General features: G+C 31.0%; 10 protein-coding genes and 3 long non-coding RNA genes across 26 annotated transcripts in view; 6 read left to right on the top strand and 7 right to left on the bottom strand.

Annotated features, from left to right (window-relative positions):
• Positions 1 to 4887: 4887 nt before the first annotated feature.
• LOC140179984 (uncharacterized) lies at positions 4888 to 9058 on the bottom strand. The gene is made up of 5 exons (XM_072220358.1): positions 8147 to 9058; positions 7715 to 7834; positions 7347 to 7588; positions 5151 to 5477; positions 4888 to 4891 (listed from the first exon to the last, which is right to left on the bottom strand). The coding sequence occupies exons 1-5, from the start codon at positions 9056 to 9058 to the stop codon at positions 4888 to 4890; spliced, it is 1605 nt and encodes a 534-aa protein (XP_072076459.1).
• A 10780-nt stretch (positions 9059 to 19838) lies between these two features.
• On the bottom strand, positions 19839 to 20816 carry LOC112756665 (protein MAIN-LIKE 1-like). Its single transcript, XM_025805289.2, has 2 exons — positions 20027 to 20816; positions 19839 to 19938 (listed from the first exon to the last, which is right to left on the bottom strand). The coding sequence occupies exons 1-2, from the start codon at positions 20746 to 20748 to the stop codon at positions 19839 to 19841; spliced, it is 822 nt and encodes a 273-aa protein (XP_025661074.2). The 5' UTR covers positions 20749 to 20816.
• Positions 20817 to 23767: 2951 nt separating this feature from the next.
• Positions 23768 to 43739, top strand: LOC112756451 (uncharacterized). 6 transcript variants are annotated; one of them, XM_025805045.3, is made up of 11 exons: positions 23768 to 23786; positions 35157 to 35477; positions 37080 to 37305; positions 38738 to 38809; positions 38896 to 39045; positions 39145 to 39349; positions 40518 to 40741; positions 41378 to 41504; positions 41615 to 41905; positions 41994 to 42065; positions 43186 to 43739. In XM_025805045.3, exons 4-11 carry the CDS (start codon positions 38781 to 38783, stop codon positions 43543 to 43545), a joined length of 1458 nt encoding a protein of 485 aa, XP_025660830.1. In that variant the 5' UTR covers positions 23768 to 23786; positions 35157 to 35477; positions 37080 to 37305; positions 38738 to 38780; the 3' UTR covers positions 43546 to 43739. The 6 variants fall into 6 exon arrangements, 5 of the variants coding, with proteins under 5 accessions (XP_025660830.1, XP_072075940.1, XP_025660829.1 ...); XM_072219839.1 differs by having other exon boundaries at positions 35171 to 35477; XR_011873892.1 differs by lacking the exon at positions 37080 to 37305 and having other exon boundaries at positions 41994 to 42684.
• LOC112756666 (SNF2 domain-containing protein CLASSY 4-like) lies at positions 23815 to 26314 on the top strand. Its single transcript, XM_025805290.2, has 3 exons — positions 23815 to 24320; positions 24809 to 24961; positions 25136 to 26314. The coding sequence occupies exons 1-3, from the start codon at positions 23943 to 23945 to the stop codon at positions 26312 to 26314; spliced, it is 1710 nt and encodes a 569-aa protein (XP_025661075.1). The 5' UTR covers positions 23815 to 23942.
• LOC112756449 (uncharacterized) lies at positions 27197 to 29898 on the bottom strand. Of its 2 annotated transcripts, none has more exons than XR_003179344.3 (4): positions 29737 to 29898; positions 29311 to 29423; positions 27892 to 28098; positions 27197 to 27661 (listed from the first exon to the last, which is right to left on the bottom strand). It is a non-coding gene; the product is annotated as an uncharacterized lncRNA (long non-coding RNA). The 2 variants fall into 2 exon arrangements; XR_011873504.1 differs by having other exon boundaries at positions 27197 to 27696; positions 29737 to 29896.
• LOC112756450 (uncharacterized) lies at positions 31298 to 33546 on the bottom strand. Its single transcript, XM_025805043.2, has 4 exons — positions 33282 to 33546; positions 32647 to 32768; positions 32352 to 32465; positions 31298 to 31884 (listed from the first exon to the last, which is right to left on the bottom strand). Exons 2-4 carry the CDS (start codon positions 32665 to 32667, stop codon positions 31603 to 31605), a joined length of 417 nt encoding a protein of 138 aa, XP_025660828.1. The 5' UTR covers positions 32668 to 32768; positions 33282 to 33546; the 3' UTR covers positions 31298 to 31602.
• Positions 43740 to 46613: 2874 nt separating the features above from the next.
• Positions 46614 to 51406, top strand: LOC112756452 (uncharacterized). Its single transcript, XR_003814605.2, has 6 exons — positions 46614 to 46992; positions 48408 to 48459; positions 49881 to 50048; positions 50159 to 50203; positions 50487 to 50565; positions 51074 to 51406. It is a non-coding gene; the product is annotated as an uncharacterized lncRNA (long non-coding RNA).
• Positions 51407 to 51968: 562 nt separating this feature from the next.
• On the top strand, positions 51969 to 66039 carry LOC140172900 (uncharacterized). Of its 7 annotated transcripts, none has more exons than XR_011873893.1 (3): positions 51969 to 53195; positions 53294 to 53474; positions 54265 to 54700. XR_011873893.1 is itself a non-coding variant. In XM_025805046.3 (2 exons), the coding sequence occupies exons 1-2, from the start codon at positions 52888 to 52890 to the stop codon at positions 65807 to 65809; spliced, it is 708 nt and encodes a 235-aa protein (XP_025660831.1). In that variant the 5' UTR covers positions 51986 to 52887; the 3' UTR covers positions 65810 to 66039. The 7 variants fall into 7 exon arrangements, 2 of the variants coding, with proteins under 2 accessions (XP_025660831.1, XP_025660832.1); XR_011873894.1 differs by lacking the exon at positions 54265 to 54700 and adding an exon at positions 65410 to 66039 and having other exon boundaries at positions 51987 to 53195; XR_011873895.1 differs by having other exon boundaries at positions 51994 to 53177; positions 54265 to 54804.
• A 272-nt stretch (positions 66040 to 66311) lies between these two features.
• LOC140179904 (DExH-box ATP-dependent RNA helicase DExH8-like) lies at positions 66312 to 67759 on the bottom strand. Its single transcript, XM_072219840.1, has 4 exons — positions 67576 to 67759; positions 67361 to 67474; positions 66867 to 67011; positions 66312 to 66725 (listed from the first exon to the last, which is right to left on the bottom strand). Exons 1-4 carry the CDS (start codon positions 67657 to 67659, stop codon positions 66451 to 66453), a joined length of 618 nt encoding a protein of 205 aa, XP_072075941.1. The 5' UTR covers positions 67660 to 67759; the 3' UTR covers positions 66312 to 66450.
• A 38995-nt stretch (positions 67760 to 106754) lies between these two features.
• LOC112756459 (uncharacterized) overlaps positions 106755 to 144179 on the top strand; it is a 48529-nt gene continuing 11104 nt past the window's right edge. Inside the window, exon 1 of the mRNA XM_025805067.3 lies at positions 106755 to 106773. The gene's annotated coding sequence lies outside the window, so the exon portion shown is untranslated. The remainder of the gene's footprint in view (positions 106774 to 144179) is intronic.
• LOC112756667 (SNF2 domain-containing protein CLASSY 4-like) lies at positions 106930 to 109301 on the top strand. Its single transcript, XM_025805292.1, has 3 exons — positions 106930 to 107307; positions 107796 to 107948; positions 108123 to 109301. Exons 1-3 carry the CDS (start codon positions 106930 to 106932, stop codon positions 109299 to 109301), a joined length of 1710 nt encoding a protein of 569 aa, XP_025661077.1.
• On the bottom strand, positions 110187 to 112902 carry LOC112758027 (uncharacterized). 2 transcript variants are annotated; one of them, XR_003179476.3, is made up of 4 exons: positions 112724 to 112902; positions 112298 to 112410; positions 110879 to 111085; positions 110187 to 110648 (listed from the first exon to the last, which is right to left on the bottom strand). It is a non-coding gene; the product is annotated as an uncharacterized lncRNA (long non-coding RNA). The 2 variants fall into 2 exon arrangements; XR_011873505.1 differs by having other exon boundaries at positions 110187 to 110683; positions 112724 to 112900.
• LOC112756668 (AP2-like ethylene-responsive transcription factor TOE2) lies at positions 114284 to 117425 on the bottom strand. Its single transcript, XM_025805293.1, has 5 exons — positions 117418 to 117425; positions 116268 to 116524; positions 115633 to 115754; positions 115338 to 115451; positions 114284 to 114870 (listed from the first exon to the last, which is right to left on the bottom strand). Exons 1-5 carry the CDS (start codon positions 117423 to 117425, stop codon positions 114589 to 114591), a joined length of 783 nt encoding a protein of 260 aa, XP_025661078.1. The 3' UTR covers positions 114284 to 114588.

Here is a 144179-nt window from a genome sequence, read left to right on the forward strand (position 1 = left end):
AGTCCTTATTAGTAGTAATTGGCTTAATTTTATAGGGACCCAACTAAAAAAAAAATTGGTATAGGGACATAAATAAAAAGAAAAAAAGTATAGAGACCCAATTAAATAAAAATTTTGGTGGAAGGATTCAATTAAAAAAAAAGTATAGAAACCTAATTAAAAATTTTGCAAAACTATAGAGACTAACAGAGTAATTAAACCTTATAAATATGATACACTTAGAATATCATTGTGATATGTATGTGAATGTGAAGTGTAATTACTCAAGGCTATTCTCAATTGGATAGCATTACACCTCTCTGTAACTCAGGAGCTGAAAATACCCGTTAGTATTGGACTATTCTCTATTGGTGGACACGTGGAGAAAGAAGTTGAAATCAAGGAGATCCGCCACAGTGCTAGGATTTGAGGATCCCACCCAGGACATGATGATTTTGTAATAGGTTGATGGTATTAATAGGAAATAAGATATCAGAAAGGGTGTGTTTAGTTTATGTGAATGGTCGCCCTTTCCCTCTTATTTTTCTTCAATACTTCGGTTTCTTTTCTCCCTACTTACTTGAGCAATTGAGACCCAATTGGCTCTACTTCTTTTTCCTTGTAAGAAACACATCACTGATAATACTAGTACAAAGAATTACATCTTTCTTATTGCTTCCTTTTCTATTTACTTTTCTGTGTTCCTTACTTGGAGAGTGAGTATTTAATGCGTATCTAGTGAAAGAGAAAGCTGTTTGTGTACCTAGATAATTCGAATATTTATGATCAAGGTTTGATCAAGAAATTGGGAGTGTTTGATGGGCTTGCAATGTCAATTGGAAATGGCCACATTGATACTGCAGAGAGCTTAGAACCGAAAGTGAGCTATCATAGGTTTGGTAATCTGTTTCCTTTCTATATAAATTTTGGCAACAACAACAAAAAAATTTGGTGTTTGCTACGGTACGATAATAAATTCATATGTACCGATACGTTTAAAATATAAACAAATAACAATAAGACATGTGAAATTTATTTTCTACGTCAGCATTTAATTTTTTCTTTTTTAAATATATAATATATCACCACTTTTACTAAAACATCCTTTTAAATTAAATAAAAATAAAAAACATTTATTTATTTAATTTTATAAAAAGACTTAAACATCCTTTCTTTATTTGATTAGACAAAAATACCCTTTTAAATTAATCAAATTTTAGAATTTAATTAATCCTAATTTTATAGTTTCAAATAATTGAAACAACAAAACAAAAACATATTAAAAAAATAAAAAATCAAAATTGTTCTTCATCTGTATTAAACATATTAAAAAGATAAAAAATCAAAATTGTTCTTCATCTAGTTCAGAAACCTTTTGGTTCCCGCCTCTCAAGGATTCAGTCTTCTTCATCTTCTTCTCTCCTCTTCCTATCCTCTCTCTGCTCCTCGATCTCTCTCATCTGTCTCACTGTACTTCGCACGCAAGACCCCATCGTTTTGCTGGGATGCCCTAGCCAATTACCCAACCCAGCAACCTTAGCTCCACACAACGGCTAAACGCGAACTCCATCCCATCACCCTCGAGCTCCTCCTTCCTCTCTGTTCCACAACGGCTAAACGTTATCGTGCAGCTCTGTTCCACCATCGTGCAGCTACTGTTTCAGCTTTGAAAGCACCGTCGCGCAGCTCGGTTCCATCGTTGCCGGGCTTGCCTCCTTTTTTCGTCGCGCAGCTCTGTTCCATCGTCGCCGGCACTATCTCTGTTCCACCTGTCATCCCTTCCGTCATGCCCTTGTCCCCCTCTTGCTCAGGATCTGCTCTGCTCTGTTCTAGGGCTTCTAGCTTCTAGGTTCTAGGTATTTTTTTTATAACAATTATTAAATAATTGTTGTTAGTTAATTTGTGAAACCATGATCCAGCATGAGTTCCCTTGAATATGTAGTTGAAATCAGGAAAGAAGAATTTTTTACCGAGAATTGGATCCCCGCATTTGTACTTCATTGAATCTCCAGATTCTTCGCTTTCCTTGGTAAGAATCACATTTGTATAGGTGAACAATTAATTATAAGTATCTGCTTCTTGATGCCAAACTGTTTCAGTTTAACTAAATAATGTACACAGATATCTTGTGCAGATAACCAAATTCATATGCTGAAGACCCCTTCAATGGATATAATCAAATCCATCTCAGGCATCAAGGTTATTCCTCTTTTAGGCCTTCATTTACTTTATAGCAAAGTGTGTACTTAAATTTTTTGTTATTGAATAATTTGTAAAGCCACATTGATCATATATAACCACAATTAGTTATTTGCAAAAATCTCTGGATGCACCAGATCCTCAAGTTGTTGAAGATGCATTGAACACGCTTGTTCAGATGCGCGCACTGAAAAAGACTCCAAGCAGTGGTGGAGTTTTGTTCAGATAAGGGGGCCATGGTCCCACCAAACTTTTTATAAAAAAATTAGTAGTTAGTTCAATTGGCTTAAATACTTTACTAAAACTTAAAATACCCAATAAGTTCAATAAGCAAGACTCTCTTTACCTTTAAATTTAAATATAAAAAATTAAATATTTTTATTTAATTAATTTATTATTATTTTATATTTTACTATTTATTTAACTTAATTTTTTATATGATAAAAAATAATAGAATATTCAATAAGTATTAATATTATTATATTTATATAAATTGATAAAAAAAATTCAATAAATATTATAAATTTTAATATTTATCCTTCTACCTTCTTTTCACATATTCTATAGGATATATATTCAAATTTTTATATAAAATAATAATGAAAAATCAAAGAATTGATGCATTTTTTAAGAGGAAGGCTAATATTTAAGAAGGAGAACATATAACTTTTACAATGTCAACACTTGTAGATAATTCTTCTACTTTAATGAATCACGAAGAAAGTGAGATACAACCTTCAAAAGTTCAAAAAGTTATATCTGATGAGTTTAACCTTAATTTTTTGGAACGAGAACCTAAAAAACGGTTTTAAATTTAGCAATATCACCCAAACCAGAGAGATGAGGTTAGACAAGCTTATCTCATTAAATGAGGTTCATATCAAAAGCATTTTGACAATTATTCTCTATCTGCCCCCAAAATTTTGTTTCAAGTTCCGCTACTGACTCCAAGGGGCCGTTATGAACCTACATTTTATGGACAATTGATAGCCAGTTGTCCTTTGTCGTTTGATGCTTCTGTTCTAGTTCTGAAATTTGGGAATGCTGGTATGATACGTGAGGGCATATTGCTGGGTATAATCATGGATACACAGCCTTTACCCATTCTTCATCCATTTGGAGAGGAAATATTGGTAATGCCGGAGTGGATCAATATTACTATTTCCAATTGCACTGATTCTATGTTGTAATTTCTATGAGCTTTATTCTAATTGAATCCTTTTGTTTTTGTCAGTTTTCAAAGCATATTGCTAGCTACTTTACTGACCGAACAATCTTAGCCGGTCGAAAGGAGATGGAATTCATGGCTAACTTCTGTGCATTTGAATTTTGGCAGCATCTTTTCAGGGTAAAGTCATATTCCTCCTTCACTTTATGAGCTTCCAAATACCTTAGCATTGTTTAGCTTTTGTATGAGGATTTATTGACGAAAGGTGGAAGGAAAAATTTTCAAGATGATAATTTTTTTAATTAAAAACTACAATATTGCTCACTAAACATCATGCTTCTTGTGGTGGAAATAGTTCATGTAATTAGATATCTATTTTCACTTGGACTCCTGTGAGACTTGGAGTGGATTCAAGCAGCCACATGACCATATCTTTTTTGGAAATAGGATTTGGTTTTATTTTGTGTTATGGTCTGCAATGCTTACAGGTTGCATGAATCTGAAAGTGAATATTTTCTTTCACATGCAGGATAAGTATCGGTTTAACCATTTGAAGCAGGTTCTAGAGATTGAGAATGTGTATCCTACCAAAGCACTGATGCCTAAGCTTAAGGAAGATTGGTGTTCTCTCCATAATCTCTCCCAGTCATCTCTGCATCAGACCTTAGAAATTTGTATGTATGTGTTATAATTATGTCAGATGTGTGCTTCTTTGAATTCTTTTAACAGGAGTGCATCAAATTTGTTGAATCTGTTATATTGTTTTTGTCATAGATTTTTACTCTACTAATCCTCTTTAATTCTAATATTTACAGATGATGATTTGTTAGGTTCAGTACACCGGTTGCGGCCAAAATTTTTGAGCTCTTTTAGGGGTTTGCCACCCTATTTTGATCCTTACGAATATGAACACACATGCTTAGTAACATGCCAAGGAGATGGGAACATAGATGGAGTTTCTGCATATGAGGAAGGCATTAAAGCAACAGGTGAAACAAAATGTGCTTCTGTGCCATATGTCACTTCAGAAGAATTTCACAGTTATGATGTGGCAAGAATGTTCACTAAAATTATAAAAGAGGTAGTGTAGTTTGAAATTCTTGTACATACAATATTGGGAGCACACAAGTTAAATTATGTTGATTCTCCTTGACCATTAAATTATGTTGGGAGCACAAGTTATAACACAAGTGGTGTATTAATCTAAGGAATAAGATTTTCTTCTTTTCTTTTTGTTTCTTCCTATTTTGGTACGATAGTTAAGCAATTAGGCACAATATATTTATATAAGCATTTGTTAATTTTTTACATGTATTTTATATAATTAACAAGTAATTTATAGCTTATTTCCATAAAACAAATATTCTATGTTCAGAGATATGTTGGATCAAAGTTGTTACTATCTTTTCAATACAAGAATGAATGCTAAAATGGTCATACTTAATTAAGGGGAAAGTAAAATATTTAGGACACCTAAGCAGATAAACATAACCTAGTCAAATTGGATGAATGGAAAAATTTCTTCCTCTTTGCCAATTCAATCAACTGAACAAGAAAATAAAAGAAGAGTGTATTTAGAAGCAAGCTATTGAATCTAATGGACACCCTCTTTCAATGCACCGAATAATTAGTGTGACTAATTTACTATACACATTATATATACACACACACACACACAAACTACGTTTAGGAGAATGATTTTGACATTCTCTAATTGATGATGTCATTCTTTTATTGTAAGTTATTTTTAAAAAATAAAATAAAAAAGATGAAGAATAATCTAAACCCATTGAGCTTCTCCAACCAGACAATGCAAGTGGCATATATTGGAGGGCCATGATCTCTCAGGAGCTCAGATTGCGTCTTCCTTCTCTTCCTGGTTGACTTTTGTTTAAATGAAACACATTTGTTGAGCCATCCAGATATAGCCTCCAGATACGATTTCTGAGCTCCAATCCACTTGGTCAAGCTCGATGATAGAAAGAGGAGTTCATCTTCAAGATAGCTGGTAATCTGCCTATGTAATTCAGAATGCATGGCGATTTTAGCATGACTATTGTTATACGGTACTGAAATGATCTGAAACTGAAGCTTGTGACATTCAAACATCACTTCCCACATCCTGCTTAACCTGCCATTCAAGCACAAACAGATGAAATACAAAAGAAAAAGCAGTTCTTTTTTTTTTCAAAATAAGTAAATGCGCATGCATAAACTAGACTTCTCATTGACTAAGGAAAACATAAGTTTCTTATTGATCCAAAATCATTAAACTGGCATTCAAAGGTTGATAATCATTGGTGCAATTGGAAAGTAAGATCCAGCAATCTTATATTATCTATTAGCAAAGTTAAACATAGAAATATAAGTTTAGAAGAGCACAAATGGATTCGAAATCAGACGCACTTCTGGATTTGAAGAGCAAAAAATGATAGGTATACAAGCCAAAACAAAAAGGAGAGGAGGAAAGCAGTGTCCTCACACCAGAACTGTAATGATGGGTCTGAACTCTAAAAAATGGATAAGAATTTCAAACAATGGTAATTTTAAATTAGAATGACCATAACCAGAAAAGGCATACAGATTGGTGATTGAATTTTGAGCTTTGAGAGCATTTTTATGTTTATAAATTTATATCCTTCTGCGTAAACCTTTTAACAAATGGAGATGATATATCGGCAACATGTACGAAAAATATAATGGGAACCTTTTATAAATATTCTTAAACAATTATTAATCAATATATACATATATTCTAAATTCCGAAAAAATACACACAGGGCAAGAGGTTTGTGGTCAGAGTTTGAAGTAGAATTGGGAGCAGAAAATTGAACTCAGAATAGGAATCGGAGATCAATTCGCAATCCACACAAATATAGCAGGGGAATACATCAAGAAAACACCAATGATGTAAATACATAAAATATAGAGAAAAAAAAAGGTTGATCAGAAAAAATTTCTGTCATCTAAATTGATCTTGTAAAACTTCGAAGGATAGAATTGAAACTAATTCATAAGATGTTTAGAGACAATTAAAAATAAAATCTGGATAAAGGAGCTTCAAAAATGAAGAATGTATGAGTTTATGAATTGAAAATTATGTTATTGAATTACTAAATTAAAAATGAAGAATGTAAAACTTCGAAGGATAGAATTGAAAATTATGTTATTGAATTACTAAATTAAAAAAATATAAACTAAAAGAATTGAGTTTATAATTAAGTGATGGTCAAAAATAATAAATTTTAATAATCTTTTAATATTTTTTTAAATGATAATGGAAGTTGATTTGTCTATTTTTTATAGAATTTAACATGAAAATTAATTTGTGTAATAAGTTTAGTAACTGATTTAATAATTAAATTTTGTTAAAAATTAAACTTTTCAACCAAAAAATTTAAAAAACGAATTTATTATATTATTCTTAATTTATTGTTTCCTGCAGAATAGGTAAATAATTAATTATATAACCTTTGTATTTTTTTGGGGTCATTATTATAACGTATTATTAGAACACTAATTAAAAAATTATCTATTCTTTTTGGGCATGCATCGGTGTTAGTAAAAAATAATTCAGCCTACTTTATTATTTTAATTATTTTCTCATTTACAAACTAATGAATTCCATATACATACACACGTGATTCACAGAGCCCATCAGCTTCCAGCCATCCAGAATTTATTTTAATATGGCTGGCTTACCAATATAAATCATCATTTAGCTATAAGCTTATTACCTTTAGCTGTCTTTTTCTTTTTCTTTTATGAACTTTTTCGTTAATACACACCGTACAAGAGACAAAAATTTTACTGACCACCTATCCGTATATGTTATACTATTTTTTTTTTTTTTTTGAAACAAAGAAGTTCAACACAAACGTGGAGCAAATCAAGCAAGGGAAACAACAAACTAGAAGTACATCTTACAAAGAAACCAAAACTAAAGTAACCCCAATGTTATCTCCGACATTGCCATCAACAACTAAAGGGATCCCCATACCTCCACTCCCTAAAATTAAGAAGCGACAGACTGATAATGTCTGACGTACTCTTTCCTATATTCTGAAACAACCTCCTGTTCCTTTCTAACCAGATGTTCCACACAATTGAGAAGAAACTTATGAACCACTTCTTGCGCTCCTCTTTCCTATTTGTAGCACGTGTCCAGCTTTGGAAGTGTTCCTTCAGCGAACCTGGGACTGACCATGGTCTACCAAAATCTGATAGCCAAACGCACCACACCTGCCAAGAAAATTCACAACCAAGGAACAAGTGGTGGATATATTCAACATCCTTATTACATAACACACACATGTTCTCCTCCTGATTAACAATTCCAAGACGACACAACCTTTCTTTAGTGTTCACCCTGCCTATCAAAACAAACCAGGCAAGTAGTTCAACTCTTGGGGGAACTAATCCTTTCCAAATTGTCTTGGTGAAGCTATAGCTTGCTATGTCCTCCGGAAGTGTTTCCGCCTGTAATACCTGCACAAATGAGTTAATAGAAAAAACACCTAGTTTGTCGAACTTCCAGACAACTCTATCCTCTCTTTCAACAGCTAGGTTAACCGGTCTCAAGGTATCATGTAGCTGATTCACCAGATCCAACTCCCATTGGAATAGCTCACGTCTCCAATGGAAGTTCCAAACCCACTCAAACTCATCCCAGAACCCACAGTCCCCTATGACAGATCCTTTTTGGGTTGAAACCGAGAATAGCCTTGGAAACCTATCCTTTAGAGGTCCACACCTGAGCTAGATATCTTCCCAAAAGTGAGTCCTTATGCCATCACCAACCTCCATAGACAAGTCAGTTATCATCTTGTCTCTTATATGTTGCTCCTTAATCTGCAGCTGACATATGTCTTTCCATGGACCCCCTTTAGCAGGTAATGTCTGGGAAGATAAAAGCTTATTAGGAGAGAGATTATTGCACGAACAAACCACCTTCTTCCACAATGGGCACTCCTCTTTAGAGAATCTCCACCACCACTTAAACAGGAGTGCTGTATTCCGAACCATCGCATTTCCAACTCCTAGCCCTCCTAACTTTTTTGGGGTCTGGACTACATCCCAGCTAACCAACGCCATCCCATTCCTTCCATCCTCCTTACTCCACAGGAACCTTCTCTGTAATGAAATCAATTTCTCTGCAACCACTTTCGGCATCTTGTATAAGCTTAAATAATATACTGATAGGCTGCATAGTACTGCTTTTATGAGCACCAATTTTTTCGCTTTGTTGAGTATCTTAGATTTCCACAAGCTGAGCTTCTCCTCTACTTTATCTATAATTGGGTTCCAAGTCTTAATCAACCTCGGATTGGCTCCTAAGGGGATTCCAAGGTAACAGACTGGGAGAGTTGCCTCCTTGCATCCCAACACACTGCACGTACTTCGAACCCACTGTTGGTCACAGTTGATAGGGATCAAACTGGATTTATCAAAATTGATGGCTAATCCCGACATCAGCTCAAAACATCGTAGAAGCCTTTTATAATTCTTTATAGTCTCCTCTTCTGGCGGACAGAACAACACAGTGTCATCAGCAAACTGGAGATGTGACAATTCTATATTATCTCTCCCTACAAACAGAGGGGTTATCCGCCCGTTCCTAATTGCCTCGCTAATCATTCTGTGTAGAACATCAACTACGAGCACAAACAAGAATGGGGATAGCGGATCACCTTGCCTTAGACCTCTTTCCATCTTAAATGGCCTCGTTGGCGAACCATTTATCAACACTGACATAGAGGTCGTGCCGACACACTCCATAACCCACTCCCGCCATCGTTGCCCAAAACTCATCTTCTGCAACACAATGTCCACAAAACTCCATTTGACCCTATCATATGCCTTTTGGAAGTCGAGTTTGATTATTGCCGCTTCCTTCTTCCTCCTTTTAAGCCAATGTACCGTTTCACATGCAATAAGAGCTCCATCGTGTATTTTTCGCCTTTGACAAACGCACTCTGAGTCTCTCCAACCAGACCTGGCATAACAGCTCTCATCCTCTTGACCAGAACCTTTGAAATCACTTTATATACACAGCCAACCATACTAATTGGTCGAAGGTCCTTTATCTCCTTTGCTCTGATGAACTTTAGTGCCAACGCAACCCAAGTTATATTAGAGTCCTTCGGTAATCTAAATGTTTGAAAGAACCCCAACACAGCTGACGTGAACTCAGCTCCAATCTCTTCCCAACACTTCTTGATAAAGTTCATGTTGTATCCGTCACTGCCTGGAGCCCTAGATGATTCACAATCCCACACTGCCTCTTGAACCTCCTCCACCAACTGCATCACTTCTAAAGCCTCAGCATCCTCTTGAGTTATCACCTCCACCAGACCATCCCTAAATCCCACAGAAGGAGACTTCTACTGATGATATAGATTCTTGTAGAAACCTCGGATGGCGATTTTTATTCTTGCTTGATTTCTGACCAACCTCCCATTAATTACCAAAGCATCAATCCTGTTGTTCCTCCTTCTTGTTGAAGCTAAATTGTGGAAGTACCTGGTGTTTCTGTCCATGTCTTTCGCAAGCCGGGAACGTGACATTTGTTTCCAGTTCAATTCTTTTCTCACATACCACTTCTCACAGCAAGTCACTAGCGCCTTTCTTCTAGCCTCCACTGTTCCATCATATATTCCATTACTTACCATGTCATCTATCTTCTTGATCTCTTCCTCAAACCTCATAATTTTCCATCTCTAGTATGAGCACCATAAACCAATATAAAAGCACAATTGAAATTATTTTTCAATATCATCCCTTCCGCACACAACCATATCTCTCCTTTATAACAATTATTCAATTTAAATGTCATATTATCCCACATTAATAACAACCCACCCGATACACCATCAGATTCAACATAATCCCACCCAACATTATCACATCCCCAGATATTTTCTAGATCAAACTTTGTCATTATTTGCCTTTTAGTCTCAATCAGACCTAACATGTGAAGTCTATACTTTTTCTTTAGATCTTTAATCATTCTCAACTTTCCGTCCCCCTCAACCCCCTGATGAATGGATTTTTGACGGTTTAGAATTTCACAAATGAATTCTCGCTGCAAGTATAGTTTCTAAACCAATCACTAATCCTTTCATACAAAAAGTTTGTTTGTCACAAGTACAAACCCCTAAAATCTATAAACCGAAGTATTTAAACCTCGGGTCGTCTCTCAAAGGACTTGCAGGGTAGTGTTCTTGTTATTGGTTATGGACTTGTTTATTTTGGGGTTTTGGATGAGGAATGTGAATAGTAAATGGTAGGAAAACTTTATTCACAAAATGGTCTTGGCAAGGTTTGGTTGTCAAGGGTCTTTATCATTATCACTAGCCACAAGTATGGTAGTTGCAAGGATTAATCCCACTTAGTCATCCTTAAATCGATTAACAAAAGAAAGTCAAGTGAGTTATATCAATCCTAGTCCATAAGTCCTAGCTTTCCACTAATTGGATTAATGAAGGCTAGAGTTAATGGCTATCAACTATCAATCAATTGGACACTAGTGACTCAAGAAATCCTAAGTTACCTTCTCAAGCCAAGAACATAAAATTCTAGTCTAACATTCTTCCAAGCATTTAATCAAACACTTGGAAGGCACAAAAGAAAAGTATAGTCTATCACAACAAGAATGAATTCTAGCTACAATTGAATGTAAAGAATTAACAACAACAATCAAGGAAATCACAATTATCATGAATTACCTCAAATTGCATTATTGAAAGAAAATAAAGAGAACAAGAGTATTTCAATTACAAAACCTAGAAACAAAATAAGAGAAATTACAACAAGAGAATAGGGATAGAGAGAAGAACCAAAGTGTAGCAATCATCAATTGAAGGTAGAAGTAGAAGGAGACTTGAATTAAACCTAGAACTATGAGATCCTAATCTAACCCTAATTCCTAATCTTAATTCTAGAGAGAAGAGAGAGCTTCTCTCTCTAACTCTAACTACTTCTCAAACTAAACTATGACTAATGATTAAAGTATGAAAAGTATGAAAAGTATGTTGATTCCCCTTCAATCCTTGGCTTAAATAGCATCAGAAATGAGTTGGATTGGGCCCACAAGGCTTCTAAAATCGCTGGCCACGTTTGCATTAAGTGGGTCATGTGCCACCATCGGCGCGTCCGCGTACCGTGCGCGTGCGCGCCCCTATGCGCGATGCAACTATGGCAAATCTTATATCGTTTCGAAGCCCCGGATGTTAGTTTTCCAACCCAACTGGAACCGCATCATTTGGACCTCTGTAGCTCAAGTTATGGTCAATTAAGTGCGAAGAGGTCAGGCTTGACAGCTTTTTGGTTCCATCATTTCTTCATGAGTTCTCAAACTTTACATGCTTTTTCTTCATTCCCTTAATCCAATCTTTGCCTCCTAAATCTGAAATCACTTAACAAACATATCGAGACATCTAATAGAATCAAGGTGAATTAAATTTAGCTATTTTAAGTCCTAAAAAGCATGTTTTCACTCTTAAGCACAATTAAGGGAGAAGTTATAAAACCATGCTATTTCATTGAATAAATGTGGGTAAAAGTTGATAAAATCCCCAAAAATCAATACAAGATAAACCCTACAAATGGGGTTTGTCACCCCCTAACGTTCCATGAACTAAAGATCATTTTAAAGGATTATTACACACATTTTTATTATTCTTAGGTCTGCTCCGTCTTGCTTTCGTCTTTAGTTTCGCCAATTTTCTTTTCTGAGCAGTTTCTTCATTTTGCGCTTGAAGGATGGCCATGATATCCTCTTCCTCATTATACAAGATAGCATCAGACTCCACTGCTACTTCCCATGTCCTCTTATTTTCCAATAACTGCTCTTCCAATGTTGTACTCTGGTTGTCATCGACTGTCTCATCATTTTCCTCACTGTAGTTCCCTGTTAGCATATCTGCAGCTTCATTCTCACCCTGCACTAGTCTCTTCTAACCTATCTTCGATCCACAGCCTCCATATGTAGCCTCAGTAACAACAATTTCCTTGTTAGCCCGACTTCTGTGCTCAGCTACACTTGTTACCCTGTTTTCCCCTTCTGATCCGTTTTCCCCATCTATATCCCCATAATTTCCATCATCACTTACATCCCCAATAGCACCATCCACACCTCCGACAGCTTCCTCATGGCCTTTACCTCTACCCTCCCGGAGCTCAGCGTTCTCACCCTTGTCAGCTCCTCTAACCCTTCCAACCTCCAGCACAGTCGATACTGTCTCATGCTCCTCGAATCCCAATTTCTCTGAATCACAGCTTTCAACATTTACAGCCTTGCCACCCACAACCCTAGTCTTCACTGTAGCTGACCACGGCTGATTAGTCTCAATTTGGTTCATGACATCGTGGTTACCACTGTTCCACTCTCGGCCCCCTCCACCATCGCCATATCCCCCAATCACAAACTGCTCAACGAGCGCTCCGTTGTCCTTCACCATCCCAGCGCATAATTGCACATGTGTAGCTAGGACGAAGTCGCCGTGGTAGCCTCGGTTTCCCTTGCGGCATGCTTCAGCTCGGCGTGCGCTTCTTCCCTGGGTCAGAGCATCGCTGTCACCTCCAAGGAGCGTTCCTGAACCTGTTGCGTCTTGGGCTGGCTGGGTCTCCCTCCTTTTCCTTCTATCCACCCGACCCGGCTCCCACTGGTCCGGCCCAGCCAGCATGAATGCATTATCACTCTTCATGCGCAGGTCTGCAGAACAGCTTAGGCCCAAGTGCAAGTAATGACAAAGTATATGTGAAAATTTTTAATTATTTTTGTCATTACTGCTGTACTAATAAAGTGGCTGGTATATGTGAAAATTTTCCTATATCTTTAGAAAATAGTATGTATACAAGTGTAATTACCCGTGCCATGCACGTGATAAGATTGAAATTATAATTTTAAATTATTTTTTTAAATTATTATTTATTAAATAATTTATTATTTATCTCGATCGTATTAAATAATAAATTAGTTATAATTAATTTGGTTTAATGAATCAAACAAAATTTAAAATAATTTGATATTTACTCTAATTAAATTAAATACTTGAAGTTATGATTAATGTAATTTAATGAATCAAATAAAATATTAAATGATGAAATATTTATCTTAATCAAATAAAATTACATAATTGATTAGCTATAATTAATACAATTGAATGAATCAAACACATTAAATTAAAAAATAATTTATTTAATTTGTATCTTAAGGACACATTTTACAAATATTTATTTTTCAACAACTTTTATAAAAGATTTTTTATAATATTTTTAACCTGTGGTCTAAAGCCACAGTTATAATAATCCATTAAAAAGTACTTAATTAGTTAATATAAATAATTAATATAATTTATTTAGTTCAATAAATTAAAAGAAATAAATGTGAAAGAAAGAGATAAAGAGAAAGTAAAATTATAAAAATGTATATTCATTAAAAAGTAAAAAAAAAAAGTTCCTTTTAGTTTTTATTTATTAATTATTAATTTATTATAATTAATTTTATATAATATTCATTACACATTATTCATCTTATAAATTAATACAATCAATTTATTGATATCAATTATCGATAATTAATTATAATTGATATAACTCATTTCGCTATACTTTCTAAATAAATAATTAAAAATACACGTCTCAATTTTTTGTTAAAGTAAAATAAAAAAAATATATAAATTGAGTAGATATAAATCTAAAAATTATAAATTTTATTAACAATTCAAATAAATTAGTACCATAAAATTAAATTTAATGTCTATTTTAAAAATAATTACTGACCTTTTATTCTTTTAATTATTAATAATTTAAATAAAAGAATACCCTATAACTTATTTTATTATTTATTTTAAGTAATTACTAACATAGTTGTTAGTAATACCTAAGTGTATATTATCAACATAATTTTATCACGGATATTTCAATCTTATCATCATTGCAATTTTGTAACGTCTTACTTTTTTTAATTGTTATTATGTTATTAGAATTGTTAAATAATGTTAAATTATTTTTTTAAAATAGAAATAGCGATGGCACCTTGAATAATTAATTCAATAGAATTAAATTTAAACAAATAAGATGATTCAATCAATTATATAAATAATAGCATATTTATAAATATTAATACTGAAAATAGTCTCACTAATGTAAATGATCAATACAATAATTATATAAAAAAATAATTAATTACATAATTGCATAATTTTCAAGATCCTATATAGTTGAATCTAACGGACAAATAAAAAAATATCTATATGATAATGTCTTAATATTTTAGCATACTTTAAATCATATTATAAATTTATATATCATATTATAATTTTAAGTCAACTCCTTAAACACATTATAACATAAACCATCTAAAAAGATACATCAAATTAACGAATATCACATGAGTCACAACATACACTCTAAATTGTCACATTATTTCAAATAAAAAGAGCATCAATACAGAAAAATCAATGAATATATATAACAAAAATAAAGAGCAACAAAGAGACACAAAAAATAAAAATAAAGAGAATCAATAAAAACATTAACATATAAACCACATACACGAACAATGTATATATTAATTGTGAATCACAAAAAAAAGACAATATATATATATATATATATATATATATATATATATATATATGAATTGAAGTACACATGACAAAATAGAATATTACAAAACAAAATTATAATAAGATTATTTAAAAACAACATAAAAATGACACATATTTTTGTTAATCAGAAGTTAAAAGAAAAGAAAAAGTGTGCGCCTAATAATAAGCAATTAAAATAAACAAAAATTTTAAAAAAATATAAAAAAAGTTAAATGTATAAATAAAGATAAAAGAAACAAAAATTCAATAAATTACAAAAATTGTGCCTAAACATGAGAGAGGGGAGAGAGAGGGAGGGAGGAAAAGAGAGAGAAAAGAAAGCGAATGAGTAAAAAATATTTGATATGGTATAAATAGATGGTATTGAGAAAAATAAACTAATTAAATTAATTCATATATTTTGTTATCATATTTATTATTTATTAAATAATTCGATATTTACTCCAATCAAATCAAATAATTAATATAATTAACTAAATTAATTAACTGATATAATTAATTATAATTAATAAATTCATATAAATTAAAATAAATGGTGAGATTTGAATGTCTAATCAAATTTATTAATTGATATAATTAATTAATTATAATTAATTTGTTTTAACGAATTAAATGAAATAAATAAGGAAACGCCTTAAGAGCATGCTGCATCAGTTCTGTTATTAAGTGTAAAAATATGATTTTTATATAATAGAATAGATAGATAGATAATAAAGATATATTTTTTTTAAATTAGTATAATTGTGTATTATTCATTAAATATTAATTATAATATTGTAATATAATTATAATAATGATATTTTTCTAAAACAAATTTATTTAGAGAAATATAAATTGGTTATTAATAATAACAAGATATGGAGTTAAACAAATTGGTTGAATAATTCCTTACCCCAAAATGCAGCAATTAAGAAGATGCAGGAAGTGAGAAAGAGAGAAGAGAGGAGAGGGGGCCATGCAAATTTTACCAAAATTAAATTAGAAAAAAGGAATAAAATAAATATAAGAGTAACTTGGGTTTCCATTTTCTTGTAAGAGAAGATCAAATGTTAAGTGTTGTGTGTGCCCCCCTTTTCTATGTTCATTGTCTATTTCTATATATCTCACACACTAACTTCCACTTCTCTCTGAAACAAAAACAATCCCCCTAACAAGAATTAAAGAAAACAAAATTTTAATGTTGAATTAAAATAAATCCAAACATTTTAATAATTTCTTCCAATATCATTAGATACCAATTTGACTTCACACCTTATAATTTCTTGTCATTGCATATGCATGATTCATAACTTAAAATATATGATGCAATAACGTTTTAACAAATACAGTTAATAACAAAAACTGATAAGATTTTTTATTAGAAGATAGTCTAATAATTATATTAAAATAGATATTAATTAGAAGATGATGTTTGCATTGTAGTCTACTATTAATTAGAATAGATGATTAAAAAAACTAAAACTATATAAAAATTACAATTTATAAAATAAATTAATTTAACAATAAAATACTATAATTGATATATCATTCATTCTCACTTACATGAAAACCTAGATATCAATTTTCATATATATAAAATAGATATACTGTATATTCAAAGTCACTCTTCCTTACAAAATCTTATATTATTTTTTATTTTATATACAAATTTTAAAAATTGAATCTTGGATCTTTATAATTTTTTTCTATCCCTCATCCTATAATCTATAAAGAAAAACAAATATATATATATATATATATATATATATATATATATATATATATATATATATATATATATATATATATGTATGTATGTATGTCATGATTATGGCCAAATTAAATAAACAATTTAATTAAATTTAAAAAAAACTTAAATAATAAATACTTATATTAAAAGTAACATATAATTTATAAATAAGTTATTTTCTATTTAATTTTTTAATTTTAAAAGTATTTATTTTAAAAAAATAATAAAATTTTTTTTATTATAAGATAAATAATTTTTTTAACTCCTCTATAAACAATTAAATAACTTTTTAGAAAGTCACAATTTGATTTTAAAAATTATACTAAACATTAATGTTACAATTTTTCATAAACTAAAAAATACTTATGAACCTATCCAAACTTACTCTATATTACAGAGACTATAATATTTTAAAATTAAAATAATATTTTTTATTATTAAAAATATTTTTTAAAAAAAAATATTGCTTAACAATAAAAAGATATATACATAATTATAATCTGTTTTTTTCTTTTATATTAAATTTGAGAGAGTGAGAGTATTTCTTTTGGGGGCAAAAAACCAGAATAAACTATGGGAAGTTGAAAATTACTTAAATAAGCCAAACTGAAATTCGTTACTGCAATGAGCCAAACCCTATATTTATATAATTCGAACCAGTGTGGTTCGAATTCAATTCATTAGTAATTCGAACCAGAGTGGCTCGAATTATGAAGAGGGAAATTCGTTCAAGTAAATCGAACCAGGGTGGTTCGAATTACTTGGGAAGAAAACATATCACATAATTCGAACCACACTGGTTCGAATTATATAGGGAGAAGCTGCATCAAGTAATTCGAACCAGGCTGGTTCGAATTACACATTTTGAATTCGAACCAGTCCGGTTCGAATTAGTGGTAGACAGTGCAGTATATATATGGTGCTAAACGTGAGTTGCTCTCATAGAGGGTGTAATATGGCTAGTGAGGAGAGTTTTGGGGTTTTGGTTCACCATAGAGGATCCATTAAGAGAAAAACTCGCTCCGGTGTGAAGTTCACAGATAAGGATCCTCTCTGTATCGTGGTGAAACCAACGACGAGCTATGATGATCTTGTTAGATCCGTGCTGATGAAACTCGGTCTGGAAGGTGCGAAGCGAGTGAAGAAGTTTTTCTATCGCATTCCAATCACTGTCTTGCAGGATACGGTGAAGTATGATTGCTTCACGATTGGTAGTGATGAGGACCTGCAAGTCATGTTTCTATGTCGGAGGCAGTTTCCCGAGGTTAGGACACCAGAGTTGTTGGCAAAGTTGGTTGATGTGGTATCCAGCTCAGGGGGTTCGAACCGGAATGCCACCACTGAAGCAGCGGCAGCCGGTTCGAGTTCAAGGCCTGCCGTTGCTTCTTCGTCCGTCCCTGTGTACGAGCCAGCGGTCGAACCAGTCGCCTCCCCGTCTTTTGCTGTTGATCTGAATGATGGAGTAGGCGACGTGGTAGGATCAGTTGATATACTGCCGAACGCTCTACATGGAGTTCTACCGGTTGGCGTCGGTGACGGAGTGTTGGGTGATGTAGAGGAGGACGACGTCGAGCCGGATATGATTGAGGATGACAGCGGCGACGAGGTTGGAGCGACTGAGGCTGCATTGGTAGTCGGTGGTTCTAGTTCTGGCACACAGCAGTATCCACCACATTTTTCCTCTTTGGACCTAGATGCCATGAGGCAAGAGGGTGTTTCAGGGCACTCTGTTGGATTCGGAGTTAGAGATGCTGAAGGGACTGCTGGTTTGACAGAGTTCCAGGTTGGTCAGCAGTTTCAGGATAAAGACGAGGCCCTATTAAGTGTGAAGACTTACAGCATCCGGCGGGGGGTACAGTACAAGGTTGTGGAGTCTGATCATCGCCGTTATGTGGGTAAGTGTTCTGAGTTTGGGAATGGGTGCACATGGTTGATTCGACTGAGTCTGCGGAAGCGCAAGGGCATTTGGGAGGTGAAGCGGTACAATGGACCTCACACTTGTCTTGCGACCTCCATCTCGAGTGACCACAGGAGCTTGGATTATCATGTGATTTCCGCGTTCGTTATGCCAATGGTTAGGGCCGATGCATCCGTCAGCATCAAGGTGCTCCTAAATGCCACGGCAGCACACTTCGGGTTTAGGCCGACTTACAGGAGGGTCTGGATGGCGAAGCAGAAGGAAATTGCCCTCGTATATGGTGACTGGGATGAGTCATACAACGAGCTCCCCAGGTGGGTTTTGGGAGTCCAATTGACGATGCCCGGTACTGTTGCAATCCTACGGACGAGCCCCGTTCGAGTTAGTGGACAAGTAGACGAGTCTCAAGCTTTTTTTCACAGACTCTTCTGGACGTTTCCACCGCTCATCCAGGCATTTCGCCATTGCAAGCCTTTAGTTAGCATTGATGGGACCCATCTGTATGGGAAGTACGGGGGTACTTTGCTCATCGCGATTGCACAGGACGGGAACTCCAACATTCTACCCGTTGCATTCGCACTGGTAGAAGGTGAGAATGCAGAGTCTTGGTCATTCTTTCTCTCCCACCTTAGACAGCACGTGACACCGCAGCCCGGTCTTCTGGTTATATCGGACAGGCATAACGGCATAAAGGCTGCGCTTGAGGCTCCGGACGGGGGTTGGTTACCTCCATCTGCATACCGTGCATTCTGCATTCGACACGTAGCGGCTAATTTTGCCCTTACCTTCAAGGGCAAGGATGCACGTAGGCTTCTAGTGAATGCCGCATATGCCAAGACCGAGGTTGAGTTTGATTACTGGTTTGATATTCTTCGGTCTGAAGACCCGGCCACTTCTGCAAATGGGACGGGAACCATCGATCGCCGCCTCTGCCGTCCTTCGACATCAGAAAGTCGATGTTCAGGGCGGCCTGTGGACGGGGCTGCACCCCTCCAAACTGCGGAAGAACTCTGTCTACCTGATGCCACTCTATGACGGCAAAGTAGATAAGCGATGTAACAGACCGCCACAGCACCATATGTCGAGGCTCCAAAACCTCGGGATGCACGACCTGAAGTACGTCAGGGCTACTGTAGGGCATCCAGATAAACTGCACTCAGAACGATACAATGTCAGGGCAACTCTTGATGCCAACTCGTAAATTCTGGTTAAATAAAAAAACTTATTAAGTTACATACTGACCTCTCTATCCTGCAACCGGTCTATCCATAGCCTCCACGTCTGAACTCTAGGACCCTTCTCGCTACTGGAAGGGATGTAACCTGACCACCTGCAACATGCACATGTGTTACCGCTACTTATATGTGTGCTTAGGGTATCCAATAGTAAATTGAAATAGACAAAGATTAGGGAAGTACCTCGAGGCCAGTGGCCAGCTGAACGTCTCAAATCCTGCAGGCCTAAACCGAGGAAATCGCCAGAAAATCCATGACTGAAGTAGCTGAAGTGGGCCCGCTAGCTTGATAACATTTCTGTTCGCCACACGGCACATGCACCGGTACAACCATGCCAGTGCTGCAGAACCCCAGCTGTAGGTCCCCATCTCCTCCAGCCTAGCTACAAACGGAAGCCATCTGATGTGAACGCGGTTACCCGACTTGTCCGCAAAAAGCTGCGTGCCCAACAACATCATGATGTACGCACGGGCATAACGACGCACAGTATCCTCATCAGCTCCCTCCGGGCACTCACCAAACGTCTCCTGAAACCAGCTGCAGTTGACCGCGTACTTCTGAACCTGGCTAGGAGGAGGTACCACTCCAAACAACTCCTCGAACCAAACCCAGGCTGGACGGCCACCCTCGATGTATATATGGAACTCTGATAGGCAGCCGCTGACGTAATGCCCGTCCACTGGCAAACCCAGCTGGTATGCCACGTCCTGCAGTGTGATAGTGCACTCTCCGAACGGCATGTGAAACGTGTGAGTCTCCGGACGCCATCGCTCAACAAACGCACTCACAAGGGCCTCGTCCAACCGGAACCATCTATCGTTCAACCTTGCAAGATGGTAAAGACCAGCCATCTGCAGGTACGGAACGTATCTGTCATCCAGGACCATGCCCTGCTGCCGCCGCATGCTCCTGATGCATCGCTGAGGCTGCGGAAGAAATGAGCCGCATTCTTAGAACCAGCTTAATTACCGGTGACAAACATAACCAACACGATAATTGATAAACGAAAAAATCTTACTATGTATAGACGCTTAAAAATACCAAGAACGAGAACAATTTGCATAAGAAACTTAAATTAGAAACCCCCATAGGCTACTGACATGAAAGATCTAACATTATAAAACCACAACTAAACCGCCTACATAAACCACTACTAGAAACCACTAACGTAAACCGTTAACGTAAACTGCTTACATAAACCACATACATAAACCAGTAACATAATCCACTAACATAAACCACTAACATAAACCACTAAGATAAACCACCAACATAAACCACTAACAAAAACCACTAACGTAAACCGTTAACGTAAACCGCTTACATAAACCACATACATAAACCACATACATAAACCACTAACATAAACCACTAACATAAACCACTAACATAAACCACCAACATAAACCGCTTACAAAAACCACAAACGTAAACCGTTAACGTAAACCGCTAACATTAACCACATACCTAAACCACTAAGATAAACCACTAACATAAACCACTAACATAAACCACTAAGATAAACCACCAACATAAATCACTTACAAAAACCACTAACATAAACCATTTACAGAAATCACTAACATAAACCACTAAAATAAACCACCAACTAAACCAATATCTTACTCGCATGCCAAACCACAAACTCACATGTACCGGTAAAACAAAGTTATTTCCGTACTAACCTCTTCGTTGATGACCCCAGCTATATGGGCGACTCCGTCCAACCGATATAACCGCGCCGAATCGTCTTCCATGAGCAGAATATTGCGTTCAGGTCTTTCGCGGACAGAATCTGGGTCGTTTTCTCTGAGATTTGGTGGGGCAGGGGAAGGTGAGAATGATTCGAATGAGCCTGATTCGAACTCCTTATATAGGCCATTCCCTAGTAATTCGAACCAGGGTGGTTCGAATTACTACCAATCTTGCTTAAGCGTAATTCGAACCAGGGTGGTTCGAATTACATGAAGAACACATTTCCCCCTAATTCGAACTGGAGAGGTTCGAATTACTTGCATAGGTAGTTCGAACCAGTCTGGTTCGATTTACATTCAATTTTTTCTTCGAAATTCGAACTGGTCTGGTTCGAATTACTTGAGGATGAAGTTCGAACTACCCTGGTTCGAATTACATAAAAATATGATCTGGCTCATTGCTGTATCGATTTTCAGTTTGGCTCATATAGGTAAATTTGGATTGATGTTGGCTTATTATAGTGTTTTGCCCTTCTTTTGGTGATAGAGTGAGAGTAGGAGAGGTCATAGAAGATTTTGTTTTTGATATTGGAATAATAACCGTGTTTTTTTAAAATGTGGGTTAATGGGGTATTATTCTTAAATATGAGACCGTTTAATTAGTTAAACAAAAATTGGACTGTCTAATTTATGAGGATACAGAAATCAGACTAAAGGATTTGTGAAATCGGACCGAGGAAATTGTGACGGTACAGAAATCGGATCGAGGAATTTCTGTTAAAAAAAATTAAAAAATTTGAAGTATAGAAATCGGACCCTCCAATTTATGTATCTTTCACACTTTCTAAAAAAACCAAAAATTACAATATTAAAGTATATCACAACTTTTATTTCATACATGCCAAGCTTATCAAATATAAAAAAATTTGAAAAGATAGTGTCAGTTTTTATTAGTACGATTTGGATTTGGCGTGAAACAAAATAAAAACCGAGACTTTTTAAGACTACTGTGTACTGTCAAGTTTACTCTGACTCTTACTTACCAAGTTACCATATTTGGAAAACCCATTACAACCCGATTTGCTTTGCTCTCTTTGGCGCCTTTTACATTAACACACAGTAGAGAACCAAGGCAGAATAGCTTTGCCATTGCCTGTCTTCTGCAACCTACTCTCTCTTTTTTTCTTTCTTTTTTTTTCCACGTTCCTTCCTCCCTAAGCTGTTCTACAAAAAAAAAAACGTTTTTCTGCGGAAGGCGAAAAGGAGCAGGAAGAAAGAAGAAAAATTAACGGAAAACAAAAAGGCTTCTTTTTGGTTCAGCATGGTGATGGTTAATGGTGTTGCTAGCAGAACAAGAAGCAAGAAGAAAGAGAGGTCTTTGAATCCGTCTCCGATTGGATCAGGATCCCAAAACGTGTTTCCTATTGATGGTGCTGGAACTTCTGCCAACGATCCTATAATCGTTGGTTTGAGTGATAGTAGTAGTGATGAAGGCACTGATAACAGTGATGAGGGCCGTGGAAGAAGTTTGGCCTGGGATTTTGGGCTTTCAAGTGAGTCAGAGGGAGAATTCAGCTTCAGCATCAACTTCATCTTCAGGCAGTGATGATAGTGGTTCAAGTTCTTTTGATGATGAGGATGAAGAGGAGGAAAAGGAGAAGAGGAGATGTAAGAGGAGGAAGAAGGAGAAGAAGAGAAGAGAGCCAACTTTTGAGTCTCATAGCAATAAAGTTTTGAGCTGTGACGAGGTGATTGTGGAAACTGAATGCTCTGGAATTCGCAAGAAGAATGGTGAGAATAAGAACAATTCATCCTCAACCGAGAAATAATGTGTTTGATCATCAACAAGAGAAAATGCTACCAAAGGATGCAGATTGTGCTAGTGTTCTCTTTGGAGAACGCAATATGGAGGGTTGTTCTTCAGAAAAGAATGAAGATAAGGAAAAGAATGTAGCCAAGAAACCGGTGGAGGTTTGTTCTTCAAAAAAGAATGAAGATAAGGAAGAGAATGTAGCTATGAAACCAGTGGAGGGTTGTTCTTCAGAAAAGAATGAAGATAAGGAAAAGAATGTAGCTAAGAAACCAGTGGAGGGTCTTCAATGAATGTGGCTAAGAAACCAGTGGAGGGTTGTTCTTCAAAGAAGAACGAAGACAAAGGAAACAAGGTGGCAAAGAAACCAATGCCGGCAGGGAATAGAGCACGGAAGAGAGTGGAAAGAACAGGAGAAAATGTTGGTGCTGATATTGAAGCCTCTTCCCAAAAGCGTTCGCGTCCATCCCCACCTGAGGAGGATGATTCAGAAAAGGATGAAAAGAAACTGGTAAAACAGAAGGGTCGTGAAAGTGTGTCTGATTTTGTGGCAAAGGACAAAGGGGACTCGCCGATGATCGATTAAAGAGTGCCGATGAATGATGAAAGAATGGAGAGTGCAGAGGAAGAGAAGGAGAACAAGAAGGAAGGAGAGGCTGAAGGAAAGCATAAGGCCGGGGCGGATTGCGAAAGTAGTTACAAAGAGAGGGAGCAACATAGAGTGACAACAAATCCATCTAGGCCAAAGGAGGCACCGTTGATTGAACTTCTTGCTGAATGCTTTCGGATTAAGCATTATCCAGATAATGTTCATAAGCAAGATACAATCTCAAAAGAACCAGCTCTCAATGTTCAGAGAAAATTTTTTGTTCCAAAGAAAGTGCCAATTGAAAAAACTGAATCTGAGAAGGAGAGGGATATGTTGTGGGAAGAAATGGATGCTTTGCTCAGACTAGGTGAAGTTGACTCCTTGGTAAGTCATTTTTCGGTTGTTGAAACACTAAATAAAATGTCTAACTTATAATCATATTGAATGTTGCATTTTGTATCTGTGTTTTTATGTGCAACAATAGTGGTAGGCGCATTGTATTATTTTCAATGATTGATTTAATTTTTTGAAATTTTGGTGAGTTGTTAAATGTTCAAAGAGTTGATGTAACTAGTAACGAGTCGTGTTAGGAGTAAGAGCTGGTGTGGCACTATTAGTTATGATAGTTAGTCTATATATCAATCATATACTGCAGTGTAAGAAAACAATTAAGATCACAATCTCATTGATCACATTTTCATTCTCTCTGATTTTTCATCTCATAGCCTTAGGCCTGATACCTTTATAAGTTGATGAAGGCCATTCACTAAATAGCCATTTACATTATAATTAAAACATATTACGGTCATAAGCTTCTTTTGATCTTTGACGTTCTAAAAGATATATATCATAATTTATGTTATGAATTGCAGGTTGGCTGTGTTGAGATTGTCGAAACGCAACAGAACACAGAGGCTCCAGCAACCCATTGTAAGCACAAGTTTGTCCATGATGAAGAGACTGGAATATATTGCATACTCTGCCATTGGATGGTCATAGACATAAAAGGCATGCCGGTACCCTTTGTAAGTAGACTTCATTGATGAACTAGGACATCAAGGTTGATGTGAACTATTATCTCTTGAACTATAATACTCACTTCATCCAATAATCAATGCTTAATTTTGTTAATTGATGCCTTGTGTTGATTTGAACTATGGGATGAGCTTGTTTGCATGCTTCTGTTGTACATAATACAGGTGAGTGAGTATCCAAGAGAAGGATCAAGAAAGAAGCTGCTATCTGATGGGCCTAATGGCTTATGCTTTGATGATGCTCCATTCGGTGTCCGAGAAGGTGGTTACTGTAACAAGGAAGGCACAGTTTGGGACCTGATTCCAGCAGATACTAAGCAAAACCTGTATGCTCATCAGCTTGAAAGTTTTGAATTCCTTTGGAAAAACTTGGCAGGAACCATGGAGCTTCCTAAATTGAAGAGTTGTGACTCGAACAGCACGGGTGGATGCATCATTTCTCATGCTCCAGGGACTGGAAAGACGCGGCTGACCATCGTGTTCCTTCAGACATGCTTGGAAGTGTTTCCAGATTGCCATCCCATGATTATTGCTCCTGATAGCTTACTGCTAACTTGGGAAGATGAGTTCAGAAAGTGGGACAATGAGATTCCGTTCCATAATTTGAGCAATCAAGACACTTCAGGAAAAGAGCACCTAGCTGCATGCAGCAAAGTTGGAGGGTCTGCTCCAAGCCAGGAAGATATCCAGATGGTGAAGCTGTATTCTTGGTTCAAACAACCAAGTATTCTTGGAATCAGCTACAGTTTATTTCAGAGGCTTACCGGCTTGAAGCGTGATAGAAGCTTGAAGGAGAATGCTGCCACAGGGGTCATGGGAAAAATCCTGCCTGAAATTCCTGGATTGTTGGTATTGGATGAAGGACACACGCCACGAAATCAGAGTAGTCAGATTTGGAAGGTTCTTTCTGAGATTCAAACTCACAAGAGAATCATCCTTTCCGGGACTCCTTTCCAGAACAATTTTCTGGAGCTTTACAATACAATCTGCGTGGTCAGACCGTGCTTTTCGGATACCATACCTCCTGAGCTTAAAAAGTTCTGCCAAAGAAGATTGATGCAAGAGAAGAAAGAATCTAAAGGTTTCAGTTGGGAACCAGTTTCTTCATTCAGAACTGAGAATCTAAATGATGAGAACATCAAGCAGTTGAAGCAGCTGATGGATCCATTTGTGCATGTTCACAAAGGCAGTATTCTTCAGAAGAATGTTCCTGGTTTGAAAGACTGCGTGGTGAAGGGGGATAACATGGTGCGCCATGGGAAACTGAGAGACTTGTTTGGTGACTGTGTGATGCAGCCAAATGACTGTGATTTGATTGATAATTTGGATCCTAAAATTTCCTGAAATTCAAGCTTAAGGTGGGAGTGGCTTCTTTGATAATGTTTATGTTGCTTTGCTGATTTTGTGCTTATCTTATACGTGTTCTATTATGGCTATTTTTCCATTATCTAATTCTTATACTCGAAATTGCAGTTGAGAGTTTCCAGTACTGAAGAGTGCAGCCATTGTGAACAAGTTGTCATGGAGAAATTAGCAGCAGGTTCTTAGTGCAGGGAGGTAATTATGGATTAATCTTAAAGTGTGATTGTCAGAGTCATTGGTTTTGGTTTACTTTTGCAACTGAGGATGAAGGGGGAAACCATATTGCCCTACTTCTTGAGCTATTTCCGTATTTTTTTTCTTTTGTTTTGACTTTATGTAAGTTGTGATTTTGCTGTAATCCACCTTCACTACCATTGTTGGGTGAAAGTGAAGTTTGAAACTTATTATTGAAGAGACAGTGATGCATTTTACATAAAGCAGGAACTGGTTACTCATCTCAGCAGAAAAGGAAGAGGACTTCAATTTGTCTTTGATAGTTCTGCTTTACTATGTTTCAAGTAAAGAACAAAAGGCAACCAACCAAGTCCATCAAATTACCACCATTATTGCTGCCTAAATTAGCATTTGACAATAATGAACTGAACAACAGCATTTTTGCATTATTATTTTTCTGGCTCAAGCATTCTCTTTTCTTCGTAAATAGAATGTAGAAGCTAACCATGACGTTTGGGAGAATGTAAATTCTTTCATCAAATGAAAAACATTCCTTTATATATGCTGTCTTCCATACAATATATCTACTTTTCAAGCAAAATTAAACTTGTGATAATTATTTATGGGGCAAAAGTAAAACTTTACTCTCACCTACATGACAAACAAGATTTGAAAATAAATTATCAGTGTTTTGTCAAACCAATTTTATCATTATTTCTGACAAGATTTGCATTTTGAGCTCATCAACGTTACAACGAAATGATAACAAAAATTACATGCTGTGGCCAAATTGATTGAAAGTTCAAAGGCGACGAACAAACAAGCTTTCATTGTATCTCCAATGTGAATGTAACAATAAAGATGTCAAAGATGCCAAGGTACATAAGCACTTAAGATTCAGCTCTTGTTGCTACGCTAAATCAATTCTGTGGTGCTTAATTGCTTAGAGGAGCCTGTAATGAAGCTTTTGCTGGTTTTCGAGTATGGAGGTGCGGCATAGATGGTGCCTAACATATTTTACAAGATTTACAGGCTTTATGAAGACTTCAACTTCCTCTATTTTAGCTGCGAGTTTCTTCACAAATTTGCTGTTACGCTTTGAGTGGTACCTTTCACTTCTCTTGGTTGTTCCATTGTATGTTTTATCTTCGCCATCTGCAGGCAAAGAAGTTCATGCACTTTTTCTTCAGCTACACAGTAAAAGCAATGAATCTTAGTAGTTAATTTAGTGCCAATTCCTATTCAAGAAGATCTACACTTAACCCTACCCATTTTCATCGACAAAAATGTTACTTGCTAGACACTGCCGTGGCTTTATTCTTATATAACCCGAACCATGAAAGATTCTAGCTGAAATATGAAATCTTGAAACAGATTTGCCTGACCTCATTTAGTCCCTGTTGTGTTTTGACAGATACATGAATAGCTCCATCAGGACCTGATTTCCGGTACTTCTCCAGCTCAAATTCTGTGGGAGATGGCTTTTCTGTTGCATAGACCACAGGTGATGGCTTCAACAGATCAAATTTGGATACAACATCAAGCCACAAATGTCCACTAAACCTTTCTTTGATCTCTTTGTATATTGAAAACTGCATAACCAAGTAACCAACCATCATCAACTGATGCTTTGTCAATATACATGGGAGTAAGAGTTACAAACATATGTAACATGTTTGATGCATAAAATATACATGCATGCCTTGAGGAGCGTTGTTTTGATGTAAATAAAGTTGACATGCTACAGAAATAGGATAGGACATAGGATACTTATTAATGTCAACTTGTTCGTCATTCTATAAATTTAAGGCACTTGATTATGTACACAATTATGTATTCAGCATATATGTACACACACTGATTGGAGTCTTGGGGATACTCCCAAGTAAATTTACACTACAATTAGTCCCATTTTAAGTTTCTTCAATTCTTTTTTCCTCAAACACCCAAATTCTACAATAAGACAAGAAGCAAGCCGTCTCCAACAAGGTGGAGTCGGGATCAAATAACATCATAGTGTTCTGTCTGGAATCACATTCATATTTGAACTATTAATATTTAAATCTCTTTTAATAATATCTCCTGTGATTTTCTTAGGTTTCTTGTAGCTCTAGCTACAGGATGACTGCGCAACAATATAAATTTAGTCCTCTTTCTAGTCTATTCAATTACACAAAAGTCTCATATCCTTTATTATTAATTTACAAATTTTGCATTAAAAAAGAACCCCAAATATTGAATTAACCAGGACAGTCTAAACCAGTTTTGATTGCATTAGGTTGGTTTAGTTTTTTTAATTAAAAAAACCAATCTAATCCTGAGAAAATAATTCTAATTGGCTGAATCAGTTTAGTTGTTACATCAAAATTGATCCAAACCAAGTCATAAACACCAATAATAAAAAGCATGACTGGAATAAAGTAACGCTTAACAGACAGACAAAAAAATCTGAAGGATGAACATCAAGTGGTCAATCGTAATATCTTTATCATGTAATTGTAGCTTATCATATATCAATATAGACCAAAAAGAGCCACAATGGACAATACTTCAAATACAATGGAAAATCTAAGGTAAAACTCTGAATTGTACATCTGAAACAAATATTCAAAGGATCATGAATACAGAAGCAATAAACATCTTAAAAACAAAATAAAAGGCTTTCACATACATCTAATTTAAAAGGAACCTGATGAGCTACATACAAAGTACATATTTCAATAATATTTATAGCCGGTAATTGAAAATTGAGTTTAAGCCTTAATTTAGTTATTTTATCAACTCAATTGTCATAAAAAGCACACCTGATCAGATGGTGAAGTGCCACACTCCCCAGAAAGGTCATGAACATATAAAACTGCTGTTGGAAGATGTGAAAGGACAGCAAGAGTCAACTTCTCTAAATAATTCCTGTCCTCTAAAAACCAGGAAAATAAAAGCATATAAATCATAAATTGAAGGACCTAAGTCATTTAAAACCACATTAGAACAAGGAGAAACAATGGCAATTTATAAGAAACAATGACAAATCAACTAATTATTACAGTACTGGATGCCAATGCCTTTGTATACCAGATAAGGAAACACCATGAAACATACATACATTTCAGGATTTTTTAATTAAAAAAGATTATACAATAACAAAGATCTTTGCACCTTTATGGAGACAATCTCTAACCATAATCAGGTGAAATGATTAATAGGGAAAACCCGAAAACTTTTGAACATACCAAGCCTGAAGAATTAAGGTAGAATGTCCAGGACACACCAGAAACAAAAGCAGCAAAATGCACACCATAACTCCTAAACAATGATCTGCAGAGATGCAGAGCAGGGAAGGCACGAAAATCATGAAACCTACCAAACTAAAGAGGACTAACTAGAATTTGAAATTGGATAGTGACGGGGAGGGTTGGCAAGCAGGCTGGCCCACCCTGCCCCCTATCCCGCCCGGCAAAAAAATCTGGGCCAAATATGCCGATCCATCCCAATTTTGGCGAACTGGCAAGTAGCCTACCAAAAATTATTTTTTAAAAATAATATTAAAAAAACAGTTTTCAAAAGAATTAAGCACTAATATTTTTTTTAAATGAAAAAATATTTTGAAAAAATGTTTTATTATTATATAATAAGTTACCAATATACCAAAAAACGTTTTATTGTTTCTTTAAATTTCTTTTTAGTTTTAAGTGTATAACTTTTGTAGAACAAAAAAGGTCACAAAAAAGTGGTGGCTGGCCTTAGGCAAGCTGTCTTTCGGGCTCAAATTCCATGCCCGACCCGCCTTTTATGACAAGTTGGCCTGGCAGGGTACCTTCAGACATTATTCTCCACTTTTATTTCTGTTCTTTCTCTGACTCACACTCTCTCAATATGGTATCTTAGTTTGTGTATCAACAATGGTGTTTTTTCAAATATTCTTGATTAGCCATCTCTCTCTCTCTCACACACACGTGTCTAAACAAAGCATATGTAGTAAGCACGATTATTAGCAAAAATGAAAATAAAAATTAAATGAAGCACCAACCAGGAAATCACTTCACAAAGGAGTACAGATTTGGATATTCTAGATTTTATCTATAGTTTCTTATCCATGTACTCTGATTTGTCAAAACCAATGAAGCAAAGTAATCTACACGTAATGAACAAGAGAGTAGTCTCCAATTCATATGAAGCTTTTTTTTCCCTCCTACTATTTAATTGCACTCAATTTGATTTAAGAGAAGACTTCAATTTGCAAAAAAGAAAGGACTTGAGGTGAACTTGAAATGAGCAAAAAATAAGAGCTTTTTATTTGACCACCCCTTTCTACCCAAAAATAAGAGTATGGTCCATATAGAAGAAACAGATTACAATAACCTCACACATTGCCATTTTCAACCCCCAAAATAAATCATTGGGAAAAAAAAGAGAGAGAGAGAAAGCACGTAACTGTAAAACTGCATGATTTTGAAGTTGAGAATGAAAGATTAAAAATAGTTTCGATGAAGTTGCATCTAAACTTAGTGGTTCCAATAAAGAAGTACTGAAAGAAACATAATTAATGAATCAATATCTCCAAATTGCACAAGAACCTAATGCATTCCACCATTTTTGATTGGTTATGTCTAAAAAACTACTGATGAAAAATTAATTTTAAAGCCCAAACTCATTTTTAAACAATGGAATTCCACAAAGCACTCAAATTTTATAAAGAACACTTAACACCAATAAGCAAGGTGCGGTGAGACAATGCCACGGAAAGAGAAAACCGCGAACATCCTTTAATGGTTTACAATCAATAGCAACAAGTAAACCACAAACTCCCACTATATATTTGAAGTATACGAGACACAAATACAAAGCCCAGCAATAACAATCATTGCATCCTAACACTATATAACAACATTCTCTCCAAAACATGTAGGGAAAATAGGAGAATGGAGACCAACAATTCAAACTACCAAGACCTTAAAAGAGAAAAATGAATTAAGCATCATAAAACAAAACCGCATGAACCCGACTATTTCAACAGACATTCTCCAACAAGAAAGCTTTCAGCTACTGCATAAATCATAATAGATAAACTTCTACTGCTGCTTCCAAATATCAGGTTATTAAACTTTGTAGGAGGTGGCACCAAGGATTCCACCATGGTTAACCATTTCATAGGTCTCTCCAAGGATTGGATTAAAAGGCTTCCATGTTTTTTGGTATGCATAGTACACAGATATAGCCGGAAAGATGGCGCTCGATGGAAATGTAGCTGAGATGGAGAATCCTGATGATGCTGCAACAGAGAAAGGAGGCAACAGGGTAGCAGTGATTTGGTTGTGCATTTTCCATGGCCAACCGGGTAGTCCTTTGGAATGATCTATGCTGATCCTATCAGCTCTCTCCTGCCATATATTTCAACATTCCTTTGAAGCCAGGATACAAAGATTTTTGCTGCATATAATAAAGCATGCCATCATGGAATTGATTACACTAGACAGTTCAATTTCAATGGATGCAGAGTGTTGCAACGTCTGAACCTTCTATGGATAGTATGTGAAAATATAATGTTGCTGAGCTCTTTATTATTCATCATTTTGTTTATGACTGACACCAAATAATATTTTCAGGCACTTTTTTTAAAAAAAAAATTGAAATACGAAAATTAAATGATATAAACACACACAGATACAATTCCCTTTATATCCAACAAGATCGATTGGCCAAAATTTCACAAAATTCATTACTTATACCTGAACATAAAAATCAACTTCTAACTTTAGGTATCATTCAAACGCATTAATGTGAAGTACTTGAAGGAAATGTGCAATCAACTCCAATTCGAAAATGAGATATCAGATAGCAAATTTACCTGATTGGGAAAGAAACTAGGATTCACGCCATTCCACGGAGAAGGATGCTCTTCAGTTGCAACCAGCCTTTTTGAAGATAGCTTACCAATTACCGAATTAACATTGGTTTCCACCTACAAACGGAGAGAGCCCGACATGTTATGATCACTAGGTAGGACAAAGACGTGAAGAATTAATAGAACTATACAACAAACCTTCAAAAAGAGAAAGCCATATTTGAATGAAGGCTTGTGAAAGCATAATTTTGAATGAACCTTAAAAAAAGTGAAGATTTGATTTGATGTTCAACTATACCATTGTTCTTCCAGTATGCATGCTGTAAGGGACCCAGGGGAACCGGAGTTTCCCCCTGTTTTCTTTCAGACCATGTCCTGGAGTTGCTATGCCCAAATTAAGTTCAAGATTAGGACTGCCACCTGTAGAAAACAAACACAAAGGATGTTTGGTAATAGATTGTAGCCAATGAAGTGTATTCTATGTAAAGTATTTGGTTTCACCAACCACTTCACTAAAATTGAATTTTTGAAGAGATTTATTTTTTGAATTGTTCTGTTTTTGTCCTGTTCAGGTGGATTCTATTAGTACCAAAATTTTTAGAGATTTTGTTTTTTTTCAGAGATTTTGTTCATGATTGAAAATAGCTAAGTGGCATCTTGCAGTGCATCACTTAGAATTTGTGAAATTAGTTGTGCATTAAGACACTATGCAGCATTTGAAAAATGAAACTATTGTCATCTAAATTAATTTTTCTATTAAGAAAATTGCATTCACAGTTTCAGAAACATATGCAGATAAAATAAGAATTCAACAATTTGTCAAAATTAACAACTAATATCAAATCACATAAATCAAACCAAATTACCCTAATTACAAAAATCACACCAATGCTATAATAATTCAAATCACAGAAATCATAGGGAGGGAATTACCCGAAGGGAGAGGCTGACAACAGTGACGAAGAATGAGGAAGACGGAACCAGGAGGAAGGCGACGCTCTATGACGCAACGATGACCTCGATTGCAAGACCAGAGAGGAGATAGGGAGAGATATTGAGTGCGACGCCACAGTGAGACATATGAGAGAGATCGAGCTCCGGCGGAAGAGAGCGAGACAGAGAGAGTCAATAGGAAGAGGAGAGAAGAAGACGAAGAATATGGAAAACCTGCCGATTCAAAGAAAGGGTTTCTGAAACCAGAGATGAAGAGTAAATGTGATTTTTGTTTTTTTTTTTTTTATATGTTTTTTGTTTTGCTGTTTAAATTATTTGAAATTATAAAAGAGCAATGTTAGGGGCTATTAATTTTTGTGATTGTTAGCCATTAACTAATCATTAATGATGATTTGATGGTGTGAGATTGGTGTGAGATTTCCATCTAATGGCTCACCTTTCTCTACATGCTGGCCAAAATTCAATAAAACTACTGGTCCCTTAGACTTTTTCGTTATAAAATTATGATTAATTGAATTCTAAAATTTGATTAATTTAAAAGAGTATTTTTGTCTAATCAAATAAAATAAAGATATGTCACCAAAAAAATAAAATAAGGATATTTAAGATTTTTTATAAAATTAAATAAAAATTATATTTTTATTTTTATTTAATTAAAAAGGGTATATTAGTAAAAGTAGTGATATAATATATATTTAAAAAAGAAAAATTTAAATGCTGATGTGGAAAATAAATTCCACGTAACTTGTTACTACTTGTCTATATTTTTAATGTATGGATACGTATGAATTTATCATCTTACGGTAGCAAACACCTTTTTAATATTGATTAAGAGATAAATTTGTATATTTTCGGTTTAAAAAATGAATTTATATTTTAAATGAATTTTTTTCATGTTTTTTGATAAATTATGTTTTATTCATATAAATATTTTTTACTTAAAAAAAATAAAAAATAATTCCAACCGAATTTCATCCCAAACAAACTTAATAATATCCATTTTTATTGCATAAAGCCATAATGAAAACTATTCTCAGAAATTTGCCAAGTTTAAGTTAGCCAATTAGCCATAACCACTCTTGTAAAGCTGCTCCCTAATTAAAAATAAAAGCTAAAAACTGTTGTACCTACAATACATTGTGATTATAGCAAAGTTTTTAAATCGAATCGGTCATCAAACCGTTCTAACTACTGATTTATTAGTTTAATTGGTTTGACTGTAGTTCAACAAAAAAAATTATTTTTAATAAAATAATACATAAAATATAAATACAGAGTAAAACATAATTATAATCTAATATAAACTTTAAAATATCATCAAAAGTAAAAATATTACTTAAACCACAATATTATGATCTCTTTCAAAATACAAACTCAAAAGTCAAATTAAAAAAAACAACCATAAAATGCCATATGATAAACTATTTAAGATTATTCACAATCCTACACCACACAGTCACAGTTCATATATTAACTGACAACAATTATTTAAGATTATTCACAATCCTAAACCACACAATAATGAAAAATTACAGTTCACAAATTAACTAATAACCCAGCAACTTTAACTCCACACAACTAGAGGTGGCAGGAGTACCCGAACTCGGAGGTTCCCGACCCGCCCCTATCCGGTCGGGACAGGTAATTACCTGCTCCAGGTGCTGGGCGGGTTTTTTTGGGGCGGGTGCACTAGCGGGACGGGGCAGGGTCGGTGCTGGGGTGAACCAGCTCCTATTCGCCCCGGAGTATATATTATATATTATAATATAAAATAAAATATATAATATAAATATATAAAAATTATTAAATATAAAAAATATATAAAAGAATTTTATAGTTGTGGGCTTGTGCTAGGGTTTCACGTTCAGAGTTTCACTCTTGACTCTTCAAAATTAAAATCCTAATTTCTTCTCCAGTTGAGCTTCTTCTTCTCCAACCCCGCTGGCTACCGTCGTTCTCAATCTTAGAGAAGGGCTTCGCCTCCGTTCTCCGTCCGAGAGCAGAGCTTCGCCGCCGTTTTCTGTCTGAGAGAAGAGCTTCGCAACCGTTCTGCATCTGAGAGCAAAGCTTCGCCGTCCTCCTCCATCCTTCGCCGTGAGCCCGTCGCCGTCGCCGTCGCCGTCGCCGTCGTTGTGAGTCCGTCGCTGTTTCTGCATCCTGCAAATCACTAGATCTGTAAGTTTCTCTTTCTCTTTCTCTCCTATTATGAATCTGCAACTAAACCCTGGAACTAGAACACTGGATCTGTAACTAGAACTCTGTAACTGTGAGTTAATATACTACTATTTGATGTTGATAGGTCAGGTTGTTCTGTTTATCTGAGTCATGTTAGGAGGTGTTTGCAACGTTCATACTTATATTGTTTCTACCGTGGCTAGATATATAATGTTTATTCTGGATTTTCTGGTTTTACATTAAAATTTCATAATGATATGTGCAATGGCTACGGAACACAGAGGTAGAGGAATGTCTCTACCCACACCCACACCCACACGAACAAAGAACCTTTTCCTTTTTTCTCTATTAATAACTGTTAACTCATCATTTACATATTAATTATTAATTAACAATATACATCATTCTAAATAAATAGCTGATGGATAGGGATGAAATACTATTATTGTTTTCTTTATGTAATGAGCTCTATTATTGTTCGCTTTTGGCTTCGATTCAATTTTCATTTATCAATTATTTAAAGGAAAGTTTGTGATGTACATTGAGACATCCAATTTGCACGAGGGCCTCTGTTTTGTTATCTTGTGTTTTTTATCTCTTGGCAGAAATTCATTACATTTTTTCTTTTATTTTCTTCTTCTTCAATGACATTATAGCTTCTCCTTTTAATAATTGCCACTCCTACTTCAATGACAACATTAGACAATAATAATCATATTTTCATTCTAGAATGATATGCATCAAAGGAAGAAAAGATCCTTCTTATTATTGACAAATCATGTACTTTGAATTATTATTGTTCTGTTTATCTGAGTCATGTGCTTATGAATTATTATTGGCAACTGAATCTAGACAATTATTCATTCTAATAATTTAAAGTCTTATACTATAATAGCACTTAATTATTTTTTTCCCTCTGCTTTACATTTACCCCTCATGTGCTTGAATGACGAAATACTTATAATTTATAATACTATATAGTGGTGTGTTGTGTTATTATTTGTTTCAACTTATATTAAGAAGACTAATATGCTGTTTATTGTCATCATATATTACTTGAATTATTTTTGTTTGTTTATATTGAAGGCTATTTTATGAAGATGTGAAAAGTGATAAAAAATAAGGATTGAAGGCTATTTTATATCTAATATTGTAATTTCTTTATTATGTTGTTAAATTTATAGTGATCTAACACTAGCTTTTTTTTTTAAATTCAAGTTATTTGAGCTAATGACATTGTATGAATTTTATGTCTGTATTATAATTTATCAATGAATTTTAAATTTTTGTCTTCATTTATATATGAATATGTAAAAATTAAAATGATATTGATTTTTATAGCGGCGGGTAGGGGCGGGGCGGGACGGGTATCCGCAGGGGCGGGTTAGGGTACTGTAGTTTACTACCCGCGGGTAGTGATAGGGCGGGTAGTACTTGAATAAAAGGACGGCGGGGCGGGGTCGGGTAGGCCAAAAACCCACCCCTACATGCCCCACTGCCACCCTTACACACAACGGCTAAATGCGAACCCAACCCTCCCATCACCCTCCAGCTCCTCCTTCCTCTTACCGTCATCGATCTCACTCCCTCACCTTCGTCCAGCTCCGGCCGCCGTCGCGGAAACGAGCTTCGAAGCCACCGTCGTTATTGTGCAGCTTTGTTCCACCATCGTGCAGCTACTGTTTCAGCTTTGAAAGCACCGTCGCGCAGCTCTGTTCCATCGTCGCCGGCGCTATCTCTGTTCCACCTGTCATCCCTTCGGTCGTGCCCTTGTCCCCCCTCTTGCTTAGGATCTGCTCTGCTCTGTTCTAGGGCTTCTAGCTTCTAGGTATTCTTTTTTAATAATAATTGTGGAATAATTGTTGTTAGTTAATCTGTGAACTTGTTATGGGTTGAATAACTGTTGAATAAGTGTTAATTAATCTGTGAATCTTGCTGTTTTTACTGTGAATTACTCCATTGTTAATGATTCTGATAATTCATCCGCAGAAGGTGATGGGGTCTTCAGGCTTGAATCCTTTGAAACTAAGTGTTGCATGTGGGGTATGCCTGTTTTGTGTCTTCTTCACTGCTGTGCTCTGTTGACCGTTGTGCTGTGTTTTTGTGTTCAATTAAAATTTTCTTGAGAATTTAGCTTTGCCATGCTTTGATAAATTGTGCCAATTATGCATTTCTTGAAATTGGTATGTCTCTGTAGATTCTAAATAATGTGTTTCATGTTTCTGATTTTGATAATTTGAGTAGTTTATGAAGCATAGTTCACTGTTATTGTAAATGATTTGGGACTGCTTTTGAGGAGTGTATGAAGCAGATTATTGCTGTGTTTGGAGTTGTATATTAATTAAATTAGTTAATTTGTTATTTGAGCCATGTTACAGCTTGTTGTTAAATAAAGTTTAAAGCTTCAATATCCATTTATTAGTTGGCTATGTTAATATTATTAATAAAGATGATTTGGAGAGGGATTGTAGAATTTGTCACATAGGTTTGGAGAGTGATAGTTCTGAGTCTGATGTTCCAATTGAATTGGGTTTGTGCTTGTAAAGATGATTTTGTTGCTGCTCACAAAGTATGTGCCGAGACATGGTTTAAGATTAAGGGGAATTTGAGTATAAATCCCATCTTTACTTTATTCTGTTTAACTGCAAAATTTGGTTTTTGATATGTTTTAATGCTGAATTTGATTGATTCTGTGGATATTTTAGACACCTTTTTGTTTATGATTCATGGAATTGAGAATTGGATTGTTTGGTATTGCTCTATATGTATACTTGTTCTATGTCTTGGTGCTGAGTTTGACAAATATTCTCAATTACTTACAGCTATGGTTTCCTTCTTGAACGGGATTTTATTTTTCCAAAAGAAATCATAGAGAATTAGGGTCGTGAATTGTTTAACTGAGTGACGAGTGTAAAGCTGAAGATGATGATGACAGAAGTGCTTGGGAACATTAAACATATATTTGAAGAGTGTTTCAAAAAAAACTTGAGTTTGTATTTTGATAAGATCATATGGTTTTGATTGATGACATTTCATGTAGTGTTTTTAAATTTGGAAGATATTTTAAGATTCATATTTGACTATAATTATAGTTTAGTATGTATATTTATAATTTATTTATTATTTTATTTTAAAACAGTTTTTCCGGTTGAATTACGGTTGGACCAATAAATCAGTGAACCAGTGATTAGAGCGGTTCGATGACCGGTTCGGTTCTCAGAACCTTGCATTTGAGAATTAATTTCTTTTACTAATTTCAGGTTCAAGAACCAAGACTTCCGTCGTCTTCTTTCAACGTCAAAGATGTGGGCCCTTCGTTGTCTTCCTCTCAGGTAACTGTCTTCTTCCTCTTCCTTTCTCTCTATTTGTCTTAGCCTCTTAGGGGCTGATTGTTTAATCGTGCGAGTTCTTTCTATAGGAATCGAGTATTGAGAGCTTCTTACTCCAAATCAATATCAGCTACTTGGGTAGAAGATGATTTTGGAACTTCCAAAAGGGTCTTAACTAGGGATGAAGACTTCAAGTCAAACTTTCGTCTTCCTGTTTCAGATCTTTCTCCGTCACATATGTGGGCTTTTCATCGAGCTTCTCTAATCCTAACCCTAATCTCTTCCTCTTCCTCTTCCTTTCTCTCTATTTGTCTTTAATTGTGCGAATTCTTTCTTAGGAATCGAGCATTGAGAGCTTCTTGCTTCAAGTTTTACCGTTCCTGGCATGCCTCCTTGAATTTCACTATGACTAGGCGCCAATTTTCTGGTAGCACGACAGATCAGGATGAATCCAGTGATGATGAATCAGACAAGATGGACAAGGGGGTTGAAGAAGGGAAAATACCAGTCTATATCCCTTGGAAAAGCGCGGCGTTGTTTAAGGTAATTGGATCAAACTATTATTAGCTCCCCATAGATAGAACATAGCATTAAAAGTATTCTGCTAGTAATTAAAACTATTAGATTTGTGGTTGGTTTTGTGTAGTACCTGAAGGAAACTGAACGTTTCCCCATAAATAGAACATAGCATTAAAAGTATTTTGCTAGTAATTAAAACTAGAGTAATTATCCAAATCAGTCCCTAAGGATTTTAGAATCGGACATTCTAGTTCCCAAGGAAAATTAATACACAGATCAATCCCCAAGGTTTTACTCCGGTAGATAAATCAGTCCCCAGTTCATTTTCCGGCAGAGTAATTACCCAGACCCAGATCAGTCTCCAAAGATTTTAAAAAAGGACACTTTAATCCCCAAGAAAAACTAATGTACAAATCAATCCCCAACGTTTCTATCTGTTGGATATAATAGTCCTCCGTCCAAAAATAAAATAAAATAAAATAATTACTATTATTAATTGCACAATAATATTGTACTATATTTTTTGTATTTTTTGGACAAAAATAATGATAAATTTATTCATTAGATTCTTAATACATTTTTTTAATACATATTTTTTAATACAAACATTTTTTTTTACATAGCACATCTTTTAATTATATTAAATACAAAAATAGCAAATGATTTTAACCTTGAATTTCTTGTAGAATAATTTCTAATAATTTTATTATTATTATTGTTATTATTATTATTGAGTGACTATATATATATATAACGAATAAATTTATCATTATTTTTTTCAATAAATGCAAAAAAATATAGTATAGTATTATTGTACAATTAATAATAATAATAATAATAATAATAATTTTATTTTATTTTTGGACGGAGGACTGTCTAATAGAGTGAAACGTTGGGATTGATTTGTACATTAATTTTTTTTGGGGACTAAAATGTCTATTTTAAAAATCTTTGAAGACTGATTTGGGTAATTACTTTGCCGGAGAATGAACTGGGGATTGATTTGTCTGCCGGAGTAAAACCTTGGGGATTGATCAGTGTATTAATTTTTCTTCAGGACTAAAATATCCGATTTTAAAATCCTTTAGGACTAATTTGGATAATTACTCTTAAAACTATTAGATTTTACTGAAAAACCATTTATTTGAATTAATAATACATGTTGGTGCTTATTTTATTTGAAATTATGCAGATGTCTAACAGTGACAAAAGAAAAGGAAAACAAAAGATGACATCCAACAATAAAATAAAAAAGGTGAAATTGACACGACTTGCTGAAAGTTTAGAAGAACCAATAACATCCAATTCTACCACTACTCCATCTGCTACAACGGCCAATACACTTTCCTCATTACATGCGTCTTCAAATGTTGAGACAAGTCAAAGGAAGCTAAAACTGGACTTGGCAGGAGAAGGGTACGTTTATATAGAATAAATGTACATAACAATTAAACTACTTATTAATAGAATAAGAAAATAGATACTTATTCAGATATAAAGAATAAACAATATAATGATTGAATAAGAAATTAAATATTATTTCTTAAAAAATAAACAGATCCTGAAAATCTTTATTAATTTGTTTTGAATGGGTCTTATTAGTTATTATTATATCTCAATCTCAATGATATATATTTCTGATTAGTTATTAGTAGTTTTTAAGGGTATTATAGCATTTTCTGGTAATTACAAATGACTCTTGAGTTTCCCCTAGTTTTGTATTTTTTTATATATTTAACATTTAACCATGACAAACTGCTTTGTAATATACCATTGTTCATTAATTTATTGATGTCCACTATAAGAAGATTTCACTCCTTTGGTGCTTGATCTGTTGTCATCAACAGATTTTGTTTTGTGTTTTGTGGGGATAGATTTACTTCCTTAACAATTTTTTTGGATTTAGGATAAATTTATTCTGTTTTTACTATTAGAACAGGGCCTTATCAATCTAAGTTTACTTCCTTAACACCATACAAGACTACAATAATTTTATATTTTGAAGTTAACCTTTTATATTGTATTCCGATTGATATTAAGTAATATCTACAGATTTTTACCTTCACTTACCGCGGCTCATGCAATTTCGGACATCATTAAAGGGCATTACTCTCAGCCGTGGCCTTCGTGGAAAAAGATACCAGATGCTACTAGGAAATTTTGGTGGGAAAAGTTCAAAGTAGGTTTTAGAGAAACGTTTAATCTTTGGTAGATTAAGAATTAGTTCTAAGTTTGAAAAATATAATATATATCAACTTATAACTATTCTTGCTTGTGTTGATTATCCAGAGAAAACATCAGTTTTTTCCTCCAGATCTTTATTGGGCTCGAAAAAATTTTGAGAGGCGAGGTGTGGCGTTACTAAAAAATTTGTTGGGAAAAGCTCGTACAAGTCGTGTCAAACCTCAATGGATAGAAGATGGTGTGTGGGATGCTCTCTGTGCTTATTGGAATACTGACACTGGGTTTCTACAAAGGAGCACACAAGGCAAGTCAAATCGAGCATCTGGTTGCAGCGGATTTGGAGCGGCTCTTCATACTGCTGGCCCAATTTCCGTTATCCAACACAAAACTAATATGGTGATGTTATATAAAAACTTAGATCTTTTATGTTATAATTTACACTTCAATTGGTAGTTGATACTCGTAGGTTTTTTAATTTACACAGTTAGAATTGTTTGCGAAGACCCACAAACACAAGGATGAGACATGGGTGGATAAGAAATCAAAACATGTTGCGGTGAGTCTATTTTAATCAAAATATATTTCTCTCCCTCTGTATATATTATTTTAATGTTGCATTAGGGCTAGTGTTTCAGCTCATAGGGCTGTTCTGTTATTTTTTATCAACATATATGCCCCCTCTGTAGTTGTAATATTTATAGGGAATGCAAATATCATCATATTGTATTGGTGCTGATGTGCATTAGTTGTAGCATCCTTTTGGAAATTCCAATAGACAGAGGCCTTGCAAGTTGTAATTAAACTATAAATATAAGAGGGAATGAAAATATCATGTTAGTAATATAAAATCAGCCATATTCATACACACAAACACAATTATATATTCTTCTTCGCAAAGAATATATGCATTTATTTACTAGTTACAAGTCCCACCCCATAACTTACTATAAAATCACATGGCATGCTAAAATAATATCATAGAAGATATAAACAATTAAATGAGATGAGTTTTAGTTGTTGTGATGTGGGAGGTCATCAGCAACAAGGAGGTAGAAAAGTCCCATAACACCACTATGCAGCTTAGTGTTGCTGTAGTCAACCTCCAAAGTCAAAACTTCACCATTAGAGATCTTGATAGAGCCAGGTTGAGGGTAGCAAGTTGTCATTCCCACCAGGTACCCTTTCTCACTTCCTGCTTCACTTCCATTTCCATATTTTGGTAGTGAATTGCATATGACTCTTCCATCCTGAAATTAGTTAAAGTAAAATTAGTTTGGCAAAAATATTGTTTAGGAGTTAAACATCAACCACCAAAGAACATTTATGATTCTATGCGATAACATGAGTATAGTGATGCTCATAGCTAATCCATAGCTAATCCCGTGTTATGATTCTATGCAACTTGTTTTTCTTTATCTTTATAGGTGGAGTATCTAACTAATTCCCATGACTGTTGACATTTATCATTAGCAACTGTGAACTTTGAACTGTTTATTTGACCGAATCCTCCAAGAACTTAATGAGTCTTTGAGCTTTGTAATTGTTACTTAACATGCTTTATTTTTAGTTTTCAAAGATGGCAGGATGAATTTAATTTTCATTGAGTCTTTGAGCTTTGTAGTTGAGCACTTAACATATACTTTAATTTTCTGCATGCATGACGGGATGAATTTAAGAATGCTATAGAAGAGGCTATACAAAAAGTATCTGAAGAAGGAAGTAATGCACCAAATGAGATGGATGTGTGGTATGAAATAGCCAGATTTAAAAAGGGAAGAATTCATGTACTTGTAATAAAATTCAACAAAAAGGGCTCCAGAATGTTAGAACATGAAGAAGTAATGAAGAGAATGCAAGAGTGGTTGCAAATGTTAGAACATGAAGAAATAATGAAGAGAATGCAAGAGCAGTCGCGAATGCAAGAAGAGAACACTGACTTAAAAACTAGGTTGGAAAAGACAGAAAGAAGACTTGAACTCATTAACAAGCTTAATGTTAAAATTCCGATTTCTCAACTAGAAGGCGGACAAATATAGGAGATGATGAAGATGGTGAACGTACATCTGAAGAGTGATTAGTAGTTTGTGATGCTAGTTGGTTAATAGAGTTTAAATGATGTAATTAGTAATATGAGAGTGTTGCATACTTATTATTGTTGTCTATGATATTGAATTGATGAGTTGTTTTGGTTATTGTTCAAGTGTGTTATGATATTTTGGTTATTGTTTAAGTGTTATTTACTTTTATGTGTTAAAAGTGTAGGTTTTTAGTTGATGGTTTTTCAATATTTGATGGTATAAATGTAAAAATTTAGTAAAAATGATAATTAAAAAAAAAAGACTAAAATGCTTGATTGACAGGTCCACACTTAGCGACTGAATTAGAGACTGAAATGTTGATCCCAAATTAGCAATCGATTTAGTGATCGAAATAACGGTCGCGAATTGGATACCGAAATACTGGTCACGAATTAGTGACCGATTTAGCGATTGAAAAGTTGGTCGCTATTTAGCGACTGATTTACTCAGCGACCGATTTAGTGACCGATATTCTTTGGTGAGGGTTTGGTGGCCCTGAACACAAATCGGTCACTATTTTCTTATTAGCGACCACCCAAATAGGTCGCTAATCCGGTAATTTCTTGTAGTGTTGTGTTGTGTTATCAAAGCGTTTGTTCTGTATTTAGTTTCATAAATTAAATTATAATTTAATTAATATAATATTTTAATTATTTTTTAAATTATATATTGTTTAAATGTAGTTGGTCTTTTTATATTATATAATTATTTATTATTTTTAACTCTAAAAAAATTCAAAATTTAATTCCTGTGCATTATACTTTATAACTTCTCAACGTTAAAAAATTGATAATAATTTTTTAGATGCTAATGAGTCGAATAATAATTTTTAATAAATTTTTAGAAATAATTTATTATTTTATTTTAAATTCATAAATATAAAAAAATGTAAATTTTTTGAAATTTGAACTAAAATACCAAAATTAGATTTCTATTCTTATTATTTTGATCTTTTTAAAATTTTATTTAAATTTAAATAAAAATATTTTTTTATTGGTATTTGTGTTTTAAAATTAATAAAATTAATGAATAATACATAATCCATTAACTTAAAAGTAAGATTTATTACTTATATAGTTAGGATAAACATAATAAATCGAATTAAGTTGATTCGATTTATTACTGATGCAATATATACATGGTAAATTAAATCAACTTAATTCGATTTATATAAAAATATTTAGGATACGGCGTATAACTAATTCTAATTTAAAATATTTATGTAATTTTAAACTTTATTTATTTTATTAGCCTAAATTACTCTACTTTTTAAAAGTAGAGATTTAAAATTAGATTCAGCCACTCAATTTCAAAAATAACATATACTAGAGTCAAAATATTTCTTACGTATAGCTAGTAGAAAATGTGATTTATCATTCTAATCTTATACGTTTAATTTAAAAAGATATACCTTGGTCAAATATCATTCATTGAAAAACGACATCTATATGTATACATTGAAAGCTAAGAGAATGCATAAACGATTCTAATATAATTTAAAAATTGTTTTAATTAAACAACAATTATTTTATAAAAATTTCTAATTAGTAGAGTAATATAACACTTTCATGATGCCAATAGGCATTTACTCCGATTCTCATTCTAAAAGTTACATTTTGGAATAAAAAATTGTAAAGTTTGAAGAATTCGTTACATCGTGAATTCACGACGTAAACCAAAAAGGTTTTTTTTTGGATGATAACCTTTGGTTTAGATGGGAGAACTTGCATATAATATTATTAGTGCATGCCATTTATAATATAATAAAATAAATAATCATCAAAGTATGTACCAAAAAAAAATTCTGATGTAGTAATTTAAATTATATTTATATTTTTTTTTGTTCAAACACTTTTTTGTACTAAAGTGTCTTTGTCTTATATTTTGTATTTGTATGTAGTATCAAACACACCTATGATAACATACACATCTTTTTTCTGTAGTTTTGAAAAATGTTAAGTAAATAACTAATTTTAAAAATAAGAAAAAATATATTATTAATTTAATATTTAATACTTATATAATTTAATTTTTATACATTATTAGTATAAAATAATAATGCATAAATAATCAATCATATATTGTTATACCAATAAAAAAAATTAATTTTAAAATTTATTATGTCATCTTAATGTATGAATTAGATTGAATAATTGTATTAAATTTTTTTATAATATTTTTTTTTATTTTTTTGTATTTATGTTATATATTTATTTATTAAAATTAACTATTAAAATTAAATATTTACTTACCAAAAATAAATATTTATATATAAATATAAGTATTATTTAATTTATTTTTAATACATATTTTTTATTAGAATTTAATTAAATTGTGTTATAATAATAGAAATTTTATAATAATTTTGATGTATTTAATACATTAAAACGTAAAAAAAAAAAATTTATAAAACAATTTTTTTATAATATGCTTAACTTATATCTTTAGAATACAAATTATCAAAACTATTTTTATTAATAGCTGATGAATTTGGTGTTCACTATCATTGATTTGTTAAATGTAATTTTTAAAAACGAGTTATTAGTCTTTGCTCAAAAGTTATTTTTAATATGAGAATAAAGATGATGTTTTGATTTAAGATTGATATTTAAAGTATATTATAATATTATGGATATGTAAAAAATGTGTTCAATACGTATTTTAAGTATTGTCAGAAAGTGTTTACTTTAATACGATGATAAATTTATACGTACCGATACGTTTAAAATATAGACAAATAATAACTAGAAATGTGAAATTTATTTTCTACATCAGCATTTAATTTTTTGTTTAAAAATATATATTATATTATCATTTTTATTATAATATTTTTTTAATTAAATACAAATAAAAAATATTTTTTTATTTAATTTTATAAAAAGACCTAAAGATCTTTTTTTAATGTTGAATAAAATGTATCTCTTTAAATTAATTAAATATTAAAATTGAGCTAACTTATATTTATAAATTTAAATAATTTAAAAATAAAATAACATCTCATTGGTTATTCATGTACAGTCAATCATGTTTATACTCCTCCATAAACTCTAATTTCTGATGTTAATTTATACAAAAAAAAAAAAAAAAAAACAACACGTCTAAAGAACAAAAAAAATTCTGAAGTATTGTTTAGTGTTCTTCATCTTCCCTGGATTTTCTTACATCTCTCTCAAAGAACGTCTCTCTCTCTCAATTCTCTCTTCTCTCTCACACTAGCCCACTACAGTCTCTTTCAGTCTCACTCGAATCTCGTCTCAGTCACGCTCGCCGGCGTCTCCACGTGTCGCGGCCTTCCCTGGGATCCTCGTCGCCGGCGACAGAAGCAACTCATCGGGTCGTCGTCGCTCGTCGTCTTCTGGTTTCGGGACCTCGCCGTCGCCGTAGACCGTAGACCGTAGTCCGTTGGTGAGTCCCTGCATCGTCGCTTCTCCTGTTCTGTCTTTTCCGGATTTTCCTTCTCCTTGTATTTTGAGACGATGTTGAATTGCTAACCAATTAATTTACTATGTTTCTGATCTAAATGTTGCTATAAATCATTGTCGATAAAATCATTGTAATATTTTTCCCAAATTGACGTTATTGCTTGAGATCTTATGTGTGTGGACATGCATGTGGCTGGGTTGGGATTGAAGAAATCCCAGTCATTCGGATCTTTAGTTTGTGATTCAAACTCAATTGGGGTTCAGCCGTTCAGGTGTGTGTGATTACTGATTTGTTCTGATTCCAAATGTGATTGTTTTTTTTTGTTCCTTTGTCGTGCCTGGTTTATGCAGATTACATGTTTGAGATTTTGATTCTATGGTTTTGAAGCTAAAAATTTTGCTATAGAATGTTCAATTTTCATTATATTCTATCACCTTCAATTTCGATAGTGAAGGTTTGAAGCCTTGATTCGAAGGTAAGAAGAGATAGTTTTCAAGTTTATTGGCTGAATTAAGAAATTTGGGTGCCCTGCAGTTAACTTGTTTCTTTTTTAGCATTTATCAGTTGTTAATTATTGTCTATGTTCTCATTTTAGCAATTCTATTGAAAAGTATTTCAAAGTGCATATTTTTTTGAGCTACACTGTCAGTGCATCTGTTCAAGTAGGTCCTGTATTTTTTAATACTTTGATATCTGATTTCTTGACTGTCATTGGAATATGACCCGGTCATTTTATAAACACAGGTTTTGCTTGTTGTCAGCTCAATAAATTCTTATATGAATCAGATAAGATATTAACTGATTGATGAAACCGTCCTGCATGAACCACAATGAAAGAAATATAAATTTCCTTGGAGATGAAATATACTTTGTTTTAAATTAAGGTTTCTTTTATAGTGCATTCTTTCTCTTTTTTTTTTTTTTTTTTTTGCCAAAAATTTAATTTATTCAGTCAGAAATCAAGGTAACAAATTAATTCCGTTAAAGTCAAAACAAACTTATTTATTTGATGTAATTCCTAGGATACATGTCATTATTGTTTCATGCTCACTGAGAACTTGTATGGATATCTCCCTTTTTAAAGTTGGTGGAAAGCAGATGCACAGGCTGAATTTGCCTTTTTAATTGCAAAGATAATTTATAACAATGAAATTAAAGGATTGGTTGTCATGGTTAAATTTATAATTTACCTCTTAGGTCCTAGATATCTTAGTATGCTATGTCTTATGTTGCTCAAATTCATCTGTTGCATGAACCATTCATATATGTATCTTTCCATATATCTCATTATCTATTTTCTTAAAGGTGTGGTTTCTTTGATGATTCCATCAATATCATTGTTTATTTAGTTGTTAATCCAACACTTTGTTCATGTAAAATAAATTGAATGCTTCTAGGTTTGGGTAAAGTGGGGAGAGAGACGCCAGTTCATTGCCCAGAACAAGCTAGGTAACTTAATTGATAATTTTTTATAATAGATCAGTTGTTCATTCCTTCTTTGAATTGTCAAGTTATATTTAGATCTTCCTAGTTTGTGATTAGTTCAACAATTGTCAGTGATTTGACTTTTAGGTTGGATAGTACTTGATTCTGTTACAAAGTAGAAATTTGCTTCGATTCACACTTTCACTATATCAACTGGTCTTTCACTCACTTACAGCTCATAACAAGCATGCCAGTAGCATTTGTCATAGTATACATAAGATGTAGCTAATTGAAATGCAGATTTTGATTATTTGGGAAGTCTTTTGTTGAACAAATTTTACAAAAATATATTCCTGTTGCCTCCATCTAGGCATGTTTATTATGCATGGTGATGCTCATTTAAATTGTTTAGGAAGTATTTTTCTTAAAATTTTACAAAAATATAATTATTTCTATACTTTTATTTGCATATATAATAAAACTTCTAATATCTGGTTTTAGTGCTTTTTGAGAAAAGGGATAGTTTCCTCAGTGCTTTTTTAAACTTGTTATTATACCAGTTGCAATTTGGATTAGTATGGCTTAGAGGATGTATCATTAGCTCATTACTTTAAACACAAACTATATTACCTTACTAACACAAGTTGAGGCTAAAATCATGTTTGGGCTTTGGGAGTTGGGACATAGCTCAGCTCAATTTTATTGAGCATATTTGAAATGAATTGAGACTTGGTTTGCATGCTTCAATTCATTAACTGGGCTACTTTTTCAATGCCAAGACAAACATGCACTATGATTCTAATTAGATCCAATGATAGTTGCATAGTTAACGGAACTAGCTTTTCAAGGTTGAATTGGTGATTTTAAAGAATAAGCTATAAACCTCAAAGTGTCCATATTGTTAAATATTCGATGTTCTGAATGCTGCATGACATCTACATCTTCAAAAAACTACCCTGAATTTAGTTTATAATTAATTTTCAGTTGAACCAGTGGGACGATCTTATTTTTCACTTCCTCCCGCCAGGCTCACCTTTCTTTCTGTTATATTTTTATGCTTACATATATTCTTTACAGGGATGACTTCCTGTCACAAAGTAGTTGGTGATATCAGTGCACTTAGGAGGTTGTATTATAATATGTACAAATTTTCTTATTTTACAAAAATAGTTTTGCACTTGGTTGACTCGGTTAAGTAACAACAGAAGAAGGAAGTATGTAATGCATGAATCGTAATAAAATAATGGCCTAATTAAGCAACAAGATCCGTTAGTTTACCTTAGGTTTCTTGAAATTTATTACCATGTTAATATTCTGGGGTAAAAAGTAAGTGAAAGATTATTGTGCGATTTTATGTTCATCTGTCCTGTGTTTGTGGTTTTTTTTCCTTGGTACTGTTCACTAATTTAGACAAGTGCCTTTCTCTAATATGCCCTCATTTTCAGGAATGTCACGATACACATATTTCATAACAATTTGATCACCGGTGAAAACTCATATTGCAAACTCTCTGTTGTTGATTTGAGGAGCTGTTTGATTTAGCCAATTCAGATTCAACTGCCACTTCTCAGTACCAATTTAGCATTACCGTTTTTTAGCTCTATAATGAACAGGTATTGTTCTCTTTTACTTACTATATACAACTTTTCTGGTATCCAATGTTTGCTTCCTGGTAACTGTTGGCATTAGATTATCAAGGCCTTTTTTTTAAATGTTCCTGCAGGCTAGAGATCTTGTCTTGATTTTGCAATGACTCCTTCTCATTGAGGTAAATATTTGTCATGGAATTTCGTAGCAGACAACATGTTAGTTTATTAGTTATGTATTTTTGGTTTTTACTGACTTCCTGAAGTTCCTTTCTAGCAGTAGCATCTATAGTTGTAAAGACGGTTCTCATGATGTTTTGAGAATCTCTAGTAAAACATCTCAAGATGGTTAATAATAATATTATCGTTCTTTGGCAATAAAGGTCATTTGAATTGGGAGTTTGGCACAGCCCAATATTTTTCATTGTATGGTAATTTGTTTTTCTTGTTCAATGTTCATCTCAGGTGCAAGATTTACACCTTATTATTCCTGACTATTTCTTTTGAGTGGAGCAGTGATACAAGCCCCCTTTCTTATTAGCAGGTTAATATTGTGTACATTAAAATTGCACTTTCATGGATATTCTGATATTTTGGAAACTATGAGAGTAGACTATTAATTATTTCTTTATTATGCATATATATCAATTTTATAGATAAAGATAATGTTCCTAGCTATATAGATACATACGGGTAGAAAAATGATACAAAACTCTATTGTAATTAGAACATACAAAGTGAGTATATGCCGTGAGTATATGCCAATCAAGCAGTTTCCAGAACTCTTTCAAAATGCAGCTGTGAGTATATGCTGAGCAGGAAAAGAGGGGAATTTGTGTGATATTCAGTACAGTTTGAATAATATGTATCAGCTTTGCGTAGGGTCTTACATTTTGTTAAGGTCTAAAAGGAAGTTAGGGTGTTTAATGCGACCATTCAAATGGTTATTGTAATTGATGTTAGTTCAGAACAATTGGAATTTTTAATTTATGCATGTTAAAATTGCTGATTATATCTCCCTTTCTCTAATAATTCTTCATGCATTTGTACAGGATCTGCCACAGACCTTTCCTGGCCATCCATGGTTGGACACTCCCGAGGGACATGCTGCTCTTAGACGTGTTCTTGTTGTTTATTCTTTATGCGATTCTAATGTTGGATATTGTCAGGTGGATTTGATCTGCTCTTCCTTCTTATCTGAATTATTTTTCCCTCTCTTAAGTTCTTGTTGGATGATCTAGCCTCCTTGTTTTCAGGATGCTTGTATTGTAGATCAGAATTGTAAAATTTAATAACTTAATAACTTAACTGTTACTGTTATAATGTGAATAAATGTCAATTTAGGACATTGTGCTATTTCATTGCCCTAGATTTACATTATTAAAGAGGCATTTGCACCTGTTCAGTTTAACTTTTGTTAGCTCGACATTTTATTTTAATAGTGTAATAGAGAGAAATTGGGTGTATAATAAAGCGGTGGTTTGTAATTTTGAAGTGTAAAGGTTTTGGAAAATCTTTACTCACTCTTGATCTCAACATCTGAAGGCAACAAGCAAAAATACGGATGCATTTAGGAAATATAAATTCCCTTATTAATTATTATACATATATCAGCAGATCACTTTAGAGGATTCATTTGTGAATTATTTATCAACAAAAGTTATGAGATGTAGATTTATTTTTTTAGGGTGAGATGTCGCCAGTTTCAGGGATAATGGCAATGAAGAACGATCGATATTTATTTAATAGCTAATAACTACCTGAGTATTTAATTTCTGTGACATTTATGTAAGCAATCCATTTAATTTTTGTAAATAATTTTAGATAAAATATAATCTTTAAAAAGGAGCAGGTTACTTCCATAGGTGAATTATACTACAAGATCAATGATTATATCTTACAAAACTTGATCTTCAATTATAATGGCAAAAAAGCTGTCAATTGGAGAATAAAACGATGCCTCCCTCCCATCTTGTTATTGGGAAAAATTGCATGAAAGAATGTAGCCAAGTACTAAAAAGGTCTAAACGAGAAAGTTTACAGGATGACATTTCCCTTCGTTCTATAAACAAAAATGAATTTATCTTCTTTACTCATTCTATAGAGTATGTTTTACTTCAATCTTTTAAAGGGCTGCGTCTTGGAATAAGGACAGGTTCAGTGATGTATCATCTATTACATGCCCACACTGACCTGTGCTTCATGAAATACAAAGAGAAGACTGCAGATGCAGATCATTCATCTCTACAAGTTCTTTAGTAATTCATCTTGAGAAGCTATCAACCTTCTTCAGCATCTGTAGAGCAGCCCTGCCACCCTCGACACAAGTAACTGTTGCCCTATATTTCTGTAAAACACCTTCTGCAACTTTTCTGTTCACTGCATTAGCATCAACCACCAAAATTCTTTTTTGTAATGATAGATTCCCAAGTTTGGATACTTTCTTTCTAGTTGTTTGCCTTTTTTCATGTAAAATCCCAATAATACCCTCACTCCTCTTTTTCCAAACCAAACCCTAACCTTAATTTCCTAAGTTACCAACACACAAACTCCCCCAAATCAGAGAAGAGAAGTAGCGAGAGTGGATGAGAGAAAGAAGGAAGAGCAGAAAAGAAGAAAAGAAGGAAGAGGGCCAGTGTTATTGGAGCTGCTGTCGTCGTTGACATCAAGAGAAAGCGAGAGAGGTTCGAATCTGAGAGGGGAATGGCGAGCACGAACCCGAAGCAGAGAGGGAGAGATGAAGAACGAACCAGAAAGAAGGAGGAGGCGTGGCGCCGCCGCCGCCGAAGGAACCTTCGTCGGAGGGAGACATTGTCATTGCAGCGGGAAGTGCAGAGAACAAAGAGGGGTGTGAGAGAGCTACAAGATGGAAGGGAAGGAGGGTGGCAGTCGCGAGGCGGAGGTGACGATGGAGGTTTCTGCTGTTGCTGTCGCCGGAGCTCACTTCTGGTGCACCCGAAGCTACTTCAGCCCCTACCTTGCTCCCCCGTGGCTAGCCCCTGGCCTCCCCGTTTTCGTCGGAGTTACTGATGCCATTGTTGGAGAAGAGGATCTGATAGCACCACTGCTTTGCCTTACCGGTGTCGCTCTTACTGTTGCCGGAAAACACGCTGGAGTTTTCAAACTTTCCGGCAACACTGTCTTGCCACTGTTCTGGTCTAACTTCTTTCCTTGGTCTGTTCCATTTTCACCTTATCTCTGTCACCATTTTGTTTCTTGCCTTGCTCTTGTTCTGATTTATTTTTCGCCTCTATTCTGTTTTGGATTTTCAGAACTATATTTGCATTTGTCTTTTTATTCGATTTGAACTGCTGCATTTGCCTTGTGCTGTTGCCATTGTTGCTACCATGAGAATTGAAGTTGCTGCTACTGCCCTAATCCAAGCTCTGCGCTATTTCGTAACCTTTACTTTCGCACTCCGGGTTTGGTCTCTTCGGTCCTTTGGACCACGTTGTGAGTTATAATTGTTTGGCTTTACGTCTATAATTATTTTGATATACGGTGCTTTGAACTTAGTTATACTTACAAAGATTATCAAAGGGTTTTAAATTGGTTTTATTAATTAATTTATTAGAACTAAATATTTGTCCATGTTAAGCTCTTTTTAATATGCACATGAGACTATATATATATATTTTTAGACTATATGTATGTTTGAAGAAATTTTATATTATTTTAAAGCATTTGATTTTACTCGAATATGTATTTTCGAAGCATGAAATTTTGTTGCTACTCACTTATTTTAGAATTGAGAAAATATGATTGAATATGATTTGGATGAGAAAGTATTATCTGATTTGATTTGATTCGATATTTTATATATTCGAAAGATCAAAGATTTGTTGTATTTGAAATTATATGTTTTGAATTGATTTGGGAGGCTCGTATTAGAAAACCGTAGTTAACAGCGGTTATGACGTTAACCTAGATGCATCTGGCTCAGACCTCAGCTAGCAGGAGCGTTGTTAGCCTAACGTGTAGGCCACACGTTAGATCTGTTATTCCGTACGGACACACTAGAGAAAAGGGCTACCCATAGAGGTGGAGCCGCCCAAGTGTGGACTTTTGATTTGATTTCTCTATGAGAACTCCCTTATTGATTCACTTATTATCAACTATTATTTTCTAATTAAAATTATTTTGATGATAATGTTTGTATAGTCTCATGTCGATTATAGATGTATTGTCTAGTCACTGAATTGCAAAACTCACTCTTTTTTTTTTAAAAAAAATATTTTTTCAGGAATAAGTACTTGATTATGTGAGCCTTTCTATTCAAGAGTAATGATCTGCAATGGGCTCTATTCCTTGTTGAGTTCTTAGACGTCATCTGCTCCATATGTCACAGGCAGGATCCATCTATATTTATTTATTTTATTTTGTTAAAGTATGTAATTATTCATTCTAAAAAGTGTAAATTTATCAAAAATTATTTGTAACCTTTTTATTTATCTTATATTCGAATCTGTTAGGCTTGCCAGGGAACTCTTTTTCCTGAGCGCCAGTCATGGCTCATTTTGGGTTGTGACAGAGTGGTATCAGAGCTTAGGTTTAATCTGTGTAATATGGAGCAAGTGTCTTATGGTAGGATCACAATTGTATAAATAGAAGCGCGCCTATTTGTACAAATTGTGGTACTATTAGAGGCCTATAGGAATGTCATCCTTCTCTTTTTGTCATTCTTGTCTCTTGGTTCTTGTCATCATGAGTCATCTGTCGATTCTTGCCACCTCTTTTCTCTTTGTATCCATCCTTGAGTTATTATTTGGTAACTTTTCTTGAACTTACTTTTGCAATTGTTTCAGTTTCGGTTTTGGTTCACGATTCTTGCCTTGTAGCTAGTTCTAATCTTCCTCGCTTTTGTGAATAATTGCTTTAATCTTCTTTATCTTCATGTTGTTTTCTATGGGTTCTGATTTCAAGATTTCATCCATTATCTAGAAGATTTGATATGTTTTTGCTGTGAATTATTATCTTATTCCTCTTATAAAACAGTATTTGAATTTGTGGATTGTGGATTTGCTTAGCTGCTAATTGAGATGCTTTCTTCTGGATTTGATGATCTTTGAAGCTAACATAATTTTGATTCGCTATTGATTCCTTCTTTTAAATCAATAATTTGTAAAATTTTTATTTTGTTGCTCAAGGAGAAGGAGTATGTGATGAAACATATGAATAGAGTGTTATTGTTGTTTGTTCGATTGGAGATTTTCATTGCTTAAATTTAGTGAATTATTTGGGTGATCACTTAGCTGAATCGAAAGTCTTTTCCGATCTAGAAGTTTGGTTGTGCTTTTCTAATTTGATGATCTAGTTTTGTTATGGTGCTTTGTTGCTGAATATGACTTTTCTTTCACGGAACTATTTCTTGCTTGATAAGTTGAGAGACAGATTGTGAACGTTTACTTTTTGGTTGGTGATTATAAGGTGAATTTTGCTTTTGACTAAGATCTGAAATTTGAGAATTTTCTCAACCCATGGTTTTCTAAAAGTTTTCTTATTCTCAACTATTGTCCTTATTCTCAGAGATTTAGGGAGATTGATTTTCTTGATTTGTAGAGCCTTTGTGATATTGAATTGTATATCTTAGAGATTGGAAAGAATTGTTGGCGATTTCTTATAAAAATGACTAGATATCTAATTTCTTAAAGCCAAATAAATTTCTTATACGAGTTTTTTCCCTTGTTACATTCAACTAATTATTATAAACCATGCTCTTTTTTTATTATGTACCCCTTAATAACTCTAGTTTTAAAATTATCTAATTTCTCAACAAGACCTAATGTTTCATGATTCACATTTGGTTGGATTCGTGGAATAAAATAGTGTAAGTGAAATTATGTACTTATTTGAGCTATACAATAATACTTTTAATTAAATTTTCACTAGGATTGAAAAGATATTACTTATTTTAATGTGATAATGTAGGATTTTTTTGTGAACTTTGTTCCTTTTAAATTTATAAGCAGGAATCAATATTAAAACAACTAGAGATTTTATTAGGATAATCATAACATATAATGACTATTTTGGTAAATTTTTTAGCAAGTTAGATTTTTTTTTTTTTATTAGAAGGTTGGTAGTTTGAAATGCTGTGCTCTAGTAACAAAGTTGTTTATTATTTGTATTATTGAGTATTTATATGTTACAACTAGATGCAATTTTTTTTGTTTTCTATTATGATATATGATATTATTGCTGAATTTTTTTATCTCTAGTCATTAGAATAGGTTGTTGCCTATGGATTGTTATTGTTGTTATTGCTATTCAAGTCATCATTGCATGTTGATTGATATTATTATTGTTCGTAAACAGTGAATTCTTGCATATTAATATAGTTAGGATTCAATTTTCTATTCAATAGTGACTCGGTAATGTTTTGTCAGGTTTTCTAGTACTTTTTTCTTTTTGTCTCATTGTTATTATCAATTGTCTCTAACATAACGTCTTTTCAATTCAGTACGCCCTGCATGATATTTTAAGTGCCTTTGATATTAAAAATCACCTTATTATTTTTACGTGATGACTTTGTAGGTGATGTTCTAGATTTGTTTGATTGATTTGATTTTGTTATTAGCAGTAGTTAGTAGTGAGTAGTGGTGCTGTTTTGTGATTGGATTTATGAGTTTCTTGATTTGTATGTAGTTGTCGTTTTTGTGCTTGCTAGGCTCACTTTTGGGTTGGAAATGAGTAAGAGACTATAGAAAAAAAAAAATCTTCTCATGATATTATATTTTTTTCAAAATAAGACAAGGATTTGAGAGATATATTTTTGATAGTTAGATTCAAAAAAAATTTAACTATGACTATTATGATTATTATTTCATGTTAATAAAAGATATTTTCTTAAAAATATAACTTTAAATTACTAAAGTTCTTCCTGGTACTTATTTCTAATGGTGGATCTTTTTACCAGACAAAAAAAAAAAGGGAGAAAATGTACACAAAGAATATAGTATTGTTGATGTGATTAAAAATATTTGTTGTGTGAATAGAGATGCACACTAAAATGAACATGGAGATTCATGACTACAAATTTGATGTTCAAGTTTATTGATTTCTACATGTATTAGTCTTTGCTGCCAAGAGCATATATATATATATATATATATATATATATATATATATATATATATATATATATTTGAGGTTGTTTGTAGTTTATGAGCTTTAAATTTAGTTAACTATTTATGAAGATAAGTTCTTTTTGGTGTTTCATCTTTACAAAAAAAATATAATCCTATACTAATTTTATAAAATTCTTTTGCTATGTGCTTGGATTATGTTGAAAGCTAAATTATGTTTGAAAATTTAGACAAAATAAAAAGTAGTAGTTAATTTATTATAACTAATGTTAGTTTGTGTTAATTGTAATTACGTCAAATTGTAGTTTTAATTTCATTATCTTACATGTGCATTATTCGTAAATTAAGTTATAATTGTATGATTATATGAAAATATTTGAATGTATTTTACAATAATAATAAGTTAAATGTACAGGTGAATTTTGGCTTTGAGGATAATGAGATGATTGCTTACATTTTCTCGTCATATTTGACGTTATTTATCTATTATTTATAATCAAAAGCTATTAAATTTTATTCTGGAATACCTAATATTCAAGGTTATGACAATAATTATTTCAAATGGACTTTGTCAAAGAATTCTAGAAAAGAGAAAATGAACATGTTAATTTTGTGACAATTACTGTTTTTAATTTTCATAACTGTTCAATTGTCTTTTTAAAAGGTACGGTCAAATCTTCAATTTGTTGTTTTGATTTGCTCATCTGTTATTGTCTTTGCATTGTTGCTTGGGATTTGGGATTTTGATTTACAATTGTTATGGGTATTTTATTTAAGTTGTATGTTTGTTGCTGTTCAGTTTTCTTTGCCTATAGTGTTGTTGCTTCCCATTGTTTTCTTTAACATCATTTGTCCTAGTGTTCTTATTTTGGTCTATAAATATTATAAATTTAGGCCTTGTATGTTTTTCCTCTTCCTTGATTCTGAAAGATTGTGTCTTATTTGATTATGTTCTTAATCATTCTCTTAAAACTTGGTAAACATCATTATTGACTTTAGTGACCATCTCTTGTGAACTTGTGCTTCTTTGATTCAACCTGAATTTGTTTTGACCAAATACACCATCTTTTCTTTTAACAAAATTATTTAACAAAATTAATATATAAGGTTATAGAAAGTCTCATCCAAATTTGATAAGAACAAGAAGACTTACATAGAAATGGTTCTCATAGATGATAAGGTAAGTTGATTATTTTTCATTATTCTTTCAAGTGATGCTAGGTCCAATTTATAAATATTTTTTGTTAATCTTTTAAGTTTATTTGATAAGTAAACCCTTGCACGCGAATCAAAGACAGTGCGATTTTATAGATTTATAAGTGCTAATAGTCTTTATATTTAATTTATTTTATAGTGTGATAATAACCAATATATTTATTGGTAAATTTAACTATTACTATATTATTTATGATCATATTCAGTATATATGTCTGATTTATTGAAGAAAATAAATTATTAAAATCGATTAATAACTGTTCTAGAGTTAATCCAATTAACACTAAATTAAAAAAAAAACAAATAATACATAACATGTTACTTTTTTATTAATCAAATTATTATAATTCAAATTAATTTTAAAAAAATAATTTAAAATTATAATTTCAATCTTATCACGTGCATGGCACGGGTAATTATACTTGTATACATATTATTTTCTAAAGATATAGGAAAATTTTCACATATACCAGCCACTTTATTAGTACAGCAGTAATGACAAAAATAATTAAAAATTTTCACATATACTTTGTCATTACTTGCACTTGGGCCTAAGCTGTTCTGTGGACCTGCGCAAGAAGAGTGATAATGCATTCATGCTGGCTGGGCCGGACCAGTGGGAGCCGGGTCGGGTGGATAGAAGGAAAAGGAGGGAGACCCAGCCAGCCCAAGACGCAACAGGTTCAGGAACGCTCCTTGGAGGTGACAGCGATGCTCTGACCCAGGGAAGAAGCGCACGCCGAGCTGAAGCATGCCGCAAGGGAAACCGAGGCTACCACGGCGACTTCGTCCTAGCTACACATGTGCAATTATGCGCTGGGATGGTGAAGGACAACGGAGCGCTCGTTGAGCAGTTTGTGATTGGGAGATATGGCGATGGTGGAGGGGGCCGAGAGTGGAACAGTGGTAACCACGATGTCATGAACCAAATTGAGACTAATCAGCCGTGGTCAGCTACAGTGAAGACTAGGGTTGTGGGTGGCAACGCTGTAAATGTTGAAAGCTGTGATTCAGAGAAATTGGGATTCGAGGAGCATGAGACAGTATCGACTGTGCTGGAGGTTGGAAGGGTTAGAGGGGCTGACAGGGGTGAGAACGCTGAGCTCCGAGAGGGTAGAGGTAAAGGCCATGAGGAAGCTGTCGGAGGTGTGGAGGGTGCTATTGGGGATGTAAGTGATGATGGAAATTATGGGGATATAGATGGGGAAAACGGATCAGAAGGGGGAAACAGGGTAACAAGTGTAGCTGAGCACAGAAGTCGGGCTAACAAGGAAATTGTTGTTACTGAGGCTACATATGGAGGCTGTGGATCGAAGATAGGTTAGAAGAGACTAGTGCAGGGTGAGAATGAAGCTGCAGATATGCTAACAGGGAACTACAGTGAGGAAAATGATGAGACAGTCGATGACAACCAGAGTACAACATTGGAAGAGTAGTTATTGGAAAATAAGAGGACATGGGAAGTAGCAGTGGAGTCTGATGCTATCTTGTATAACGAGGAAGAGGATATCATGGCCATCCTTCAAGCGCAAAATGAAGAAACTGCTCAGAAAAGAAAATTGGCGAAACTAAAGACGAAAGCAAGACGGAGCAGACCTAAGAATAATAAAAATGTGTGTAATAATCCTTTAAAATGATCTTTAGTTCATGGAACGTTAGGGGGTTGAGGGGGACGGAAAGTTGAGAATGATTAAAGATCTAAAGAAAAAGTATAGACTTCACATGTTAGGTCTGATTGAGATTAAAAGGCAAGTAATGACAAAGTTTGATGTAGAAAATATCTGGGGATGTGATAATGTTGGGTGGGATTATGTTGAGTCTGATGGTGCATCGGGTGGGTTATTATTAATGTGGGATAATATGACATTTAAATTGAATAATTGTTATAAAGGAGAGATATGGTTGTGTGCGGAAGGGATGATATTGAAAAATAATTTCAATTGTGCTTTTGTATTGGTTTATGGTGCTCATACTAGAGATGGAAAACTTGCTGTGTAGGAGGAGTTGAGTTATGTAGCTGGACTATGTCAGGTCCCTTGTTGTTTTATGGGAGATTTTAATGAGATTGTACAAGTGGAGGAAAGAGAAGGTACTTCTAGCTTATCAGCATCTGCTGAAGAGTTCAGAAACTGGATACAAGAAATGCACTTGGTGGACCTGCCGCTTTATGAACGTAAGTTTACTTGGTTCAGAGGTCGTTCATGCAGTCGGATTGATAGAGTACTGTTTAGTCTGGAATGGGTCGAGGAGTTCCCTAAGATTCGATTAAGAGGAGGGCCAAGAGGATTGTCAGATCATTGCCCGTTGATAGTTGAAGATACAAGGTTGAAATATGGTCCTAGACCGTTCCGAAGCCTAGACTCGTGGTTCACACATGAAGGTTTCCTAAGAATGTTTAAAGAGGAATGGAGGGGATTAGGGGAGATGCATTTTACAGATAAATTGAAGGCGTTGACGGTTCCTCTGGGGAGATGGCACAGAGACAATTTTGGTGACATGGATAAGAAAATTATGAGGTTTGAGGAAGAGATCAAGAAGATAGATGACATGGTAAGTAATGGAATATATGATGGAACAGTGGAGGCTAGAAGAAAGGCGCTAGTGACTTGCTGTGAGAAGTGGTATGTGAGAAAAGAATTGAACTGGAAACAAATGTCACGTTCCCGGCTTGCGAAAAACATGGACAGAAACACTAGGTACTTCCACAATTTAGCTTCAACAAGAATGAGGAACAACAGGATTGATGCTTTGGTAATTAATGGGAGGTTGGTCAGAAATCAAGCAAGAATAAAAATCGCCATCCGAGGTTTCTACAAGAATCTATATCATCAGGAGAAGTCTCCTTCTGTGGGATTTAGGGATGGTCTGGTGGAGGTGATAACTCAAGAGGATGCTGAGGCTTTAGAAGTGATGCAGTCGGTGGAGGAGGTTCAAGAGGCAGTGTGGGATTGTGAATCATCTAGGGCTCCAGGCAGTGACGGATACAACATGAACTTTATCAAGAAGTGTTGGGAAGAGATTGGAGCTGAGTTCACGTCAGCTGTGTTGGGGTTCTTTCAAACATTTAGATTACCGAAGGACTCTAATATAACTTGGGTTGCGTTGGCACTAAAGTTCATCAGAGCAAAGGAGATAAAGGACCTTCGACCAATTAGTATGGTTGGCTGTGTATATAAAGTGATTTCAAAGGTTCTGGTCAAGAGGATGAGAGCTGTTATGCCAGGTCTGGTTGGAGAGACTCAGAGTGCGTTTGTCAAAGGCAAAAAATACACGATGGAGCTCTTATTGCATGTGAAACGGTACATTGGCTTAAAAGGAGGAAGAAGGAAGCGGCAATAATCAAACTCGACTTCCAAAAGGCATATGATAGGGTCAAATGGAGTTTTGTGGACATTGTGTTGCAGAAGATGAGTTTTGGGCAACGATGGCGGGAGTGGGTTATGGAGTGTGTCGGCACGACCTCTATGTCGGTGTTGATAAATGGTTCGCCAACGAGGCCATTTAAGATGGAAAGAGGTCTAAGGCAAGGTGATCCGCTATCCCCATTCTTGTTTGTGCTCGTAGTTGATGTTCTACACAGAATGATTAGCGAGGCAATTAGGAACGGGCGGATAACCCCTCTGTTTGTAGGGAGAGATAATATAGAATTGTCACATCTCCAGTTTGCTGATGACACTGTGTTGTTCTGTCCGCCAGAAGAGGAGACTATAAAGAATTATAAAAGGCTTCTACGATGTTTTGAGCTGATGTCGGGATTAGCCATCAATTTTGATAAATCCAGTTTGATCCCTATCAACTGTGACCAACAGTGGGTTCGAAGTACGTGCAGTCTGTTGGGATGCAAGGAGGCAACTCTCCCAGTCTGTTACCTTGGAATCCCCTTAGGAGCCAATCCGAGGTTGATTAAGACTTGGAACCCAATTATAGATAAAGTAGAGGAGAAACTCAGCTTGTGGAAATCTAAGATACTCAACAAAGCGAAAAAATTGGTGCTCATAAAAGCAGTACTATGCAGCCTATCAGTATATTATTTAAGCTTATACAAGATGCCGAAAGTGGTTGCAGAGAAATTGATTTCATTACAGAGAAGGTTCCTGTGGAGTAAGGAGGATGGAAGGAATGGGATGGCGTTGGTTAGCTGGGATGTAGTCCAGACCCCAAAAAAGTTAGGAGGGCTAGGAGTTGGAAATGCGATGGTTCGGAATACAGCACTCCTGTTTAAGTGGTGGTGGAGATTCTCTAAAGAGGAGTGCCCATTGTGGAAGAAGGTGGTTTGTTCGTGCAATAATCTCTCTCCTAATAAGCTTTTATCTTCCCAGACATTACCTGCTAAAGGGGGTCCATGGAAAGACATATGTCAGCTGCAGATTAAGGAGCAACATATAAGAGACAAGATGATAACTGACTTGTCTATGGAGGTTGGTGATGGCATAAGGACTCACTTTTGGGAAGATATCTAGCTCAGGTGTGGACCTCTAAAGGATAGGTTTCCAAGGCTATTCTCGGTTTCAACCCAAAAAGGATCTGTCATAGGGGACTGTGGGTTCTGGGATGAGTTTGAGTGGGTTTGGAACTTCCATTGGAGACGTGAGCTATTCCAATGGGAGTTGGATCTGGTGAATCAGCTACATGATACCTTGAGACCGGTTAACCTAGCTGTTGAAAGAGAGGATAGAGTTGTCTGGAAGTTCGACAAACTAGGTGTTTTTTCTATTAACTCATTTGTGCAGGTATTACAGGCGGAAACACTTCCGGAGGACATAGCAAGCTATAGCTTCACCAAGACAATTTGGAAAGGATTAGTTCCCCCAAGAGTTGAACTACTTGCCTGGTTTGTTTTGATAGGCAGGGTGAACACTAAAGAAAGGTTGTGTCGTCTTGGAATTGTTAATCAGGAGGAGAACATGTGTGTGTTATGTAATAAGGATGTTGAATATATCCACCACTTGTTCCTTGGTTGTGAATTTTCTTGGCAGGTGTGGTGCGTTTGGCTATCAGATTTTGGTAGACCATGGTCAGTCCCAGGTTCGCTGAAGGAACACTTCCAAAGCTGGACACGTGCTACAAATAGGAAAGAGGAGCGCAAGAAGTGGTTCATAAGTTTCTTCTCAATTGTGTGGAACATCTGGTTAGAAAGGAACAGGAGGTTGTTTCAGAATATAGGAAAGAGTACGTCAGACATTATCAGTCTGTCGCTTCTTAATTTTAGGGAGTGGAGGTATGGGGATCCCTTTAGTTGTTGATGGCAATGTCGGAGATAACATTGGGGTTACTTTAGTTTTGGTTTCTTTGTAAGATGTACTTCTAGTTTGTTGTTTCCCTTGCTTGATTTGCTCCACGTTTGTGTTGAACTTCTTTGTTTCAAAAAAAAAAAAAAAATAGTATAACATATACGGATAGGTGGTCAGTAAAATTTTTGTCTCTTGTACGGTGTGTATTAACGAAAAAGTTCATAAAAGAAAAAGAAAAAGACAGCTAAAGGTAATAAGCTTATAGCTAAATGATGATTTATATTGGTAAGCCAGCCATATTAAAATAAATTCTGGATGGCTGGAAGCTGATGGGCACTGTGAATCACGTGTGTATGTATATGGAATTCATTAGTTTGTAAATGAGAAAATAATTAAAATAATAAAGTAGGCTGAATTATTTTTTACTAACACCGATGCATGCCCAAAAAGAATAGATAATTTTTTAATTAGTGTTCTAATAATACGTTATAATAATGACCCCAAAAAAATACAAAGGTTATATAATTAATTATTTACCTATTCTGCAGGAAACAATAAATTAAGAATAATATAATAAATTCGTTTTTTAAATTTTTTGGTTGAAAAGTTTAATTTTTAACAAAATTTAATTATTAAATCAGTTACTAAACTTATTACACAAATTAATTTTCATGTTAAATTCTATAAAAAATAGACAAATCAACTTCCATTATCATTTAAAAAAATATTAAAAGATTATTAAAATTTATTATTTTTGACCATCACTTAATCATAAACTCAATTCTTTTAGTTTATATTTTTTTAATTTAGTAATTCAATAACATAATTTTCAATTCTATCCTTCGAAGTTTTACATTCTTCATTTTTAATTTAGTAATTCAATAACATAATTTTCAATTCATAAACTCATACATTCTTCATTTTTGAAGCTCCTTTATCCAGATTTTATTTTTAATTGTCTCTAAACATCTTATGAATTAGTTTCAATTCTATCCTTCGAAGTTTTACAAGATCAATTTAGATGACAGAAATTTTTTCTGATCAACCTTTTTTTTTCTCTATATTTTATGTATTTACATCATTGGTGTTTTCTTGATGTATTCCCCTGCTATATTTGTGTGGATTGCGAATTGATCTCCGATTCCTATTCTGAGTTCAATTTTCTGCTCCCAATTCTACTTCAAACTCTGACCACAAACCTCTTGCCCTGTGTGTATTTTTTCGGAATTTAGAATATATGTATATATTGATTAATAATTGTTTAAGAATATTTATAAAAGGTTCCCATTATATTTTTCGTACATGTTGCCGATATATCATCTCCATTTGTTAAAAGGTTTACGCAGAAGGATATAAATTTATAAACATAAAAATGCTCTCAAAGCTCAAAATTCAATCACCAATCTGTATGCCTTTTCTGGTTATGGTCATTCTAATTTAAAATTACCATTGTTTGAAATTCTTATCCATTTTTTAGAGTTCAGACCCATCATTACAGTTCTGGTGTGAGGACACTGCTTTCCTCCTCTCCTTTTTGTTTTGGCTTGTATACCTATCATTTTTTGCTCTTCAAATCCAGAAGTGCGTCTGATTTCGAATCCATTTGTGCTCTTCTAAACTTATATTTCTATGTTTAACTTTGCTAATAGATAATATAAGATTGCTGGATCTTACTTTCCAATTGCACCAATGATTATCAACCTTTGAATGCCAGTTTAATGATTTTGGATCAATAAGAAACTTATGTTTTCCTTAGTCAATGAGAAGTCTAGTTTATGCATGCGCATTTACTTATTTTGAAAAAAAAAAAGAACTGCTTTTTCTTTTGTATTTCATCTGTTTGTGCTTGAATGGCAGGTTAAGCAGGATGTGGGAAGTGATGTTTGAATGTCACAAGCTTCAGTTTCAGATCATTTCAGTACCGTATAACAATAGTCATGCTAAAATCGCCATGCATTCTGAATTACATAGGCAGATTACCAGCTATCTTGAAGATGAACTCCTCTTTCTATCATCGAGCTTGACCAAGTGGATTGGAGCTCAGAAATCGTATCTGGAGGCTATATCTGGATGGCTCAACAAATGTGTTTCATTTAAACAAAAGTCAACCAGGAAGAGAAGGAAGACGCAATCTGAGCTCCTGAGAGATCATGGCCCTCCAATATATGCCACTTGCATTGTCTGGTTGGAGAAGCTCAATGGGTTTAGATTATTCTTCATCTTTTTTATTTTATTTTTTAAAAATAACTTACAATAAAAGAATGACATCATCAATTAGAGAATGTCAAAATCATTCTCCTAAACGTAGTTTGTGTGTGTGTGTGTGTATATATAATGTGTATAGTAAATTAGTCACACTAATTATTCGGTGCATTGAAAGAGGGTGTCCATTAGATTCAATAGCTTGCTTCTAAATACACTCTTCTTTTATTTTCTTGTTCAGTTGATTGAATTGGCAAAGAGGAAGAAATTTTTCCATTCATCCAATTTGACTAGGTTATGTTTATCTGCTTAGGTGTCCTAAATATTTTACTTTCCCCTTAATTAAGTATGACCATTTTAGCATTCATTCTTGTATTGAAAAGATAGTAACAACTTTGATCCAACATATCTCTGAACATAGAATATTTGTTTTATGGAAATAAGCTATAAATTACTTGTTAATTATATAAAATACATGTAAAAAATTAACAAATGCTTATATAAATATATTGTGCCTAATTGCTTAACTATCGTACCAAAATAGGAAGAAACAAAAAGAAAAGAAGAAAATCTTATTCCTTAGATTAATACACCACTTGTGTTATAACTTGTGCTCCCAACATAATTTAATGGTCAAGGAGAATCAACATAATTTAACTTGTGTGCTCCCAATATTGTATGTACAAGAATTTCAAACTACACTACCTCTTTTATAATTTTAGTGAACATTCTTGCCACATCATAACTGTGAAATTCTTCTGAAGTGACATATGGCACAGAAGCACATTTTGTTTCACCTGTTGCTTTAATGCCTTCCTCATATGCAGAAACTCCATCTATGTTCCCATCTCCTTGGCATGTTACTAAGCATGTGTGTTCATATTCGTAAGGATCAAAATAGGGTGGCAAACCCCTAAAAGAGCTCAAAAATTTTGGCCGCAACCGGTGTACTGAACCTAACAAATCATCATCTGTAAATATTAGAATTAAAGAGGATTAGTAGAGTAAAAATCTATGACAAAAACAATATAACAGATTCAACAAATTTGATGCACTCCTGTTAAAAGAATTCAAAGAAGCACACATCTGACATAATTATAACACATACATACAAATTTCTAAGGTCTGATGCAGAGATGACTGGGAGAGATTATGGAGAGAACACCAATCTTCCTTAAGCTTAGGCATCAGTGCTTTGGTAGGATACACATTCTCAATCTCTAGAACCTGCTTCAAATGGTTAAACCGATACTTATCCTGCATGTGAAAGAAAATATTCACTTTCAGATTCATGCAACCTGTAAGCATTGCAGACCATAACACAAAATAAAACCAAATCCTATTTCCAAAAAAGATATGGTCATGTGGCTGCTTGAATCCACTCCAAGTCTCACAGGAGTCCAAGTGAAAATAGATATCTAATTACATGAACTATTTCCACCACAAGAAGCATGATGTTTAGTGAGCAATATTGTAGTTTTTAATTAAAAAAATTATCATCTTGAAAATTTTTCCTTCCACCTTTCGTCAATAAATCCTCATACAAAAGCTAAACAATGCTAAGGTATTTGGAAGCTCATAAAGTGAAGGAGGAATATGACTTTACCCTGAAAAGATGCTGCCAAAATTCAAATGCACAGAAGTTAGCCATGAATTCCATCTCCTTTCGACCGGCTAAGATTGTTCGGTCAGTAAAGTAGCTAGCAATATGCTTTGAAAACTGACAAAAACAAAAGGATTCAATTAGAATAAAGCTCATAGAAATTACAACATAGAATCAGTGCAATTGGAAATAGTAATATTGATCCACTCCGGCATTACCAATATTTCCTCTCCAAATGGATGAAGAATGGGTAAAGGCTGTGTATCCATGATTATACCCAGCAATATGCCCTCACGTATCATACCAGCATTCCCAAATTTCAGAACTAGAACAGAAGCATCAAACGACAAAGGACAACTGGCTATCAATTGTCCATAAAATGTAGGTTCATAACGGCCCCTTGGAGTCAGTAGCGGAACTTGAAACAAAATTTTGGGGGCAGATAGAGAATAATTGTCAAAATGCTTTTGATATGAACCTCATTTAATGAGATAAGCTTGTCTAACCTCATCTCTCTGGTTTGGGTGATATTGCTAAATTTAAAACCGTTTTTTAGGTTCTCGTTCCAAAAAATTAAGGTTAAACTCATCAGATATAACTTTTTGAACTTTTGAAGGTTGTATCTCACTTTCTTCGTGATTCATTAAAGTAGAAGAATTATCTACAAGTGTTGACATTGTAAAAGTTATATGTTCTCCTTCTTAAATATTAGCCTTCCTCTTAAAAAATGCATCAATTCTTTGATTTTTCATTATTATTTTATATAAAAATTTGAATATATATCCTATAGAATATGTGAAAAGAAGGTAGAAGGATAAATATTAAAATTTATAATATTTATTAAATTTTTTTTATCAATTTATATAAATATAATAATATTAATACTTATTGAATATTCTATTATTTTTTATCATATAAAAAATTAAGTTAAATAAATAGTAAAATATAAAATAATAATAAATTAATTAAATAAAAATATTTAATTTTTTATATTTAAATTTAAAGGTAAAGAGAGTCTTGCTTATTGAACTTATTGGGTATTTTAAGTTTTAGTAAAGTATTTAAGCCAATTGAACTAACTACTAATTTTTTTATAAAAAGTTTGGTGGGACCATGGCCCCCTTATCTGAACTAAACTCCACCACTGCTTGGAGTCTTTTTCAGTGCGCGCATCTGAACAAGCGTGTTCAATGCATCTTCAACAACTTGAGGATCTGGTGCATCGAGAGATTTTTGCAAATAACTAATTGTGGTTATATATGATCAATGTGGCTTTACAAATTATTCAATAACAAAAAATTTAAGTACACACTTTGCTATAAAGTAAATGAAGGCCTAAAAGAGGAATAACCTTGATGCCTGAGATGGATTTGATTATATCCATTGAAGGGGTCTTCAGCATATGAATTTGGTTATCTGCACAAGATATCTGTGTACATTATTTAGTTAAACTGAAACAGTTTGGCATCAAGAAGCAGATACTTATAATTAATTGTTCACCTATACAAATGTGATTCTTACCAAGGAAAGCGAAGAATCTGGAGATTCAATGAAGTACAAATGCGGGGATCCAATTCTCGGTAAAAAATTCTTCTTTCCTGATTTCAACTACATATTCAAGGGAACTCATGCTGGATCATGGTTTCACAAATTAACTAACAACAATTATTCAATAATTGTTATAAAAAAAATACCTAGAACCTAGAAGCTAGAAGCCCTAGAACAGAGCAGAGCAGATCCTGAGCAAGAGGGGGACAAGGGCATGACGGAAGGGATGACAGGTGGAACAGAGATAGTGCCGGCGACGATGGAACAGAGCTGCGCGACGGAAAAAGGAGGCAAGCCCGGCAACGATGGAACCGAGCTGCGCGACGGTGCTTTCAAAGCTGAAACAGTAGCTGCACGATGGTGGAACAGAGCTGCACGATAACGTTTAGCCGTTGTGGAACAGAGAGGAAGGAGGAGCTCGAGGGTGATGGGAGGGAGTTCGCGTTTAGCCGTTGTGTGGAGCTAAGGTTGCTGGGTTGGGTAATTGGCTAGGGCATCCCAGCAAAACGATGGGGTCTTGCGTGCGAAGTACAGTGAGACAGATGAGAGAGATCGAGGAGCAGAGAGAGGATAGGAAGAGGAGAGAAGAAGATGAAGAAGACTGAATCCTTGAGAGGCGGGAACCAAAAGGTTTCTGAACTAGATGAAGAACAATTTTGATTTTTTATCTTTTTAATATGTTTAATATAGATGAAGAACAATTTTGATTTTTTATTTTTTTAATATGTTTTTGTTTTGTTGTTTCAATTATTTGAAACTATAAAATTAGGATTAATTAAATTCTAAAATTTGATTAATTTAAAAGGGTATTTTTGTCTAATCAAATAAAGAAAGGATGTTTAAGTCTTTTTATAAAATTAAATAAATAAATGTTTTTTATTTTTATTTAATTTAAAAGGATGTTTTAGTAAAAGTGGTGATATATTATATATTTAAAAAAGAAAAAATTAAATGCTGACCTAGAAAATAAATTTCACATGTCTTATTGTTATTTGTTTATATTTTAAACGTATCGGTACATATGAATTTATTATCGTACCGTAGCAAACATCAAATTTTTTGTTGTTGTTGCCAAAATTTATATAGAAAGGAAACAGATTACCAAACCTATGATAGCTCACTTTCGGTTCTAAGCTCTCTGCAGTATCAATGTGGCCATTTCCAATTGACATTGCAAGCCCATCAAACACTCCCAATTTCTTGATCAAACCTTGATCATAAATATTCGAATTATCTAGGTACACAAACAGCTTTCTCTTTCACTAGATACGCATTAAATACTCACTCTCCAAGTAAGGAACACAGAAAAGTAAATAGAAAAGGAAGCAATAAGAAAGATGTAATTCTTTGTACTAGTATTATCAGTGATGTGTTTCTTACAAGGAAAAAGAAGTAGAGCCAATTGGGTCTCAATTGCTCAAGTAAGTAGGGAGAAAAGAAACCGAAGTATTGAAGAAAAATAAGAGGGAAAGGGCGACCATTCACATAAACTAAACACACCCTTTCTGATATCTTATTTCCTATTAATACCATCAACCTATTACAAAATCATCATGTCCTGGGTGGGATCCTCAAATCCTAGCACTGTGGCGGATCTCCTTGATTTCAACTTCTTTCTCCACGTGTCCACCAATAGAGAATAGTCCAATACTAACGAGTATTTTCAGCTCCTGAGTTACAGAGAGGTGTAATGCTATCCAATTGAGAATAGCCTTGAGTAATTACACTTCACATTCACATACATATCACAATGATATTCTAAGTGTATCATATTTATAAGGTTTAATTACTCTGTTAGTCTCTATAGTTTTGCAAAATTTTTAATTAGGTTTCTATACTTTTTTTTTTAATTGAATCCTTCCACCAAAATTTTTATTTAATTGGGTCTCTATACTTTTTTTCTTTTTATTTATGTCCCTATACCAATTTTTTTTTTTAGTTGGGTCCCTATAAAATTAAGCCAATTACTACTAATAAGGACTTAATTGAAAAAAAATTAGTGCAGGGACTCAATTAAAAAGAAAAAAAGTATAGAGACCTAATTAAAAATTTCACAAAACTATAAAGACCAATAGAGTAATTAAACCTATTTATAATCCAATGATACTCTTACTTCTAATTTGACAAACAGTACACTTGCATATCTTACTTATTGGTTTTTAACACAAGAACAAAATCAGAATACAGAACATAATAACTCAACAATTATATGAAAATTAAAAAAGGAACAAAAGAACAAAACTATCCTCATACATTAACACCAAAACTAATTTCAGTTCTCAATCAATTGATTCAGCGCAAAATTAGCTTCTTAAGAGAATAAAATTAACTCAAGAACAGAACAGAAAAACAAATAGAAGCAGTAAAAAATCAGACAAAAAAACTCAAGAACCAACCTGAATCAGAGGCTCCATTTTTGATGATGTAGACAGAGAGTGGTAGAGTGCAGGGAGGAGTGGAGAGGTGCTGGACGACGACGGCTAGACGGGGCTCGACGATGGAGGGCGAAAAGGCATTCAAAGAACTTCCATAGAGGAGAAAGACACACTGTTTGCCCAGTTGAGTGGTTTAGCCTTCCTTCTCCTTTATGTTCTTTAAATTTCGTGGGTGGCTAGCTATTGACATCAATGCAGTCAATTATTGTTAAGGTTTTGCCATTTTGGTAAAGATGAAGAATAGATTGATTTTTTATTTTTTTGATATGTTTTGCTTTGCTTCAGAGGGAGATAAATGATTAGGAGAATTAGAGAAGACGAAGAACAATTGATTTTTTATTTTTTAATATGTTTTTGTTTTGTTGTTTAAATTAATTGAAACTATAAAATTAGGATTAATTGAATTCTAAAATTTGATTGATTTAAAAGAGTATTTTTGTCTAATCAAATAAAATAAGGATGTTTAAGACTTTTTATAAAATTAAATAAAAAATATATTTTTATTTTTATTTAATTAAAGAAGTATATTAATAAAAGTGGTGATATAATATATATTTAAAAAAAAATTTAAATACTAACGTGGAAAATAAATTCCAGGTGACTTATTACTACTTGTCCATATTTTAAACGTATATGAATTTATCATTGTAGCTAGCAAACACCAATTGTGTTTACATGACCATATATATCTATGAAATGTTTCTTCCCCCTCAATCCTAATAAATGCTTAGTAATTTCTCTTAGCATATATATATATACTATATAAGAACCAATTTTCCCAATATGGATAAGATGTATTCAACTTTTCAGTTTTCACACTCATTGAGCCTTTTTATGTTTTGACACTCTTATATACAATTATACATTCAAAAAAAGAATACTGTCTTTCTACCCAAATGTTTTACACCCACTCTTTGTATCAAAGGGTGAAATTAAAGTAAACACCAAAAACAACAAATAAATTAAAGGCTACCATATATATATATGAAGCAGCTAGATAATATTATTTTATTTATCTTAGTCCTGGCCAATACTTTTTAGGATGAGACAATAAGTGCACACATCAGGTGAATCAAAAGGAGAATATCCTTTCATTTGTACATTTTATATGAATATAGTAAGTCAGTTTTTCTCTTAATTAATTGATTCAGATTAAGAAATTCTTCTGGTGTATTATAAATGACCATAAACAATAATGCATCATTGGTTAGAATAGTAAAAATATTCTTTTCTCTTATTAATAATTTTGAATTTTAAATTTAATATATCAAAAGATATTTTTGAATTATCTGAATCTAAGGAATAGGTAGTATATCTATAGCATTTTTTTTTTAGATTTACAATTTCTCAATTAAAAGATAAAATATTTAACATCTCCTTAATTAATTTTGATGATAATGCCAACGAGATTAAGGTGGTGGCTAATTCGGTGTATGGGTAATAGAAAATTTTTTATGAGCCTCAAAATATATTTTTCATAATGAAAATATAAAAAATAAGTATGAAATCAACTATTTTCATTGACACATTTAATTAAATAGTACTCTATAAATAATATAAACTTTTTCTTAAAAAAAATGTTAGTCAAGTATGAGATTCAATTATTTTTATCGATAATACTAGAAAAAAAAAACTTAATTAACATGTATCTTATTTAGTATTTATTAATTATTGCTAGAATTAATAAATACTAAACAAAATAAGTTCTGGCTGTTTTTTACTAATTTTTTTTTGTTACAAAATATTTTTGTATTTTTATCTACCTAGAAATACCTACCTAATTAATTAAATATAAATGTAAAAACACTTTTACACAAATAATCATGCAAAAAAATGAAGCTTATCATATAAAAGTATAGAAAATTACAAAAAAAAAAATTGGGAAAAAAAATTATAGATGAGGAAGCAATTAGGTTTCCATAAGGGAAGATATAAGTCTTGAAGGAAAAGGAGTGAAATGTTGTGTGCACGTACGGCACTTGGAAAAATAAGGGCAAAAGAAAATGTCTTAAAAAGGATTCATTGAACATGAGATTCATGAGAAGTCACGCACACACTCACACAAACACACACATATGAATGCAAACCAAAATTAAAGGTATAGGGCTACAATAATAGTAGCACAAGCAAAGTGTATAGGGTTATATGCTTTTGCAGCCAAATTGAAACAACAACTAACTTACACATTGCTTTCAATGCCCTTCATATTAGGGTTTGGTGGGGCTGAACAACTGATTACCCTTCCAACGGAATCAAACAAAATTCCCTCTTGTCTATATCCAAAACAGAACCTAATAACGTGTTTTCTTTCGTCTTTAATTTGTTACTTAAGTAACATTTTTATTTTGCAATTTTTAGCCTACCTTATTATTGCAAATACCACTTTTTGCAAACTTTGATTCTTTAATAATAATAATCTTCCATGAGGTACACTCTATTATTCTTTTATTCTTTAATCTTCTCTGGATATATATGTGCTCTTCTTTACGTTTCTTTTTGTCTAATAAAATTCAGGATATGTTTAAGCTTTTTTATCATTATGGACCTTTGCTTCTTTCTTTGATATTTAATTATTTCTTATTTAAATATTCTTTTTCTAAGTTGAACAAGGATATGCCTAGAAATTCCAAGAAGCTAAGACAAATGCTTTCATATATATCTTTGGAAGGTTTTCAAGTATATGCCATTGTCCTTTCTTGACATACTGGTATTTTAAATCTGATAACTATTGAGATTTATATTAAATAATTTATACGGTTCAGATTAGGTTGGTAACATTATTGTGAACATGCAATTTAAAAAGTTCATAAAATACTTACAATTGATCTTTTCTTTTCCCAGTTTAAATTGGTTCAAAATTTTATGTTTGTGCAGTTTGTATGTGTATTGCAAAATTTTTAGTTGCAAAATTTTTAGCCTTTTTTCCCAAGTCATATGTTTAGGCTGCGTTTGTTTTTAGAGACAGGACAGAACATGACACTGAAACGGAGACACTAAAAATTATGTTTTGTGTATTATGTTTGGATACGATGGACAAGACACTAATGTAATGTCTAGTATTATGTTTGGATACATATGGACAAGACTAAAATATTATATGAAATGACTAAAATAGTCCTATGATTCTAAATTTTCTACATCAATACAAATTAATTTAATAAAAAATGAGAGTACGTAGGAGTACAGACGGAACTTGAAAAAAATATTTGAAGAGGCAAAAAATTTTAATAAAAAAATATATTAGTATTTATATTAAAATAAAATTTATAAATATATTGGTTCAAAATTTCATGTTTGTGCAGTTTGTATGTGCATTGCAAAATTTTTAGTTGCAAAATTTTTAGCCTTTTTTCCCAAGTCATATGTTACAGAATAAACTGAGTCATACTAACTACCAAGTTTAAAGCCACTTTTTTTAATAACCCTTTTATATGTTAGAAGTTAGAACCAAATAAAAATAAATATGTAACTAGTATAAAAATGAAAAAAAACTATTTGTTAATTTGAACAATTAATTAATATTTAATTTTGACAAATTATTTATTCATCTTTAGTCATTAAAAAATATACTGTAAGTCTCAAAATAATTATTAAGTATAGATATTTTTAAAATAACTATCAATTATATATATGTATAGACCAAAGAGAACAAATGTTATGATATTTCAATTTAATTAACAAGTATAATTTATTAAATGCTGTTAAAAATATAATAATAATAATAATAATAATAATAATAATAATAATAATAATAATAATAATAATAAAAGTTATTTTTCATCACCCTATTTATTTGGAATAAAAAATTAAGTACAAATTTTTTTTTTAAAGATGACATCCTATTTAACATTATTTGATTTCTTATACATACGCAAGTTAAAGCAAAGAAGATAAATAATTAATATAATGAAAATTTTTTCATTAATAAAAAACCAGTTTTATTTGACATCATTGCTAAGTAGTATCATATATATTCTTATTAGTAATTACATAAAACTAACTAGTCCATGATTTTAATTCTCTTATTTTTGCTATATAATTTTATATTTTTAATACATAAAAATTAAAATTACTTATATTTAAATAAACTTTATGCATAATTCTTTAATTATGTAATATATACATGATGAATTATTGGTTAGTGTTGATTTAAATGAAAGAAAAAAAATATTTATAGTGTTTATTTAAATAAAATTTTTATTTCTTAAAAAAATATAAAAACTAACACAAATACTAATATTTTTTGACAAAAATCGCATATTAATCAAGACACTACAAAAGAAAAATTATAAAAAAAATCCAAAAAAAATTTAGTCTAATTATTATAATGTCAGTTATTACTATCATAAAATTTTTACTATTATTAATATCATGACTAATTCATTATTAATATATCTATTCCACTTAACAGTGGAAGAGATCCTAATAACAAAAAGTTAAAAACTTGCCTTTGACGAAAACAAGTAAACATTGTTCATATTTATGACTATAGATAGAGCAAGTTTACCTTACATGAAATATAACTTTGATTCAACAAAATTTTATTAAACTAGTTTTATTTGGAATGCAAAATTATTCGTCATTATGGCTTAGATTGAACAAAGTTAATAGTCTTAGTCATAATAAGTTAGTACTAATTAATTTATGACTGGATCGATATTTAAAAATTTTTTTTATGAAATATTATTGTAGTTTTCTAATAAATTTTAATTATCAAATCATTCTTTAAAGTTCTATTTTATTAGAAAAATTAGTTTTTATATTAAATTATTTGTCTATATAAATATTCATATTTTTATTAAATAATAAAAAATACTAAAAAATTAACAAAATTTATTATTTTTTATTATCACTTAGTCATTAATATCTAAAATTATGTTATTGAATTACTAAATTAAAAAAATATAAACTAAAAGAATTGAGTTTATGATTAAGTGATGGTCAAAAATAATAAATTTTAATAATCTTTTAATATTTTTTTAAATGATAATGGAAGTTGATTTGTCTATTTTTTATAGAATTTAACATGAAAATTAATTTGTGTAATAAGTTTAGTAACTGATTTAATAATTAAATTTTGTTAAAAATTAAACTTTTCAACCAAAAAATTTAAAAAACGAATTTATTATATTATTCTTAATTTATTGTTTCCTGCAGAATAGGTAAATAATTAATTATATAACCTTTGTATTTTTTTGGGGTCATTATTATAACGTATTATTAGAACACTAATTAAAAAATTATCTATTCTTTTTGGGCATGCATCGGTGTTAGTAAAAAATAATTCAGCCTACTTTATTATTTTAATTATTTTCTCATTTACAAACTAATGAATTCCATATACATACACACGTGATTCACAGAGCCCATCAGCTTCTAGCCATCCAGAATTTATTTTAATATGGCTGGCTTACCAATATAAATCATCATTTAGCTATAAGCTTATTACCTTTAGCTGTCTTTTTCTTTTTCTTTTATGAACTTTTTCGTTAATACACACCGTACAAGAGACAAAAATTTTACTGACCACCTATCCCTATATGTTATACTATTTTTTTTTTTTGAAACAAAGAAGCTCAACACAAATGTGGAGCAAATCAAGCAAGGGAAACAACAAACTAGAAGTACATCCTACAAAGAAACCAAAACTAAAGTAACCCCAATGTTATCTCCGACATTGCCATCAACAACTAAAGGGATCCCCATACCTCCACTCCCTAAAATTAAGAAGCGACAGACTGATAATGTCTGCCGTACTCTTTCCTATATTCTGAAACAACCTCCTGTTCCTTTCTAACCAGATGTTCCACACAATTGAGAAGAAACTTATGAACCACTTCTTGCGCTCCTCTTTCCTATTTGTAGCACGTGTCCAGCTTTGGAAGTGTTTCTTCAGCGAACCTGGGACTGACCATGGTCTACCAAAATCTGATAGCCAAATGCACCACACCTGCCAAGAAAATTCACAACCAAGGAACAAGTGGTGGATATATTCAACATCCTTATTACATAACACACACATGTTCTCCTCCTGATTAACAATTCCAAGACGACACAACCTTTCTTTAGTGTTCACCCTGCCTATCAAAACAAACCAGGCAAGTAGTTCAACTCTTGGGGGAACTAATCCTTTCCAAATTATCTTGGTGAAGCTATAGCTTGCTATGTCCTCCGGAAGTGTTTCCGCCTGTAATACCTGCACAAATGAGTTAATAGAAAAAACACCTAGTTTGTCGAACTTCCAGACAACTCTATCCTCTCTTTCAACAGCTAGGTTAACCGGTCTCAAGGTATCATGTAGCTGATTCACCAGATCCAACTCCCATTGGAATAGCTCACGTCTCCAATGGAAGTTCCAAACCCACTCAAACTCATTCCAGAACCCACAGTCCCCTATGACAGATCCTTTTTGGGTTGAAACCGAGAATAGCCTTGAAAACCTATCCTTTAGAGGTCCACACCTGAGCTAGATATCTTCCCAAAAGTGAGTCCTTCTGCCATCACCAACCTCCATAGACAAGTCAGTTATCATCTTGTCTCTTATATGTTGTTCCTTAATCTGCAGCTGACATATGTCTTTCCATGGACCCCCTTTAGCAGGTAATGTCTGGGAAGATAAAAGCTTATTAGGAGAGAGATTATTGCACGAACAAACCACCTTCTTCCACAATGGGCACTCCTCTTTAGAGAATCTCCACCACCACTTAAACAGGAGTGCTGTATTCCGAACCATCGCATTTTCAACTCCTAGCCCTCCTAACTTTTTTGGGGTCTGGACTACATCCCAGCTAACCAACGCCATCCCATTCCTTCCATCCTCCTTACTCCACAGGAACCTTCTCTGTAATGAAATCAATTTCTCTGCAACCACTTTCGGCATCTTGTATAAGCTTAAATAATATACTGATAGGCTGCATAGTACTGCTTTTATGAGCACTAATTTTTCCGCTTTGTTGAGTATCTTAGATTTTCACAAGCTGAGCTTCTCCTCTACTTTATCTATAATTGGGTTCCAAGTCTTAATCAACCTCGGATTGGCTCCTAAGGGGATTCCAAGGTAACAGACTGGGAGAGTTGCCTCCTTGCATCCCAACAGACTGCACGTACTTCGAACCCACTGTTGGTCACAGTTGATAGGGATCAAACTGGATTTATCAAAATTGATGGCTAATCCCGACATCAGCTCAAAACATCGTAGAAGCCTCTTATAATTCTTTATAGTCTCCTCTTCTGGCGGATAGAACAACACAGTGTCATCAGCAAACTGGAGATGTGACAATTCTATATTATCTCTCCCTACAAACAGAGGGGTTATCCGCTCGTTCCTAACTGCCTCGCTAATCATTCTGTGTAGAACATCAACTACAAGCACAAACAAGAATGGGGATAGCGGATCACCTTGCCTTAGACCTCTTTCCATCTTAAATGGCCTCGTTGGCGAACCATTTATCAACACCGACATAGAGGTCGTGCCGACACACTCCATAACCCACTCCCGCCATCGTTGCCCAAAACTCATCTTCTGCAACACAATGTCCACAAAACTCCATTTGACCCTATCATATGCCTTTTGGAAGTCGAGTTTGATTATTGCCGCTTCCTTCTTCCTCCTTTTAAGCCAATGTACCGTTTCACATGCAATACGAGCTCCATCGTGTATTTTTCGCCCTTTGACAAACGCACTCTGAGTCTCTCCAACCAGACCTGGCATAACAGCTCTCATCCTCTTGACCAGAACCTTTGAAATCACTTTATATACACAGCCAACCATACTAATTGGTCGAAGGTCCTTTAACTCCTTTGCTCTGATGAACTTTGGTGCCAACACAACCCAAGTTATATTAGAGTCCTTCGGTAATCTAAATGTTTGAAAGAACCCCAACACAGCTGACGTGAACTCAGCTCCAATCTCTTCCCAACACTTCTTGATAAAGTTCATGTTGTATCCGTCACTGCCTGGAGCCCTAGATGATTCACAATCCCACACTGCCTCTTGAACCTCCTCCACCGACTGCATCACTTCTAAAGCCTCAGCATCCTCTTGAGTTATCACCTCCACCAGACCATCCCTAAATCCCACAGAAGGAGACTTCTCCTGATGATATAGATTCTTGTAGAAACCTCGGATGGCAATTTTTATTCTTGCTTGATTTCTGACCAACCTCCCATTAATTACCAAAGCATCAATCCTGTTGTTCCTCCTTCTTGTTGAAGCTAAATTGTGGAAGTACCTGGTGTTTCTGTCCATGTCTTTCGCAAGCCGGGAACGTGACATTTGTTTCCAGTTCAATTCTTTTCTCACATACCACTTCTCACAGCAAGTCACTAGCGCCTTTCTTCTAGCATCCACTGTTCCATCATATATTCCATTACTTACCATGTCATCTATCTTCTTGATCTCTTCCTTAAACCTCATAATTTTCCTATCCATGTCACCAAAATTGTCTCTATGCCATCTCCCCAGAGGAACCGTCAACGCCTTCAATTTATCTGTAAAATGCATCTCCCATAATCCCCTCCATTCCTCTTTAAACATTCTTAGGAAACCTTCATGTGTGAACCGCGAGTCTAGGCTTCGGAACGGTCTAGGACCATATTTCAACCTTGTATCTTCAACTATCAACGGGCAATGATCTGACAATCCTCTTGGCCCTCCTCTTAATCGAATCTCAGGGAACTCCTCGACCCATTCCAGACTAACCAGTACTCTATCAATCCGACTGCATGAACGACCTCTGAACCAAGTAAACTTACGTTCATAAAGCGGCAGGTCCACCAAGTGCATTTCTTGTATCCAGTTTCTGAACTCTTCAGCAGATGCTGATAAGCTAGTAGTACCTTCTCTTTCCTCTACTTGTACAATCTCATTAAAATCTCCCATAAAACAACAAGGGACCTGACATAGTCCAGCTACATAACTCAACTCCTCCCACACAACAAGTTTTCCATCTCTAGTATGAGCACCATAAACCAATACAAAAGCACAATTGAAATTATTTTTCAATATCATCCCTTCCGCACACAACCATATCTCTCCTTTATAACAATTATTCAATTTAAATGTCATATTATCCCACATTAATAACAACCCACCCGATACACCATCAGATTCAACATAATCCCACCCAACATTATCACATCCCCAGATATTTTCTACATCAAACTTTGTCATTACTTGCCTTTTAGTCTCAATCAGACCTAACATGTGAAGTCTATACTTTTTCTTTAGATCTTTAATCATTCTCAACTTTCCGTCTCCCTCAACCCCCTAACGTTCCATGAACTAAAGATAATTTTAAAGGATTATTACACACATTTTTATTATTCTTAGGTCTGCTCCATCTTGCTTTCGTCTTTAGTTTCGCCAATTTTCTTTTCTGAGCAGTTTCTTCATTTTGCGCTTGAAGGATGGCCATGATATCCTCTTCCTCGTTATACAAGATAGCATCAGACTCCACTGCTACTTCCCATGTCCTCTTATTTTCCAATAACTGCTCTTCCAATGTTGTACTCTGGTTGTCATCGACTGTCTCATCATTTTCCTCACTGTAGTTCCCTGTTAGCATATCTGCAGCTTCATTCTCACCCTGCACTAGTCTCTTCTAACCTATCTTCGATCCACAACCTCCATATGTAGCCTCAGTAACAACAATTTCCTTGTTAGCCCGACTTCTGTGCTCAGCTACACTTGTTACCCTGTTTTCCCCTTCTGATCCGTTTTCCTCATCTATATCCCCATAATTTCTATCATCACTTACATCCCCAATAGCACCCTCCACACCTCCGACAGCTTCCTCATGGCCTTTACCTCTACCCTCCCGGAGCTCAGCGTTCTCACCCTTGTCAGCCCCTCTAACCCTTCCAACCTCCAGCACAGTCGATACTGTCTCATGCTCCTCGAATACCAATTTCTCTGAATCACAGCTTTCAACATTTACAGCCTTGCCACCCACAACCCTAGTCTTCACTGTAGCTGACCACGGCTGATTAGTCTCAATTTGGTTCATGACATCGTGGTTACCACTGTTCCACTCTCGGCCCCCTCCACCATCGCCATATCCCCCAATCACAAACTGCTCAACGAGCGCTCCGTTGTCCTTCACCATCCCAGCTCATAATTGCACATGTGTAGCTAAGACGAAGTCACCGTGGTAGCCTCGGTTTCCCTTGCGGCATGCTTCAGCTCGGCGTGCGCTTCTTCCCTGGGTCAGAGCATCGCTGTCACCTCCAAGGAGCATTCCTGAACCTGTTGCGTCTTGGGCTGGCTGGGTCTCCCTCCTTTTCCTTCTATCCACCCGACCCGGCTCCCACTGGTCCGTCCCAGCCAGCATGAATGCATTATCACTCCTCTTGCGCAGGTCTGCAGAACAGCTTAGGCCCAAGTGCAAGTAATGACAAAGTATATGTGAAAATTTTTAATTATTTTTGTCATTACTGTTGTACTAATAAAGTGGCTGGTATATATGAAAATTTTCCTATATCTTTAGAAAATAGTATGTATACAAGTGTAATTACCCATGCCATGCACGTGATAAGATTGAAATTATAATTTTAAATTATTTTTTTTAAATTAATTTGAATTATAATAATTTGATTAATAAAAAAGTAACATGTTATGTATTATTTGTTTTTTTTAATTTACTGTTAATTGGATTAACTCTAAAATAGTTATTAATCGATTTTAATAATTTATTTTCTTCAATAAATCAGACATATATACTGAATATGATCATAAATAATATAGTAATAGTTAAATTTACCAATAAATATATTGGTTATTATCACACTATAAAATAAATTAAATATAAAGACTATTAGCACTTATAAATCTATAAAATCGCACTGTCTTTGATTCGCGTGCAAGGGTTTACTTATCAAATAAACTTAAAAGATTAACAAAAAATATTTATAAATTGGACCTAGCATCACTTGAAAGAATAATGAAAAATAATCAACTTACCTTATCATCTATGAGAACCATTTCTATGTAAGTCGTCTTGTTCTTATCAAATTTGGATGAGACTTTCTATAACCTTATATATTAATTTTGTTAAATAATTCTATATATATATATATATATATATTACGGTAGTTTTTCTTAATATATACATATACATAAATAATTCTATACATATACATAAATAAAAAAATATATGAATTATATTTTATTAAATTCTATGTTATCGGTTATTAAAAACATTAAAATATAAATAAAAAATATTTATAAATAAACCTAACATCACTTGAAAGAATCATAGAAAATAATCAACTTACCTTCATGAGAATCATTTCTATGTAAGTCGTCTTGTTCTTGTCAAATTTGGATAGAATTTTTCATAACCTTATATATTAATTTTGTTAAATAATTCTATATATATAACCTTATATATTAATTTTGTTAAATAATTCTATATATATATATATATATTACGGTAGTTTTTCTTAATATATATATATACATAAATAATTCTATACATATACCTAAATAAAAAAATATATGAATTATATTTTGTTAAACTCTATTTTATTAAAAACATCTAAATCACGTATATTATTTATTTTTTTGTTATAATTATTTCGTTTTATATATATGATTTTTTTTATTCTACAATCGTGCAATAATTTTTTATTTTTTATATCTATATATATTCCTCAATTCCTGCTCCATTCATACGCATATTAACAGTTTTTTTTCTAATAGCGATGTTTTAATTTTTCGTTTTCTTTTTTTTCACGTATCTTTCTTTTTTTTTTAAACAGTGATGTTTTAATATTTTTGTTCTTTTTTTTAAATATATTTTTCGTAATAATTACATTACTAATCTGAAATATAAAATGAGAAAAAAAGATGATATATATATCCAAGAAAGAAAATAAACTTAAAAAAAAGGAAATTTTATATTAAAAAATGTAAAAATAATACATTCAAAAAGAATTGTCATAATTTGTAAATTGAGTCAACAATTTAAATTTCTCTAAAACTAATTTAATCAAATACCAATATTAGAAATAAATTACTTAAATAATATTTAATCTATTCTAGTCCTTAGACACGTATAGATTAGAGTCATTATCGTAACGACAACGAACTGAAACAACATCGTAAGTTCGAACATTTAGAATTCGTGCAAATTCAGACCATTCCTTTGTTCTTTGAAAACCTTCTCTATCCCTGATAGAGTTAAATCGAAATTTCTTTTATGGAAAAAGAATTACGGAGATGGCTTTGATGTGTTGGAGACTAAAATCTAGAAGTCACTATTTATATTTGAGTGTGACACCTATTAAACCCGAAAGACTAAATAAAATGGTATTTCTGGTTTTATTCTCATTTAATTCTAAATCAAAAGTAATAATGATTTTTATTTAATTCAGCATTTATGATAATAAATTAGATGACTATTATATAAGTCATTTAATGTAAAATAGCTTAATTTACGATTATAATTAATATATGTATTGCCTATAAATAGATTAGAAAATAATAATTTCGTAACAAAATAATCATTCAATTTGAATTACAATTAATTGATTGATAGAAATTATAATAAATTGTATGATATTTAAATAATTAACCAAATCAATTAGTTGATATAATTAATTTATTATAATAAAATGAATTTAACGAGTTAAAAGAAATAAATCAAAAAACACCATCAAAAAAATGTTACGACTAATTTATCATTAAGTGCAGAAATTTAATTTTTTTTACATAATAGAATAGATATTTACAGATTATTATATTAAACACATACTATAAAAATACACTAAATAAAATAAAAGCATAAATGGTAAAATATAACCTAAAAAATCACTTAAATTAAAAAAGAACCTGTGATGAATTATAATAAATCTATATATGAGAAGTAAAAGTAAAATAAACAATTAAAAATAAAGTAAAAAGAGCAATTTAAAAAAATAAAAGAAGATAGAAAAGATAATATGTGGAGTAGATAAAAAATGTATTGCAATAGAATATTAATATAATTAATTAATACAAAGGATGAAAGAGAAAAATCAAAATACGATCTTATTAAAAAATATATTTTAAAAAAGAATCTATTAATAAACTTTTATAAAAATATTACAAAAAATTTAAATTATCTTCAAATAAAATAATAATACCCTTAAGAATTATTAATCAAAATAAAAAAAATTAATATAAAATAAAATCATAGAAAAATATTAGCAAAATTAAGATAAAAAAATAAAAATAAAAAATTACAAATATTTTACCTGAAGCACAAAATGAAGAGGAAGAAAAGGGATATATAAAATAATAAGATAATAATTTGAATTAATTGAACTCATTTATTTTGTTGCTTTATATATTATTTATTAAATAATTTATTATTTATCTCGATCGTATTAAATAATAAATTAGTTATAATTAATTTGGTTTAATGAATCAAACAAAATTTAAAATAATTTGTTATTTACTCTAATTAAATTAAATATTTAAAGTTATGATTAATGTAATTTAATGAATCAAATAAAATATTAAATGATAAAATATTTATCTTAATCAAATAAAATTACATAATTGATTAGCTATAATTAATACAATTGAATGAATCAAACACATTAAATTAAAAAATAATTTATTTAATTTGTATCTTAAGGACACATTTTACAAATATTTATTTTTCAACAACTTTTATAAAAGATTTTTTATAATATTTTTAACCTGTGGTCTAAAGGCACAGTTATAATAATCCATTAAAAAGTACTTAATTAGTTAATATAAATAATTAATATAATTTATTTAGTTCAATAAATTAAAAGAAATAAATATGAAAGAAAGAGATAAAGAGAAAGTAAAATTATAAAAATGTATATTCATTAAAAAGTAAAAAAAAAAGTTCCTTTTAGTTTTTATTTATTAATTATTAATTTATTATAATTAATTTTATATAATATTCATTACACATTATTCATCTTATAAATTAATACAATCAATTTATTGATATCAATTATCGATAATTAATTATAATTAATATAACTCATTTCGCTATACTTTCTAAATAAATAATTAAAAATACACGTCTCAATTTTTTGTTAAAGTAAAATAAAATAAAATATATAAATTGAGTAGATATAAATCTGAAAATTATAAATTTTATTAACAATTCAAATAAATTAGTACCATAAAATTAAATTTAATGTCTATTTTAAAAATAATTACTGACATTTTATTTTTTTAATTATTAATAATTTAAATAAAAGAATACCCTATAACTTATTTTATTATTTATTTTAAGTAATTACTAACATAGTTGTTAGTAATACCTAAGTGTATATTATCAACATAATTTTATCATGGATATTTCAATCTTATCATCATTGCAATTTTGTAACGTCTTACTTTTTTTAATTGTTATTATGTTATTAGAATTGTTAAATAATGTTAAATTATTTTTTTAAAATAGAAATAGCGATGGCACCTTGAATAATTAATTCAATAGAATTAAATTTAAACAAATAAGATGATTCAATCAATTATATAAATAATAGCATATTTATAAATATTAATACTGAAAATAGTCTCACTAATGTAAATGATCAATACAATAATTATATAAAAAAATAATTAATTACATAATTGCATAATTTTCAAGATCCTATATAGTTGAATCTAACGGACAAATAAAAAAATATCTATATGATAATGTCTTAATATTTTAGCATACTTTAAATCATATTATAAATTTATATATCATATTATAATTTTAAGTCAACTCCTTAAACACATTATAACATAAACCATCTAAAAAGATACACCAAATTAACGAATATCACATGAGTCACAACATACACTCTAAATTGTCACATTATTTCAAATAAAAAGAGCATCAATACAGAAAAATCAATGAATATATATAACAAAAATAAAGAGCAACAAAGAGACACAAAAAATAAAAATAAAGAGAATCAATAAAAACATTAACATATAAACCACATACACGAACAATGTATATATTAATTGTGAATCACAAAAAAAAGACAATATATATATATATATATATATATATATATATACAAAATAGAATATTACAAAACAAAATTATAATAAGATTATTTAAAAACAACATAAAAATGACATATTTTTGTTAATCAGAAGTTAAAAGAAAAGAAAAAGTGTGCGCCTAATAACAAGCAATTAAAATAAACAAAAATTTTAAAAAAATATAAAAAAAGTTAAATGTATAAATAAAGATAAAAGAAACAAAAATTCAATAAATTACAAAAATTGTACCTAAACATGAGAGAGGGGGGAGAGAGGGAGGGAGGGAAAGAGAGAGAAAAGAAAGCGAATGAGTAAAAAATATTTGATATGGTATAAATAGATAGGAGTAAACACCCAATCCGATCCTCGTCCATTTTCACGAAGGACAAAGCGATCCCTGTCCAAAAAAAAGGGACATTTCGACCCTCAACCTTTTTATTTTGGGACAATATGATCCCTCTGTTTAAAAAACTATTTAAATAATAATAAAAATTGGTTTTGTGGGGGTTTTATTTGTATTTTGTGGGGGTTTAAAACCTCTACAAAATTATTTCCAATAATATAACCAATTATTATCATCATTACTACATATTACCTTCTTCATCCTCATTATTATTGCTCCTACTTCTATTATTTTTATTGCTTTATCATCATCATTATCTCCTCTACTGTCATCATCACCAATACCAATATTATCAACATTAAAGTTCTCTTTTTTCATTTCTTATTCGATGTTATTTTTTTCTTTTAAAAGGTATTTGTACTACAATTACTTTTTTTTGCAGCATCATTTTCATCGATAGTTTTTCTTCACTTAACAATCATTAGTGAAGGAATTTTTCAAAAACAAACTTGTTAATAGTTTGTGGAGGTTTAAAACCCCCACAAAATACAAATAAAACCCCCACAAAATCAATTTTTGTTATTATTTAAATAATTTTTTTAACGGAGGGATCATATTGTCCCAAAATAAAAAGGTTGAGGGTCGAAGTGTCCCTTTTTTTTGGACAGGGATCGCTTTGTCCTTCGTGAAAATGGACAAGGACCGGATTGGGTATTTACTCAAATAAATGGTATTGAGAAAAATAAACTAATTAAATTAATTCATATATTTTGTTATCATATTTATTATTTATTAAATAATTCGATATTTACTCCAATCAAATCAAATAATTAATATAATTAACTAAATTAATTAACTGATATAATTAATTATAATTAATAAATTCATATAAATTAAAATAAATGGTGAGATTTGAATGTCTAATCAAATTAATTAATTGATATAATTAATTTGTTTTAACGAATTAAATGAAATAAATAAGGAAACGCCTTAAGAGCATGCTGCATCAGTTCTGTTATTAAGTGTAAAAATATGATTTTTATATAATAGAATAGATAGATAGATAATAAAGATATATTTTTTTTAAATTAGTATAATTGTGCATTATTCATTAAATATTAATTATAATATTGTAATATAATTATAATAAAGATATTTTTCTAAAACAAATTTATTTAGAGAAATATAAATTGGTTATTAATAACTGATGTCATTATCATATAATTATCATATTATTATTATTATTATTATTATTATTATTATTATTATTATTATTATCAATATAATTAAAATGATTAAAAATATTTTTGATTGATAATTGATAAGTAGTTTAATAATAAATTAAATATTAATTTTATATAGATAATAAAGATATTTTTTTAAATTAGTATAATTATGTATATGTATTATTACTTAAATGCCAATTATAGTATAATTATAAAAAAGATATTTTTATAAAATAAACTTAGAAGCGAAAATAGTACATTCATTATGGCGGAAAAATAGATTCATGAGAAATCAACACCCCACTTCCATTTGTTGGAGGAAAACCCAATTTTAGTATATTAAGTAGATAGATAGAATTTTAATAATAAAACACGGGTAATTGAAATAGTTTATATACGGATTTTTCAAGTTATTATTATTATTATTATTATTATTATTATTATTATTATTATTATTATTATTATTATTATTATTATTATTATTATTAGATAATGAATAAGAATTAGACATATATCAATATTTTTAAAATTAATATAATTAAAATGAATAAAAATATTTAAAATTAATGTGTGTTATTAAAATCATAAAATTTGATCATTTTATGATTAGATTCAAATATTCTTATCATGATTACCATAATCGATGCAATTATCATATCATTATCATATTATTATTATTATTATTATTATTATTATTATTATTATTATTATTATTATTAAAATGATTAAAAGAGTAGTTTAATAATGCATTAAGTATTGATTTGATATAATTATAATAAAGATATATTTTTAAATTAGTATAATTATGTATTATTCATTAAATATTAATTATAATATAATTATAATAAAGATATTTTTATAAAATAATTTAGAATAGAGAATAGAAAAGTTCATTTTAGAAGAAAAATAAAGTCATGAGGGATCGACACCTCACATTCATTAGTTGAGGAAAAATCCAATTTTAATATATTAAGTAGATGTACGTAAACTAAGTCACAATTATTGCAAGAAAGGGTACCAAGTACTTCAACTCATCTCTAATAGTCTTCAAACGTTGTACGGATGATGGTAATGTCCATGTATCTTAAAGGGGTAATAATAAAGCTGACTTTTGGTGCATGAAGCTTGTGTTAATTTAAGATTAATTAATTCACATTTCACAACGAGAAAAACAAAATTCTGTTGTAACTTCCAGCGTTGATTAGCAATTTAGCATTTAAAAATATTATTAAAAATTTTTTGAAAAGAATTCCACTTACAAAAATAGTTAATTGTGTGTATGTTCATATTAGTAAAAATAATTAAATTTTAAATTTATTATTTTAAAAGTTATCTAGTTAAATACATAAATTTAATTAAATAATTGTATGAAATTTTTTATAAAACACGAATATTTTGTTGAGTTATCGATAATATCTGTTTGGACACATTTTAAATACGATATTTATTTGATATTCGTTCAATATGTGTGTCTTTTAAATTCAACTGTATCTTAATAAAAAAATAAAAATATACTTTCCATATCTAACTTTCATTGTACGCTTGAAATGAGTTTAAAAATAATATGCATTACTATTTATTAAAACAATAAATTATTTTAAATATTTTACATAATTAAAAATATATTAATATAATTAAAATATTAATTTTATTTTAATATTAATAAAAAAATATTATAATTTATCTAAAAAAAATTTATATTATACATATATGCAATGTCCTTATGTCTTATAAAATTGAAATTTTATGTGTTTATGTGTCCTGTTTTCGTATCGTGTCATATTTCATGTCTATATCAGCGCCCATTAAAAATAAAAATAGATCAAATTGAATCAAATTTTAGTCTACACCTAAACCCATTTTCATAATTTATTTTTTCAGACTCAAGTTCGGCTTGTTTAAAAACTTGACAAGCTCACCAGCTAATAAAAAAACATGTTTTGTGAATTAAAATTTAAAATAACAAGTATAAAAAATCTAAATTGACATTAGATACATTCTAAAATTTATGATTCATATTTTTGTAAATCATAATTTATTTTTATGTTAATTATTAGTTACATATCATAATCATACTTATAAAAAAACTATAATATTAACTAATCTTAATTATTAACTTTTTATTTTTTTATTTATTATAAATAAATAATTAAAAATCTGAACTAATTTTTTTTTACAAAAATAATATTTAAACAAACCAACCCAACAAATTAAATTTCATAAGCTTTTTTCAAATCCTATATAAAGTGGTCCCTTTATAAAAATTCAAATTTAAGCTTTTAATAAAATGAGCGAAATTTAAAATGAGCCGAATTACGAAAAATTCCGATCAAATAACCTAGCACATTTCTAATTTTAGTGTCCATATTTCGTAGCTAACCACCAAAAATTAATAAAACATACATTAAATTAATGTTTAAATTAATACATTATTAGTATATACATATATATAAGTCGATCGTATACTACTTTATTGAATTATATGATATACATAAGTGAAATCTAAGATTTTTCTTCAGGAATGTAAACGTAACTTAATTACATATGAATCAAAAGATGAAATAATATTGATTTAGTTGCTTCAAAATAACTGAACTGAAACGAACTTTGGTGAAACTTATTATGGTCCTCTGAAAAACAATTATGATTATTATTATTATTATTGCTTTGTTGTTAGCACATATAGAAGAGTTTTGGTCAACAAGATGCAGATAGCTATCATCATCATTATTCTCATAATCAATTTTGGGCTAAACTGCCTCAGCAGCTGCTTGATGCTGCATTTCCAGTTTTCCACAAATGCCGCTCTCTCTTTATTTAAACCCTTCACACGGGAGCGCGTGTAGCTACTCATTGTCGCACGTCACTCTTTCTAACAATATCTTTTTTTTTTTAAAGTAAAGATTAACACATGAAGTAGAGCATGGTCAATACGAAATAAATAAAAGACAAACATCAAAGAAGCAGTAAATTATATCCCATGGTATCTCTGATATTGCCATCAACAATCAAAGGGATTCGCACCTATCCACTCGTTGTAGTTCAGAGAGTACATGTTGATAATCTCCTCCACTCCTTTTCCTTTATTCTGAAATAGTCTTCTATTTCTTTTCAACCACAAATTTCAGATGATCGTGCAAAAGCCCACCATCCATGCCTTAGGTTCCGCTTTTCTAGCTGAAACCTCAGTCCAACTTAGGAAATGCTCCTTCAACGAACCTGGGCAAGACCATAGTCTACCAGCATATGATAGCCATGCACATCAAACCTGCCAAGAAAAACTACAGCCTAGAAGCAAGTGGTGACCAGACTCAACACAATTATTGCATAATACACATAAAGTATCTTGTTGGTTAATGACTCCAAGTCGACTCAGTCTCTCCTTTGTACTGATTCTGCCAGTCAATGCAAACTAAACAAACACCTCCACTCTTGGTGGAACAAGTCCTTTCCAGATAGTACTTGTAAAGCTATAGCTTGTGATCTCCTCCGGGACCATGTCCGCCTGCATTACCTGCACAAATGAGTTAGTTGAAAAAACACTTTGTTTATCATATTTCCACACAACTTTGTCCTGTCTGTCATATGCAAGTCTAACCAGCCTTAACGCATCAAGTAGCTGGTTCACTAGATCCAACTCCCATTGGAACAGTTGTCGTCGCCATTGGAAGTTTCATATCCACTCTAATCCATCCCAAAACCCACAATCCCCTATCACTGATCCTACTTGGTTTGAAACAGAGTAGAGTCTAGGAAAACAATCTTTCAACAAACCTCCAAGTAGCCAGACATCCTCCCAGAAGCGAGTATCTTTTCCGTCTCCGACCTCCATAGACAACTCATTAATTATCTTCTGCCTCAGTTCTTGAGTCGTGAACTGTAACTGATAAATATCCCTCCATGGCCCCCACACGGGTAATTCTTGGGTGAACAAAGGCACAGCTGGATTCAGATTATTACAGGAACAAACCACCTTCTTCCATAACGGACATTCCTCCTTAGAGAAGCGCCATCACCACCTAAACAGAAGAGCTGTGTTTCGAATCATAACATCTCCAATTCCTAGGCCTCCTAACCTTTTAGGAGCCTACACCACCTCCCACTTGACCATAGCCATACCATTCCTCCCATCCTCCTTACTCCATAGAAATCTTCTTTGCAAGGAGATCAACTTCTCCGCTACAGCCTTAGGCATCTTATATAGGCTCAGATAATACACCGGGAGGCTATTCAGCACAGATTTGATAAGCACCAACTTACCGGCTTTGTTGAGGACCTTCGCTTTTCAGAGACTAAGCTTTTCCTCCACTTTGTCTATAATTGGTTTCCAAGTCTTAACCAACTTGGGATTTGCTCAAAGCGAGATTCCCAGGTATTTTACTGGAAGAGTTGCTTCCTTACATCCCAACACCCTGCACATACGTCGTACCCACAGCTCATTACAGTTAATAGGAATCAAGCTAGATTTATCAAAATTAATACTTAAGCCCGACATCAACTCAAAGCACCGTAGCAGCCTCTTGTAATTTTTAATGGTTTCTTCCTCAGGTGGACAGAACAAAACCGTATCATCTGCAAACTGAAGATGCGACAGCTCGATATGATCTCTCCCAACCAACAACGAAGATATACGACCATTCCTAACAGCTTCTCCAATCATCCTGTGCAGGACATCAACAACAAAAACAAATAAAAAGGGGAGCAGAGGATCACCTTGTCTCAATCCCCTTTACAATTTTCTCATATCATTAATTCAGAAAAAATAAACATACTTAATTTTATATAATTCCCTTGTTTTTATTCTATTTTCACTTTGATGAGTTTGGAAAACTCTAAATTAATATTTGTGATGACTAAACATTATTAAAATAAATTAATTGCAAAATTATTAATCTGAATTTTTCATTCAATATATATATTGATTAAATAATTTTGTTACAGGTTTTAATATTGGGCCGAAAACAAATTTCTGGTGCAAGACCAATTACTATCAGCCTTTGGTCTTAAAAATATATGATGAATATGGCTGACTTGATTCTTTATGTTACTTGGGCCCAAATAATTTTGATTGCTCTAAGCCCAAGTGTGTTACATGTTTTCCCATTTGCTTCATGCATACTTCAAATTTTATCAGGAAAGCAAATGTTATTTTGGGCCAAGAAACTTATTGATTATTGCAACCAAGCCTAATTCCATAAGAGTTCCTCATGCTTTGTCCGAATCCATGAAGCAAAGAAAAACAAATCCTCAAATGCTTCCAACGGATTCCATTACACTTCCTGAAAGGATTTCAAAGCTAATTTAAGCATTGGGAATATAAGCAAGTGAGAGAAGATTGATTTGACTAATGGCATTATTGCTACACGCCAACTAAGGGAAGTAAAAGCAAGCTATTTTCAATTAATTAGTTTAACAACTTTGAATTGCTTTTCTTCAGATTCTTTCTTCTCTCTCACTTCTTTCTCTCTTCGGTTATTACACAGAAAATATTGGCAGCCATGGAAGCAAAAATGAGCTACCGAAAGGAAGAGAAAGCAAGCCTAAAGACCATCACAATGATGGCAAGAAAACATACAAAAAAAAATGAGCTGTGGCTGAGATTGTCACCAATTTTGGATAGATTTGGTGAGGTAATCTTGGCTTTTCCATGCTCAAAAAGGAAGAAGAAGATCTCGGCCAGCAGGGTGAGATTCTTGGAGGATGGCTTGTCTTTGATTCTGCTCAATCACCACAGGAAGTAGCTAGAGTGGCGAAGTGATGGTAGAGGCAGAGATTGAAGCAGATGAAGTCATCATCATCATGAAGCATCAAGGGCCAGAAATCCATCTTGGAGAGCAAGCCAAGGATGGAGAGCTCAGATTGATGAAGAGTGATGACCAAGGAAGGACTAGAGGTAATTGTATGTTGGTTATTGCATGGTTATCTCTTCTCTCTCTATGTGGCCGAACCGGTTTCTTGAAGGAAGAAGAAGTTGGCTTGGATTTTTGGCTTCAAGTGTGGAGGCTTCTCTCTTCTATAAAAAGGGGAAACAGCCACTGGTTGAGGCAAGGAATTAGAAGTAAGCATTGAGAGTGCAAGGCACAGAATTCTCAGAGCTACCTAAGCTTACAGATTTTCTTCTCCTTCAATGTATTCTGTTTAGTATTTTCTGTTTAATTTTGTCATGTCTTGAGTCTCATGGAAAAAGGCAAACAGTGAGGTTTGTATGAAAAATCCATAGAGCGGAAAAAGGCAGAGAGTGCAAAATTAAAAGAAAAAGCCATAGATGTCTTAGAGTTCCTTTGTTCATCTATGTTGTGTTTCATGATTCTGTGGGAATCCCCTTGTAAGTTGGGTTAGCACTTTACAGTTTGTAATCAAGTTGATTATAGTGAAATTCCATCATTGTTGTGATGGAGACTGGATGTAGGCTGCACTGCACTTAGCAGCCGAACCAGGATATATCTGGGTGTAATCTTCCTTCTCTCCTACTCCATTTCTGTTTTCTACTGCACAGGAGCAAAAACCAAAAATGTCTCGTGCCAAGTGACGAGACAAAATGAAAATGTCTCGTGGCTAGGGACGAGCTAAAAACAGAAAAGTCTCCTCTAAATCCAGCAAGTGTTAACAAGCAAAAAGGGGCTAAGATTCAACCCCCCTTTCTCTTAGCCACTGAAACCATCAATTGGTATCAGAGCTTGGTCTCAAAGAGATCAAGCTTTGCAGCTTGGAGCAAAGATCCTCATGGCAGAAAACAGTGGCGCAAATGTGGTGTCTTATAATCTAACTGAAGGTCAATCAAGCAACAGACCCCCTCTTTTCAATGGGAAAAATTATACCTATTGGAAGGAGAGGATGAAGATATTTGTTCAAGCAGTGGATTACAGACTATGGAAAATTATCTTGGAAGGACCACAATATCCAACTGTTACAAGTGCCGAAGGAGTTGTTTCTCTCAAACCTGAAGCAAGATGGACAGAAGAAGATAGGAAGAAGGTAGAGTTAAATGCCAAGGCAATAAATCTGCTCAACTGTGCTATAAGCTTCGAGGAGTACCGACGGGTATCAAGATGCACAACGGCAAAGGAAATCTGGGACAAATTGCAAATCACCCATGAAGGAACCACCATTGTAAAGAAGACTCGGACAGACATGTTGAATAGGGAGTATGAAATGTTTGCAATAAAGGAAGGAAAGTCCATTGATGAACTGTTCGAACGGTTCAATGCTATCATTGTTGGCTTAGATGCTCTGGGAATTACACATTCTGATTCTGTGCTAGTGAGAAGAGTGTTGAGATGTCTCACAAAAGAGTGGGAAACTAAAGCTTTAATTATTTCTGAGAGCAGTAGCTTAGACTCCATAACACTTGATGATTTGAGAGGAAATCTTCTTGCTTTTGAAAATACCTATTTAAAAAAAGATACAAAAAAGAAAGGAATTGCATTTTCTTCTGTGACTAACCCTCTGGATGATGAATCCAGTGATAACTCTTCTGAAAATGAGTTTGTGTTATTTGCAAAAAAATTCAGGAAAATGGCTAAGCTCAAAGGCAAAGGCAACAGCACAAGGAGAATGAAGAAAGACCTTAGCAAAGTAACTTGCTTCAATTGCAAGGAAATGGGGCATTTCAAATCTGATTGTCCCAAGCTGAAGAAGGAGGAAAAGCCGAAAAGAGGAAAGAAGAAAGGACTGATGGCCACATGGGAAGACCTGGAAAATGACTCTGATGATGATGATGAAGAAACCGAGACCAAGTCACAAACATGTCTCATGGCAGACCACATAGATCAGGTAGTCTTTCATAACTCTAACACTGAAGATCTTCATCTTATGATAGACCACCTCTCTGAAAAAATAAGATGTTTTTTGCTGGAAAATCAAGAACTTGAACAACAAATCACCATTCTCAAGGCTGAAAACAGTTTTTTAAAAGAAAAAGTAAGAGAGGCCGAAACTGCTTGTGACCTTGTTGAAGAGAATAAGCAGTTAAGAGCCCAAGTTAGAAGCTGTGAAAGTAACCATTCTATTCTTGCATATGTGGATTGTTTTAAGCAAAATGAAGAGTTGCTTAAAGAGGTTAAAAGGCTTAAGGAAGACTTAGCCAAGTTTACACAAAGTTCCGAAAGTTTAAATCACATCTTGGCTAGTCAAAAACCTCTTTATGATAAGGCTGGGTTGGGGTTCTATAAATCTGAAAATTCACATTTTGAAAATATTGCTTCATCTTCTAATGATACAAGATTTCAAGATCCCACCTACTTTAACAAAACATCAACTCCCAGATTTTGTAGACTATGCAATCGGAATGGACACTTTCCCATTCAATGCTTTTTCGGTGAAAGAATGGTCGGTGACAAGGTTTATAAAATTGTTTTTGATTACAATGGCTTAGGACATAGAAGATGGTTTAACGTAAAAGGATCCAAAAAGATTTGGATACCTAAGGTTACTTGAGCTTGTTTTGTAGGTGTGCCTAGCATCCAAAAGGAAGGAAAATATGTGGTATATGGACAGCGGATGCTCTAGGCATATGACCGGAAAGACAACCTTCTTCATAAAGCTTGATGAATATGATGGAGGGCTTGTCACTTTCGGTGATGATGCAAAAGGAAAAATTGTGGCTGTTGGGAAAGATATTGATTCAGATTGTGAAAAGGCTGGAACAAATAAAGAAAATTCCAAATCTGTGCAAAATAAAGAATCTGTCAACCCGGTTTTGTCTCGTCAGATTGGAGAAGACATTTCCATTTTGTCTCCTGAGCAGGCACGAGCAACTGAAACAGTGAGACCACCAGAAGATCACCAAAGTACTATACCTATCCGAAAGCCTAGAGAATGGAAGTCTATGAGGGGTTATCCTCATGACTTCATCATTGGTGATCCCTCTCATGGTGTAACAACAAGATCATCCACCAAAAGGCAAGCCGAACCTAGCAATCTTGCTCTCTTGTCACAAATAGAGCCCAACAATGTCAAACAAGCTCTTGAGGATCCATCATGGGTCAAGGCCATGCAAGAAGAGCTTGCTCAATTTGACAAGAATGAGGTTTGGACACTAGTACCTCATCCGGATGGTAAGAAAGTTACCGGTACTAAGTGGGTATTTAAAAATAAACTTGGTGAGGATGGACAAGTTGTTCGTAACAAGGCTAGATTAGTGGCCCAAGGTTACGATCAAGAAGAGGGTATAGATTTTGATGAGTCTTTTGCTCCGGTAGCTAGAATGGAAGCAATTAGATTGCTTATTGCCTATGCCGCCCATAAAGGTTTCAAAATGTTTCAAATGGATGTTAAGTATGCTTTTCTTAATGGCTTTATTGATAGAGAAGTGTATGTGGCACAACCCCCCGGTTTTGAACAAAAAGAGTTTCCAAATCATGTTTTCAAATTAACTAAGGCTCTTTATGGTCTTAGACAAGCTCCAAGAGCTTGGTATGAAAGGCTTAGTGCCTTCTTGTTGGAAAATCAATTTCAAAGGAGTACCACCGACACTACTTTATTTATTAAAGCATCTAATGATGATATACTCCTTGTTCAAGTTTATGTTGATGACATTGTATTTGGATCGGCCAACATTTCCTTGTGTGAAGAGTTTGGAAAACTCATGACTAGTGAGTTTGAAATGAGTTTAATGGGAGAACTTACTTTCTTTCTTGGACTCCAAATTAAACAAACTCCTAGTGGTACTTTTATTTACCAAGGAAAGTATGCAAAAGAACTTATTAAAAAGTTTGGCCTAGAAAATTCCAAAGCAATGGGTACACCAATGCATCCCAACACAAAACTTGAAAAGGATGATGATGGTCAAGATGTGGATGAAACAAGGTATAGGGGAATGGTAGGTTCATTCATGTACCTTACCTCCTCTAGACCGGACATTGTCCAAAGTGTGGGTGTATGTTCAAGATTCCAATCTCACCCAAAAAAATCCCATCTCACGGCTGTTAAGCGCATCATTAGATATATTAAGGGAACTTTTGATTATGGATTATGGTATCCTAAATCTGATGACTTTTGTGCAGTAGGATTTTGTGATGCAGATTTTGCGAGAGATAGAGTGGATAGACGAAGCACATCCGGCATGTGTTGCTTCCTTGGAAGTTCACTCAATATGTGGTCAAGCAAAAAGCAAGCCACAGTGGCTTTATCCACAGCTGAAGCAGAATACATTTTCGCATCTGCATGTTGCACTCAATTAATTTGGTTAAAAACACAATTAGAAGATTACAAATTAAAATCAATAGTATACCCTTATTTTGTGATAATATGAGTGCTATAAACATTTCTAAAAATCCTGTTTTACACTCAAGAACAAAGCACATTGAAATTAAATATCATTTCATTAGAGAACATGTGCAAAAGGGAACTATTGATATTCAATTTGTAAAATCTGAAGACCAAATTGCTGATATTTTTACAAAACCACTCTGTGAAGACAGATTCTGTACCTTGAGAAAAAGTTTGGGAATGTTTGATTTAAGTTTCATTAAAAATTTGTGAATTTTTAACTCTATTCATTTTTGTCTCGTAGGTTTGGACGAGATAAAAATGCAAGCTTGATGGAGGAGCTATGATCAAGGGGGAGGCAACGCAGTTTTAAAATTCTCATGGGCCCCACCTAATAATTCCTGACCCCACCATAGCAGTTTAGTTAGTTATTCCCTCTTTGAAAAATAAAATCACAAAATCCCTTGGATTGTCTTTTCAAATCTTGTTGGAAGAAGTATGTTGTCAAATCATATCTTCTCCTTCCAACTAAATCCCTTGATTCAAGGAAAACTCCCTATTTATCACTCTTTGAAACTCCCATTTGGGTAATAACCGCGCCATTATGGTCATTAACCTCCCATCATCTCTCTCCAATCCTCATTTATTGCACCACTAACCTCCTTCCACCCCCTCTCATTCGGCACTCACCTCTTCATATTCAACCTCTCCATTTCTCTTACCATGAAAAAGAAAACTGCACCTAGGAGAAGTAACCGAACCCCCATTCAAAAGAACCCACCTTTTTCATCACCTCCAACACATACACATATCCATCTTCATTCTACCTCATCTTCTACTCAATCACCTCCATCCAAAAGGATTGAAACCATGCGCCGTAAGGTTGTTGCCAAGAAAACGTCTGGAAGAGGCAAATCTGGAAAGGCCAAGGAACCTAGTGTTGAAGAAGATGAAGACGAGTCTCACACCTCGCCCCCTCAATCATCGCCGAAAAGATCCACCCCACATGCAAGGAGCTCTCAAAAGAGGCAGAAAAGCTTTGTGTTGCATGATACTAATGAACCTGCGAATTTGGAGTCACTCGAATTCAAGAACAAGTTTCACAAGCCTCATTCCCATTTTGATCCCTCTAGGTTCTACTCATGTGCATTCTATGAATTTCACAAAGAAGTCCTGCTGAAACGCCATCTCTGCCCCTCTTACTTGGTGAATCTTGAAAATCTGGCCACCAAAGGAATCAACTTTTCTTCTCTGTTTGATGCTCTGAAATGGACCCCTCTGGTTCATATTCAGAAACTGGTTTACCCGGGGCTGGTCCGGGAATTTTATGCAAACATGCGTTTGATTGATGGCTCAATCCACTCTTACGTCAAGCGTGTTTACATAACCCTTACTCCTCAAACCATAGGTGCTGCTCTTGGGTATGAAGATGAAGGACCAAAAGTCTACATGGTTGATAAATGGGATGATCAAGTGGGAGTTACACAACAAGCTATCTTGCAACACATCTGTGCAAACCTCTCTGGACTAGATGGATTAATCCCAACTCACAAATCCCTTGGCCCGGAGAACTCTCTATTGCACCGCATCATCACTCATATCCTCACTCCTCAAAGTGGTTCTCATCATAGAGTAACAGTTTCTGATTCTATTATCCTTTTTGCTCTCATTACTTCCACCCCAATTTCATTTGCTTATATTATGATACGTCATATGTGGGAAGCAGTAAAGAGTACTAAAAAGGCTAATATTCCATATGGCATGTTTCTCACATGTATATTTGAGTACTTTAAGGTTGATTTGTCTAATGAATCTGTTGAGAACAAGATTTCCATGATTAAAGGAGGAGGAGTTTCGGGCAAGAAAGGCAAGCGGTCTGTTCCCTCTGAACCATCTCTCAGCGATCTGAAGAGCCGTCCTGAACCCTCAGATGTCACTCAATCAATCCGAGAAGTTCTCAAAGAGTTTCGCAACATGGCCAAGCTAATGCGTAAATCTCACAAGGCTGCTCGGAAATTGGAATATGAACAGGAAAGGGCTTGGAAGAAATGTCACGAAAGAGTTAGTTTCATGATTAAAAGCTTTGATGATGACATGGGAACAGGGGATTATGATGATGATTCCGGTTCAGAGATCAATCTTTCTGATGATTAATGACTGTTTCTTTACTTTATTTGATATTGGCTCCATTAGGCTCAATCTGTTTTTTGTAGGAACATGACTTGATACTCACTGCTCTATGATACTTTGCTACACTCTTGTTACTTTATTATGGATATTTTGTTATGTTGTTCATATTTTGTGCAGGTGCCCCTTGATGTCAAAAGGGGGAGGAAAATAGTTTCCAAAATTGAAATTGAAACTAATAAAACAGGGAAGGATTTGCTGAAACAGGGGATGAAATTTTCAAATTGAAAATTCATGATCTCCCTTGTTTAAAGAATGCATGTTGTTATTGCATTTACTATGGTTACTGCTGTTATGCACTTGACATTTGGCTTATAATGATGTTTGACAATATGTTTGTATTGATCATATGAATGCCTGATTGTTGATTTATCTTGATGAACATGCTTGTATTGAAATAGGAATATTCTTATTCATCTTGGTAAACATGTTGGTTTGAAAATTTATCTTTGGCAGTTCCTTCAAATAATTGCCATGTTTTGATTTGATCATATGATTCAAAATATTTTCCTTACTTGAATAATATGGCTCTGATATCTTGACTGGAAAATATTTGAATTTTTTTTAAACAACTTTGTTTTGTTTGAGCAGTAAATCAGTTTATGATATCAAATGAGTTTTGATTATCAATTAAAACTGCTCATAAATCAAGCATTTAGCATCATCTACCATGCTAAATAACATTGTTCTTGAAGCTTGATTAAAATGTTACATATTAGTACTTTCCTTGGTAAAAATGGTATATATTAAGGGGGAGCCATGTGACATGTAGAAAGGGGGAGAAATTCAATCTTCAAAGGGAGTACTCATACTCAATCTTATCAATTTCTTTCCATTTCAATTTTAATAATGTTTGTCATCAAGGGAGAGATTGATGAGTTTGGAAAACTCTAAATTAATATTTGTGATGACTAAACATTATTAAAATAAATTAATTGCAAAATTATTAATCTGAATTTTTCATTCAATATATATATTGATTAAATAATTTTGTTACAGGTTTTAATATTGGGCCGAAAACAAATTTCTGGTGCAAGACCAATTACTATCAGCCTTTGGTCTTAAAAATATATGATGAATATGGCTGACTTGATTCTTTATGTTACTTGGGCCTAAATAATTTTGATTGCTCTAAGCCCAAGTGTGTTACATGCTTTCCCATTTGCTTCATGCATACTTCAAATTTTATTAGGAAAGCAAATGTTATTTTGGGCCAAGAAACTTATTGATTATTGCAACCAAGCCCAATTCCATAAGAGTTCCTCATGCTTTGTCCGAATCCATGAAGCAAAGAAAAACAAATCATCAAATGCTTCCAACGGATTCCATTACACTTCCTGAAAGGATTTCAAAGCTAATTTAAGCATTGGGAATATAAGCAAGTGAGAGAAGATTGATTTGACTAATGGCATTATTGCTACACGCCAACTAAGGGAAGTAAAAGCAAGCTATTTTCAATTAATTAGTTTAACAACTTTGAATTGCTTTTCTTCAGATTCTTTCTTCTCTCTCACTTCTTTCTCTCTTCGGTTATTACACAGAAAATATTGGCAGCCATGGAAGCAAAAATGAGCTACCGAAAGGAAGAGAAAGCAAGCCTAAAGACCATCACAATGATGGCAAGAAAACATACAAAAATAAAAATGAGCTGTGGTTGAGATTGTCACCAATTTTGGATAGATTTGGTGAGGTAATCTTGGCTTCTCCATGCTCAAAAAGGAAGAAGAAGATCTCGGCCAGCAGGGTGAGATTCTTTGAGGATGACTTGTCTTTGATTCTGCTCAACTACCACAGGAAGTAGCTAGAGTGGCGAAGTGATGGTAGAGGCAGAGATTGAAGCAGATGAAGTCATCATCATCATGAAGCATCAAGGGCCAGAAATCCATCTTGGAGAGCAAGCCAAGGATGGAGAGCTCGGATTGATGAAGAGTGATGACCAAGGAAGGACTAGAGGTAATTGCATGTTGGTTATTGCATGGTTATCTCTTCTCTCTCTGTGTGGCCGAACCAGTTTCTTGAAGGAAGAAGAAGTTGGCTTGGGTTTTTAGCTTCAAGTGTGGAGGCTTCTCTCTTCTATAAAAAGGGGGAACAGCCACTGGTTGAGGCAAGGAGTTAGAAGTAAGCATTGAGAGTGCAAGGCACAGGATTCTCAGAGCTACCTAAGCTTACAGATTTTCTTCTCCTTCAATGTATTCTGTTTAGTATTTTCTGTTTAATTTTGTCATGTCTTGAGTCTCATGGAAAAAGGCAAACAGTGAGGTTTGTATGAAAAAGCCATAGAGCGGAAAAAGGCAGAGAGTGCAAAATTAAAAGAAAAAGCCATAGATGTCTTAGAGTTCCTTTGTTCATCTATGTTGTGTTTCATGATTCTGTGGGAATCCCCTTGTAAGTTGGGTTAGCACTTTACAGTTTGTAATCAAGTTGATTATAGTGAAATTCCATCATTGTTGTGATGGAGACTGGATGTAGGCTGCACTGCACTTAGCAGCCGAACCAGGATATATCTGGGTGTAATCTTCCTTCTCTCCTACTCCATTTCTGTTTTCTACTGCACAGGAGCAAAAACAAAAAATGTCTCGTGCCAAGTGACGAGACAAAATGAAAATGTCTCGTGGCTAGGGACGAGCTAAAAACAGAAAAGTCTCCTCTAAATCCAGCAAGTGTTAACAAGCAAAAAGGGGCTAAGATTCAACCCCCCTTTCTCTTAGCCACTGAAACCATCACACTTGATCATCTATTTTTTTGGACAAATTATATTAATATTCTTTATATTCTATTCATCTTTTGTTTTTAAGAAAGGTTAGAGTTATGTGTATAATAGTTATATAATATGTAACATGTTATAAAATTAAAAAAAAAATTAATTAGAGAGCCAATTTTTTCTGTTAATATCAGTCAATTTTTTTAAATTTTATCTCAAATTTTAAATCCTAATATTTAAATCATAATTAAATAAATTCTAAATTATAACTTTTAAAGCATAAATATTAATCCTAAATCTAAAGTTCTACCAAAAAAAAATTATAATAAAAAATTGATTAATATTGAGTAATTAAAAATTAATTCTTTATATCAATTCATAAATATACCTAGCATATTTTAGTTAAATCATAAAAATTATATATATACTTTTAAAAATAGAAAGTAGTCGATCGAATAGAATTTTACTGCTTAGAAAAATTGAGAATATATATATACTTTTTTTCTATAGTTAAATTGAAAGTGATATAATATAAATGGATACAAAACAAAATAACTCAGAAATTTTGACTTGTCATTTGTCAAGCTAATTAACAAATAGAACAGAACAAGAAAAAATTAAATAAAATGTAGATGTAATAATAATAGCAACACATACATATATACACAAGAATTAATAATAACAAGATATGGAGTTAAACAAATTGGTTGAATAATTCCTTACCCCAAAATGCAGCAATTAAGAAGATGCAGGAAGTGAGAAAGAGAGAAGAGAGGAGAGGGGGCCATGCAAATTTTACCAAAATTAAATTAGAAAAAAGGAATAAAATAAAAATAAGAGTAACTTGGGTTTCCATTTTCTTGTAAGAGAAGATCAAATGTTAAGTGTTGTGTGTGCCCCCCTTTTCTATGTTCATTGTCTATTTCTATATATCTCACACACTAACTTCCACTTCTCTCTGAAACAAAAACAATCCCCCTAACAAGAATTAAAGAAAACAAAATTTTAATGTTGAATTAAAATAAATCCAAACATTTTAATAATTTCTTCCAATATCATTAGATACCAATTTGACTTCACACCTTATAATTTCTTGTCATTGCATATGCATGATTCATAACTTAAAATATATGATGCAATAACGTTTTAACAAATACAGTTAATAACAAAAACTGATAAGATTTTTTATTAGAAGATAGTCTAATAATTATATTAAAATAGATATTAATTAGAAGATGATGTTTGCATTGTAGACTACTATTAATTAGAATAGATGATTAAAAAAACTAAAACTATATAAAAATTACAATTTATAAAATAAATTAATTTAACAATAAAATACTATAATTGATATATCATTCATTCTCACTTACATGAAAACCTAGATATCAATTTTCATATATATAAAATAGATATACTGTATATTCAAAGTCACTCTTCCTTACAAAATCTTATATTATTTTTTATTTTATATACAAATTTTAAAAATTGAATCTTGGATCTTTATAATTTTTTTCTATCCCTCATCCTATAATCTATAAAGAAAAACAAATATATATATATATATATATATATATATATATATATATATATATATATATATATATATATATATATATATATGTATGTATGTCATGATTATGGCCAAATTAAATAAACAATTTAATTAAATTTAAAAAAAAACTTAAATAATAAATACTTATATTAAAAGTAACATATAATTTATAAATAAGTTATTTTCTATTTAATTTTTTAATTTTAAAAGTATTTATTTTAAAAAAATAATAAAAATTTTTTTATTATAAGATAAATAATTTTTTAACTCCTCTATAAACAATTAAATAACTTTTTAGAAAGTCACAATTTGATTTTAAAAATTATACTAAACATTAATGTTACAATTTTTCATAAACTAAAAATTACTTATGAACCTATCCAAACTTACTCTATATCACAGAGACTATAATATTTTAAAATTAAAATAATATTTTTTATTATTAAAAATATTTTTTTAAAAAAAATATTGCTTAACAATAAAAAGATATATACATAATTATAATCTGTTTTTTTCTTTTATATTAAATTTGAGAGAGTGAGAGTATTTTTTTTGGTGATAGAGTGAGAGTAGGAGAGGTCATAGAAGATTTTGTTTTTGATATTGGAGTAATAACCGTGTTTTTTTAAAATGTGGGTTGATGGGGTATTATTCTTAAATATGAGACCGTTTAATTAGTTAAACAAAAATTGGACTGTCCGATTTATGAGGATACAGAAATCGGACTAAAGGATTTGTGAAATCGGACCGAGGAAATTGTGACGATACAGAAATCGGATCGAGGAATTTCTGTTAAAAAAAATTAAAAAATTTGAAGTATAGAAATCGGACCCTCCGATTTATGTATCTTTCACACTTTCCAAAAAAATCAAAAATTACAATATTAAAGTATATCACAACTTTTATTTCATACATGCCAAGCTTATCAAATATAAAAAAAATTGAAAAGATAGTGTCAGTTTTTATTAGTACCAAAAAAAGTTTACTCTGACTCTTACTTACCAAGTTACCATATTTGGAAAACCCATTACAACCCGATTTGCTTTGCTCTCTTTGGCGCCTTTTACATTAACACACAGTAGAGAACCAAGGCAGAATAGCTTTGCCATTGCCTGTCTTCTGCAACCTATTCTCTCTTTTTTTCTTCTTTTTTTTCCACGTTCCTTCCTCCCTAAGCTGTTCTACAAAAAAAAAACGTTTTTCTGCGGAAGGCGAAAAGGAGCAGGAAGAAAGAAGAAAAATTAACGGAAAACAAAAAGGCTTCTTTTTGGTTCAGCATGGTGATGGTTAATGGTGTTGCTAGCAGAACAAGAAGCAAGAAGAAAGAGAGGTCTTTGAATCCGTCTCCGATTGGATCAGGATCCCAAAACGTGTTTCCTATTGATGGTGCTGGAACTTCTGCCAACGATCCTATAATCGTTGGTTTGAGTGATAGTAGTAGTGATGAAGGCACTGATAACAGTGATGAGGGCCGTGGAAGAAGTTTGGCCTGGGATTTTGGGCTTTCAAGTGAGTCAGAGGGAGAATTCAGCTTCAGCATCAACTTCATCTTCAGGCAGTGATGATAGTGGTTCAAGTTCTTTTGATGATGAGGATGAAGAGGAGGAAAAGGAGAAGAGGAGATGTAAGAGGAGGAAGAAGGAGAAGAAGAGAAGAGAGCCAACTTTTGAGTCTCATAGCAATAAAGTTTTGAGCTGTGACGAGGTGATTGTGGAAACTGAATGCTCTGGAATTCGCAAGAAGAATGGTGAGAATAAGAACAATTCATCCTCAACCGAGAAATAATGTGTTTGATCATCAACAAGAGAAAATGCTACCAAAGGATGCAGATTGTGCTAGTGTTCTCTTTGGAGAACGCAATATGGAGGGTTGTTCTTCAGAAAAGAATGAAGATAAGGAAAAGAATGTAGCCAAGAAACCGGTGGAGGTTTGTTCTTCAACAAAGAATGAAGATAAGGAAGAGAATGTAGCTATGAAACCAGTGGAGGGTTGTTCTTCAGAAAAGAATGAAGATAAGGAAAAGAATGTAGCTAAGAAACCAGTGGAGGGTCTTCAATGAATGTGGCTAAGAAACCAGTGGAGGGTTGTTCTTCAAAGAAGAACGAAGACAAAGGAAACAAGGTGGCAAAGAAACCAATGCCGGCGGGGAATAGAGCACGGAAGAGAGTGGAAAGAACAGGAGAAAATGTTGGTGCTGATATTGAAGCCTCTTCCCAAAAGCGTTCGCGTCCATCCCCACCTGAGGAGGATGATTCAGAAAAGGATGAAAAGAAACTGGTAAAACAGAAGGGTCGTGAAAGTGTGTCTGATTTTGTGGCAAAGGACAAAGGGGACTCGCCGATGATCGATTAAAGAGTGCCGATGAATGATGAAAGAATGGAGAGTGCTGAGGAAGAGAAGGAGAACAAGAAGGAAGGAGAGGCTGAAGGAAAGCATAAGGCCGGGGCGGATTGCGAAAGTAGTTACAAAGAGAGGGAGCAACATAGAGTGACAACAAATCCATCTAGGCCAAAGGAGGCACCGTTGATTGAACTTCTTGCTGAATGCTTTCGGATTAAGCATTATCCAGATAATGTTCATAAGCAAGATACAATCTCAAAAGAACCAGCTCTCAATGTTCAGAGAAAATTTTTTGTTCCAAAGAAAGTGCCAATTGAAAAAACTGAATCTGAGAAGGAGAGGGATATGTTGTGGGAAGAAATGGATGCTTTGCTCAGACTAGGTGAAGTTGACTCCTTGGTAAGTCATCTTTCGTTTGCTGAAACACTAAATAAAATGTCTAACTTATAATCATATTGAATGTTGGATTTTGTATCTGTGTTTTTATGTGCAACAATAGTGGTAGGCGCATTGTATTATTTTCAATGATTGATTTAATTTTTTGAAATTTTGGTGAGTTGTTAAATGTTCAAAGAGTTGATGTAACTAGTAACGAGTCGTGTTAGGAGTAAGAGCTGGTGTGGCACTATTAGTTATGATAGTTAGTCTATATATCAATCATATACTGCAGTGTAAGAAAACAATTAAGATCACAATCTCATTGATCACATTTTCATTCTCTCTGATTTTTCATCTCATAGCCTTAGGCCTGATACCTTTATAAGTTGATGAAGGCCATTCACTAAATAGCCATTTACATTATAATTAAAACATATTACGGTCATAAGCTTCTTTTGATCTTTGACGTTCTAAAAGATATATATCATAATTTATGTTATGAATTGCAGGTTGGCTGTGTTGAGATTGTCGAAACGCAACAGAACACAGAGGCTCCAGCAACCCATTGTAAGCACAAGTTTGTCCATGATGAAGAGACTGGAATATATTGCATACTCTGCCATTGGATGGTCATAGACATAAAAGGCATGCCGGTACCCTTTGTAAGTAGACTTCATTGATGAACTAGGACATCAAGGTTGATGTGAACTATTATCTCTTGAACTATAATACTCACTTCATCCAATAATCAATGCTTAATTTTGTTAATTGATGCCTTGTGTTGATTTGAACTATGGGATGAGCTTGTTTGCATGCTTCTGTTGTACATAATACAGGTGAGTGAGTATCCAAGAGAAGGATCAAGAAAGAAGCTGCTATCTGATGGGCCTAATGGCTTATGCTTTGATGATGCTCCATTCGGTGTCCGAGAAGGTGGTTACTGTAACAAGGAAGGCACAGTTTGGGACCTGATTCCAGCAGATACTAAGCAAAACCTGTATGCTCATCAGCTTGAAAGTTTTGAATTCCTTTGGAAAAACTTGGCAGGAACCATGGAGCTTCCTAAATTGAAGAGTTGTGACTCGAACAGCACGGGTGGATGCATCATTTCTCATGCTCCAGGGACTGGAAAGACGCGGCTGACCATCGTGTTCCTTCAGACATGCTTGGAAGTGTTTCCAGATTGCCATCCCATGATTATTGCTCCTGATAGCTTACTGCTAACTTGGGAAGATGAGTTCAGAAAGTGGGACAATGAGATTCCGTTCCATAATTTGAGCAATCAAGACACTTCAGGAAAAGAGCACCTAGCTGCATGCAGCAAAGTTGGAGGGTCTGCTCCAAGCCAGGAAGATATCCAGATGGTGAAGCTGTATTCTTGGTTCAAACAACCAAGTATTCTTGGAATCAGCTACAGTTTATTTCAGAGGCTTACCGGCTTGAAGCGTGATAGAAGCTTGAAGGAGAATGCTGCCACAGGGGTCATGGGAAAAATCCTGCTTGAAATTCCTGGATTGTTGGTATTGGATGAAGGACACACGCCACGAAATCAGAGTAGTCAGATTTGGAAGGTTCTTTCTGAGATTCAAACTCACAAGAGAATCATCCTTTCCGGGACTCCTTTCCAGAACAATTTTCTGGAGCTTTACAATACAATCTGCGTGGTCAGACCGTGCTTTTCGGATACCATACCTCCTGAGCTTAAAAAGTTCTGCCAAAGAAGATTGATGCAAGAGAAGAAAGAATCTAAAGGTTTCAGTTGGGAACCAGTTTCTTCATTCAGAACTGAGAATCTAAATGATGAGAACATCAAGCAGTTGAAGCAGCTGATGGATCCATTTGTGCATGTTCACAAAGGCAGTATTCTTCAGAAGAATGTTCCTGGTTTGAAAGACTGCGTGGTGAAGGGGGATAACATGGTGCGCCATGGGAAACTGAGAGACTTGTTTGGTGACTGTGTGATGCAGCCAAATGACTGTGATTTGATTGATAATTTGGATCCTAAAATTTCCTGAAATTCAAGCTTAAGGTGGGAGTGGCTTCTTTGATAATGTTTATGTTGCTTTGCTGATTTTGTGCTTATCTTATACGTGTTCTATTATGGCTATTTTTCCATTATCTAATTCTTATACTCGAAATTGCAGTTGAGAGTTTCCAGTACTGAAGAGTGCAGCCATTGTGAACAAGTTGTCATGGAGAAATTAGCAGCAGGTTCTTAGTGCAGGGAGGTAATTATGGATTAATCTTAAAGTGTGATTGTCAGAGTCATTGGTTTTGGTTTACTTTTGCAACTGAGGATGAAGGGGGAAACCATATTGCCCTACTTCTTGAGCTATTTCCGTATTTTTTTTCTTTTGTTTTGACTTTATGTAAGTTGTGATTTTGCTGTAATCCACCTTCACTACCATTGTTGGGTGAAAGTGAAGTTTGAAACTTATTATTGAAGAGACAGTGATGCATTTTACATAAAGCAGGAACTGGTTACTCATCTCAGCAGAAAAGGAAGAGGACTTCAATTTGTCTTTGATAGTTCTGCTTTACTATGTTTCAAGTAAAGAACAAAAGGCAACCAACCAAGTCCATCAAATTACCACCATTATTGCTGCCTAAATTAGCATTTGACAATAATGAACTGAACAACAGCATTTTTGCATTATTATTTTTCTGGCTCAAGCATTCTCTTTTCTTCGTAAATAGAATGTAGAAGCTAACCATGACGTTTGGGAGAATGTAAATTCTTTCATCAAATGAAAAACATTCCTTTATATATGCTGTCTTCCATACAATATATCTACTTTTCAAGCAAAATTAAACTTGTGATAATTATTTATGGGGCAAAAGTAAAACTTTACTCTCACCTACATGACAAACAAGATTTGAAAATAAATTATCAGTGTTTTGTCAAACCAATTTTATCATTATTTCTGACAAGATTTGCGTTTTGAGCTCATCAACGTTACAACGAAATGATAACAAAAATTACATGCTGTGGCCAAATTGATTGAAAGTTCAAAGGCGACGAACAAACAAGCTTTCATTGTATCTCCAATGTGAATGTAACAATAAAGATGTCAAAGATGCCAAGGTACATAAGCACTTAAGATTCAGCTCTTGTTGCTACGCTAAATCAATTCTGTGGTGCTTAATTGCTTAGAGGAGCCTGTAATGAAGCTTTTGCTGGTTTTCGAGTATGGAGGTGCGGCATAGATGGTGCCTAACATATTTTACAAGATTTACAGGCTTTATGAAGACTTCAACTTCCTCTATTTTAGCTGCGAGTTTCTTCACAAATTTGCTGTTACGCTTTGAGTGGTACCTTTCACTTCTCTTGGTTGTTCCATTGTATGTTTTATCTTCGCCATCTGCAGGCAAAGAAGTTCATGCACTTTTTCTTCAGCTACACAGTAAAAGCAATGAATCTTAGTAGTTAATTTAGTGCCAATTCCTATTCAAGAAGATCTACACTTAACCCTACCCATTTTCATCGACAAAAATGTTACTTGCTAGACACTGCCGTGGCTTTATTCTTATATAACCCGAACCATGAAAGATTCTAGCTGAAATATGAAATCTTGAAACAGATTTGCCTGACCTCATTTAGTCCCTGTTGTGTTTTGACAGATACATGAATAGCTCCATCAGGACCTGATTTCCGGTACTTCTCCAGCTCAAATTCTGTGGGAGATGGCTTTTCTGTTGCATAGACCACAGGTGATGGCTTCAACAGATCAAATTTGGATACAACATCAAGCCACAAATGTCCACTAAACCTTTCTTTGATCTCTTTGTATATTGAAAACTGCATAACCAAGTAACCAACCATCATCAACTGATGCTTTGTCAATATACATGGGAGTAAGAGTTACAAACATATGTAACATGTTTGATGCATAAAATATACATGCATGCCTTGAGGAGCGTTGTTTTGATGTAAATAAAGTTGACATGCTACAGAAATAGGATAGGACATAGGATACTTATTAATGTCAACTTGTTCGTCATTCTATAAATTTAAGGCACTTGATTATGTACACAATTATGTATTCAGCATATATGTACACACACTGATTGGAGTCTTGGGGATACTCCCAAGTAAATTTACACTACAATTAGTCCCATTTTAAGTTTCTTCAATTCTTTTTTCCTCAAACACCCAAATTCTACAATAAGACAAGAAGCAAGCCGTCTCCAACAAGGTGGAGTCGGGATCAAATAACATCATAGTGTTCTGTCTGGAATCACATTCATATTTGAACTATTAATATTTAAATCTCTTTTAATAATATCTCCTGTGATTTTCTTAGGTTTCTTGTAGCTCTAGCTACAGGATGACTGCGCAACAATATAAATTTAGTCCTCTTTCTAGTCTATTCAATTACACAAAAGTCTCATATCCTTTATTATTAATTTACAAATTTTGCATTAAAAAAGAACCCCAAATATTGAATTAACCAGGACAGTCTAAACCAGTTTTGATTGCATTAGGTTGGTTTAGTTTTTTTAATTAAAAAAACCAATCTAATCCTGAGAAAATAATTCTAATTGGCTGAATCAGTTTAGTTGTTACATCAAAATTGATCCAAACCAAGTCATAAACACCAATAATAAAAAGCATGACTGGAATAAAGTAACGCTTAACAGACAGACAAAAAAATCTGAAGGATGAACATCAAGTGGTCAATCGTAATATCTTTATCATGTAATTGTAGCTTATCATATATCAATATAGACCAAAAAGAGCCACAATGGACAATACTTCAAATACAATGGAAAATCTAAGGTAAAACTCTGAATTGTACATCTGAAACAAATATTCAAAGGATCATGAATACAGAAGCAATAAACATCTTAAAAACAAAATAAAAGGCTTTCACATACATCTAATTTAAAAGGAACCTGATGAGCTACATACAAAGTACATATTTCAATAATATTTATAGCCGGTAATTGAAAATTGAGTTTAAGCCTTAATTTAGTTATTTTATCAACTCAATTGTCATAAAAAGCACACCTGATCAGATGGTGAAGTGCCACACTCCCCAGAAAGGTCATGAACATATAAAACTGCTGTTGGAAGATGTGAAAGGACAGCAAGAGTCAACTTCTCTAAATAATTCCTGTCCTCTAAAAACCAGGAAAATAAAAGCATATAAATCATAAATTGAAGGACCTAAGTCATTTAAAACCACATTAGAACAAGGAGAAACAATGGCAATTTATAAGAAACAATGACAAATCAACTAATTATTACAGTACTGGATGCCAATGCCTTTGTATACCAGATAAGGAAACACCATGAAACATACATACATTTCAGGATTTTTTAATTAAAAAAGATTATACAATAACAAAGATCTTTGCACCTTTATGGAGACAATCTCTAACCATAATCAGGTGAAATGATTAATAGGGAAAACCCGAAAACTTTTGAACATACCAAGCCTGAAGAATTAAGGTAGAATGTCCAGGACACACCAGAAACAAAAGCAGCAAAATGCACACCATAACTCCTAAACAATGATCTGCAGAGATGCAGAGCAGGGAAGGCACGAAAATCATGAAACCTACCAAACTAAAGAGGACTAACTAGAATTTGAAATTGGATAGTGACGGGGAGGGTTGGCAAGCAGGCTGGCCCACCCTGCCCCCTATCCCGCCCGGCAAAAAAATCTGGGCCAAATATGCCGATCCATCCCAATTTTGGCGAACTGGCAAGTAGCCTACCAAAAATTATTTTTTAAAAATAATATTAAAAAAACAGTTTTCAAAAGAATTAAGCACTAATATTTTTTTAAATGAAAAAATATTTTGAAAAAATGTTTTATTATTATATAATAAGTTACCAATATACCAAAAAACGTTTTATTGTTTCTTTAAATTTCTTTTTAGTTTTAAGTGTATAACTTTTGTAGAACAAAAAAGGTCACAAAAAAGTGGTGGCTGGCCTTAGGCAAGCTGTCTTTCGGGCTCAAATTCCATGCCCGACCCGCCTTTTATGACAAGTTGGCCTGGCAGGGTACCTTCAGACATTATTCTCCACTTTTATTTCTGTTCTTTCTCTGACTCACACTCTCTCAATATGGTATCTTAGTTTGTGTATCAACAATGGTGTTTTTTCAAATATTCTTGATTAGCCATCTCTCTCTCTCTCACACACACGTGTCTAAACAAAGCATATGTAGTAAGCACGATTATTAGCAAAAATGAAAATAAAAATTAAATGAAGCACCAACCAGGAAATCACTTCACAAAGGAGTACAGATTTGGATATTCTAGATTTTATCTATAGTTTCTTATCCATGTACTCTGATTTGTCAAAACCAATGAAGCAAAGTAATCTACACGTAATGAACAAGAGAGTAGTCTCCAATTCATATGAAGCTTTTTTTTCCCTCCTACTATTTAATTGCACTCAATTTGATTTAAGAGAAGACTTCAATTTGCAAAAAAGAAAGGACTTGAGGTGAACTTGAAATGAGCAAAAAATAAGAGCTTTTTATTTGACCACCCCTTTCTACCCAAAAATAAGAGTATGGTCCATATAGAAGAAACAGATTACAATAACCTCACACATTGCCATTTTCAACCCCCAAAATAAATCATTGGGAAAAAAAAGAGAGAGAGAGAAAGCACGTAACTGTAAAACTGCATGATTTTGAAGTTGAGAATGAAAGATTAAAAATAGTTTCGATGAAGTTGCATCTAAACTTAGTGGTTCCAATAAAGAAGTACTGAAAGAAACATAATTAATGAATCAATATCTCCAAATTGCACAAGAACCTAATGCATTCCACCATTTTTGATTGGTTATGTCTAAAAAACTACTGATGAAAAATTAATTTTAAAGCCCAAACTCATTTTTAAACAATGGAATTCCACAAAGCACTCAAATTTTATAAAGAACACTTAACACCAATAAGCAAGGTGCGGTGAGACAATGCCACGGAAAGAGAAAACCGCGAACATCCTTTAATGGTTTACAATCAATAGCAACAAGTAAACCACAAACTCCCACTATATATTTGAAGTATACGAGACACAAATACAAAGCCCAGCAATAACAATCATTGCATCCTAACACTATATAACAACATTCTCTCCAAAACATGTAGGGAAAATAGGAGAATGGAGACCAACAATTCAAACTACCAAGACCTTAAAAGAGAAAAATGAATTAAGCATCATAAAACAAAACCGCATGAACCCGACTATTTCAACAGACATTCTCCAACAAGAAAGCTTTCAGCTACTGCATAAATCATAATAGATAAACTTCTACTGCTGCTTCCAAATATCAGGTTATTAAACTTTGTAGGAGGTGGCACCAAGGATTCCACCATGGTTAACCATTTCATAGGTCTCTCCAAGGATTGGATTAAAAGGCTTCCATGTTTTTTGGTATGCATAGTACACAGATATAGCCGGAAAGATGGCGCTCGATGGAAATGTAGCTGAGATGGAGAATCCTGATGATGCTGCAACAGAGAAAGGAGGCAACAGGGTAGCAGTGATTTGGTTGTGCATTTTCCATGGCCAACCGGGTAGTCCTTTGGAATGATCTATGCTGATCCTATCAGCTCTCTCCTGCCATATATTTCAACATTCCTTTGAAGCCAGGATACAAAGATTTTTGCTGCATATAATAAAGCATGCCATCATGGAATTGATTACACTAGACAGTTCAATTTCAATGGATGCAGAGTGTTGCAACGTCTGAACCTTCTATGGATAGTATGTGAAAATATAATGTTGCTGAGCTCTTTATTATTCATCATTTTGTTTATGACTGACACCAAATAATATTTTCAGGCACTTTTTTTAAAAAAAAAATTGAAATACGAAAATTAAATGATATAAACACACACAGATACAATTCCCTTTATATCCAACAAGATCGATTGGCCAAAATTTCACAAAATTCATTACTTATACCTGAACATAAAAATCAACTTCTAACTTTAGGTATCATTCAAACGCATTAATGTGAAGTACTTGAAGGAAATGTGCAATCAACTCCAATTCGAAAACGAGATATCAGATAGCAAATTTACCTGATTGGGAAAGAAACTAGGATTCACGCCATTCCACGGAGAAGGATGCTCTTCAGTTGCAACCAGCCTTTTTGAAGATAGCTTACCAATTACCGAATTAACATTGGTTTCCACCTACAAACGGAGAGAGCCCGACATGTTATGATCACTAGGTAGGACAAAGACGTGAAGAATTAATAGAACTATACAACAAACCTTCAAAAAGAGAAAGCCATATTTGAATGAAGGCTTGTGAAAGCATAATTTTGAATGAACCTTAAAAAAAGTGAAGATTTGATTTGATGTTCAACTATACCATTGTTCTTCCAGTATGCATGCTGTAAGGGACCCAGGGGAACCGGAGTTTCCCCCTGTTTTCTTTCAGACCATGTCCTGGAGTTGCTATGCCCAAATTAAGTTCAAGATTAGGACTGCCACCTGTAGAAAACAAACACAAAGGATGTTTGGTAATAGATTGTAGCCAATGAAGTGTATTCTATGTAAAGTATTTGGTTTCACCAACCACTTCACTAAAATTGAATTTTTGAAGAGATTTATTTTTTGAATTGTTCTGTTTTTGTCCTGTTCAGGTGGATTCTATTAGTACCAAAATTTTTAGAGATTTTGTTTTTTTTCAGAGATTTTGTTCATGATTGAAAATAGCTAAGTGGCATCTTGCAGTGCATCACTTAGAATTTGTGAAATTAGTTGTGCATTAAGACACTATGCAGCATTTGAAAAATGAAACTATTGTCATCTAAATTAATTTTTCTATTAAGAAAATTGCATTCACAGTTTCAGAAACATATGCAGATAAAATAAGAATTCAACAATTTGTCAAAATTAACAACTAATATCAAATCACATAAATCAAACCAAATTACCCTAATTACAAAAATCACACCAATGCTATAATAATTCAAATCACAGAAATCATAGGGAGGGAATTACCCGAAGGGAGAGGCTGACAACAGTGACGAAGAATGAGGAAGACGGAACCAGGAGGAAGGCGACGCTCTATGACGCAACGATGACCTCGATTGCAAGACCAGAGAGGAGATAGGGAGAGATATTGAGTGCGACGCCACAGTGAGACATATGAGAGAGATCGAGCTCCGGCGGAAGAGAGCGAGACAGAGAGAGTCAATAGGAAGAGTAGAGAAGAAGACGAAGAATATGGAAAACCTGCCGATTCAAAGAAAGGGTTTCTGAAACCAGAGATGAAGAGTAAATGTGATTTTTGTTTTTTTTTTTATATGTTTTTTGTTTTGCTGTTTAAATTATTTGAAATTATAAAAGAGCAATGTTAGGGCCATTAATTTTTGTGATTGTTAGCCATTAATTAACCATTAATGATGATTTGATGGTGTGAGATTAGTGTGAGATTTCCATCTAATGGCTCACCTTTCTCTACATGCTGGCCAAAATTCAATAAAACTACTGGTCCCTTAGACTTTTTCATTATAAAATTATGATTAATTGAATTCTAAAATTTGATTAATTTAAAAGAGTATTTTTGTCTAATCAAATAAAATAAAGATATGTCACCAAAAAAATAAAATAAGGATATTTAAGATTTTTTATAAAATTAAATAAAAATTATATTTTTATTTTTATTTAATTAAAAGGGTATATTAGTAAAAGTAGTGATATAATATATATTTAAAAAAAAAAATTTAAATGCTGATGTGGAAAATAAATTCCACGTAACTTGTTACTACTTGTCTATATTTTTAATGTATCGATACGTATGAATTTATCATCTTACGGTAACAAACACCTTTTTAAAATTGATTAAGAGATAAATTTATATATTTTCGGTTTAAAAAATGAATTTATATTTTAAATGAATTTTTTTCATGTTTTTTGATAAATTATGTTTTATTCATATAAATATTTTTTACTTAAAAAAATAAAGAATAATTTCAACCGAATTTCATCCCAAACAAACTTAATAATATCCATTTTTATTGCATAAAGCCATAATGAAAACTATTCTTAGAAATTTGCCAAGTTTAAGTTAGCCAATTAGCCATAACCACTCTTGTAAAGCTGCTCCCTAATTAAAAATAAAAGCTAAAAACTGTTGTACCTACAATACATTGTCATTATATAGCAAAGTTTTTAAATCGAATCGGTCATCAAACCGTTCTAACTACTGATTTATTAGTTTAATTGGTTTGACTGTAGTTCAACCAAAAAAATTGTTTTTAATAAAATAATACATAAAATATAAATACAGAGTAAAACATAATTATAATATAATATAAACTTTAAAAATCATCAAAAGTAAAAATATTACTTAAACCACAATATTATGATCTCTTTCAAAATACAAACTCAAAAGTCAAATTAAAAAAAACAACCATAAAATGCCATATGATAAACTATTTAAGATTATTCACAATCCTACACCACACAGTTATGAAAAATCGTAACAACAATTATTCAAGATTATTTACAATCCTAACCAACACAGTAATGAAAAATCACACTTCACATATTAACTAACAACAACTATTCAAGATTATTCATAATCCTAAACCACAAAATAATGAAAAATCACAGTTCATATATTAACTGACAACAATTATTTAAGATTATTCACAATCCTAAACCACACAATAATAAAAAATTACAGTTCACAAATTAACTAACAACAATAACAGTTAAAAAAAAAATCTAAAAGCAAGCAAATTGAGTAGTGAGCACACATAGAGACAGGGAGCACGACTGGAGGGGTTGACCCGGCCAAAAGGGTACGATAATCTCATTTATTGTTATAAATACTGAATTAAATAAGTTATTATTATTATTTATTTGAAATCATTTTTTATTAAACTAACTTCAATATTAAATATCAAATAATGCAAAATATAATTTCATACCCACTTTAATAACTTTACCATATATACAATAATGTTTCTCATAAAACTTAAACAAAATAAATTATTTCAAAACTATTTACCATCCAAATATAAAGTAATAATTCTGATATAAATTAGCTTATATATAAACATTAAAGTAATTTTATATATACTAGCGGCTCAACAGACACTATCGTGCCTGTTCAGCCGCTTTTCTATTATTTTTAAGAAATTAATTTTTATGTTTTTATTTTAAAATTATAAATTTAATAAAATAAAATATTAAAAAATTTCATTATGTTGTTATTATGTGAAAACAAAAATCAAAATAAAGATTTAAAAATATTAATTATAAAATAAATATTTATAAATGTTATTATGTTTATTTATTTATTTTTAATAGTATTTGATTTGAATTAGAGACAAAAAAATTATATTTAAAGAATTCTTTATTTTTATGCATAATTATAATTGATAAAAAATATTTTTTAAAATTTATTATTCATTTTTTAAAATTATCTTTAATTTTATTTTTTTTAAATTACTAATTTATATTTTTATTATTGTCTCAACGCCACTATGATATTGCATTGTTCTCCTTTCTCGTCTTCTTCTCCTTCCACCTTCTCTTCACTCGATGGTTGTTAATTATCACCAAATATCATTATCACAACTTTTAATTTTGTCTATCACTTTTATTTATAACCAGCTATTTTGTTAAATTTTATAAGTTGTTTAAGTTTTGCTAAAAGAATTTTGTGTCTTTTGAATATCTGAATATATAAAAATTATAATTTTTTTCTTGATGTGCGTGTTAGTTGTCTTATTCTGTTCGACTAAGAAGAAATTTAAGACAAAAAATACTCAAAATTTTTGCTATATTAGCAAAATTTGATGTCAATAATTCTAAAAATTAATATCAAAATATATTATTTTTAACTAAATAATAAAAAAATAAAAATACATCATTGTAAGTTTTTTAATTAATAATTATAAATTAAAGTCGTAGTTTAATATAGTACATTGGACAAAAAATAATCATTGTTATCGTATTTGAATACTACTATATAAGTTTTATGTTTATTTTATTATGCACATTAATTAAACTGTACTTTATTATTTCATTTTGCATGTTTTGAAATAATGTCATCGTATTATAAAGGTGAGATTAATTTATCATTTGAATATTATCGCTAAAAAATAGTTACTTAAAGTGAAACGCTATATAAAGATAAATAGAAAAATTTTGTAATTAGTTAGAAAATTTTATATCTCTCTCTCCAAACTCAATTTTATTATGAAATTTTTTTTAGGTAAAAATATTTTTAACTTCCTATAATAATAAGTATCATTTAAATTATCTAATGTATAAAATGTCACATCTTTTTATTTATCTTCAAAATTAAAGTTAATTTTTTTTACTTTTTTACTTTCTTTTGGTTTTCTAAATTAGCCTATATATTATCAACTTATTTCTATTATTTATGCAATAATTTTTCTCTTCTAGTAGTTATTCATTAATAAATGCTAAATTACCCAAATTCAAATCTATTCTCTTAAACCACTTTTTAATCATCTGGTTTGAATCATTTGAATAGGAGTCTTTTAGACTCTAAAATTTTTAAAATAAAAAAATACAATAAAATAAATTAAAATGCCTAATAAAATAAAATAATCCAAAAAATAAAAGATATATAAAAAACTAATAAATTAAAAAATAAAAATTAATTAACAAAGTTCTTATCTTATCCATTTTAATGTTATATGGAGTTTGTTCACTTTATCATTGATATGTGCATATTTTTTATGTCTTTTGTATGACAAATACAATACTTTATGTAATTAAATATCAAATCCAATACTCTAAATAATTAATTATTTAAAAAATTAGTATACGAATATTTTAAGAAACACTTGATAAGTGTGATTTTCTTACATGCATTATATACCAATTAAATAACTAAGCTAATATGCCAAACAAATAATATTCTAAAAGGCAAAATTAATAAATTTTTTTGTAATATAATTTATTTATTTTAGTTTAATTTAAAAATATTTATATACTCAAATTTTAAATACAATATTCTAAGTAATCAAATATTTTAGAAAATAAAAAAATTATCCCATTAAAAGCAATTTAAAAAGAAAAATATTAAAAAATATTTATAAATTTTTTTCATCCCATCATTGACAAATAGTTAAATACAGACATGTCAAAAAAATAAATAAAATGTACATATAAAATGTTAAGATACTGTTTTTTTTTGTCAAATCAAATTAATGAGAGAAAAAAACATAAGCTATTTGTCTACGTGAAAGATTGGTAACAAATTAAAAAAATAAAAAATGGATTAAAAATATAGATTGAGTAAGTAAATTGAAAAAAAAATTTATAACCGCAGTGGAGGAAGGCAAATGAGTAGGATGGAGGCAATTCAACTGAGAATGTTAAAGAAAGGAGAAGAAAAACATCAAAAGAAATACAAAGATGATAAATTTTTTAAGAAACTACAACAAAAGCTCTAATAAAATAATTAGAGTGAAGTTATAGAGTACATTGCACTCAGAACAAAACGGTACAAACTAAAACTAAGATAAAACTAAATAAAATATAATTTAAATGAATATCACAAAATATAATAAAATTTACCAAAAATTACTTATCACTACTATTGATGATAATTGAACACTTTTTCCATCATAAATTATTCTTTTGTTCTTTTCGTACATGCTTTTAAAACCAATATTTATCATAGTCATTGTCTATTTTAGGAAGTTGTCTAAAGAGTTATTCAAAAGGTAAAAATGTTAGAGTTGAGTAAAAGAAGTAAAGAAAATTAAAGAAATGAAAAAAATAGATTATTTAAGTGGAGGATTGAAAAAGAAGTTACATGTGAATTTTTTTGTAACTGGTAGTGAAATGCATAACTGTAAAGTTAGTTTTGGATTATGTTGACACTTAGCAGGGTTAAAATAGGAAAGAAAATCGGACACCAAACTTAAGGTTTTCGCATTATATATTGTTATAGATAATATTATTAATTATTATAGAATTATAGATAACTAACATAAATATAGTGGGATAGAAGGAAGGGCAAAATTGGAAAAGAATTTTGGATACCAAACCCATGTATTGGCATTATATATTGTTAAGATTATATTACCTTGTTTTTCTTTCTCGTTTTTTCTTTTTCCTTCCATATCCTCTTCACCCGACCGTCCTGAATTAATTATCACCAAGTATTATTATTGCAAATTTTAATTTTGTCTATCACTTTGATTTATAACCATCTATTCCGTTAACTTTTATGAGTTGTTGAAGTTTCGCTAAAAAAAGTAAGACATAAATAAAGCATTTAATTTTATATTTAATTTTTAAATTTTTTTTAATTTTTTAAATATTTTATTTTTCTTTTTTAATTTTATATTTAATTTTTTAAATATTTTTAATTTCATTATTTTTCTAAATTATTAACTTATAATTTTTATTATATCCCCTTACTATATCAAACACTATTCTTTCTCTTATTATTATTCTCTATACACATACCTATCATTGTCTAATCGCTGTTATTATATTACTTTGTTCTTTCTCGTTTTTTTCTTCTCCTTCCACCGTCTCTTCACCCCACCGTAATTAATTATCACTATTTATATGTTATATCTTTTATATGTTAATCAAATAACCAGTGCCATATGCCAAACAAATGATATTATAAAAGTCAAAATAAATTATATTTTTGTAATATAATTCATTTATTTTAGTTTAATTTAAAAATAAATATTCATGTACTCAAATTTTAAATATAATACTCTGTATAATTAATAATTTAAAAATTAAAAAAATAATATTATCACATATGAAGTAATTTAAAAATCCTTAAATTTAACAAAATATTAGACTTTTTCAATTCATCATTGATAGATACAGACATATTTAAAAAAAATACATATAATATGAAAAAAATTAGTTCTTCCTTGGTAAGAGAAAAAGATAGAATACTATCTTTTATACGTGAAATAATGAGAACAAATTAAAAAAAAAGTAAAAGAACCATGAAAATATTAATTAGATAAGTAAATTAAAGAGAAAAAAAATATAGGTAAAAGTTATACGTGAACATAATAACTCCAATAAAACTAAATAAAATTTATAACGATGGATGTGATGAAATCGATAGCGTTGAAGGTAAAAAAATAAAGGCAGTAAGAGAAATATAACAAAGTGTATTAGGAGGTAAAAAAAATCAGTAAAATAGATGAAATTATAAAAAAATAAAAAAGATATATTTTTTATGATTAAAAAAATTCTAATAGAATAATTAGAATGAGGCTAAACTACTGGACAGACCATCAGAGTACAATACTCACAGATATACTTAAAACAACACTATACAAACAAAGACCAATATAGAATTAAACAAAACATAATTTAAATGAATACCTCTGAATATAATAAGATCTATACAAAAAAACTATTTATCACCACTGATTAAACACTTGTTGGCTTCTAATTATTTTTTTTATTTCATATATGGCCACGAAAATAAATCTTTTGACATCGTCTTTACCTAGTTTAAGATGTCAAAAAAACTCATTTAAATAATTGTGCGGTATAGAGAAGAATTTATAAGATAAAGAAGAATCAGACCAAAATAAAAAAATAAAAAAAAAGAGAGATCGTGGGAATAAAGAATTGAATAGAAGTTATGCGTGAGTTTTTGTAACTGTTAGTAAAATAAGTAACTGTATAATATTTTTGAATTATGTTAGTAGGGTTAAAATAGGAAATAGAAAATTGGACACCAAACCTCCATGTTTTGGCATTATATATTGTTATAGATAATTATCAAAATGAGTTTAACTTTTTCATTCATTTCCCTTTTTGAATACATTTAAGCAAGGTTTTGAAAACCGATTCGAACAGGCCGGTCGAATCGGTCAAACTGCGAACCAAAAGGAATAACAGTTCGGACAGATATTGAAACCAAAGATTTGAAAAATCGATATTAGATCGTCGAACCGGCCGAAAATCGATCGGTCGAATCGAACCAAGACTCGACCGGTTTTTTAACTTTTGCAAAAACGCCATCGTTTTGGATGCTGGGAAGGATGCCCTAGCCAATTACCCAACCCAGCAACTTTAACTCCACACAACTAGAGGTGGCAGGAGTACCCGAACCCGGGAGTTCCCGACCCACCCCTATCCGGTCGGGACAGGTAATTACCTGCTCCGGATGCTGGGCAGGTTTTTTTGGGGCGGGTGCACTAGCGGGACGGGGCAGGGTCGGTGCTGGGGTGAACCAGCTCCTACTCGCCCCGAAGTATATATTATATATTACTAGCGGCTCAACAGGCACTAACGTGCCTGTTCAGCCGCTTTTCTATCGTTTTTAAGAAATTAATTTTATTTTTTGTTAATATATCATTCACTTTTTAAATTTATGAGATAAGTATTTTTTTCATTTTAATATTAATGTGACCTTATTTATATCATATTTTATTAAAATTAAAATGACTATAAAAAAATTTTTAAAATGTTAAATTATAATAAAGAGGTATAAATATTATCAGAAAAAATATAATTTAAAAAATAATGATAATAATATTTAGAAACATTATTTACAAATTTAACTATTTATAATTGTTATTAAGTTTAATTATTTATTTTTAATCGTATTTAATTTGAAGTCGAGATAAAAATTTATATTCAAAGCACACTCTATCTTTATGCATAATTTTAATTGATAAAAAATATTTTATTTTTTTAATTTTATATTTAGTTTTTTAAATTTTCTTTAATTTCATTATTTTTTAAATTATTAATTTATACTTTTTATTATATTATCTTGCTATATCAAACACTATTCTTTCTCTTACTATTATTCTCTATACACATACTTGTCATTGTCTCATCATCATTATTATATTATCTTGTTCTCCTTTCTCATTTTTTCTTATAACCATCTATTCTGTTAACTTTTATGAGTGAGTGATTGAAGTTTTGTTAAAAGAAGTAAAACATAACGCTTTTAATTTTTTTTTTTCAATTATCAAAATTTGATATCAGTAATCCTAAAAAAGCAATATCAAAATATATTATTTTTAACTAAAATAATACATAATTGTAAGCTTTTTAACTAATAATTATAAATGTAAGTTGTAATTTAATATAGTAACTTGGGACAAAAGACAGCCATTGCTATCTATATTTGACTGCTACTATATAAGTTTCACATTTATTTTATTGTGCACATTAATTAAAATGTACTTTATTATTTTATTTTATATGTTTTGAAATAATACTATTGTATTATAAAGATGAGATTAATTTTCATAATCTAATAGAAATCTTTTTATTATTTTGTTTGTCATTTAAAATTTTGGATACTATCCATAAAAATTAGTTACTTAAAGTGAAACACTATATAAAGAGAGATAAAAAACTTTTAGATTTATTGGTCTGGTTTGCTTCTTATTAATCCTCATTTAATATACTCAAATTTAATAGCTTTGATGGCGGTAAATTTTTGTAATTAGTTAAAAAAAGTTCAACTTTTTCTTTCTCTTTGTCTCTGTATGATTTTGGACAAACTCAATTTTATTAGTAAAAAGTTTTTTAAGTTCAGAATATTTTTAACTTCTTATCTATATCTATACCAATATATAAAGGCAATACCAGAGTTTGGTGTCCAATTTTGGTAGACATCATTTACCCTCAAATAATTTATTTTACAAACTAAAATTATGGACAAAATAGTAAAAATACATTTTTTTTAATTAAAAATTATTAACCCACAAAAAAGTCAAATAACTACCCACTAAAATGAAAACAGTTTTGTTACTTCTATTAACTTCCCACTAAAATGAAAACAGTTCTGTTACTTCTATAAATATATAACAACACATCTTCCATTGCCTCCATCCACTGCAGTTTGAATTTTACTTTTCTATATTTTTCTTGCTGTTTGGTTCTTCTCCTTCCTTCAACACTCTCGCCTCCATCCTCTTCCATTGCATTCATCCACTGCAGTTACAAATTTTATTCAGTTACTACTTTTACGCATAACATTCACTTATATCTCTTCTTCTCTTTAGTTTACTTATCTAATCTATATTTTCAGTCATTTCTCTGTTTTTTTAATTTATTCCCAACTTTTGACGTATAAAAATAGTACTGTATCTCCTTTTGTTTTTATCTAATCTTATATAACATTTAAATGTGGCAAGATAAGAACTATGTTATACATTTTTTATTGTTTTAATCTTTATGATTATTTTCTTCTCTTTATTTTTCTATCTCATGAGCCATGTAAGTTTTAATTTATTATTTTTCATATATATTATACGTCTAACAACAATATATAGAGTCAATACAGAGAATTGACTATGACTTTGGTGTCTAATTTTTTGGACTATATTAATCCTACAATAAACTATTTTGAAAACTAAATTATAAGGACAAAATAGACATAAAATTTGTTTTGAAAAATCCAATAACTTCCTACTAAAATGACAGTTTTAAAAAATATAAGACAGTCTGCAAATTGCTAATAAATAAAAAGAAAATGAACTGGTATGAATATCAATATCTTCACATTTTTCATCATCTTCATGCTTTGTTTAATTCTATATTAGTTTTAGTTTATATCATTTGTTCTATCAATATCTTCATGCTTTGTTTAATTCTATGTTAGTTTTAGTTTATATAGTTTGTTCTGTCAATGTCTTCGTATTCTTTATCATGTTCATATTTTGTTTAATTTTATATTAATTTTAATTTATATCCTTTTGTTTTGAGTACGTTATCCTTTCAATAGTTTAGTTTTTACTTTTTTGTATTTTTCTTGCTGTTCTGTTATTCTCCTTTCTTCAACACTCTCGCCTTCGTCTTCTTCCATTGCCTTCATCAACTACAGTTGTTAATTTCATTCAGTTTTACAGCGGTTACTACTTTCACATATAACATCCACTTATATCTTTTCTTCTCTTTAGTTTATTTATCTAATCTATATTTTCAACTTTTGACGTATGAAAATACTACTGTCTTTTTTTTTTATCAATTTAATGTAGAAAGAAATATTTTTTTGTCTTATCAATTTGATGCAGAAAGAAAACAGTTTCTTTTTATTTGATATGTGTTTTATGTTTTTTATATGTCCTTACCAGTAATTGAATGAAAGAGTTCCATAAATATTTTGTTAACTTATTTTTTTTAAATTACTTTGTAATAATATTTTTTAAATTTTTAAAATATTAATTATGTAGAGTATTATGTTCAAAATTTGAATACATAAATATTTACTTTGAAAATAAATTAAATTATTAATTTTGTCTACCACAATATTATTTATTTTGCATATTGGCTAAGTTATATGATTGGCACACATATATATATATATATATATCTATACCAATATATAAAGCCAATACCAGAGTTTGGTGTCTAATTTTTATAGACATCATTTACCCTCTAATAATTCATTCTACAAATCAAATTTATGGACAAAATAGTAATAATACATTTTTGTTTCTTAATTAAAAAAAGTCACCAACCCACAAAAGAGTTTAATAACTGCTGCAATCGTGAGGAAATTAAATAACTGCTCCACTTACAAATATGTCATCTGGCTGTTGTCGATTCTTTTTTCTGTGTTTTGCTATATTTTGGTTCTGACATGCATTTATTAAGAAAGGGAGAATTCAACAAATTAATAATTACGTGCAAATGATCGTCATATGATTTGATAAGGGAGTTGATACAATTCATACGCCAACTTCATTGTTAAACACAGGTATCTATATTCTACCTTTTGAAAAATATAGAAATCGACACAATAATGGTCCAAATAATAGGTATAAATGGTAGGTATTTTATATTCATGGTTTATTTTATTTTTGAGTACTAATTTTTAATTTTTAAAATAAAATTCAAAGACAACATCCTCAATAATATCCACTTTCTCCTCTTTTCAACATCCTCAGTTGTATCGCCTCCATCGTCATCCATCCATTGCAGTTGCAAATTTAATTTGGCTTCACGCATAACTTCCACTTACATTTTTTTTCTTCAATTTACTTATTTAATTTATATTTTTAGTCATTCTTCTATTCTTTTAATTCATTTCCAATATTTTAGATAAAAAATAGTTCTATCTTTTTTTCTAATCAATTTGATGTAAAAGAATTATTTTTTTATCTTATTAATTTGATGTAAAAAGAAAATATTTTTTTATCTAATATGTGTTCTTATTTTTGTTTATATGTCTTTATCTATGGAATGAAGAAATTTTATAAATATTTTGTTAACTTTTTAGATTACTTTGCAATAATATTTATTTAATTTTTTAAATTATTGATTACAGTACATAAATATTTTTTCTAAAATAAAATAAAATTATTAATTTTGTCTATCACAGTATCATTTATCTTACATATTGGACCGTACTAATGTATAATGAACTATACAAATGTATAATGGGAATAAGAAAAATTTGGTATCCAATTTTTTCTTCCTATTTTATCTCTGTTTATTTTTTTGTTAAACAATGAATTTAATATAATAAATTGTTACTACGTCCTCCATATTTTTTATTCTTTTTTTTATCAAATAAAGAATTTACCCACAATAAAGTATCAAACTGATTCACTATCAACCCACGACATATTTTAAAACCGAAAAAAACTTACATACTCAATTTAAAAACTAACTCCCTTTCAATAAAAAACTGTTCCACCATCAGTCATACTTAACCCTCAATTAAATTAAATTACTCTTTTACTTTCAAAAAATGCAGACGGAATTGCTAATAAATAAAAAAAATGGACGAGAATGAATATAAATATTTTCACATTCTTCACTATCTTCATATTTTATTGTTTAATTCTATGTTAATTTAGTTTCTACTTTTCTGTATTTTTCTTGCTGTTCATTCTTCTCCTTTCTTCAATACCCTAGCCTCCATCATCTTCCATTGCCTTCAGTTGCAAATTTTGGACGATTTTGCAACGGTTATTATTTTCATGCGCATAACATCTACTTATATTTTTCTTGTTCTCTTTAATTTACTTATCTAATCTATATTTTCAGTAATTCCTTTGTCTTTTTAATTTATTCTAAACTTTTTACATATAAAAATAGTACTATGTCTCATTTTTTTAATCAATTTAATGTAAAAGGAAACAATTTTTTTTATCTTATCAATTTGATATGTATTTTTATTTTTTGATATATCTTTACCTATTAACGAATGAATGAAGAAAAGTCCCATAAATATTTGGTTAACTTATTTTTTTTAATTGCTTTGTAATATTTTTTTATTTTCTAAAATATTGATTATGTAAAGTATTATTTATATTTGATATTTGAGTACATAAATATTTACTTTAAAACTAAATTAAATTATTAATTTTATCTACTATAATATTATTTATTTTGAATATTGGCCAATTTATTTGAGTGGCATATATATAAGACGCGAGTATTGAATTTGACATTTAATTATACAGAGTACTTAATTTGACATTTATTAATTTCTAAATTATATTGCAAAAAAATTAATTAATTTAATATTATTTATTTGTCACATGGTTAACATATAAAAGATACAAAAAAATCTACACCTATCAATAATAGAATAAAGAATAAAAAATTCTCACGCATATTTTGTTAATTTCTTTTTTTTATTTGTAATCTATTTTATATTGGATAATATTTTTTTTATTGATTATTAGTTTGACATATAACACAATAAATGTAGTAATATAAGAACTTTGTTAATTAATTTTTCAAATAATATGACGACCTAATATAAGAAATTTATTAATTAATTTTGTTAATTTTTTTTTTATTTTAAATCTATTTTACATTAAATAATATTATTTTTTATTGATTATTAGATAGACATATAATATTTAAATGTGGTAAGATAAGAACTGTGTTATACTTTTTTTATTGTTTTAATCTTAATGATTATTTTCTTCTCTTTATTTTTCTATCTCATGGACCATGTAAGTTTTAATTTATTATTTTTTCTTATATATATTCTATTTTTTAAACTATTTTATTTTATTAGGTTTTTTAATTTATTTTATTATATTTTTTTATTTTGAAAATTTTAGAGTCTAAAGATCTCCCGTTTAAACGATTCCAATTATATGATCCAGAAGTAGTTCAAGAAAATAGATTTAAATTTTGGTAATTTATTAAGTTTGATTATTATATATATAAGAAGTTAAAAATATTCTAAATTTAAAAAACTTTTTACTAATAAAATTGATTTTGTCCAAAATCGTAGAGAGAGATAGAGAGAAAGAGAAAGAGAAAGTTGACATTTTTTAACTAATTACAAAAATTCACCACCATCAAATAGTGTTTCACTATTAATAACTTATTAAGTGAGGATTAATAAGAAGCAAATCAGAACGATAAATCAAAAAATTTGTTGTCTCTCTTTATATAGTATTTCACTTTAAGTAACTATTTTTTATGGATAGTATTCAAATGACAAACAAAATAATAAAAAAAATTCACGTTAGATTATAAAAATTAATCTCATCCTTATAATACTGGAATTATTCTAAAACATGTAAAATAAAATAATAAAGTCCATTTTAATTAATGTGCATAATAAAATAAATGTGAAACTTATATAGTAGCAGTCAAATATAGATAGCAATGGCTGTCTTCTGTCTCAAATTACTATATTAAATTACAACTTATATTTATAATTATTAGTTAAAAAACTTACAATTATGTATTATTTTAGTTGAAAATAATATATTTTGATTTTTTTAGGATTACTTACATCAAATTTTGATAATTAAAAAAAAAAATTAAACGCTCTATGTCTTACTTCTTTTAACAAAACTTCAACCACTCATAAAAGTTAACAGAATAAATGGTTATAAGAAAAAACGAGAAAGTAGAATAAAATAATATAATAATGACGATGAGACAATGACAGGTATGTGTATAGAGAATAATAGTAAGAGAAAGAATAGCGTTTGATATAGAAAGATAATATAATAAAAATATAAATTAATAATCTAAAAAAATAATAAAATTAAAGAAATTTTGAAAAACTAAATATAAAATTAAAAAGATATTTTTTATCAATTAAAATTATGCATGAAAATAGAGTGTGCTTTAAATATAAATTTTTATCTCGACTTCAAATTAAATACTATTAAGAACAAATAATTAAACTTAATAACAATTATAAATAGTGAATTTTGTAAATAATGTTTCTAAATATTATTATCATTATTTTTTGAACTATATTTTTTCTGATAATATATATACCTCTTTATTATGTGCTTTCATAATTTAATATTTTAAAAAAAAATTTGTAGTAATTTTAATTTTAATAAAATATGATATAAATAAGGTCACGTTAATATTAAAATAAAAATACTTATCTAATAAATTAAAAAAATAAATAATATATTAACAAAAAATAAAATTAATTTCTTAAAAATAATAAAAAAATGCGGCTGAACAGGCACGTTAGTGCCTGTTGAGCCGCTAGTATATATATATAGGACGCAAGAAAATTCGCACCCATCAAAGATTCGTTAAAAACATTAATATGTTAATTTCCTAAACTATCTAAGCTATTAATTATATAGAGTACTGGATTTGATATTTAATTATATAGAGTACTATGGTTGACATTTATTAATTTTCTAAATTGTATTGCAAAAAAATTAGTTAATTTTATATTATTTGTTTGTCACATAATTAACATATAACAGATAAAAAAAAGCCTACACCTATCAGTAGAATGAAAAATTCTCACACATATTTTGTTTACTTCTTTTTTTTATTTGTAATCTATTTTACATTGGATAATATTATTTTTATTAATTATTAGTTCGACATATAACACAACAAATGTAGCAATATAAAAACTTTGTTAATTGATTTTTTAAATGATTTGGTGACCTAAGATAAGAATTTTGTTAATTGATTTTGTTAATCTCTTTTTTATTTTTAATCTATTTTATATTAGATAATATTATTTTTTATTAATTATTAGATTTACATATAACATTTAAATGTGGCAAAATAAAAACTATGTTATACATTTTTTATTGTTTCAACCTTTATAATTATTTTCTTCTCTTTATGTTTCTAACTCATGAGCCAGGTAAGTTTTAATTTATATATATATATTCTATTTTTTAAACCATTTTATTTTAATAGATTTTTTAATTAATTTATTTTATTGTATTTTTCTTTTACTTTAAAAACTTTAGGGGTCTAATAATTTTCCGTTTAAACAATTCCAATTATACAATCAAAAAGTAGTTCAAGAGAAATAGGTTTGAATTTTGGTAATTTATTAAGTCTAATTTTTATACAAAAAGTTAAAAATATTCTGAATTTAAAAAACTATTTAATAATAAAATTGAGTTTGTTCAAAATCGTAGATAGAGAAAAAAAAGTTAAAATTTTTTAACTAATTACAAAAATTCACCACCATCAAAGTCATTAAATTTGAGTATATTAAGTGAGGATTAATAAGAAGCAAATCAGAACGATAAATCTAAAAGTTTTCAAAACTATTTTATGAACAAACAAAATAATAAAAAGATTCACATTAGATTATGAAAGTTAATCTCATCCTTATAATACAATGGCATTATTTCAAAACATGTAAAATAAAATAATAAAGTGCACTTAAATTAATGTGCACAATAAAATAAATATAAAACTTAGATAGTAGCAGTCAAATATGAATAGCAATGGTTGCCTTTTGTCCTAATGTACTATATTAAATTGCGACTAAAATTTATAATTATTAGTTTGAAAACTTACAATTATGTATTTTTTTTATTATTTTAGCTAAAAGTAATATATGTTGATATTGTTTTTTAGGATTATTGACATCAAATTTTGATAGTTTGAAAAAAAAATAAATGCTTTATATCTTACTTCTTTTAACAAAACTTCAACAACTCATAAAAGTTAACAGAACAGATAGTTATAAATCAAAGTGATAGACAAGATTGAAAGTTGCGATAATAATACTTGGTGATAATTAATTACGGTCGGATGAAGAGAAGGTGGAAGGAGAAGAAAAAAATGAGAAAGGAGAACAAAGTAATATAATAATGGCGATGAGACCATGACAAGTATGTGTATAAAGAATAATAATAAGAAAAAAAAGTGTTTGATATAATAAAGGGATATAATAAAATATAAATTAATAATCTTGAAAAAATAACAAAATTAAAGATAATTTAAAAAAATTAAATATAAAATTAAAGAGAAAATTAAAATATTTTTTATCAATTAGAATTATGCATGAAGATAAATAATAGTGTTTTAAATACAAATTTTTATCTCGACTTCAAATTATATACTATTAAAAATAAATAACTAAACTTAATAACGTTTATAAATAGTTAATTTGTAAATAATGTTTTTAAATTTTTATTTTGATTTTGTTACCTATAATAACAACATACTAAATTTGTTTAATATCTTATTTAATTTAAATTTATAAATTTTATACGTTCTAAAAGTTAATTTGATAATTTGGATAAAAATTTTAAATGCTTTATGTCTTACTTCTTTTAGCGAAACTTCAACAACTCATAAAAGTTAATATAATAGATGGTTATAAATCAAAGTAATAGACAAGATTAAAAATTGCGATAATAATACTTGGTAATAATTAATTACGGTCGGGTGAAGAGAAGGTGGAAGAAGAAGGAAAAAATGAGAAAGGAAAACAAGGAAATATAATAATGGCGATCAGATAATGATAAGTAGGTGTTTAGAGAAAGATAGTAAGAGAAAGAATAATGTTTAATATAGTAAGGGGATATAATAAAAATATAAATTAAAAATTTTAAAAATAATGAGATTAAAAAAATTTAAAAATTAAATATAAAATTTAAAAAAATAAAATATTTTTTAACAATTGGAATTATGCACGAAGATAAAGAGTCTTTTGAATATAAATTTTTATGTCGGTCTCAAATTAAATACTATTAAAAATAAATAATTAAACTACTTAATAACGTTTATAAATATTAAATTTGTAAATAATATTTTTAAATTTATATTTTGATTTTGTTACATATAATTTTTAATTGAATAATATTGAAGTGTTTAAATAATTATTTTTATGGTCAATAAATTGACAGTTTTTCAAAACTCGAAAAGTTATTGATAAGGAGATGTATGATGAATTATGAATGATTTTTTTTAAATACATAATTTTTATACTCTCCTATTTTTTTATTAATTATTCTTACAGTTTGATATTTAAAACAAAAAAAAAAGCACTCACATTTCTTCTATCTTTCACTATTTATAAAAAAATGAAGGCCTCTTTATATTCAGATTCATATTTTGACCTACCACTTAAAATATATGAAGACAAATATGAATATTCATGACATTTAAGTAAAAATTACTTTTTATAAATAACTAACATATATTTTGGTTTATGTATACTCTTTTTGAATTAGGATAATGCTATTATTATTTTTTAAACTATATTTTTTCCGATAATATATATACCTCTCTATTGCGAGCTTTTATAATTTAATATTTTAAAAAAAATTTATAGTAATTTTAATTTTAATAAAATATGATATAAATAAAGTCACGTCAATATTAAAATAAAAAATACTTATCTAATAAATTTTAAGAGGGAATAATATATTAACAAAAAAATAAAATTAATTTTTTAAAAATAATAGAAAAGCGTCGTGCCTGTTGAGCCGCTAGTTCTCGATAATTCCTCTGTCTTTTTAATTTATTATAAACTTTTTACTATAAAAAAGTACTGTGTCTTTTTTTTATCAATTTATTGTAAAAAGAAATAATTTTTTTTATCTTATCAATTTGACGTAGAAAGAAAACGATTTTTTATTTGATATGTAATTTTATTTTTTGATATGTCTTTACCTATTAATGATTGAATGAAAAAAGTCCCATAAATATTTTGTTAACTCATTTTTTTTTAAATTGCTTTGTAATAATTTTTTTTATTTTCTAATATATTGATTATGTAGAGTATTATATTTGATATTTGAGCACATAAATATCTACTTTGAAACTAAATTAAATTATTAATTTTGTCTACTACAATATTATTTGTTTTGAATATTGGCCAATTTATTTGATTGACATATATATAAGACGCTAGAAATCGCTTAAAAATATTAATATGTTAATTTTTTAAACTATCTAAACTATTAATTATGTAGAGTATTGAATTTAATATTTAATTATATAGAGTACTTGATTTGACATTTATTAATTTTCTAAATTATATTGAAAAAAAATTAATTAATTTAATATTATTCGTTTGTCACATGATTAACATATAAAAGATACAAAAAAATCTACACCTACCAATAGTAGAATAAAAAATTCTCACGCATATATATTTTGTTAATTTTTTTTTATTTGTAATCTATTTTACATTGGATAATATTATTTTTTATTGATTATTAGTTCGATATATTACACAATAAATATAGCAATATAAGAACGTTGTTAATTGATTTTTCAGATAATCTGGCGACCTAAGATAAGAAATTTGTTAATTGATTTTGTTAATCTCTTTTTTATTTTTAATCTATTTTACATTAAATAATATATTTTTTATTGACTATTAGATAGACATATAATATTTAAATGTGGTAAGATACAAATTGTGTTATATATTTTTTATTGTTTCAACCTTAATGATTATTTTCTTCTCTTTATTTTCCTATCTCATGGATCATGTAAGTTTTAATTTATTGTTTTTCTATATATATATTTTCTAATTTTTTAAACCATTTTATTTTATTAGGTTTTTAGATTTATTTTATTATATTTTTTTATTTTAAAAATTTTAGGGTCTAAAGATCTTCCGTTTAAACGATTTCAATTATATGATAAAAAAATAGTTTAAGAGAATAGGTTTGAGTTTTGGTAATTTATTAAGTCTAATTATTATAGATAAGAAGTTAAAAATATTCTGAACTTAAAAAACTTTTTACTAATAAAATTGAGTTTGTCCAAAATCATACAGAGACTGAGAGAAAGAAAAAGTTGAACTTTTTTTAACTAATTACAAAAATTTACCGTCATCAAAGCTATTAAATTTGAGTATATTAAATGAGGATTAATAAGAAGCAAACCAAACCAATAAATCTAAAAGTTTTTTATCTCTATTTATATAGTGTTTCACTTTAAGTAACTATTTTTTATGGATAGTATCCAAAATTTTAAATGACAAACAAAATAATAAAAAGATTTCTATTAGATTATGATAATTAATCTCATCTTTATAATACAATAGTATTATTTCAAAACATATAAAATAAAATAATAAAATACATTTTAATTAATGTGCACAATAAAATAAATGTGAAACTTATATAGTAGCAGTCAAATATAGATAGCAATGGCTGTCTTTTGTCCCAAGTTACTATATTAAATTACAACTTACATTTATAATTATTAGTTAAAAAGCTTACAATTATGTATTATTTTAGTTAAAAATAATATATTTTGATATTGCTTTTTTAGGATTACTGATATCAAATTTTGATAATTGAAAAAAAAAATTAAAAGCGTTATGTTTTACTTCTTTTAACAAAACTTCAATCACTCACTCATAAAAGTTAACAGAATATATGGTTATAAGAAAAAATGAGAAAGGAGAACAAGATAATATAATAATGATGATGAGACAATGACAGGTATGTGTATAGAGAATAATAGTAAGAGAAAGAATAGTGTTTGATATAGCAAGATAATATAATAAAAAGTATAAATTAATAATTTAAAAAATAATAAAATTAAAGAAAATTTAAAAAACTAAATATAAAATTAAAAAAATAAAATATTTTTTATCAATTAAAATTATGCATAAAGATAGAGTGTGCTTTGAATATAAATTTTTATCTCGACTTCAAATTAAATACGATTAAAAATAAATAATTAAACTTAATAACAATTATAAATAGTTAAATTTGTAAATAATGTTTCTAAATATTATTATCATTATTTTTTAAATTATATTTTTTCTGATAATATTTATACCTCTTTATTATGTGCTTTTATAATTTAACATTTTAAAAATTTTTTTATAATAATTTTAATTTTAATAAAATATGATATAAATAAGGTCACATTAATATTAAAATGAAAAAAATACTTATCTCATAAATTTAAAAAGTGAATGATATATTAACAAAAAATAAAATTAATTTCTTAAAAACGATAGAAAAGCGGCTGGCAAACGTGCCTGTTGAGCCGCTAGTCTATAATAATTAGACTTAATAAATTACCAAAACTCAAACCTATTCTCTTAAACTATTTTTTTATCATATAATTGAAATCGTTTAAACGGAAGATCTTTAGACCCTAAAATTTTCAAAATAAAAAAATATAATACAATAAATCTAAAAACCTAATAAAATAAAATGGTTTAAAAAATTAGAAAATATATATATAGAAAAACAATAAATTAAAACTTACATGATTCATGAGATAGGAAAATAAAGAGAAGAAAATAATCATTAAGGTTGAAACAATAAAAAATATATAACACAATTTGTATCTTACCGCATTTAAATATTATATGTCTATCTAATAGTCAATAACAAATATATTATTTAATGTAAAATAGATTAAAAATAAAAAAGAGATTAACAAAATTCTTATCTTAGGTCACCAGATCATTTAAAAAATCAATTAACAAAGTTTTTATATTGCTACATTTGTTGTGTTATATGTCGAACTAATAATTAATAAAAATAATATTATCCAATGTAAAATAGATTACAAATAAAAAAAAAAAGAAGTAAACAAAATATGTGTGAGAATTTTTCATTCTACTGATAGGTGTAGGCTTTTTTTTATCTGTAATATGTTAATTATGTGACAAACAAATAATATAAAATTAACTAATTTTTTTGCAATACAATTTAGAAAATTAATAAATGTCAACCATAGTACTCTATATAATTAAATATCAAATCCAGTAATCTACATAATTAATAGCTTAGATAGTTTAGGAAATTAACATATTAATGTTTTTAACGAATCTTTGATGGGTGCGAATTTTCTTGCGTCCTATATATATATATATGCCAATCATATAACTTAGCCAATATGCAAAATAAATAATATTGTGGTAGACAAAATTAATAATTTAATTTATTTTCAAAGTAAATATTTATGTATTCAAATTTTGAACATAATACTCTACATAATTAATATTTTAAAAATTTAAAAAATATTATTACAAAGTAATTTAAAAAAACTAAGTTAACAAAATATTTATGGAACTCTTTCATTCAATTACTGATAGGTAAGAACATATAAAAAACATAAAACACATATCAAATAAAAAGAAACTGTTTTCTTTCTGCATCAAATTGATAAGACAAAAAAAATATTTCTTTCTACATTAAATTGATAAAAAAAAAAAGACAGTAGTATTTTCATACGTCAAAAGTTGAGAATAAATTAAAAAGGCAGATGAATGATTGAAAATATAGATTAGATAAGTAAACTAAAGAGAAGAAAAGATATAAGTGGATGTTATATGTGAAAGTAGTAACCGCTGTAAAACTGAATGAAATTAACAACTGTAGTTGATGAAGGCAATGGAAGAAGACGAAGGCGAGAGTGTTGAAGAAAGGAGAATAACAGAACAGCAAGAAAAATACAAAAAAGTAAAAACTAAACTATTGAAAGGATAACGTACTCAAAACAAAAGGATATAAATTAAAATTAATATAAAATTAAACAAAATATGAACATGATAAAGAATACGAAGACATTGACAGAACAAACTATATAAACTAAAACTAACATAGAATTAAACAAAGCATGAAGATATTGATAGAACAAATGATATAAACTAAAACTAATATAGAATTAAACAAAGCATGAAGATGATGAAGAATGTGAAGATATTGATATTCATACCAGTTCATTTTCTTTTTATTTATTAGCAATTTGCAGACTGTCTCATATTTTTTAAAACTGTCATTTTAGTAGGAAGTTATTGGATTTTCAAAACAAATTTTATGTCTATTTTGTCCTTATAATTTAGTTTTCAAAATAGTTTATTGTAGGATTAATATAGTCCAAAAAATTAGACACCAAAGTCATAGTCAATTCTCTGTATTGACTCTATATATTGTTGTTAGACTTATAATATATATGAAAAATAATAAATTAAAACTTACATGGCTCATGAGATAGAAAAATAAAGAGAAGAAAATAATCATAAAGATTAAAACAATAAAAAATGTATAACATAGTTCTTATCTTGCCACATTTAAATGTTATATAAAATTAAATAAAAACAAAAGGAGATACAGTACTATTTTTATACGTCAAAAGTTGGGAATAAATTAAAAAAAACAGAGAAATGACTGAAAATATAGATTAGATAAGTAAACTAAAGAGAAGAAGAGATATAAGTGAATGTTATGCGTAAAAGTAGTAACTGAATAAAATTTGTAACTGCAGTGGATGAATGCAATGGAAGAGGATGGAGGCGAGAGTGTTGAAGGAAGGAGAAGAACCAAACAGCAAGAAAAATATAGAAAAGTAAAATTCAAACTGCAGTGGATGGAGGCAATGGAAGATGTGTTGTTATATTTATAGAAGTAACAGAACTGTTTTCATTTTAGTGGGAAGTTAATAGAAGTAACAAAACTGTTTTCATTTTAGTGGATAGTTATTTGACTTTTTTGTGGGTTAATAATTTTTAATTAAAAACAAAAATGTATTTTTACTATTTTGTCCATAATTTTAGTTTGTAAAATAAATTATTTGAGGGCAAATGATGTCTACCAAAATTGGACACCAAACTCTGGTATTGCCTTTATATATTGGTATAGATAATATAAAATAAAATATCTATATCTATAACAATATATAATGCCAAAACATGGAGGTTTGGTGTCCAATTTTCTATTTCCTATTTTAACCCTACTAACATAATTCAAAAATATTATATTGTTACTTATTTTACTAACAGTTACAAAAACTCACGCATAACTTCTATTCAATTCTTTATTCCCACGATCTCTCTTTTTTTTTATTTTTTTATTTTGGTCTGATTCTTCTTTATCTTATAAATTCTTCTCTATACCGCACAATTATTTAAATGAGTTTTTTTGACATCTTAAACTAGGTAAAGACGATGTCAAAAGATTTATTTTCGTGGCCATATATGAAATAAAAAAAATAATTAGAAGCCAACAAGTGTTTAATCAGTGGTGATAAATAGTTTTTTTGTATAGATCTTATTATATTCAGAGGTATTCATTTAAATTATGTTTTGTTTAATTCTATATTGGTCTTTGTTTGTATAGTGTTGTTTTAAGTATATCTGTGAGTATTGTACTCTGATGGTCTGTCCAGTAGTTTAGCCTCATTCTAATTATTCTATTAGAATTTTTTTAATCATAAAAAATATATCTTTTTTATTTTTTTTATAATTTCATCTATTTTACTGATTTTTTTTACCTCCTAATACACTTTGTTATATTTCTCTTACTGCCTTTATTTTTTTACCTTCAACGCTATCGATTTCATCACATCCATCGTTACAAATTTTATTTAGTTTTATTGGAGTTATTATGTTCACGTATAACTTTTACCTATATTTTTTTTCTCTTTAATTTACTTATCTAATTAATATTTTCATGGTTCTTTTACTTTTTTTTTAATTTGTTCTCATTATTTCACGTAAAAAAGATAGTATTTTATCTTTTTCTCTTACCAAGGAAGAACTAATTTTTTCATATTATATGTATTTTTTTTAAATATGTCTGTATCTATCAATGATGAATTGAAAAAGTCTAATATTTTGTTAAATTTAAGGATTTTTAAATTACTTCATATGTGATAATATTATTTTTTTAATTTTTAAATTATTAATTATACAGAGTATTATATTTAAAATTTGAGTACATGAATATTTATTTTTAAATTAAACTAAAATAAATGAATTATATTACAAAAATATAATTTATTTTGACTTTTATAATATCATTTGTTTGGCATATGGCACTGGTTATTTGATTAACATATAAAAGATATAACATATAAATAGTGATAATTAATTACGGTGGGTGAAGAGACGGTGGAAGGAGAAGAAAAAAACGAGAAAGAACAAAGTAATATAATAACAGCGATTAGACAATGATAGGTATGTGTATAGAGAATAATAATAAGAGAAAGAATAGTGTTTGATATAGTAAGGGGATATAATAAAAATTATAAGTTAATAATTTAGAAAAATAATGAAATTAAAAATATTTAAAAAATTAAATATAAAATTAAAAAAGAAAAATAAAATATTTAAAAAATTAAAAAAAATTTAAAAATTAAATATAAAATTAAATGCTTTATTTATGTCTTACTTTTTTTAGCGAAACTTCAACAACTCATAAAAGTTAACGGAATAGATGGTTATAAATCAAAGTGATAGACAAAATTAAAATTTGCAATAATAATACTTGGTGATAATTAATTCAGGACGGTCGGGTGAAGAGGATATGGAAGGAAAAAGAAAAAACGAGAAAGAAAAACAAGGTAATATAATCTTAACAATATATAATGCCAATACATGGGTTTGGTATCCAAAATTCTTTTCCAATTTTGCCCTTCCTTCTATCCCACTATATTTATGTTAGTTATCTATAATTCTATAATAATTAATAATATTATCTATAACAATATATAATGCGAAAACCTTAAGTTTGGTGTCCGATTTTCTTTCCTATTTTAACCCTGCTAAGTGTCAACATAATCCAAAACTAACTTTACAGTTATGCATTTCACTACCAGTTACAAAAAAATTCACATGTAACTTCTTTTTCAATCCTCCACTTAAATAATCTATTTTTTTCATTTCTTTAATTTTCTTTACTTCTTTTACTCAACTCTAACATTTTTACCTTTTGAATAACTCTTTAGACAACTTCCTAAAATAGACAATGACTATGATAAATATTGGTTTTAAAAGCATGTACGAAAAGAACAAAAGAATAATTTATGATGGAAAAAGTGTTCAATTATCATCAATAGTAGTGATAAGTAATTTTTGGTAAATTTTATTATATTTTGTGATATTCATTTAAATTATATTTTATTTAGTTTTATCTTAGTTTTAGTTTGTACCGTTTTGTTCTGAGTGCAATGTACTCTATAACTTCACTCTAATTATTTTATTAGAGCTTTTGTTGTAGTTTCTTAAAAAAATTTATCATCTTTGTATTTCTTTTGATGTTTTTCTTCTCCTTTCTTTAACATTCTCAGTTGAATTGCCTCCATCCTACTCATTTGCCTTCCTCCACTGCGGTTATAAATTTTTTTTTCAATTTACTTACTCAATCTATATTTTTAATCCATTTTTTATTTTTTTAATTTGTTACCAATCTTTCACGTAGACAAATAGCTTATGTTTTTTTCTCTCATTAATTTGATTTGACAAAAAAAAAACAGTATCTTAACATTTTATATGTACATTTTATTTATTTTTTTGACATGTCTGTATTTAACTATTTGTCAATGATGGGATGAAAAAAATTTATAAATATTTTTTAATATTTTTCTTTTTAAATTGCTTTTAATGGGATAATTTTTTTATTTTCTAAAATATTTGATTACTTAGAATATTGTATTTAAAATTTGAGTATATAAATATTTTTAAATTAAACTAAAATAAATAAATTATATTACAAAAAAATTTATTAATTTTGCCTTTTAGAATATTATTTGTTTGGCATATTAGCTTAGTTATTTAATTGGTATATAATGCATGTAAGAAAATCACACTTATCAAGTGTTTCTTAAAATATTCGTATACTAATTTTTTAAATAATTAATTATTTAGAGTATTGGATTTGATATTTAATTACATAAAGTATTGTATTTGTCATACAAAAGACATAAAAAATATGCACATATCAATGATAAAGTGAACAAACTCCATATAACATTAAAATGGATAAGATAAGAACTTTGTTAATTAATTTTTATTTTTTAATTTATTAGTTTTTTATATATCTTTTATTTTTTGGATTATTTTATTTTATTAGGCATTTTAATTTATTTTATTGTATTTTTTTATTTTAAAAATTTTAGAGTCTAAAAGACTCCTATTCAAATGATTCAAACCAGATGATTAAAAAGTGGTTTAAGAGAATAGATTTGAATTTGGGTAATTTAGCATTTATTAATGAATAACTACTAGAAGAGAAAAATTATTGCATAAATAATAGAAATAAGTTGATAATATATAGGCTAATTTAGAAAACCAAAAGAAAGTAAAAAAGTAAAAAAAATTAACTTTAATTTTGAAGATAAATAAAAAGATGTGACATTTTATACATTAGATAATTTAAATGATACTTATTATTATAGGAAGTTAAAAATATTTTTACCTAAAAAAAATTTCATAATAAAATTGAGTTTGGAGAGAGAGATATAAAATTTTCTAACTAATTACAAAATTTTTCTATTTATCTTTATATAGCGTTTCACTTTAAGTAACTATTTTTTAGCGATAATATTCAAATGATAAATTAATCTCACCTTTATAATACGATGACATTATTTCAAAACATGCAAAATGAAATAATAAAGTACAGTTTAATTAATGTGCATAATAAAATAAACATAAAACTTATATAGTAGTATTCAAATACGATAACAATGATTATTTTTTGTCCAATGTACTATATTAAACTGCGACTTTAATTTATAATTATTAATTAAAAAACTTACAATGATGTATTTTTATTTTTTTATTATTTAGTTAAAAATAATATATTTTGATATTAATTTTTAGAATTATTGACATCAAATTTTGCTAATATAGCAAAAATTTTGAGTATTTTTTGTCTTAAATTTCTTCTTAGTCGAACAGAATAAGACAACTAACACGCACATCAAGAAAAAAATTATAATTTTTATATATTCAGATATTCAAAAGACACAAAATTCTTTTAGCAAAACTTAAACAACTTATAAAATTTAACAAAATAGCTGGTTATAAATAAAAGTGATAGACAAAATTAAAAGTTGTGATAATGATATTTGGTGATAATTAACAACCATCGAGTGAAGAGAAGGTGGAAGGAGAAGAAGACGAGAAAGGAGAACAATGCAATATCATAGTGGCGTTGAGACAATAATAAAAATATAAATTAGTAATTTAAAAAAAATAAAATTAAAGATAATTTTAAAAAATGAATAATAAATTTTAAAAAATATTTTTTATCAATTATAATTATGCATAAAAATAAAGAATTCTTTAAATATAATTTTTTTGTCTCTAATTCAAATCAAATACTATTAAAAATAAATAAATAAACATAATAACATTTATAAATATTTATTTTATAATTAATATTTTTAAATCTTTATTTTGATTTTTGTTTTCACATAATAACAACATAATGAAATTTTTTAATATTTTATTTTATTAAATTTATAATTTTAAAATAAAAACATAAAAATTAATTTCTTAAAAATAATAGAAAAGCGGCTGAACAGGCACGATAGTGTCTGTTGAGCCGCTAGTCTATAACAATATATAATGCCAAAACAGAGTTTTTGGTGTCCAATTTTATGTTCCAATATTACCCTTAATGATAGAAGTTCTCCGTACATGCATGCGTCGGTTACTTTAAATAAAAAACTTCCACCGTTAACAACACATATTCTTCTATAATAATTATCTCTTTCTTCCCTTATTCTCTCTCACTTTAAGTTGCTATTACTAGAAAAACTTCTTTCATTTCTCATTCATCTTTTCATGCATCTTTCTTACTTCATCTAATATAATTTGTTTTTTGTCATTAAATAAAAGTGTGAAACTATGTTTATATGTTTGTTTTGATTAATTACCGTTGACAGGATACCAATGGAAGTGGTCGACCGACTTGGCAAGACTATGCGTGGCGACGAAGACAAAACATGAGCGAAAAACAGAGGCAGCAA

The sequence above is a fragment of the Arachis hypogaea genome, chromosome 16 (assembly GCF_003086295.3).
Source record: "Arachis hypogaea cultivar Tifrunner chromosome 16, arahy.Tifrunner.gnm2.J5K5, whole genome shotgun sequence".
Taxonomy (NCBI): Eukaryota; Viridiplantae; Streptophyta; class Magnoliopsida; order Fabales; family Fabaceae; genus Arachis; species Arachis hypogaea.

What these genes read in the sequence shown, in the direction of transcription:
- LOC140179984 (XM_072220358.1), bottom strand. Translation starts at nt 9,058, where the DNA reads ATGGAAAGAGGTCTAAGGCAAGGTGATCCGCTATCCCCATTCTTGTTT. An exon ending in GGTTTGTTTTGATAGGCAGG is followed by an intron (nt 7,589 to 7,714) that starts GTGAACACTAAA and finishes TTTTCTTGGCAG; the next exon opens with GTGTGGTGCGTTTGGCTATC. An exon ending in CTTAATTTTAGGGAGTGGAG is followed by an intron (nt 5,478 to 7,346) that starts GTATGGGGATCC and finishes CTTGAATGGCAG; the next exon opens with GTTAAGCAGGATGTGGGAAG.
- LOC112756665 (XM_025805289.2), bottom strand. Translation starts at nt 20,748, where the DNA reads ATGCGGCGGCAGCAGGGCATGGTCCTGGATGACAGATACGTTCCGTAC. An exon ending in AGCTGGCCACTGGCCTCGAG is followed by an intron (nt 19,939 to 20,026) that starts GTACTTCCCTAA and finishes TGCATGTTGCAG; the next exon opens with GTGGTCAGGTTACATCCCTT.
- LOC112756666 (XM_025805290.2), top strand. Translation starts at nt 23,943, where the DNA reads ATGAATGATGAAAGAATGGAGAGTGCAGAGGAAGAGAAGGAGAACAAG. An exon ending in TAGGTGAAGTTGACTCCTTG is followed by an intron (nt 24,321 to 24,808) that starts GTAAGTCATTTT and finishes TATGAATTGCAG; the next exon opens with GTTGGCTGTGTTGAGATTGT. An exon ending in AAGGCATGCCGGTACCCTTT is followed by an intron (nt 24,962 to 25,135) that starts GTAAGTAGACTT and finishes TACATAATACAG; the next exon opens with GTGAGTGAGTATCCAAGAGA.
- LOC112756450 (XM_025805043.2), bottom strand. Translation starts at nt 32,667, where the DNA reads ATGCATACTGGAAGAACAATG. An exon ending in TGCATACTGGAAGAACAATG is followed by an intron (nt 32,466 to 32,646) that starts GTATAGTTGAAC and finishes CTCCGTTTGTAG; the next exon opens with GTGGAAACCAATGTTAATTC. An exon ending in CTAGTTTCTTTCCCAATCAG is followed by an intron (nt 31,885 to 32,351) that starts GTAAATTTGCTA and finishes AATATATGGCAG; the next exon opens with GAGAGAGCTGATAGGATCAG.
- LOC112756451 (XM_025805044.3), top strand. Translation starts at nt 38,781, where the DNA reads ATGTGGGCCCTTCGTTGTCTTCCTCTCAG. An exon ending in AAAGCGCGGCGTTGTTTAAG is followed by an intron (nt 39,350 to 40,517) that starts GTAATTGGATCA and finishes GAAATTATGCAG; the next exon opens with ATGTCTAACAGTGACAAAAG. An exon ending in AGAAATCAAAACATGTTGCG is followed by an intron (nt 42,066 to 43,185) that starts GTGAGTCTATTT and finishes GATGAATTTAAG; the next exon opens with AATGCTATAGAAGAGGCTAT.
- LOC140172900 (XM_025805046.3), top strand. Translation starts at nt 52,888, where the DNA reads ATGGAAGGGAAGGAGGGTGGCAGTCGCGAGGCGGAGGTGACGATGGAG. An exon ending in TGGTCTAACTTCTTTCCTTG is followed by an intron (nt 53,196 to 65,409) that starts GTCTGTTCCATT and finishes CTTGAATGGCAG; the next exon opens with GTTAAGCAGGATGTGGGAAG.
- LOC140179904 (XM_072219840.1), bottom strand. Translation starts at nt 67,659, where the DNA reads ATGATACGTGAGGGCATATTGCTGGGTATAATCATGGATACACAGCCT. An exon ending in TTTGGCAGCATCTTTTCAGG is followed by an intron (nt 67,012 to 67,360) that starts GTAAAGTCATAT and finishes TTTCACATGCAG; the next exon opens with GATAAGTATCGGTTTAACCA. An exon ending in GCATCAGACCTTAGAAATTT is followed by an intron (nt 66,726 to 66,866) that starts GTATGTATGTGT and finishes TAATATTTACAG; the next exon opens with ATGATGATTTGTTAGGTTCA.
- LOC112756667 (XM_025805292.1), top strand. Translation starts at nt 106,930, where the DNA reads ATGAATGATGAAAGAATGGAGAGTGCTGAGGAAGAGAAGGAGAACAAG. An exon ending in TAGGTGAAGTTGACTCCTTG is followed by an intron (nt 107,308 to 107,795) that starts GTAAGTCATCTT and finishes TATGAATTGCAG; the next exon opens with GTTGGCTGTGTTGAGATTGT. An exon ending in AAGGCATGCCGGTACCCTTT is followed by an intron (nt 107,949 to 108,122) that starts GTAAGTAGACTT and finishes TACATAATACAG; the next exon opens with GTGAGTGAGTATCCAAGAGA.
- LOC112756668 (XM_025805293.1), bottom strand. An exon ending in TTGTCAGCCTCTCCCTTCGG is followed by an intron (nt 115,755 to 116,267) that starts GTAATTCCCTCC and finishes TGTTTTCTACAG; the next exon opens with GTGGCAGTCCTAATCTTGAA. An exon ending in TGCATACTGGAAGAACAATG is followed by an intron (nt 115,452 to 115,632) that starts GTATAGTTGAAC and finishes CTCCGTTTGTAG; the next exon opens with GTGGAAACCAATGTTAATTC.